This window comes from Acipenser ruthenus, chromosome 1, assembly GCF_902713425.1.
Source record: "Acipenser ruthenus chromosome 1, fAciRut3.2 maternal haplotype, whole genome shotgun sequence".
In the NCBI taxonomy this organism is placed as follows: domain Eukaryota; kingdom Metazoa; phylum Chordata; class Actinopteri; order Acipenseriformes; family Acipenseridae; genus Acipenser; species Acipenser ruthenus.
Genome location: NC_081189.1, coordinates 10,409,194 through 10,551,737, shown reverse-complemented (window position 1 = coordinate 10,551,737; position 142,544 = coordinate 10,409,194). Strand labels below are relative to the sequence as shown.

At 42.6% G+C, this 142,544-nt stretch overlaps 7 protein-coding genes across 22 annotated transcripts; 3 read left to right on the top strand and 4 right to left on the bottom strand.

Moving 5' to 3' along the window:
• The first annotated feature begins 29,518 nt into the window (after nt 1-29,518).
• On the top strand, nt 29,519-44,416 carry LOC117403556 (E3 SUMO-protein ligase PIAS2-like). 14 transcript variants are annotated; one of them, XM_058998362.1, is made up of 16 exons: nt 29,519-29,674; nt 30,451-30,541; nt 32,293-32,761; nt 32,891-32,975; nt 33,088-33,138; nt 33,713-33,803; nt 34,247-34,381; nt 35,427-35,532; nt 36,639-36,712; nt 38,301-38,461; nt 38,751-38,884; nt 39,295-39,508; nt 41,136-41,275; nt 41,476-41,532; nt 41,686-41,723; nt 42,855-44,416. In XM_058998362.1, the coding sequence occupies exons 3-16, from the start codon at nt 32,296-32,298 to the stop codon at nt 43,062-43,064; spliced, it is 1,962 nt and encodes a 653-aa protein (XP_058854345.1). In that variant the 5' UTR covers nt 29,519-29,674; nt 30,451-30,541; nt 32,293-32,295; the 3' UTR covers nt 43,065-44,416. The 14 variants fall into 14 exon arrangements, with proteins under 14 accessions (XP_058854345.1, XP_033861636.3, XP_033861635.3 ...); XM_058998250.1 differs by having other exon boundaries at nt 29,628-29,884; XM_058998414.1 differs by having other exon boundaries at nt 29,640-29,745.
• An 18-nt stretch (nt 44,417-44,434) lies between these two features.
• LOC117403555 (elongation factor 2) lies at nt 44,435-54,912 on the bottom strand. The gene is made up of 15 exons (XM_034901724.2): nt 54,763-54,912; nt 53,500-53,714; nt 52,755-52,936; nt 51,798-52,009; nt 51,139-51,323; nt 50,641-50,746; nt 50,032-50,145; nt 49,462-49,600; nt 48,631-48,826; nt 47,641-47,899; nt 47,082-47,189; nt 46,404-46,757; nt 45,942-46,124; nt 45,359-45,491; nt 44,435-44,708 (listed from the first exon to the last, which is right to left on the bottom strand). Exons 1-15 carry the CDS (start codon nt 54,763-54,765, stop codon nt 44,515-44,517), a joined length of 2,583 nt encoding a protein of 860 aa, XP_034757615.1. The 5' UTR covers nt 54,766-54,912; the 3' UTR covers nt 44,435-44,514.
• A 4,932-nt stretch (nt 54,913-59,844) lies between these two features.
• Nucleotides 59,845-78,253, top strand: LOC117973269 (Fanconi anemia group G protein-like). The gene is made up of 16 exons (XM_058997789.1): nt 59,845-59,851; nt 59,967-60,037; nt 60,256-60,357; nt 62,385-62,475; nt 64,178-64,309; nt 64,961-65,163; nt 66,794-66,950; nt 68,081-68,211; nt 68,734-68,880; nt 69,118-69,278; nt 69,422-69,488; nt 70,491-70,810; nt 71,330-71,370; nt 71,807-71,959; nt 76,164-76,308; nt 76,624-78,253. Exons 3-16 carry the CDS (start codon nt 60,280-60,282, stop codon nt 76,721-76,723), a joined length of 1,926 nt encoding a protein of 641 aa, XP_058853772.1. The 5' UTR covers nt 59,845-59,851; nt 59,967-60,037; nt 60,256-60,279; the 3' UTR covers nt 76,724-78,253.
• A 1,313-nt stretch (nt 78,254-79,566) lies between these two features.
• Nucleotides 79,567-97,759, top strand: LOC117403761 (transitional endoplasmic reticulum ATPase). Of its 2 annotated transcripts, none has more exons than XM_058997781.1 (17): nt 79,567-79,740; nt 82,899-83,010; nt 83,516-83,688; nt 84,032-84,174; nt 85,661-85,791; nt 86,066-86,197; nt 86,718-86,820; nt 87,105-87,238; nt 87,694-87,829; nt 87,992-88,104; nt 88,493-88,657; nt 92,717-92,839; nt 92,988-93,200; nt 93,624-93,932; nt 94,268-94,423; nt 94,871-95,022; nt 97,118-97,759. In XM_058997781.1, exons 1-17 carry the CDS (start codon nt 79,724-79,726, stop codon nt 97,221-97,223), a joined length of 2,418 nt encoding a protein of 805 aa, XP_058853764.1. In that variant the 5' UTR covers nt 79,567-79,723; the 3' UTR covers nt 97,224-97,759. The 2 variants fall into 2 exon arrangements, with proteins under 2 accessions (XP_058853764.1, XP_058853761.1); XM_058997778.1 differs by having other exon boundaries at nt 79,569-79,740; nt 94,868-95,022.
• A 2,838-nt stretch (nt 97,760-100,597) lies between these two features.
• Nucleotides 100,598-104,443, bottom strand: hwa (huluwa). Its single transcript, XM_058997769.1, has 3 exons — nt 102,967-104,443; nt 102,205-102,409; nt 100,598-101,756 (listed from the first exon to the last, which is right to left on the bottom strand). Exons 1-3 carry the CDS (start codon nt 103,606-103,608, stop codon nt 101,590-101,592), a joined length of 1,014 nt encoding a protein of 337 aa, XP_058853752.1. The 5' UTR covers nt 103,609-104,443; the 3' UTR covers nt 100,598-101,589.
• Nucleotides 104,444-104,524: 81 nt separating this feature from the next.
• On the bottom strand, nt 104,525-112,262 carry LOC117403919 (aldo-keto reductase family 1 member A1-A-like). Its single transcript, XM_034006413.3, has 9 exons — nt 112,135-112,262; nt 110,878-110,996; nt 110,356-110,475; nt 109,522-109,673; nt 108,851-109,046; nt 108,472-108,671; nt 106,743-106,815; nt 106,181-106,267; nt 104,525-104,856 (listed from the first exon to the last, which is right to left on the bottom strand). The coding sequence occupies exons 2-9, from the start codon at nt 110,959-110,961 to the stop codon at nt 104,791-104,793; spliced, it is 978 nt and encodes a 325-aa protein (XP_033862304.3). The 5' UTR covers nt 110,962-110,996; nt 112,135-112,262; the 3' UTR covers nt 104,525-104,790.
• An 8,774-nt stretch (nt 112,263-121,036) lies between these two features.
• On the bottom strand, nt 121,037-134,557 carry LOC117403599 (dnaJ homolog subfamily B member 5-like). 2 transcript variants are annotated; one of them, XM_034005812.3, is made up of 4 exons: nt 134,215-134,557; nt 132,116-132,375; nt 129,185-129,822; nt 121,037-123,462 (listed from the first exon to the last, which is right to left on the bottom strand). In XM_034005812.3, the coding sequence occupies exons 1-4, from the start codon at nt 134,313-134,315 to the stop codon at nt 123,229-123,231; spliced, it is 1,233 nt and encodes a 410-aa protein (XP_033861703.3). In that variant the 5' UTR covers nt 134,316-134,557; the 3' UTR covers nt 121,037-123,228. The 2 variants fall into 2 exon arrangements, with proteins under 2 accessions (XP_033861703.3, XP_033861704.3); XM_034005813.3 differs by having other exon boundaries at nt 134,386-134,557.
• Nucleotides 134,558-142,544: the final 7,987 nt, after the last annotated feature.

The following is a 142,544-nucleotide window of genomic DNA, read 5'->3' as shown; positions in this document are numbered from 1 at the left end:
GTCCAAGACAGTCCAGGAGTGTGACAAAGTCAGTCACTTGAGGGGAAGAAGGCAAATTGACATGGATGTTGAAATCACCTAGGAGTAGAATTTTGTCAGTTGAAGTGCAGATTAGGGAGAGGAAATGCGAGAACTCAACAATAAAAGCAGAGTTATTCTTTGGTGGACGATGGTTAACAGCAAGGGTGAGGGGCATGGGAGAGGGGATCTTGATAGCGAGATGCTTCAAAACTCAGAGCACTCCAGACAATTCAAAACCTTTTTTTTTTTTTAGCAGTGGAGATACAGCAATCAGATTCCTAATTGAGCTTGAAATTGCCAGGACCCCCTTGAAAACTGCCAGGACATTCTTTTAAATGAGATGTATATTTCAAAGGTTCTTTCCTGGTTAAATAAATACACTTAAATACATTTGGTATTACTTTTTATGAAGTCACAATTTGTTTTGTCTATAAAGCTTATTTTTGTAATACCGTGAGTCTATGTATCAGATGTCAACTTTTTGAGAAGTAATTGACAAATTGTGACAAAAGGTATGTGTTATTAGCTACATTAAATGGTTATGTAGCAAAATAAAAATAAAAATATGCACAAATGAAAAATACAAATGCAGAAATCAAAAATCAGAGAATGGGTGTGTGACTCGTGCTCATAAAGAGCTGAAATGCAAAAAGTACAGGCTCCATCACTGGCTGAAAACCTATTGCATGTAGTTCAAGTACCCTTCATCTGTCTTTGCTAATGACATTAACAGATCTCTGTCCTCTTCATAACGCATTAGCAAACACAACAGTATACTAGGGAGAGTCACAATGCTGTCCTTCCTCAATGAAGCCGGAACTACCTTTACTTTAATGTTCTGCTCTGCTTGTTATTCTTGTAATAGGCTACAAAACAACAGCTATTATACAGGCTAGGTCAGATGAATTAATCGTTGTGCTTATTCATAGACCACTCTACTTGGTTATCTAGTGCTAAGTAGTTCCACCTGGTCAAGTTGTTTAAGATAATCCAAAGGGCATATACTGGTTCCTCTCCTCCAGCCAGGAATACCACTTGCATCTCAGTAATCTGAACAGCTATTGTGCATTGCCCACTTAAGAATGAAGCATTGACACCATGAACCTAATGGAGGCTAATGACCGTCCTTCAAGAACATTAGGCCTTTTCCTATTTCAGAGATATCAGAGCCCTTCACTGTCTAAATGGTTACTTCATGACCTCCTTGTGGGAAACACGTTGAACAGGAGAGCTGGGGCTTGGGGGAGCAGCAGTTAACAAGCCACAGGCTCTTTCATTCCTTTCACTTCTGGAGACCTGGGTTCCAATCCGGTTAGTCTGGTGAGTTTGCTTGTCTCTGTCAAGCTGCTCGTGGACATTTGTGTAACCTGCAGAACAAAACTTCCACACAACGTTACAGAATTGGGCACAATGGCCGGCCTCTGCTTGAGAGAGTCCCAGGACAGCAAGCTATACTCCATCTGCTTAGCGTTCTGCTGAGTGATGTTGACAGAGGTGAGAAGTCTGGCGGGGGGAGAGAGGCTGCATTCCTGCTGTGAACAAGGGATTAGTGGAGAGAGGCTGCATTCCTGCTATTAACAAGGGATTAGACAGCAGTAATGCACTCTGATGAGATTGTTTACCCTCGCCAGTTATTAAAACTGCATTCCTCCTATTAACAGGGGATTAGATAAAACTGTGTTACCGCAATTAACAGAGATTAGAAAAGACTGCATTCCTGCTATTAACAAGGGATTAGAAAAGACTGCATTCCTGCTATTAACAAGGGATTAGAAAAGACTGCATTCCTGCTATTAACAAGGGATTAGAAAAGACTGCATTCCTGCTATTAACAAGGGATTAGAAAAGACTGCATTCCTGCTATTAACAGGGGATTAGAAAAGATTGCATCACTGCTATTAACAGAGATTAGGAAAGACTGCATTCCTGCTATTAACAAGGGATTAGGCAGCAGTAATGCACTCTGATGAGATTATTTACCCTCATCAGTTATTAAGGTCAAACAATATAACCTCCATCTGATTTAGAATACGTGTGGATTCCTGCTTCTCGTTTTGAAAAGCTCCTCTAAAGACATGGAATCTTTATTAGATGCACAGTCCAAGGATCGGCCGAGTGCCTCTCTGTGATGGTGTGTCGCTCACTCTCTTTTTTTGTGTTTATTCATATCATTTTGCTTTAGGAAATAGACATATAGAACAACAGGCATTTTACTGTATACAGCAGTAATTATACAATGAAACAGTCTGTCAGTGCTTTGCATCCTTTATAAAAGTTACTTCTGGTTTCTTATGGTACAATCATAGACAAGGTTGCTTGTAGGCTCAATTTGCCAGGACAAAATACTTTTTAAAATGTTATTTTATTACAAATAAACACTAAACAAAGTATTTGTCAATAGTATTTAATTAGTTTAATTGTGCATAAAATGAATGAGGGGGGGTCCTTTGGAGAGCTTGGATTAGGGTTCGGGTTCTGGTTAGGGGGCGCATTGGAGAGCTTGGGATAGGGTTAGGGTTAGGGCGGGTGTTTTCGAGTGTTTGGGCGCTTATTAACTTTTGGCCAGTATGAATAAGGGCGGAGAGTTGAGACTGGACGCTATATAGAGCATATACAGTATTTACATTTTACTCGATGAATCCTAGAACAACAAAGTAAATCCAACTTTTAAATGTTTTTATTTAATTTGATACAATGTGTTCTCTGATCCCTCACACCTCTGCACAGCGTGTTAAACAAACACTGATATCTACACCAGTTCAAGGGAGTGCAGGTCTTCTCTGGAAAAATATAGTTTTGCATCAGTCATTATCCTTTACCAGATCACATCAATCTCATGTATATATGTGCTTTGCATATGTTCCAGCCCGATTCCATTTCATTGCTAGTATTTACATAAGCACTACCTTTCCTTGGCAGTCCATCCTCATGTTGTTAGTTGCATTATCTGCGGTCAGGAGTCCATTGTTTCAAACGCTTGCATGCCATGTGTTTGAAGAGGACAGAGCCTGGAGAATACATATCTGAAGGCTCTGGTGAAGGGCTGGCCCAGGCTGCCAGTCGCTGGTGTCCCTCTAATGTAATAAAGACCGATTATAAATCGGTCTTTATAAACATGTTCTAATTTCAAAAGCGTTGTCCTGCTCTGTTTGAATGCCCATTATAAGCTCTTATAAAAATGACTATTTTTACTATATACTGTAATACACGTTGCTGACCAAATACAGGTAGAAAAAAATGCCAAGGCCAAACAGAGACTGAGTAATGAAATACAAGGACATCCCAGCTACTACTAACAATAACAATAACAATACTAACAGCAATAACAAACCAGAAACACTAGAAGTGATTTTTTTTAACCTATTAATCAAGCCCTGTGTCTCATTTCCTAAACATGCACACAGATTTTATATTATGATTAGTATGAATATAATTGACAATAATAATAATAATAATAATAATAATAATAATAATAATAATAATAATAATAATAATAATAATAATAATAATAATAATAGTGCATTACATTGTTCCTTATATTGTTAACTCAGGAATGCATCACTGTTTAGTCCAGAGTTCTAAAGATGTTTGCTTTGTTAATGGATGTAAAATTTCAATGCAAACATCAGCCAAGGAAATTGAAGAAGGAGGAAAAATTAAACAACATGTATTCAGTAAGCAAAGGTGTATCCTTCTGGACCAACAAATCAATATTTAGAAAATACATGCAAAAGAAAAACAGACCCACACACTCAAAAAAAACATCCCCCTTTTAAGATGTTTTAATTGGAATTCATGATTCCTTTCATGTCTGATACAACAAAGGACTGACAGTCAGTGCTAATGCATCATTCTGCTATATTCACTACAGTTCTTGAAACAGCGCTTAGCTCAGTGGTGACCAATAGTAGCCATCGGTTTGAGATGCTCTTATAGATCATTTCATTGCCTAATGGACCCTCGTAACCTGTTATCTTTACATTATGTATCTGCAGGGTACTAAGTAGCAGCAGTCTGTTTACGATTTTTCTACAGCTCTAGTTATACTGTTGCCGGGCAGACTGATTAGCAAGTGATAAAGACTTTTAAGATTAGAATCTAAAGGTTTGGGGTAAAATTGTGTATATTGAAAAATTGAGAATGGATGAGATTATGAAATCAGTGTATTTTAATATGAATTGGAACAGCTACTACAAACTTCTCTTTGTGAACCCCCTTCTATTACTCTTCCTACAGTCTGTTTTCTGCTGTTGTTTCTGCTAAAATCATTTGCCATGTTTACTTTTCCAGCAAATATTTCACCTGAGGCCAGGGCCAGATTTAGGGGGGGGGGGGGGGGGACATGTTTAAATAAATAAATAAATGAATAAATAAATAAATAAATAAATAAATAAATAAATAAAAATCCCTATTTTACAGTTTGAAATCCAATTCACTTGCCCCGTTATCGTGCTAGCTGAACACTGGCGTCTCTTACTGGCTAGAGAGAGAGTGTGCACGCGAGTGAGAGACGAACAGAAAACAAATGGAGAAACTTAGCATTTTCTTGTCCTGGGGCCCATGATACCTAAATCCGGCCTTGCCTGAGGCCTTCAGTACACAGTGCAATGCCAATATACTTCCTCACCTCACTATAGAAAATCAGTGTCGAGGAGCATTTCTGCTGGAACTGTTACAAAGCACTGCAAATTATGATGTAAGCAGAAACAACAACAGATAATTATACAGGACACGTTTAAACAGGTATGAAGTGTAATATTAGACCAATGCAGATAATAGAAATTATCCCTTTTAGTAAACCATTATCAACAAAGCAAGTGCATAGCAACCATGCACCATGCATTCTGATTGCTAAACAGGCAGCCTTTCTTTCTTTGTTAAATTGCCTTTGGTAGATGTATTGTTATTCCCATAACTGTTATAAAAAGTGTATTGTACAGTACAAACATAAAGCAGTAAGCATTACCAAGCCATTATTGTCATCTTCCATTATAACTTGACGACATGACAATCTCACTATAGTAAAGAAAGAGGGTGGTATTTAAATTGTCTATGATAATGTGGTAAGGCTTTTCTTGTGGGTGATTTTCATTTCTTACATTCCACCTGCAGCTGTGTCTATGTATTTCTTTCTCACATTTGTAATGGCTTTTCTTGGAACTAGATACCTTGCCACAGTACCTTGTTTGCATATGTAAAATATCATATTCTTCAAAAAGTAGCAATGGATTTTATCACCCTTTTTTGCTCTACACGGGTCGGAACCTACCTGGGTCAGGACCTGGTGTGCTGCAGGTCGGCTACGCAATTTCACACTAATTTTGATAAAGCAGGGTTGACCTGTGTGACAGACGCAATGTCACAATATGCATATCAATACTCTAGAAGCAGCTTGTTACGGACGCTTCCATCCAAGCTTCTCTGGATTGAACCGTTGACCCAAATGTTGATTAGAGCAAATGTTTCTTCATCCCTGCTGCAATCTGGCTGGTGGTGTGTCTCAAGCAATATGGCTAAACATTTTGTCTCGCTCAACCCGGGTTGAAGAGTGTCGACCCACATCCTGAGGTGTGTCGCTGGGACCCGGGTCAACCCGGGTATGACCCAGGTACGTGTTTCACACTGTGCGGGATTGTGACCCAGGTAGCCAGAACCCAGGTCTGGACCCGGGTAGGAGTGCCATTGTGAAAGGGGCTTTATATACCATTTTAGGGAACTTTGTGCAAACTACAGTATACAGGTTTTAATATTCTATATACATTATCAAATGGGTTATTCTAGCTAAAGTGGTCAATGGTGTACCTAAATGGTGTAAAATCCATTGAAACAAGCTTTAAAATGATAGCAACATTATTTGTCTATGTCATTCAGAAGCAGGATGAAGAGAGGTGAGGAGAGGGAAGAGAGCTACATCTGATTGAGTGACATCAGGATTTAAGGGCAGCCCTCAGAGTTGTGGATAATTGTTCAGAGTTTCTGTTATTTCCTCTAAGCACAAGCCTAGAAGAGAGGTATGAGTGTTAAACTAAATCTGTTGAAATTTACAAAAAGATGCATGTTTTTAAGTGGATTTCAGTTTTGACATGAGTGGGGTTTTCTTGACATTTGTATTTTCTTTGGAGACTGTTGTACTGAAGCTCAATTATTTCCAGAAGACCACACCTCTAATAATGAAGTGCAATGCACAGCAGGTATTTGCTTGTGTCTGTTTACACTGTCGGAGAGCTCAGCCTGTACAGGGAGGTGTGTGCTTATAGTATCTGTCTCTTATATTCTCCTATATGTATTTCCAAGAGATCTATGCGTGGCTCTAGAAATACCTCATTAACAAACATGATGAAAAGAGGCAGTTGTAAGTAGTAAAGAAATATCTTACTAAGCTTTCCTGTGGTCGGTAGCACTTAAACAAACGCAGATATTTTCGGTGGAGCAGCAGGTTAATCCTCCAAGTCAATCAGACCAACTTCCCTGCAGTATAGTACTGAAACTACGCGCTCTTGACTTCCCTCAAACTTCCCAGTACTAACTTCCCCAAAGTCGATCAAAGTTAAGAATAGCAAGAAGTTCAGGGAAATTCAGCGAAGTACAAAACATGCAGATTGGGTGTGATTTGGGAGTGGATAAGAACAGCCAATAGCTGTACACGTTTTTTTTCTCCAAACCACTAACCACATTTTTTTACCAAATGTATTTATTTAACCGGCATATAACCCTAGATATATACATCTCATTTCAAGGGGGTCCTGGAGATTGACCGACTACAAGGGAGTCGGTTCCATTGCTAATTTAAATATGACAAACCCCTTCTCAGTACATTTTGCAAAGTTACCACAAAGTTACTCAAAGTCCAGATGATCTACTTGGAATGAAGTTCACTTTGGGGGAAGTTTTCACCCTAAAAGCATACTTCCCTGTGGGGAAGGTTTTGATCGACTTGCCTCCCTAACCTGCCTGCCCAAGTCCCAATTGAAATGCGTTTGGTGAATTCAGCCTGCGTGGACATTACTCTGCATCACAAAGCTAGCGTCAATGCTGTCACAATCCACTGCTTTAGAGAGGCCCAGTACAGAAAGGCAGGCAGAATGTGTTCAGGTCAGAACTGAGGCACATTCAAAGCTGTGAGAGGACACTGGGTGTGTCTGGGGACACACAAGGAGCGCTGAAGTGCTCTTCCTCAGGGTTAGGAGAGATTTCACAGGCTGGGTCCTTCCTCACCTCCAGGGCTCAGTAGCTTTGTAACATCCGTTCAGCAGGTGAATACTAAATTCCCATGGAGAGTTTCAAAATCTCTCTTTAGTGTCGATGATTCGTGCCGCTGTCGTGACCCCTAGTGTGTGGAGATCGTCATTAGCATGGTCACACAGAATATTTCTTATGCAAATGCCAGAGGGTGAACTGAAGGTGCGTTTGAAATAATGGGTTAATATCTAAACAAATGCAGCTGAGAAGCACTGGCTTATACATTCTGCACATGGAGTGAACCTCCTATTTGCCTAACAAATAAGCTGTTTGGATCAGATCATTTAAATGTGAACAAAGGAATGATATGCTGGGATTCAAATAAGTGGTCCACAGGTCAGCTTAGGAAAAACTATTAAAAATGAAGATATTTGATTTTAAATGATACCTGGATGGTAATTGCTCTATGAAAGGTGCCCACAGTGCCCCCAAAGCATGATTGCCATCCAATAACCACACAATCTCCTAGCAACCCCAGTCAGGGCCAATGCCTTTAGCAAAATGATAAGCCCAATCTGCCCCCTCCCAAGAGTCTCTGTGGTCGCTTCTTTTCAGATTTTGTAAAATACAGATTGAGAAATTAAAAGACGCCACAGTAGATAATGATGTAAACCACTAAGATGCAGTTACAGTCACATGGAATAATTCAATGTTTTTTTTTATATAGGACAAGCCTGAAGGGAGCTAAAATGAGCTCTGTGTCTGCAGTTAAGAAAAGGCTGAATCCTTTTTTTTTCATCTCGCAACACAATTGCTTATGGGTTATGTACTTTTTTCTGTATTGTTTTACAGTACTAAATACTGTAGTGTTGTAGTGTTTGCAGTCTTATCTTATCTTGCAGAATAACACGTTTCCCAGAAATACTTCATAAATCCAGACTGGGAAGGACAGGCTGTTAACATCACATTTCATTTACAGCCCAGTTTAATTCTAAATTGCTTTATTCCCACCAATATAAACTGCCAATAGCTTTGCTTCCTCTTTTATTATATAACGAAAGATCACAGATCATGCCTTCAGTGAAATCAATACCTGAGGCCGTTCTCAAACCACAGCACTGTGGCTAATGTCTAATGTCTAATAAAAAAAATCACATATAGGATCCCTTTCCCCTTTATTGACAGCAGATGTCTAATCTTGCCAGGGACATTAAAGCAAAAGCAATGTGGATCATGTGGGTCACTAGCGGAGTACTCAATCAAAACAGAGAGGAGCACAAACCAGAACTACTTCGTCTGTCCCTTTGTAACTGACCGCACAATTTACTGAACATAATGGCATTTGCTGAACAAAACAAACATCAATTCCAATATTCCATTTGGTGATTTTAGAAAACAGAAATGATTTTAGAACTTAAGAGAAAAGTTTGTTCGAGAGTGAGACTGCTGTCTCCAGCTACAGATTTTCATTCTGTGATGATTTTACCTCCCCAAAACCCCCTTTCCATACCCACCCAGGATCGACAACTTGGCACAACCTGGTTGCAAACCTGTGCTCCCTTGACTGCATGACCCTGCACACTGTGTGGTCGTGCCTTTACTAGGTAAGCCTATCAGGGACCTATGTTGCTTTTACACTAAACACTACAGGGTGATTTGGCACACTTTAAAGTTTACCACAGTAAATTTGCATGGTAATATTGCATGGTAATGTTGCTCAGAAATGCAGAACATCATATATTTATATAAGCACACATTGAAATGTAAAATATATAGTTTTCTACGTGGTCTATATTTTCAAGAAGCTTGGAAGGATGTAATGCCATCAGCTTTTTACCTCCCAATCTTCCTTCAATGAGGTTGATTTTTTGTGTGCCATGTCCTCCCATTGTCATTCCATTCCTGCTCTCTGGAAACCCTTTGACATGTCTGAGAGCCTGCAGTACTCATCAGGTCCACCAGGAATATGAATCGCTCGTCCAATTGTTTTCAGATGGGTGCTTTCACCTAGGAGGAAGCAGTTAATTTTGCCATAACATGTGTTCCCTTCAAAAATGCACATTTGTTTAGTCAGTCGGGAAGGACACTGGATTTGTTTCACTCTCTCTTCATTATGACTTTGTGCTGATGCAATATAAGACAAAGTAATTATTACATTATAATATTCTTTACAATACAGTAGTCAAAAGGTCAAAGTAAATTCAATTATAATAAGCAGTTTGCTTGCCAGTAACTTCAGTGTTTTGAATGTTGAACTTTAAGCGTGAAATCCTTTTTCAATCACTTTTTCACAGCGAATCCTTTTTGAAGTGTGTGTTTTTTTACAGGGTGCTTTTCATGAATGAAGCTGCCTCCTCTTACCTCAATGAGGCTACAGGCCTCAGGTAAGCATTAGGGAATTGCTTTGTTAATGTAGCTGCAACCACTTTATATAAAATCACTGTGCCTCTCCCTGTTGGAACAAGCTTGGGGACAGTCATGCACTGATCATTTCAAACAGACCTTTAGCAGAATATTGCGACTGCCTATGATAATAGCCCTCAAATTACTAAGCATCTGTTTACAATTTCATGTCAGTACAGGCCCATTATCACTAAGTAACTATAAACCTGAAGTCTGCTTATTGCAGTATGGAAGTTCTCCTGTATAAGTGTTACCGAGCAGGCTATATAGGGTTTTCAACCAAGCACATCAATCGCTGTTGCTGCTGTCTGCTGTGCTGGACGCACTCCTGCAATATGTTTTCACCAGATTCATGATTGTTTTGATATTTTCATTCACGTACTTTGCAATATGCTATTAACAAGATTGGTCTTGACTATATGTCAGCATTTCTCATAAGCAGACCCTGTATTTTAAAAAAGAACGTTACAGTCGTTAGTAAACCTGGTGAATAACAACTTAAGAAGAAACAGTAATACAGAACCATACAAAGTACACATACTGGGATATTAAACAGGCCAGAAAGTGTTGTGATCATGGAGGTGCTATAAAGTTTAAGCCTTGTCATTTTGAAGAGGAGTCAATTACAGCTCCAGTCAATAGAAATGTAATAAATTGAATTATCACTTGGCTCCTTACATCACGCTCACACACACACCGAGAGCACAGCTTTCTCTTCCAGGAACAAGAGATTAATGGTGACGCATATATGAAAAAAGAATGAAAAAACCCAGTCCCAGGAGTAATTGAGGTAAGCTGTCTAACAAGCTGGCCTGTGCGCTGTACTGATCGCGCAAGCCGCTTATGAGAACAGGAGCAGGAGATTGATTTCAGCTGTAATTGGGGCCTCACCTCTGCGCAACACTGCCAATAAGATCTTGGAAAGGTTAATAAAGCCGACGGCCCTGGGCGTGTGAGAGTGCAGGGAGGGCCTGGCAGAGCACGCACAGAGATGGCTGGCTCCTGGCTGGCTCCTGCCTGCTTCATTAATCTCAGCAAGCTCTGGGTGCACAGCCCGGGGGCTGCACCTCCACCCCATGAGTGAAACAGCGACCCAGCCTGCCTGCATCAATCACAGCCTCGGAACCCAGCAGGCAGGCTAATTAAAACAGTGCAAGAACTTCCATCCGCTCACTTACTGACTGAGGCCTGATCAACGACCCAGTTCCAAGAAAACAAACTGCAATACAGTCACATGTACTTAAACCTCCCATTTCCAAATTCCGGCATGAGCTTATCCAGTAACAGCACGACCGTGTCAGTGCGCAGGCTGGGTTGTACGATCTGGAGCTCGAATCCAGAATGGCCATTCTTGTCTGGGGGCTCTCAGAGTGAATGGGCCTTCGTGCTCCCATGAGAGAGGGAGAGAAGTTGGCCAGGGAGAGATCATCTTATTGCATGGCAGCGACCCCTGCTAGTAGATGCCACAGGACAGGCTCTTCCTTGCCTCCTAAGCCCTTTTCACACTGGCATGCTCTATCCAGGCCGGAACCTACCTGAGTCAGGACACAGTGTCATGCGGGTCGGCTATGCGATTTCACACTGCTTTCGATAAAGCAGGGTTGACCTAGATGACAGATGCAAGTACACAATGCGCGTATCAATGCCCCGGAAGCAGCTTGTTACGGATGCTTCCATCCAAGCTTCTCTGGATTGAACTGTCGGCCCAAATGTTGATTAGAGCAAATGTTTCTTCATCCCTGCTGCAACCTGGCTCATGCTGTGTCTCAATCAAGAAAAATATGGCTAAACAGAATAGTGTTCCTTGCAGAAGTGAAACCTCCTTCACAGGCGTGGCTGTTTGTTACTTCATCTGCTTACGAACACCCATCATGCATTTTGTCTCGCCCCACCCGGGCCAAAGCGTGTCGACCCACATCCTGAGTTGGGTCGCTGCGACCCGGTACGACCCAGGTCCGTGGTTTCACACTACGCGGGATTGTGAGCGGGTAGGAGTGCTAGTGTGAAAGGGGCTTTGTGTTTCAATCACAACGTGGTATACCATGTCAGAGGGTTTGAAATCGGGTCTAGATTCAGCAGCTGCTCAGGTTTGGCAGCTGAAAAGAGGGGATCTGCTTAACAGCACGTAGGAGGATGGACTCCCTGATGAATACATTTCTTTTAATTAAATATGTATTTTTGCTTCATAGATACCTTTATTACAGTATAGGGGTTACAAAAGCACCATGAAAAGATTAAAAAAGAGGTACCCACCATCACATTAGCAAAATCTGTCAGACATTTCAACTAAGAAATGTATTTTTTATTTAGAAGCTCAGGATTCAGGAGGGACTTCCTATTTAAATAGCAGGTCAGCTCAAATAATAATCAGCTTGCAATAAACCAGCTACTCCAGGGACCCAATATTTGCCTTAATGAGCTTCATAAGCAAAATAGCATCTCTTCAGGGGCTGCAAGACACTATGTGTTTGTGTTCTTACTCCGTCCACAGTTTCCCAAGCTGCGCACAACTGTACTGTCTTCAAGGAAGTGTATGGAAGAAAAATTATTTGAACAAAGAAAGTACAGTGAATATATACAGCGAAATCATTGAGCACTATTAAGACCAATCAGGGACCAACAAAGTGTTACTATTGAAGGTTCAAAACATAATGAATTGCCATCTCAGCCCATTGAACTGAATAGAGAGGCAAGGACAAGAACCACAAACCATACAGTTCAAAGACGAACGCCTTACCATTCAACTAAATAGCAAGCTCTGAATTGGACAGGTCAGCACGTGTCTCAGCTCTGTATTGGACAGGTCTGCACGTGTCTCAGCTCTGTATTGGACAGGTCAGCACGTGTCTCAGCTCTGTATTGGACAGGTCTGCACATGTCTCAGCTCTGCATTGGACAGGTCAGCATGTGTCTCATGCTGATGTCACTGTGATTAACTGCTAAGCCGCTAGGAGGAGATGCATTACAATAGTCGAAGCATTTGTCACAGACTTTTTACTAAGATGTTCTTTTTTTTAGTTTTCCTCTTTGTAAATTGTTCTAATGTATTGTTTAAGTTTCTAAGCGTTTGTTTTCAGGGCTGGTCTTATTGGAGACGTACAGTAATGTATGACTGCCCTGATATATTTATGTTGCTGGCAGTATGAGTGAATCAGTACAATAAACAGGTGGCCTGGTTGGTCAGGTAGCCTTTTGACAGCTTCTAAACACAGTTGAATGCACCTTAAACACAGACTTAGAAAAGCAGCATGAGCCAGAAGAAGCACTCAGGATGATTGCAAACATCAGAATAATAATAATAATAATAATAATAATAATAATAATAATAATAATAATAATCAGAAAAGGGTAACGGGACGGTGAAAATGAACTGAGGAAATCCATTTAAAGCTACAGTGCTTTAAGAACAAGCAGGATACGCCCTTGACAAAAATCAACCTTGTTCATAAAATGCAAAATAACCAGACATATTAATTACAGCAAACAAAGCCGCATGCAAAGTTTAGAAGCCTTTCATGAGCTTCAGTTTCCAACCGAACACGCTGGCATTGATACGACTTTGTATTGAATTAATCCCCAGGTTTGCATGCCTCAATCCCCTTCTTTGAAATGAGCTGCTACACGTATCACAAAGTCCCGCTGCACATCCAGTGACAGCAAATGGGATAGAGACGAGCCTATCCCTGCTAGGAAAGCAGCCACTGGAATACTAAACTGGCTAATAAATGGACTGCAGCAGACTCACTCTGTAATTCAAAGGAAAGATTATTGTTTTGCTTGACTGCGAAAAGCGGAAAAGATTCAGACCCTTAGAAAGTGCCACAGAGATCGAAGAGCTGTATGAGGTTTAGTCTTGTCAAAGGAGCGAGCAGCTGTGCATCTTCTCATACCTCCAGATGTCCCAACAGCTTCCACTCTTCAGTCTTTCATATGTTGATCAGTGGTTACCTCTTATTGGGCTCTACTCACAAAGCTGTTATAAGGGGTGTTTAGTTAAGGACTGGTTTATTTAAATCAAGCTTGCAGTTCATGAAACCCTTTTTCAGTTGTTTTTTTGTTTTCAAAATTGATTTAAAAGAATGTTAATTAAAAATATTCCTCAGAGAGGCACTTAAATGTGCTTGCATAGGCCTGCTGCACTCAGGAACTCCTATTACATGTGTGTCTATAGGGCTGCTGCACTCAGGAACTCCTATTACATGTAAGTTGTTTTGTTCTTTTGTGTCTCTTGATCTCTGCATGGGGTGTTGTTTGTTTTGTAAGCTGGTACATGTTTAATAACTCTAATAACGTTACTGACGCCACAATCCCAGGTAATCCTAGGTTGAGCTGTTCCTTGCTAGTTTTATAGAGTTGTAAATATATTTTACAATTTCAGAGAAGTTATCTTTGCCTTCACACATTCTTGCCTTCACCCTATTTCCAGGGAAACTGCTGCAGTTAGACTGGTTGTAATTGTTCTATTTTTACAAACTAGCTTTTTATATTAGTTTTTTTTTTTTTTATTTCTGTATAAATACATTTTGTATTAGACTTTTTAATGTAATGGTTTATTGTTGTATTTATTCCACTCTGTCCTTTCAGCTTGGCTTCAATGCACTTAATGTATTTTTTCAGAGGTGGTGAGCACATTCAAACTGCTGATGAGAAATGTCCGCTGGTAATGTGTGAAACTCAATCCAGCTTTGAGAGCCCGCTCAGGAGTGACCAGCTCTCTGTGTTCTTGAACCCGAGTGTCTAGGAGGTTCTTATTGTCTGTGAAGTTGTCGCCTGCCCTGACAAGTTCAGTGTGCAGTGATGGATGGAGCCTTTTGCCCCTTGACCACCGCCTGACATTAAAAGCACAGCCTGCCGGTCCCCTGGCTGTTAATAAAAGAGAAAGCCTGCGAGGGAATGAGCCATTGCTTTTTATAGGTGAAAAACGTGCCCGTGCTTGATAAAGTTACTTTCATCCCACCCCTCCTCCCAAAAAAAGGTCTGAAAAGGTCATTTTTAACGGCAAAAAAAATAAATCCATTAATGGTAGTGCCTCACCCTGCTTAATTGTCAGGAGCAGGACTGTACAACTGTATTGAATGTTGTCCTGTCATAGCAGCCATACCAACAAAATCATACTACGATCAAGAGAGATATGCAAGGCCTTTAAATGCGAGTTTAAAGCAAGACCTGTGCAAGGGTGATACATGGGTAAGGAAGGGCTGTATGCACACCTTGTACACAATTTGCATACTGCATGCAGTCATTTTATTTTTAAATTCAAATGATCCAACATCCAAGCAAGCATTTTCTTTTTATGCAAGGCATGAATGGCATATTTCCTTATCCATGTATCATCCTTGCACAGGTTTTTTTTTTTACTTGCCTGATCCTAGTATGATTGTATTTTTTTTTTTGTGCCTAAAATTGATAAGCATTAACTTTTTCATTTCCTTTGACAAGAGGTCTTCTCATTATACTGTCTCTCCTAATGTATCAATGGCAACCGGTCTGGACAATAAAATATTGATAACTATAAAGGCTGTAAGTGTATGCAACCTCAAAAAAAATAAATGCACTCTCTGCCAGTGTTCTTTAGGCAAACCAGAGAGTACACCAAGAAACATGTTCTGTTTAGCCCACCTGCCATGTTCAGTCCTGGATCAGCAATGGAGTTTGTTGTATTCCCTATGTACTTGTGCAGTGTTCAGTGCTGTAGGTGAAGTAATGCCAAGGTTCAATACGTTTTCATTGTACAGAGGTGAGCATTATTATTTAGCACAGGATCCACCTTTGTGAAAGGATCCCTTAATGAGAACGTCATTCAATTAGGCTGTTTTAGTATGACTGTCAGGAAGAGTGTGTTCATTTTTTACTTCACTTATGAGAATACTGTAAGTCATGCCTTGAACAGTACCTCACCACGGGTTTTCTTGCTATTTAGAAATGTATTCACCAAACTCCCAGTAATTTCCTGACTGTATAACAAGTTCATTTAAAATCTGCCTCTGGAAATCCTTCGGGTTGGACGCTCATTAGATAACTTCCACCATCAGTGAGCGCTCTGCCAGTCTCCAATCCTAATTGGAGTCAATTCACTCTGGATCTGCTGCTAATGGAACTGAACGAGTCTCCAATCCTAATTGGAATCAATTCACTCTGGATCTGCTGCTAATGAAAATGAACGAGAAGGATTTGGATTCCTCAGTCCCAGTGCAGATGGGAACATGGTAGGAGCTGGTAAGCAGGGTGTGGATCTTGTGTAACGTCTTGTCAGGCTTACACGATTTAGAAAGACATAAAGCAAGTTCCCTAGGTCTTTGCTGGAAAATTGCGCTGTATTTGTGTGGCAAAGTGACTTGCCGTGCGCAGGTGTAGTTGGTGCAGTGCTCATGAATAACACAAAAACAGTGGAAGTTCAATAAAACAGCTCCTTTATTAGGCTGGGTTGCGTGTCAACAACATTTAAATAATAAGCATGGGTGCTACACAGCAATGTGTATCGCTCCGTGCAAAACAAGGGTTTCAGTCCCAAAACAATAAGACACTAATAATTAACACACAACACAGATACGGTCGCTTCTCCTGATAGTGTGCTCTTGTGCAGGTGTGGTGAAAGACAAACAGTTCGTGAAACAGTGGTGTAGTGTAGTCCAGGTTTAGTGCTGGCTTGTAGTGTAGTCCAGGTTTAGTGCTGGCTAGTGCTTAGCCGTCTAACAATGACAAATGACAAACAGTTAGCAGATCAAACAAACAAAACATGAAACACTCATGATAATTAATTTCCTAAACGGGTCCTTTCAGTAACCACATCAAAGGAACAGATTACGGCATCACGTCCCCTAAAATACCCTTAGTCACACCCCCTCCGATAGCTAGTTCAATAACGTCTCCTCCAATCCATGACTGACACATCGCTTACCGTACTAGGGCAATGACTTCTGGTACCGTGACTCTGCCCCCTTCCTGGATTGCCGGCCACCGACTGACCCTGGAATGAACTGCCCAACCATCCAGTCCGAGGCACACTGTTCTTGTTACACAGCGCCCTCACAAGTCGGGAGGGAGATTGTTGACTTGGATTTATTCGCTGTCTGTCACAATTTGTCATACTGAAGAAACTATTTTTCAGATTCTACATGAAAGATACATGTTTGATTGAATAATTACATAAAAAGAATACTGGTTAAATTTGAATATATTCCATACAACTCATTGACTTTCCTGTTTTTTACCTGGATACACCTACCCACTATCCCAATAAGTGGCGAAACATCATGTTTAACAGGTTTCATGATGTTGCAATGAAGAGCCCAATCAGCTCAATGCTAATACTGTATGAATATCCACCGGAACAGGAACTCCAGCTAGATCATTGAGCTTCCACACAAGACACTCAGCTGTACACAGCAATGCCAGATACACAGGTAACGAATGCTAAGGTAACCACCAGATGAATGTTTCAATGACATTGTCCACACCTGCACAGTAACAGCAGTAGTGTGAATGCCCTTCATTGTAAGCACCAGCCTGGCGAGCTGACATCCTTAACAAAGCCAGGACAAACCCCTTTGCGCCCTGAGGGATTAGCAGGTTATGAACCAGCCCTTAACAGTTCAATGAACAGCTATCATAAGCAATACTTAGGGCAGGTTTTTATTTGACTGCTTCTATGCAGTGTGTAGGGGAGCAGGTGTTATGACTTATTGGCCACGGTCTCACATGCATTACACCACCGTCAACAAGAGGTCAGCTGTGGACTCTAATAGCTGTGTTCACTGTTTTCTTATTTAACTTTGAACCTGCAGACCTGTATAGAGGTCAGAACTCCCGTCAGAACATTGCTTCTGTAGTTCAGCAGTGTGCACATGTATTAGAACACCCCATCGCTTCTGTAGTTCAGCAGTGTGCACATGTATTAGAACACCCCATTGCTTCTGTAGTTCAGCAGTGTGCACATGTATTAGAACTCCCCATTGCTTCTGTAGTTCAGCAGTGTGCACATGTATTAGAACACCCCATTGCTTCTGTAGTTCAGCAGTGTGCACATGTATTCTGTTGCGTTGATTTGTTGTGCATATCTGAAATCAAATCACTGTCACTGAAAATCTTAGAAGATTGTCAAAATAGGCAAATTAGTGATAATTGATGACTTTAATAGGCCACACATGCAATTAATGTAAAATAGTCAGAGAAAAGGAACACATAGTCACAAATTGTCAAATGCATTTAGAAGTTGTTGAGATGCCTAATTAAAGCACAAAGTGGTCAATATTTTCATATGAGTGCCTATTGTTTCTATATCACTATTACTGACCGAAAATTGAAATTCTCACACCCAGAGGTTTTCATGCAGGTAGGTATATTAAGGATATAAATGACAAATCATGAGGTGCTCTCATAAATGTGCACACTGCTGTAATTTCTTGATGGATTTAAAAAGATTGCACATAATGTATTTCTCTCCCTGAATCTGGCTTTGCACTTGGTTCAAACAGAGGCTTATTGACCACCCACTCTCTACACACACACACACACACACACACACACGCACACACGCACACACACACATGCACACACACACACACATGCACACACACACGCACACGCACACACACATGCACACGCACACACACATGCACACACATACACACACACACCCCCCTTAAGGATTGTATTGCTTCTACCACGACCCTCCAATTGTCTGTTAGTCTGAAGCCTTCAAGGAGTTAGTTTCTCATTCTTGGGTCACCAGCCAGGGCTGGGCTTGCCAGCGCAGAGTGAATTCAGGAGACAGATGTTGATTCACTTTAGTACAGCAAGTCAGTGCTGTGTGTGTGTGTTTGTGATTGCGAAGAGTTACGGAGAATGATGCCAGCAGTTACTAGCAGAGAGACCACCTAGCTTTCAAACCCAGTTCTCTGGACACTCCAGGGCTGGGCTAACGTCCCTGCCTGATAAACACACCTGGAATGTGTTCAGAGCGCACAGGGGGCTCCTTCATTCATGGAAAAGCAGATGGAGGAAGGATTAGGATAATAGTATGTTCTCTGTTAATGTTGTCATATATTATATGCATTAAAAAACTTTATACACACAAATTCCCTTTTAATTGCCTTTCCTTTGTGTATTGATTGTATATTTTGATAGTGTGCAATAATTCCCTGTGCATTTCTTTATGGTAAGTGTGGTGAACCCCCAACTAAAGCCTACATCCACGCAGTCACCCTTGCGTATTCAATCACTTGTGCCGTATGTACTGAAGTTCATAGTTCATACCTTATAGTTTACCACAAAGGAAAACTAAGGGAACAAAAGCAAAGCATGCAGAACCCAATCATGCAAAACGATGAAATGTGAGTAGAGATGTCCTGGCCTGTTTATGATACGCAAACTAACTACAACGGACCTTGTTTTCACACCCAAGCAGCTCGGCCCTGCATCAGAGACAAACAATAGGGCGCTGCACACACACACAGACACACAGTGCATCAGGGCAGTGCGGCCCTGTGTCAGAGACGAGCGATAGGGCGCTGCACACACACACAGGCACACAGGCACAGACACACAGTGCATCAGGGCAGTGCGGCCCTGCATCAGAGACGAGCGATAGGGCGCTGCACACACACACAGGCACAGACACACAGACACACAGTGCATCAGGGCAGTGCGGCCCTGTGTCAGAGACGAGCGATAGGGCGCTGCACACACACAGGACAGGCACACAGTGCATCAGGGCAGTGCGGCCCTGCATCAGAGATGAGCGATAGGGCGCTGCACACACACACAGGCACACAGGCACACAGACACACAGTGCATCAGGGAAGTGCGGCCCTGCATCAGAGACGAGCGATAGGGCGCTGCACACACACACACAGGCACAGACACACAGTGCACTGGGGCAGTGGAGGCAAACTTGTGGAAATATGGCTTAAGCCAAGACATACATCTACCCTGCAACATGCAAAGCATGGAGTATGAGGGGTATGACAGCAATGACAGACAGAATTAGATACATATTGTTATTAATTGCCTGAAATCGGCTATTCTATTCATAACAAAGGTGTTTCATCCCTGTAATGCCCAAGCATTTTTCAAATGAGAAAAGCTGCTTTATTTTTGTAACTACTGTAGATTCCATCTCTTTTTTTCTGTCCTGCATCACATAAGGTACTGTGTTGAAAAAATGCTGTCTCATGAGGCTGGATTGAAAACATAATAACATTGAGGAGTGACCAAGCAGTGGATCAGATGTGATACAGAAATGGACATTCCAGGGTTATATATGTAGATTAAATGAATTTGGTTTATTTTGTAGAAAGCTGTTAACTCTAACAAAAGGAAAGATGAAGTGCTAAGTGTCCCCAGCTTGTGCTCTTCTTCTAAACGTGTCCACAATGGGCTCGAATCATACTGCGTCATACAGTAATTCTCTGCATTACAGCTCCCCCTGGCGGCACAGCGGCAATCCAACAACAAAATGCTGAACCCAGGAATGCTGCACACATGGAATTGAGTGCTTGTTCAAACAGTTTCTTCTTAAGCCATTCCGAGCCATTTTACATGCATCCACTTGGTCAAATAATCAGACGCCACGGCATTCATTATCAGTGCTATGCTGATGACACACAAAATTATCTAGACTAAACCGGATGTTTCTTTGGTTGGTTCTGTACTCAATAACTGTTTAGCTGATATAAAATCTTGGATGCAGCAACATTTTTTGCAATTAAATTTTTATAAAACAGAGGTCATGTTATCAAGGTTCTCCCCATCAGGTTAGCACAGCTGGTAGTCTTAAATTGGTTATTGATGGGGGTGAGATTAGTCCAACCTCTGAAGTTACTAACCTAGGCATGAGGCTTGATTCCACACTTTCTTATGAGGCTCACAATAAGAACATCTGCAAAGTGTCCTTCTTTCATTTATGAAACATTGCCTTAGATCATCTTCATCTGTGCCTGATGTCGAGAAACTAATACATGCCTTTATTTCATCAAGGTTGCACTATTGTAATGCTCTGCTTTTTGGACAGGCAGTGTAACTATCACTGACACTGTTATCTGCTCCGTTATTGAATCGTATTTTGTCATACCTGTACTTGCCAGAACCCAAGCCATTGTATTTATCTTGCTCTTAATTGTATTATTACTCGTACTGTGATTCTTGAAATGTATTTTTGTTTACGACTGTAATATTGGTTTTACAAAGTGAGCTCATTCATGATGCATTAATGCCTGCCTGATCTGCAGTATGTCTCAAGTTAACCTTTGTCTGTATTGTCAAAGACAAGGCTGTGGAGCTGCCCTACAAGAAGTATGGAGAGGCAGGCAGCTGCTTGTACAGGACTTGCTAGCAGTGAACAGCATGTTTTACGAGAGGGATGACAAACATTACAAAGCTCTTTCAGGCTGATAACTACAAGACAAACACACAGGTATGATAACTCCACTATAGAAATACCAGATTTTGGTCATTTTGGTAATGCATTGTTTTGTGTGGTAATAATTAAGGACAATCAAACCCGCTTAATATCAGCCAGGTAATACCACATCCCGTTTATTATCATCACATTGAACTCTCCTGACCACAATACAATGGGAGTCAATGGAAACAAGTTCCTGATTATATCACACTCTGCTTAATATCACGGAAATGTAAAGAATGTTTTTCACCTGCCGTTCTGCACCCACTATCAAATTAGCACTTTGCCATCATCAATTCATTTAAATGATATTGAAATGTATTCAAATGAAGAAAAGAGCATGGAATTGGGCGGGGATCTGGAATACTAAGCGGGCGCAAACATTCTAATGTGATGTAAGGATTTTGCCTTGCACTTGAACAATTGCTGACCCTCCAAAAACTTTGCACCTGCTCTTACAAGGTGCAAACCATTGTAGAAGCGAGTAATTAAGAGCTGTATAAAAGCACACACCTGCAGAGACCTATCATTGGCCTCAGGATGACTGCTGTGTTACACTTCCTGATGCGGAAACACTTAGCTCTTGTTATTACTTGTTTATTTAACAGATTTGCACACACATACAGGCACACAGTGACTAGAATGTGTGAACTGTGCATCAGCTGCAGAGTCACTTACAACAATGTCTCACCCGAAAGACGGAGCACAAGGAGGTTAAGCGACATGCTCAGGGTCACACAATGAGTCAGTCAGTGAGCCATGATTTGAACTGGGGACCTCCTGGTTACAAGCCCTTTTCTTTAACCACTGGGCCACACAGCCTCGAGGACAGGCAGGGCAATATTCAAACCCAGGGTCACTTTGTTTGGGATGTCGGAGGATGTGGTGGTAAGACGTTACCATCTCACTCCTCAGGTCATCCTAGACCTAATAGCTGAATTTCACCATTTCATCACCTGGTTGACTGTCCTCCTGGTAACACCGACAGCATTGACTCTCACTATAGAGGACCACATGACCTCTTTGGTAGCATAACTGATGTTGGCTGAGACTTTTCCAAATAACTCACTTTCATGCTGAGTGATCCTCAGCCGTAAGGACTCTCAGCTCCTCCTCAGAAAACTTGTATTTTCTTTTGCTGCCCTTAGTCTGACATATGTTTTGTTTGGTTTGATTTCCGTGCTCCACAAATCTCACACAGCACTTACTGCTCTCTGTACTAACTCACCTCACCTCTGGGCTGTAAGTGCGACCGCTAAATAGCCTGATGCACAGTCGGCGCTCATTGCGACCCTCATTATCATGATTGCAGCTCATTACTTGTGCGTGTTGAGTAATTTGCATTGCTCTTAAGCTTACAGAGGCAGCAGTGCAAAATAATTGCCTGGCCGCTAGGCAATTTGGATTTTGCAGCCGCAATTGTTTGCACTATACTTATCCTTACATCAGCCCCTTAATATCACTTCAAAATGCCTGCATTAGCTGTCCTATATTTTCACACATTTTCTGTACATTGTACTAGACAGCCTTGTGGTCACATGATCACCCAGCTTGACTGGGACCCAGATTGGCTGGATTCACCCTGAGTGTGTCTGCAATGGAGGAATAGTGTGCAGCAATAGTGTTGTCAGTCAGTCAGTCAGACGCTGACACAAGAGACAAAAGTGCTTCTGAAATAGTTTGTGGATTGTTTGAAAAACTACCACTTTTTGGTGGTAAAATCAACAACAAATGCCCTGCCCAGTGGTCCTGCATTGGCAGTAAACAGATAAGGTGTTTGGGTGGGGTTAAACAGATAACATGCAGTAATACCCTAGTGCCAGTTATTGTACATGCCTAGAACAGAAAGAACATGGAGATGAGGAGGGAGTAAACTAAATGATACTGGCTTCAATCTCTCTAATAGCAAATGAAAGTCAGCTGCAATAAAGATTTTTGTAACTCAATGCTACGATTGAGACACCTGCTCTAATTTGATTCAGCAGTGATATATCCCTATTAGCTGAAATCAATGAAGAGGCATACTAGAACAATCTGCCCCATGATTTTCTAATACCTCCTTAGTTTAGCAAGTGTGTTTTATTTGATTCTCATTACGCTGTGCTCTGTGGTTGATTGAGAGCCTGGCAGGGTTGCTGCTGACTTCAGCACATGTGCAGGCAGGAGCACTGGCTAAATCATTCTAGGACTGCTGGACAAGCTGAGGAGATCATGCGAACGGATAAGATTAGAGTAGATTGACTCCCCAGGCCCTACGTCGCAATGCATTTCAGAAAGTACATGTTCTCATTGTATTTTAACTAAGCCTGGGTCTGCTCCCTGACATCACCCAGTCAAACAGCATCCCCCTTCGTTCTGTATGTATCCCAGTGTCTTAAAGGAGTGCAATAGTGGAATTAGCGAGGTCTGGAAAAGACACCGCTGAAGAGCGAGTGCAAAGAGGACACAATCAACAAGATGCCGTTTACTGCAGTGCTGCAAAGCTGGAGCTCCTAGCGTGTGTTATTTGGAAACCAAATAAAAGAGAAAAGTTGGTAAGTTATTAAGACAGTTTAGCTTAAAGCAGTCAATCTTTCTGTGACCACTGAGAGGAAGTTATTGGACTGCACTTCCAAGAGACTCACTGTGCTGTGAGAGGTTACCCCAAGGCACAAGAGACTCACTGTGCTGTGAGAGGTTGCCCCACTGCACAAGAGACTCAGCATGCTGTGAGAGGTTACCCCACTGCACAAGAGACTCAGCGTGCTGTGAGAGGTTACCCCACTGCACAAGAGACTCACTGTGCTGTGAGAGGTTACCCTACTGCACAAGAGACTCACTGTGCTGTGAGAGGTTACCCCACTGCACAAGAGACTCACTGTGCTGTGAGAGGTTACCCCACTACACAAGAGACTCACTGTGCTGCGAGAGGTTACCCCGCTGCACAAGAGACTCACTGTGCTGTGAAAGGTTACCTCACTGCACAAGAGACTCGGCGTGCTGTGAGAGGTTACCCCACTGCACAAGAGACTCACTGTGCTGTGAGAGGTTACCCCACTGCACAAGAGACTCAGCGTGCTGTGAGAGGTTACCCCACTGCACAAGAGACTCACTGTGCTGTGAGAGGTTACCCCACTGCACAAGAGACTCACTGTGCTGTGAGAGGTTACCCCACTGCACAAGAGACTCAGCGTGCTGTGAGAGGTTACCCCACTGCACAAGAGACTCACTGTGCTGTGAGAGGTTACCCCACTGCACAAGAGACTCAGCGTGCTGTGAGAGGTTACCCCACTGCACAAGAGACTCAGCGTGCTGTGAGAGGTTACCCCACTGCACAAGAGACTCACTGTGCTGTGAGAGGTTACCCCACTGCACAAGACTCACTGTGCTGTGAGAGGTTACCCCACTGCACAAGAGTCTCACTGTGCTGTGAGAGGTTACCCCACTGCACAAGAGACTCAGCGTGCTGTGAGAGGTTACCCCACTGCACAAGACTCACTGTGCTGTGAGAGGTTACCCCACTGCACAAGAGACTCACTGTGCTGTGAGAGGTTACCCCACTGCACAAGAGACTCACTGTGCTGTGAGAGGTTACCCCCTGCACAAGAGACTCACTGTGCTGTGAGAGGTTACCCCGCTGCACAAGAGACCCACTGTGCTGTGAGAGGTTACCGCGCTGCACAAGAGACTCACTGTGCTGTGAGAGGTTACCCCACTGCATAAGAGACTCAGCGTGCTGTAAGAGGTTACCCTACTGCACAAGAGACTCACTGTGCTGTGAGAGGTTACCCCACTGCACAAGACTCACTGTGCTGTGAGCGGTTACCCCGCTGCACAAGAGACTCACTGTGCTGTGAGAGGTTACCCCACTGCACAAGAGACTCAGCGTGCTGTGAGAGGTTACCCCACTGCACAAGAGACTCACTGTGCTGTGAGAGGTTACCCCACTGCACAAGAGACTCGACGTGCTGTGAGAGGTTACCCCACTGCACAGCCCTTTCCAGTGTCACAAGGACAAACAGGTCTGCAGTGTGAATAGGTATTATTAGCCAATACAGCAACATTGACAAGCACTGTGCTCTTTATGAAACAAAAGTAGTGCATATTTCAATGCAACACGGATACACACTTGTTTTATTTACCGCACTGAAGGAAATGATTTGGAAACGAATTGTAATACAACCATCACGTGCATGCAGTGAAACTCCGAGGGCCACACTAAGCTGAGAAAGTGTTTCATTAGCTTCTCGTCCTCTACTATTTGCTGGGCTTTGGTTCCCAGCACTGCCCCAGCACACTTCTCAGCTTCTAAATGCTTCAGAGTTTTCTATTTCTTTATCAATGTGTGTCTGCTGCAGTAAGTATGTCCAATCTCCATTACAGTTCTACAACACTGCAATGGAGTCTACATAGTCCAGAACTATACAAAGCAGTCATTACACCGTGGTACTTACCTGCTGCCCACAAGTAAAATGGGGGTTTTGGCATGAAAGCCATAATTGTTCAGCCCTACACAAAGACTTCCGTCTCCCTTATTTACCAGCACTGTAGTTGATCAGGAAACTGTGATGTTACTGTGCCTGCGCAGCAGGGGGCGCTAGATCACAAGCACTTTCCACTGATGGTTTCCAGAGTTTACTGTTGTGCGGGCAGTAGGTGTGCGTGTGTGTGTGCATGTGTGTTACATGAAGCCCAGCGCAGGACCAGTGTCCATTCTTGAGTCATTGGTGGTTCCTTTTGATCGAATTCTGTGCAAATATAACATTCACTAAATGGGTCCTTGGCCTCACTGCTTATGTTTGGCAAATACAGTTCACCTTGTGCTCTGTGTGGCCATCCCTCATGATAAAATGTGTGCGGGCTAATATCACTGGGGTAACATCTGTACCACTGTTCATATTTTATTTGTATATGTCATTTTGTATGGATATTTGTTTTTACTTAAAACTGTTTTGTATTTTAACAATTAAAGGTACCCAACTGTGATGAGTGAAAAAATAAAGAAATACTTCTAATATAAAAATAGTGTACAAACACTTTCCGACCGGGATAACAATAAGTCAGTTATCCTGGGACGTCTGGTAACCCTAACATTCTGTCTCTTCTCTGGACCTCTCTGGATTTGCCTGTTCCTCGCCAAATAACAACATTTTGTTTTATGTCAACATGTGAAGTATTGGTAACCAACCCTCTAGAGAAAACTGTCCCCGGCTCTCTATCTGCCACTATGCTTAGGGTTACCAGACGTCCCGGGAAAACTGGGATTATCCCAGAATCCAGGCTTCAATTCTTGTCGCAGTCAGAAACAGTACAATTGTTAAATAGTTTTGCACTGCAAGTGGACAGCACAGTAATTTATTATACAAAAATAAAGATATGTATGGATTACTTGTTCAATAATTCCGATTATGTGTTTAATAATTAATATTCTGTTTAACTTGATGGACCATGGCTAGTTTTTTTTATTTATTTTTTATTTTTATCTTGGAAGTGCCACCAGCCAAGTTAGCTTTTTAAGTTAGCCCCTAAACATGTTTTTATTAACACAGTGATTTTTATAACTGATTTAATATATTGTAACAAAGGGCTGGCACTGGGACTTTGTTTGAGTGTATGTCTGTGCTTGCACTGAACTAGAGCTATGTTGCACAGTCTGCAATCGTGCTTCCCGCGCGCAGGACCGCTTCCACTACTGCAGACACTGTTCCCTTATACTGGACTATTGGTGCAACCTTGCACCAGTGCTGACCGCTACCAAGCCCGGGAGAAGGCTCCCAGGGATCATTCTGTGTACCTGGCAGGAGCCAGGGGGAGTGGGGCTGATAGCGGCCACTGACTGGTCAGGGTTAACCTACAATGTTGTGGGTAGAAAAGAGGTAGCCTGCATGCTAGAGGGGATGGAGATCACCTTAAGTATTGCTGGCCAGTGTATCCTGTGCTTTTATGCAAAATAAGTGTGATTGTTGCTTTTGAAAAACTCCTGTTTCACACTTCTGTACTTACCAAATAATATCTATATTTACCAATGTTTAATATTTACATTATGATCGTGTTATTAATACTTATTTTAACTGCTTCAAAGTTGCTGCAGCTTCAATGAATTGAAGAAAAAACAATGTGCTGTTTTATGACGCCACAGACGCACTCTCCCGAAATCTCCATACGAAGAAAATGAAAGCATGAATACGACATAAAAAAGCCAAGCAAGAGAAAACAAATAAAGGAGGATAATCCCTGAGAAAGCAGGGTCATTCCATCCTATGACCTGAGAGCAGCAATAGCTTCTGCCTACAACCATACCACCCTGAGTATGCCTGATCCAGGATGTTAAGCAGTCAGGTCTGGTTACTACTTGGATGGGAGACCGCCCGGGACTACCAGGTGCTGTGGTGGCTTCATTTATTTCTACTTGTCGGATAGTAGGGGGAGAGCTTTCTGTAATTCTGATATGTATTTTTTATATAGAACTGTGAAGTCGCCCTGGGTAAGGGCGTCTGCCAATAAATAAATAAATAAATAAATAAATAAATAAATAAAAATAATAATAATAATAATAATACACAGCATCGTAACAAGAGCTGCCATTCTACCGAGGTCAAACTTAAGTTTCAAGCTATAACTGGCAGTATTTATATGACTGCTTGGTATTTACTATTCAATCTCCAAATCAATGTTACGTGGCAAACCAACAGAGAAAATTAAGGAGTCTTTTGTACTTTACCAGAATTTTTACACGAGCATCAGCATTGACGATGCAAAAAAACAACTGAGGACATGACCTCTGTGTCCTCATAGCTAGTTACGGCCATGTATGTATGTATGTGTATGTATATATATATATATATATATATATATATATATATATATATATATATATATATATATATATATATATATATGTTTTGCTTCACACTTTTGGTTTAAGTTGATACAGTATCCAAAACCATAAATCTGGCTGGAAAACCACCAATCTGGGCACACTGCCACAGGCTCCCCTAAATAGCCCTTAGCCCGCCAACAACATTTGGCCAACGTAATAACCTAGACCAACCACAGCCCTCCGTCCCTTGTTCCTGTCCAGGTGCACCTCTCCGCCCCCTGAATCCCTTGGATCCCTTGCATCTCCTGGCCGCACTGGCGAGGGGTCACCGACGGTGCAAGGTTGCACCAATGTCCGTCTATTAAGGCTGTCTCTTGCAGGCTCCAGCTCCCGCTAGCACCGCTTCTCTGCTCTTCTTCTTTAATGAAAGGGTGGCTGCTCGAATCACTGATGTGACTCACTGCTACCAACAAGTACTGGTCATAAAACACATCATTTATATTAATTCTAAACTGAGTTGTATCTACTTAATTATTGTGTTTTGTGAAATATGCTCTGTGGTAATATGTTTTAAAAAGTCTAAATATACAGGACTTGTCTCAATTTCCTCATTATCTTGCTTCTCTGTGGAAAATATTTTGTACAATTACAACAATAACGCTTCATGGATGCTGTTGTCTTGCACTGGTCACAATCTCCACCGTCATGCTCGCCTGTGATATTAAGTAATTTATTAACGGCGCAATGTCCTATTCTAATTCTACTCCAGATTATTTCCTCTCTTCTATTTTTACACCTACTGTGTGCCTTCTTATCAACCACTGGACAAATGTTAAAACAATGCCTCCCTTTTTCATCACTATTCCACTGCTCTTGCCATGTCATCAAAACCTTCCTCTTGACAATACTGTGTACCTCTGTCCTACCCAATGAAATGTTCATGTCTATTGTATCCTGTGTTGCATTTTTTTGCCATTAAATCCACTCTTTCATTTGCCCTTATTTCGACATGTGCAGGAATCCAAATAAAACTCTTATTCCTTTATAAAACAACTCGTTATACACATGTCTGATTTTTCATACTATATCCTGTCTAGCTTTAGATACCCCTGATTCAATTGCCATAACAGAAGAGAATATTATTACTCTGTCAGGTCTGACATAATGTATCCATTCCATAACTAACTGATCAGACAACCTTACTGATTTTCCCAAATCAAATATTGTCACATAGATAGCTGATGACACTATCAATACTCTTTGATCCATCCGTATACGCGTGCGTGCGTGCGTGCGTGCGTGTGTGTTTCTCTGCTCGGTGCCCTACACAGCTGGTGTTGCTGCTAACGAGCCCCGTCCATAACAACGGCGCGGTCACAGTGTTCCATCTGCACACACCGTTGCAATACCGTTTTGATTTACTGAGGTTTATTAAAATACAATACGTATTATAAAGGGCAGCACTGATAATCATCTTTATAAGTAGGAGAGAACATAGATGAAATACGGAATAATGAACTCTGCCCTCCTCCCTCACTCACTGACACTTTCACAAACAGCAAGCGAGTAATGAGTTTCAGACCGAGGGCTTTAGGTCGGGATTAGCTGATCCTGAAGTAGAACTGTGCGTTTTGACATTGCAATTGGTATTACAATAGTACAGAATATGTGAATAACTGGAGATGATCCTCGAATACTGTCGTCCTAGCTAGAACGCTGTTTAGTCCCTCCAGCTCCGTACTAAATTCAGAAGTAATTTACAGTACATTGATTGAACCTATGTTGCGGGACACCCTGGTCACGTGGCCGAAGACCTCTGCGCGGTGCAGGATGGTCGCGGCAAGAAAATGGCTGATTTTGAGGAGCTGAGGGTAGGAGAAAGTGTTTTATTAATACTGCTACGCTAAGAAAGTGCAGCAGCGCATCCCTGTTAAACAGAGAGGTGCGTTAGGATATAAGATATCATAAAAATCGAACACAATCATTTTAAAACATCAGCGTTGGAAGCCTATAAATATAACTTAAACATTTATTTTTAAAAGTGTGACCGTGTGATTGTTGATCATGTTCAGTGGTTTGAGGTTAGTCTGTCTTCTTTCTCAACAATATATAATATATATATCTTTAGGCCCGTGCTCCAGATTTTAGTTGTTTCATTGAGATGTTCTGGTGTAGCACTTTTCCCAAATGAATTCTGACACTGTTTAATGTATGTGTTTTTGAAACATTTCGTGTTCATTATTATTTCTAACTAACTGGTTAAAACGGCCAATTCACGGGCACGTCAAACCAACTATAGGCTAGCATTCTACGTATATGTATATTATCTGACACGGTTAATAAGTATTTTTTACTGGCACTATACGACGTGCATATACTATTACAGTCTGCTGAAAAAAAATGTTTTTGTCTACGTATTTATTTTATTATGAATTCAAATATACTAATTTAGTAGTAGTCTATTTAAATGTATTTATATATATTTTTATATATACAGTGTGTATGTTTATATATATATATATATATATATATATATATATATATATATATACACACTGTATGTGTATATATACTGTGTGTTTATTGGTTTACCTTTTGTGTTTTTCCCCTTATTAATGGGTTTTTGGAAATATGCTTAACATTTTAGATGCACTTTACGATCCCATTTGTTAAGGAAATGTAAAGAAAAAAAGGATTAACAAGTAAGAACAAGCAAGCATGGACCGTATAAATGAAGGGTCAGTTGGGCTTTTATTGTTTTTTGTGGGTTTTTTTTTTATTCAAACCGGATTCGTTTGGGACAGCTGTGGTTGAACCCACATTTTGGAGGGAACAATGCATTATTATTTCTGTGTTTACTGCATGTTGATCCATTGTGAAATCAAAGGTGGATAGCTGCTAATATACACTATTGGTGGTTAATGTGATATTAAAAGTCTAGTGATACTGTACAGCTGAAGTTTGTTTTCCCACTGGGGATAAATGTGGCACATATTATATAGTACACTTCTGTTGTTTTTTTTTTTATTCTCGGTGTGAATTTTACATACTGGCCTGTATTCATAAAATATCTGTTTTAGCTATACTTGTTTCCCAACCAACATTCAGTGTTGCTGGATGAGATATTGCGTTTATGTTTTTGGTTGACTTAAAGCTGATGTAGCAAATTGAACGCCTACAAAATGTTTTTAAATAAATAATTGAATAGTTAAAATATATTTTTCTTGGGGTGGGGGTCAAATTCTGAAACACAACCTTTCATGAATACAGCAAGTTGTCTGTATATTGAGGTGTTTACTGTTCTGTTTTTTATTCCTCTTAATCGCCAGTGTCACACTGTCATGTAGAATTTTATATGTGAAAAACAAACATAATGTTAAAACATATTAGACTTTTCAGGGGGGGGGGGGGGGGGATTTTTTTCCATAATTAATACAAATTTAAAAAGCCAAGTAGTAATGGAAACTCTAACTTCTGTGTACACATATGTTTAATTTATTAATCATCCAATGTGTGGTTGATGCCCACCACACAAATCAAATTATAAATCTGAATGTTTTATCTTTTTTATTATGTATTATTTTAAAAAAAATATCTTTTTATTATAGTAATTTAGATGGGGTGAATGGCTGGCTGAGCAGAGACTTGCACAATAAAGCTTCAGATGAGTACAGAACTACTGTCTGTCTTCAATGCTAATAACTGATGAAGTTCAGCCTTAGAGGAATGATCGCTCTTATAAAATAATGTTCCCTGGGGGTGGATATTTCACTTAAGTTCACTGCTATTTTGTAATTTCTAAAATGAGAATTTGAAGTTAGTTTTGGAGAATGGAAAATATATCTACAGTAATCTGTCACGTATCCACCCTAAACATTTATCTGCCATGATCAAGCTCTTCAGCAACATTAGTTTATTATTGAACAGAGAAGGTTAGTTCAGATATTGTAGATCCCACCAAAGTTTTCATACGCTGTGTTGTATGTGCGCTGCCATTGCTGGTAGCGTCACGTGAGCTGTTCATTGTGTTGATATGTAAAAAAATCCTGTTCATCTGCGGGATGTATCAACTTCAGCCTCCGTCTCGATCTCCTGCCTGTCACTCAGCAGCAAATGCACGCACACATACGGCAGACGGCTACTCTATTCCAAGCAAAAATACCCTGTAACTTTCTAAACAAGGGATTTATGGGAGCTCCCTAACTCTGGTCCCATCGCAGTAGGATACGCGACGGATTACTCTCTGTGTGTGTGTGTGTATATAATTTGTGCAATGGGAAAGTGAAAAATGATTTGTCTCCCTGCAAACTGCAATAAACAGTTGTCTTTATTAAGTATCATTTTATAAAGTTTGTTTTAATTTTGAATGCTACAAGAGATTAACGCTTGCCATGTTTCCTGTGTTTATTGTATTTAGTACTATAGAGGAGAGTACAATTTTAAATAGCTTGCTGTGCACAAACTATCCAAATGTTCTTGTATTTTGCAGAATATGATATCAAGTTTCCGTGTGTCAGAACTACAGGTATTATTGGGCTTTGCTGGACGGAACAAAAGCGGTCGCAAGCATGAACTCCTGTTGAGGGTCTTGCATTTGCTAAAAAGTGGCTGCAGCCCCGCTGTCCAAATCAAAATAAAGGAACTGTACAGACGCCGCTACCCCAGGACCATTGAAAGTCTCCCAGACCTGTCGGCTCTCAGGTCCTACTCCCTGGACAGTAACTTCTCCTCCCTGCTGGAGTCTGACCTGGCAGTGGCCATCGTTAACTCTCACCCCACTGGCTCGGTTACCTCCCATTCAGCCGGTGTCAGTGCTGTGCTATTGCATGAGACCAAGCCCAGGCTGGACATGCAGCAGCCAGGCTCCACGGCCATGCCCCCGGTCCACCCCGACGTCCAGATGAAAAGCTTGCCCTTCTACGACGTGCTGGATGTTCTCATCAAACCTTCAAGCCTGGGTAAGGGCTTGTAACGCAGGCAGCGCTCTGAAATACCTTTATATTGGAAATTTTGTATTGGATGGAAATGACGTTGCATTAACATTAGCTGTGCTGTTGAATTAGACTTTAACATGTTGTCATTTGTAGGTGCAAGCAGTATTCAACGGTTTCAAGAGAAGTTTTTCATCTTTGCATTAACTCCACATCAAGTCAGAGAAGTCTGCATCTCCAGGTAATTATATGTCAATGTATGCAAATCTCTTGAACTTGAGTGTATCTTTAAACCCTATTGATAAGAGAATCAACTGAGGCAGCCTTTTCTTTTTCCCTTTGTTTCCCCTAAGGGATTTTCTGCCAGGGGGTAGGAGAGATTATATGGTCCAGATTCAGATGAGGTAAGTTTTCTGGTCAGTCTGGACTCTGACACTGTTATTTTTTAAACAGGGCGGGTATAGAATCGATTGGGGATTAAAACTGCAGCTGTGTTTTATTGGTTGATAGTTTGAGGTGCTTAGCATCATCACGTTTTGTATAAAAAGTGTACAATAATTACATTATAATTAACTGTATAATTAACTGTAGACATTTTAAAATCAAAGAAAGTCAATTCAGGGAAATTACTTTCCTCATACTGTATAAGCTCAACAACTGTTTAGCAAGCCAGTGTAATTTGAAAGTTATTCAATTATAAATAATGAATACAGTATTTTAGGTTTAAACATACTTTCTTTTCCATACAGCTTCCTTGTCATGTAAACAAAATATTTCATTACCGTTCTGAAGTGCTGTGTATTTAATGAGAACAGCCATAAGCAACCAACATGCTCCTTATACAGCCACCCTCATTCATGGGCTGAGCTGTCCTCTGTTTAGTCCCCCTGTATTGACTGGTGTAGCAAGAGAACCGTATTCCTCTGCAGGTGCAGTGTGAGGGTTGAAATACATTTTCAGTTGTGATTTTGCTATTAGGTTTTGCCTAGCAGAGACGAGCTGCCCTCAAGAAGACAATTACCCAAACAGTTTGTGTATCAAAGTCAATGGAAAGATTTTTCCCTTACCTGTAAGTGTTTGTTTAATTTTTTTATATACTGTATATATATCTTTTTTTATATTTGTTTGTTTTCCAGTCGTGTGCATTTCTGTTTGATTTTTAAATTAACAAATAAGTCAGTACTACCTGTTTTAACAACCATCTGTATGCGTTTCAGTTTTGTGTTTTTATACATTTTATTGTATTGTCATTGTTGCACAATCAATGTTTCATGCTAACAATGCAAGTGGTGAATGTTAAATACATAATCTCTCAAAATACAAGTTAACAACTTGCATTTTTTACAGCGAACACAAGCTGGATGAAACTAAAATCGTTTGCTATCCACCTTCCTGGATCATTATTTTCAAAACAAATTAAATATATAGTGCACAGTGGTGAATCCAGTTGAGCTGCGCAGCTGAAAATGTCAGTTGTGTTAAATATAAAGTCTGCATTTCCTTTTTGTACAGGGGTATGCCCCTCCTCCCAAAAACGGAGTGGAGCAGAAAAGGCCAGGCCGGCCATTAAATATCACCTCGCTGGTTAGACTAACGTCGGCTGTGCCCAATCAGATTTCTGTTACATGGGCACCAGAGATTGGCAAGGTAAGGCATCTATCATTGTTTACAGCTCTCTGGTAGACATGGCACCAGCAGCTAGTTCAACCGATGAAAACTGTAAACTAGAGAGACGAAAGCAATGACTGAACAGGAATTCTCTTTTTTACAAACTAAACTATTCAGGCTGTGTTCATCGAAGGGGGTACCTATAGCAGTTGCAGTGCTTTGGGAAAATATGTACTGAATACCTAGTGTCAAGACAGTGTGAGAGAAGTGCAATGGTAGAATATGTTTGAAACATACAAAATATATGCTAACACTAATCATTTTTATTTTTGGGGGATATTTTTGTTAAATACCCACATGACCAAAAAAAAAGACTGTTGATGTATCATGGAGGAACAACCAATCTCCGGGGTCATTTGACAAGTGTAGTTTATATTACAGTAATCTGTCGCATGTCTAACCGTTTATCCACCATGGTCAATCTCTTCAGCAAGGTTAGTTTATTATTGAACAGAGAAGATTAGTTGTAGATCCTACCAAAGTTTTCATACACTGTGTTGTATGTGTTCCGTGCACTGCCATTGCTGGTAGTGTCACGTGAGCTGTTCAGTGTGTTGATATGTAAATAAATCCTGTTGGCATGCGGGGGGCATTCAACTTCAACCTCCGTCTCGATCTCCTGCCTGTCACTCAGCAGCGAATGCACGCACATGGCAGACGGCTACTCTGTCACAAACATTAATACCATGTATCTTTCTTAACCAGGGATTTAAGGGAACTCCCAAATAAAAGCTGAATCTCAAAACAATAATCATGTGAATATAGTAATTGTTACAGCTGTGTATAATGGTATTTAAAACAGGATTCATTTATCCGCATTTGTCATTATTTCACATCTTAATCACTTAGCTTTGAAGAACACTATTTACATTAAACTTACATGCACCCACCCAAGCATGTTATTGTGAAGATACTTCTGCATGCATGTGTGCATGTACATGCTTATGTAAATGTCGTTATAATATAGGGAATATGTGTTTGAAATCCATTTTCAACATAAACATTCTTTTTCCCTTCTCTACAGAATTATTCCTTGTCTGTGTATCTCGTGAGGCAGCTCACGTCATCACTGCTGTTGCAGAGGTTAAAAATGAAAGGCATCCGAAACTCTGACCATTCTCGAGCTTTGAGTAAGTAGAAGGGTTATGAAATGGATTACCAAGCCACATTCTTTGGGATCCTTTAGGATCCAACTTAGACAAAGATCTGGGATCAGTCGGTTTTGTGTCTCAATACAAAGTGATCAGAACCTGGTCGGAGACAGGCAAGATTGCTTTATTGCAGTAACTTTAAGTGCTCTCTGTATGCTTGCATCTATACCCCTGATTTAAAACATTAACAACTGTAAGTGATTATGCTCTTCAATGAAGGTAGTCGACCAAAATGGTAGATAAGGAGGCTGTGTGGTCCAGTGGTTAAAGAAAAGGGCTTGTAACCAGAAGGTCCCCGGTTCAAATCCCGGCTCAGCCACTGACTCATTGTGTGACCCTGAGCAAGTTACTTAACCTCCTTGTGCTCCGTCTTTCGGGTGAGACGTAATTGTAAGTGACTCTGCAGCTGATGCATAGTTCACACACCCGAGCCTCTGTAAGTCGCCTTGGATAAAGGCGTCTGCTAAATAAACTAATAATAATAATAAGCGTCAAGAGATGAGTCACCTAACAGACTGTAGAGCCTTTGTTGAGGCACTGTCGCTGTTGGAAGAATGGTTTTCTTGTTTGTTTTTATATATGTATATAAATAACTTACTTTTTTATGTACTTGTTGCTTTTTATCTGGCCATTCAGTGAGTTGAATAAGTCAAGCACTAGTAGCTGTTGAAGAGCAAACAGCCCTTGAAGTGTTGTTGAAACAGACAGGAGAGATAGGATGCATGACAGAGCCTGTTCTCAGGCTACTGGCACAGCTTATAGACCAGCCACAGCAAGTCAGGTGCTAGCCTGTGCTGATCTGCACCTCAACAAAGAGTCGAGCTGACACTAACAGGCTCATGAAGCTTCAACATGAAAATGGGAGAAAAAAAGCTTCCCCAGATTGATTTTAATCCCAGCCTTGCGCTGACATCACAACATTCTCCTACAGCCTGATACAAGCCTGCTACCGTTTGACTCTGGCTGACTCCAGCAGCTGAATCATGTTCTTATATAGTTTAGATACTTTTTTTTTTTTTTTTTTTTAATTAGAGCATATTAAAATTAATTGATATCTTTTTTATTGTCCCTGTTTCCTCCTCCAGTAAAAGAGAAGCTAACTGCAGATCCTGACAGTGAGATCGCCACCACAAGCTTAAGAGTGTCACTGTTGTGCCCAGTAAGTGTTCTCCGTCATGCTTTGTCTTTCTGCTCCTGCTCCACCTTACATCCGACTTCTCAATTGCCATTAACTTTAAGATCAGAGCCACTGTATTGCACCAGCTTTTAAAAATGACCAAATAACAATTATTGAATGCTAGTACTGCAGTAAATTACCAAAAAAAGCTGCTGTGTGTTGCTTTTCAAACAGTAGGATAAAAGGAATAGATTTAATCTTATCATGTTTTTATTTTTATTTTTTAGTACTGTTTTTCTGTTTATTTGTTACTATTTTAAGGATACATACATTTTTTATCTGGCTTTATTTCACCATGTATATTAATGAAAATATTTTTAGCTTAATTTTATTTTACACCAGGTTTAGCCTTACAATTTAAGAATGTCTCAAACCCTCTGCTGTGGACATTTATTTTGTTAAGTTTGTGTGTGTGTATATATATATATATATATATATATATATATATATATATATATATATATATATATATATATATATATATATATATATATATATATATAATTTTTCGAAGGCAAAATTTAGTACACTAAAATAAATGGCTTTACATAATGAAAACATAACAAAATAATAGCACTATAGCATTAAAATGTACCTGTTAGAAGCTCTTGAAGTGTCTAAAAAATAAATAAATAAAAATACGGACTGTAGTGTAACAGGAAAGCGTAATCAGTCAGACTGTGGAGTTTATGTCCTCGATCCAAAACCGCCGAACTCCATGTCTTTGTCATCTGAACCTTCATCATTGATGATGCAGTAATTGTCTGAATCATTCCTGCACAGAGCAACTACTACAGTTTTTCTTCTATTCACGTGAGCTGCGATATTTCCCCTCAGGCATTATTTGTACATGGTTGTTAACAACCGGAAATTAATGGTGAAAATTGGACTTTCAGCTCAAAGTTGGGGGGTGGCGATCGTTCAAATTGTAGCGTTGTTTTTATTAATTCCATTTTGCTGTGCTTATTTTTAGCTTTTTGAGTTTTCTGGGGGTTTTTTTCTGTGCTTTTTTCTGTACTGTATGGAATTATTGTTTTCAGTTACTTTCCAAAATGCTTGGGGATTTTTTTCTGTCAATATGTATAGTAACTTGACAGTACTTGACCAATTCAAATGTACCTTCTTTCCTTTGCTGTCTTCCACAACCGAATCCTTATGGTCATATTCCTCTGTTTTTTGTGTGTCACTTAGTTGTTGGGGTGGGTTTGAAGTATTCAGAACGAATCAATGATAGATACAAGATGGGAAGGAGGGACATTGCCCAGCTGCACTGGGAAAGGTGTTTTTTTTTTTTTTTTTTTTAAATAAGAAAGGGGTGGTCAACATGAATTGAGTAACCATTTCCACTGTTTTTCCGGTGTTTATTGGCTATACACTGATTCCATTTTTTTTGCATCAGGGGGGTGTTTTATGTTAAAACCGAAAATCAGGAGTCCTAATTATAATCCAGCAGTGATTTCCCCTGAACACCCTTATTTATTTTCAGATGTTGCCAGTATGTGATCTGCTCTTTTTGTAGTGTGAATAGTGTTTGCCTGACTGAAACGATTGCTTCCCACCCCCCCCCCAGCTGGGTAAGATGCGCTTGGCGGTCCCCTGCCGCGCGGTGACATGCTCTCATCTCCAGTGCTTCGACGCAGCACTCTACCTGCAGATGAATGAGAAGAAGTCCACCTGGATTTGTCCGGTCTGTGATAAGAAAGCTGCTTACGAAAGTCTTAGAATAGATGGGTGAGTTATGTCATTCCTGGGGACAGCGTTGCCCCTATATATTTGCTGTATAAATGTATGTAACTTTCTTTTTTGAGTAAAAATTTTAGCTTTTCATAGTTGCATGCCCTTGGCTGTGACCAGGATTTTGCCTTGTAGCTAAGACTGTGGGGATGTAGGTCTGACTGCTGGGTCAATAGCATTGTCAGATTTCTGATGCCTTCTCCCGGGGGCATGCTTTGGATTGGGTTTAGCCTCAGCTAATCGGGTTTGTGTTGGATTTCCTCATTTTTATTTACTTTTTTTTCAGGCTTTTCATGGAAATCTTAAATGAATGCTTGGATGTCGATGAAATAAAATTCCAGGAAGATGGAACCTGGTGCCCAATGAGACCAAAGAAAGAGGCTCTGAAAGTGTCAAGCCCGTGTTCTACTAAAATTGAAAGTGAGCACCCAAGTGCCAAGATCTCTGTGGGTCATTTCAACTCAAGTGAAGCAAATTCTGAGAAGTGGAAATAAATAAATAAATAAAGAAATAAATAAAGAAAGAAAGCTTCAAGGGCTTTCCAAACCCATTTTAATTCAAGTCATTGCGGTTGAGTAACCACTGTTGCAGTTGAGCTGGAATGACCATGTAGCATTATTCTTTGTGTGTTAGCTTGTGCACTCTACACCAACTCTACATGCGTGTGAGAACTTGCAGACTCCAGATTAACTGTGTGTGTGTGCTAGAACCTGCAAACACTGTATGTGTGTGTTTGCAGGCTTCAGTGTGGGGAGCCCCTCGTGCTCTGTGATGTCTGTCTGCACCTGTATCTGTGTGTGCGTGACTCTATATTGGGTCTCTGTTTGCAGGCTCCAGTGTGGTGACCCGCTCGTGCTCTGTGCTGACTGCCGGCAGTGAGCCCAGCGGGGTGAAGAAAGCAGACGTGATCGACCTGACGATAGAGAGCTCCTCTGAAGAGGAGGAGGAGGAAGAGGAGGAGGAGGAGCCACCCCTCAAGAAGCGTTGCCTCTACATGAACATGAAGACAGAGGAGGGCCACGGCAAGGGGTCAGTAAACACCAGGTGGGGCTTCACTTCAGCATCTGTTTTTGATTCTACAGACCTGACATAAAGGTGTTACAAGCAGTATAACCTAATGTAGGGTTAGAATCTCACTAGTCCTTCACCAAGACCTGGCACACTGAATAAAATGGCTTAAGTATTCAGTTTAAGTGTAACACCTTTATATAGAGTTGATTTAAATGTGTTGCGCCGCTCTCTGCAACACTCTTAAACTCGAGAAACCTTTTAAGGGGAAAATTTAAAGGAGAAATTTAATTGAATGTGTTTTTTGCAACTTGCCACTGACATTCACAATTCCTGTTCATATTATTGTAATGATTTCTCAGGCTTCAGCTATCAGGCCCCAGCTAACTGATCTTGTTTCTCATCACAGCATGAATAAGTCACCGAGTAAGTTTACTACTAGGAGTTGTTCCTGCAGCTGTGTTTAACTGGAGTCTGATTGCTTTTGATTATTTCAATAATAAGGTAGTTGTAAAATCTAGGACTAGATGCAGGGCTAGTCTCAGATTCTAACCCTACCTAATAGCAGCATACATGCTGCTGCATTGATCCCCTCCCACCAAGCTGGTGAACACTGCTTTTGTCAGGGGACAGGGTAATCTGGGAGCAATTTTGTATATAGAAGCATATACATTTCCTTCACAGTAGAACATGCTTTTCGCTACATTTTGAATGACAAAAGGTCTTGTCATGAATATTAAGAAACTAAATCAAGTAACCCTGTGTCTTAGCTTGTCAGTGTAGTGATAAAGAACTGTATGTAGTTGTATTTGTATGTCTTAGGAAGCCCCTCCCTGTGAGTTTTGTGTAAGATGCACCAGTTTGACAGTATCAAAAGAATCCCATAAGTAGTCCCTGTACCTCACTTCCACTAGCTACACAGGCCTCATATATGAAACTTGAAAAGCACCTATTCTACCTATGGTGTGCTTTTAAAAAAAAAATAAATAAATAAATAAAAAAATACATATATCTATATATATATATATATATATATATATATATATATATATATATATATATATATATATATATATATATATATATATATAATAAACATGGTATCCAGTACTGCACGGGGATGGAAATAAGACTCCTGTTGACAAGCAGTTTCACCCATTTCACGTTTTAATAAGAGCTTAACCAATATATAGGTAACAAGCTCATTTGTGTCTTACTAAACAAGGTATGGATCACACTGCTATCCAATGGGAATATTTCCATCTGTTAAACTTGCTTGGCTCTTTGCGGTCAAAGCATGATACTGACTGAAAGCAGTTCAGTCAATAGTGGAAGCGGCTGGCTGGATAATGACAGGAAAGGTGGCATTAAGGGATGGGGGGCAATTTCACCCTCCAGGAGATCTGATCAAGGAAGTACAAAACTATCTGGAAGTATTACTTGCAAACATAGATATATTTAACTTAGCATAGTACCAGATAATATTTTTTTAATTTATAAATACTTGTTAGTCAACTGCATAGAAAACTGCATATTTGAGACATAATACTGCATAGCAATGTGTGTGCACAACAGGTAATATGTTTTGTATCTACAACCACTTAACTAGTAGGGTTGTGCTGCCAGGCCAGTCTCTCACTGATTTCTGCCTGTGTGTCTCAAGGGTGGTATCGTACCAGCCCCCTGCAGGGCGCGGGCCCAGCATGCAGACTGTGGACACGTCCTTCCTGCCCTCTGCACTCGCTGACTATGCAGTTCCATTCCATCATTCAACACTCTCCACCATCCCCACGGACATGCAAGGTACAGGATTCAAACTGCCACCCTCCATACAGTAACTCCAGGCTGAAGCTTGCACTGTTTATCTGTCATCCAGAGCTATAAAAAAGGCTCAGTAGTGGTGGAATTGAAATTCAAGTTTTGTTTTTATTTCACTTCTAGCAGATTATTGTGGTGGAACTGAAATTCAAGTTTGTTTTGTTGTTTTTTTATTTCACTTCTAGCAGTTTATTGTGGTGGAAACAATGCTGTAGACAACCGTCCAATGATTTTCTACAAAGGTGATATTATCAACTATCAATTGACATTAAAATTTAGTTTTCCAGAAATGTCATTTTTCAGACACCCACGGTCTTAAATGCCTTACTGACACCCGCCATTCGTTTGTCTTCAGTTTTTCCTATAAATAATAGATTTCTGAATTCTGTTTCTAGGTCTGGATTTCCTTTCACTGATTCAAGGAGACCCGCAGGTATGCTCTTTTGGGGCGTGATTTTATTTATATGGCTGGGAGCAAGAATATCAGAACTAACACAAAAATGTAGTTTTGAGAAACTAGCCCTGTGCATGCTATCGTTTGTTTTGTTTGCACAGTTTCAGTGTTTATCTTCAGTTTCACGAACAGGTGTATAGCCGCCTGGGTTACATATTTCAATGGCAGGCAACAAAAATCAGAGCAGCTTAAAAAGTAAGTAGCTTCCAGTGTCAATGGATTTATTAATTTATATCACCATTGCCATTCTGAATATGGTTCTGTTCCTATATTGAGTTTCGATATTTATCTGCATCAAAATCCATCTCGCATTGTCTGAGCCTGTAGAATCCTAGTTGCCGACTTGCAATGATGCAGGCAACTTCCTGCAACCTTTTCTATGAATTGCTTGTTGATCTAGATTTAAGCTACTAGATGATTTGTTTGAAAATGTCCCCTACATTAAGTTGCCTGGTGTTCCATGGACCTTGGAGTAAGAAAGTGGATAGAGTTAACCATAGCCACGTAGACTCAGGTGATTACAGTAGGGTTACCACATCAATGGTATGTTACGTTGATGTGGTAAACTTACTGTCTAATCACCCTGTACTTGGTGTTGCACAGATACCAGGACCAGGCTACACATTTGGAAAAGTAGAGCTAGCCTTAGGACTGAGGGTAGGAGACATTTCTTTACACAGTGTGGTCAGGGTATAGACGAGGCCAGGGTTTCCCTGGTCCCGGGGGACCCCTGTGTCTGCTGGTTTTCATTAGCTTGATTAGACCTTTTTAATTGTTTTCAGCTTTTAAACATTTAGAGATTTTAAGTTAACTATACAATTTTATAAGTAACTTGAAATCGGCAACTTTTTAGGAGCTGAGAACAATTAAAAAGGTCTAATTAAGCATATTATTAGTTCAATTAAGGGTTTGATTTAGTAATTGAGAACTCAGTTGGCGTGAAAACCAGCAGACACAGAGGTCCCCCAGGATTAGGAAACCCTGGAATAGGCTACCTAGCCGTGTTGTTGATGCTGAATCATTGGGATCCTTTAAGAGCTGACTTGAGAGTGCTGTTAGGTTAAGTACTGTTTGCAATGTGAGTCTTTAAACCCTTATTGCACTCCCCAGCAGTACTGTGCTCCAATGTTCCTGGACACCCTGGGCAGCACGTTGCAGGCAGCAGCCCCCTCAAGTGGAGGAATCATCTCCTCTTCGTCCTCCTCCTCCACAGCCAGCCACCATCACCAAGAGAGCAGCAGCCACCACAGCAGCAGCAGCTCCAGCAGGAACGAGGCTGGGGGAGGAACCAGCATCACTGACATAATTTCTTTGGATTAGTGACTTTTTACATGACACTTGAGAAGTGTGACAGACCACCCACCCCACCTCACCCTCTCCTCTGCAGGGCAGTACGAAACACTGCCACCAAACAAACAAACTTGCCCATTGTTTTTGGAAAATTCTTTTCAGTTTTTAATTGCTTTTTTTTTATTTTATATATTTAATATATATATATAAATCCGTGTATTCATGCCTTTTGAATAAAAACAAAATGGACATTGAAAGTACATACCAGACCCTAAAATGGCAATGTTAGTCATGTGTAAGTTAATGATTTGTTTTCTGTACAAACGCCGAAACTCAAATGAGTGCATTTCAGAAACACACCTGAGGTGGTGTTCACCTGCAGCACAACAACTTTCTAAAATCAAACAAAAACAAATGTTCTACTTTTTCAATATCTTGATTGACTCAGTTACACACAGCAATAATAATAATAAATAAATAAAATAAAACTTTTCAATAAAATCTTATGTACTGTGCTGTGTGTAGACCATGTGGGTGGGTCCACAGTGGACTGTAGGGTGAGTGTGGTTCAAAGCCTGTTTGCAGTAGTACTGAACCTGGCTGGGGACAGGCAGCATTGCATTGGCCCTTGTGCTGATAATGGTCTTGGGATGGTTCACCTCATAGTGATTCAGTGACCCCTGCGAGGGGGGGTGGGGAGCTTGTTTATTTACATACTGCAAATCCATATTAAGCTGCACAGGCACTCCCCTGATTGAATCATTGGAAATCCTTCACTGAACCAGATAGGCAATCTCCTTTTACCACTTACTTCAGACGTAGGTTGATGGTAATTAATATTGCTCTGAAAGCATTTCACATGTACAAAAAAAGCCAAGTTAGCATATTATATTATTCTTATCTCCATATTATTATTAGTCCATAGTCCGTTGGTGGGCTGGAGTCAATTGTATGAAACCGAAATATTAACTTTGGCAGTGTCTACAGTGATCAGCAGTCCATCTGGTGCCCAGGTCAAGCATGTCAGTGACACCCATACGTGAACCACAGGCATGTGCTTAATACTGTTTGCAGGATATAATCTTTTTATCAGTATTACTGTAACCGTTTATACAGCTGCGTTGTATGCAGCCACATCTTTTGCACCTCTATCCTGTTAGCTTGATGCGCTTGTTCTAGTTAAACACAGAATCAGAAGGTGTGACTGCATGGTCACAAAAGACTGTCAGTGTAAGCCCATTCACCTGTTTGTGGTGTGATATACATAGTAAACAGGAGGGATCCCCACCACCACCACCTTTATTTTTCACATTCAAACTAAATCTTCAGTAACTTGTTTTGGAGATTCTTGCACAGAATTAAAAATACAACAGTAAAAACCAGCAGTTACGTTTTGTCTTTTTTATTATACTTTTTTTTTTTTTTTTTAAAGTGATTTTACAATACTGAAGTGCATGACAAGTGACAGATGCAGGTGTGTTCAGAGTTTGTCGAGGAAGTTGTCCAGGGCAGGGATGCCCTCCTTCAGCCCCTTGCGCTTGCGGGTCTCTGCTACCACCTGGTAGGGCCGGCTTTTGGGATCGAAGGGGTCTCCAGGGAGGATCTGCCAGTGGTTGAAGATGCACTGTGGGAAGGCCTGGCCTCCAGTGTTGGACCTCAAGTCCGCTGTGAAACCTGAGTGGAGACGAAATAAAAGGGAATTCCACAAGCTACGAGTCGACTGCAGTGTACCAAGTCCACTTGATGCACCCAACAGGGGGATGAAGTGTGTCTGAGCCCCTTGCTTGGACTAACGTTAGTACCGTTGCTATTCCCAATTGGTACCATGAATTGATTAGATCAATGGGATCCTCACACTAGATCAAGTTCAGTGTGCTAAACCAGACCTTTGTGGTCGCAACAGAAATCCACAATAAGTGGATTAGGTTAGTCCTGTGAAGTTCGAGACTGCGCTAGTCTGCTTGCTCTGATTTGTCCCCTTTTTCTCAATATTTGCTTGCAAACCTGTTTAATATTAGGTTAAAACAGTGCTGCAGTTTGTATGTTATACCCATGAAAACTCTGTATTACACCACCCTGGAATAATGCATACTGTTAATAAACATAAGCTTTTAAACTTATAATACAACCTTACAGCCATTAGAAAATAAAAAAAAATTGGGGGAGGGGTTAGGTCTACTGCCTTGTTTCATGCCCTTTATTCTGGCTTAATCATTAAACAAAACACCATTCTGTCTCAAATATGTGTGGTTTTGGTCCTGAAGTACAGAAACGCGAAAAAAAAAAGGTCAGGTATCCAAGCATGTGGAAAATGCTAAGCTTACCGAAAGACTCGTTCACAGGCAGGTACGCTTTGACGATGAACATGGGTGTCCCTGTAACCTGACACTCCTCAAACACGTGACCACGCTTCCTGTTCAGCACGCCGTAGATCCCTCCCACCACCTGCTCCGGACACTGCAGAGAGAACCCACACACCTTTCTGACTAGTATTATAGGGTATAGTATTATAGGGTATTACTGGGAGTGAGCAAGGTCTTTGTACAGTAACTTAAAATAAGCAGCAAATCCTCTGCCTCCAGTACTTCTGCATTTTTGGAGTGTGTGTGTGTGCCCATCTCTCTGTGTGTCTGTTCCTGTATCTCCACCAGGTCCATGGGACCTAAGTCATGGATGCGGTTTGTGTGTGTCTCTTTGCCTGTCTCTCTCTCTGTACCTGTATCTCCACTGGTAGATGGGCTCCATGAGTCGTGGCTTCAGTGTGTGTGTCTATGTATGTATGTATGTATGTATGTATGTATGTATGTATGTACGTATCTCTCTCTCTCCATTAGGTAGATGGGCTCCCTGAGTCGTGGCTGCAGTGTGTGTGTCTATGTATGTGTCTCTTTGCCTCTCTCTCTGTACCTGTATCTCCACTAGGTAAATGGGCTCCATGAGTCGTGGCTGCGCGGTGATCGCCGATGCATACAACACTCTACGGGCTGTAGGGATGATCTGGCCGCCCCCACGGTGGATTGCATCGGCATGCAGAGTCACATCTTGGATATCAAAGCGCACGGCACGCATGTTCTCTTCACAGAGCACGCCCTGAGGAGAGCACAGACTGCACATCACATCACAGCACAGCAAAGATCACCAAGATCAACAACCACAGCATGCATACTATGTAATAATGTTTGAGTTACAAGGCACATGGAACAGGAAGCCCTTGCACACCCCCAGATTATGATACACTCAATAACTTGTGCTAAAGCACACCTATATAGAGCAAATTTAATTATTTACAGTATATACAGCTATCTGAGTAACTGCTCTATACCAGCACTGCAGCCTTGTACTGTATTTCTCGGGGTTGCCCCTGCTCACCTCCTTGGTTGCCCACTGGAAGCCGGCCACCACGCTGTCCTTGATCTCGTTGAGGTACTGCACCCCCTTGGTCACGTCCAGCAGGATGTTGGGTCCGTTCCCGTCAGGCCCCATGCACCAGATCTTGCGTGCCTCGGATACGTCCCACTCGTACTTCTCTGCCAGGTATCTGCCGCGGGTTTTCAGCTCCTGCCGCGCGCTCACATCTCCCTTGTCAATGTCCTCGGCCAGCCCGTCTGGGAAGGGGCGAGCCTTCATGTACAGGCGGTTGTGCTTGTTGGGGGACTTGGACAGGCACACCTGGTCCGACTCCTCGCTCACCGTCTCGCGGTACGACACCACCGGGTCTGATTTCTGTGGGTTCAGGCACAGTTAAAGGGAGGGAGAGTGCCGACCGTGGTTTAGAGCAGGGCTCCCCTATATAAACAATTGTAACTTTTCTTTTGAAACTGTTTATGTGAACTCTATTGGGGTAAAACTATATTCAAGCAGGCAAGTGTTTTGGCGGAAACTTGACTTTTCTTATTGTTTCTGATTGAGTGTTTAAGGGTACGACACCAACAAGCATTATACAAGTACTGCACAGACAAAAAACTTAACATGGTGCAATTATAAATGCAGTGAATGAAGGGGGTATAAATAAATTACTGTAGCACCGTCTGCAGCAACTCCTCTCACCTTCAGCGGGATGCAGGCGTGGTCTTCCTCCAGATCCTTCAGGCAGATTTCCAGATGCAGTTCCCCAGCCCCGGCCACAATGTGTTCCCCAGACTCCTCAATGATGCACTGCAACACAGAGACAGGAGGCAGAGGTCAGACCCCTCAATGATGCAACAGAGACAGATCAGACCCCTCAATGATGCAACAGAGACAGAGATCAGACCCCTCAATGATGCAACAGAGACAGATCAGACCCCTCAATGATGCAACAGAGACAGATCAGACCCCTCAATGATGCAACAGAGACAGAGATCAGACCCCTCAATGATGCAACAGAGACAGATCAGACCCCTCAATGATGCAACAGAGACAGATCAGACCCCTCAATGATGCAACAGAGACAGATCAGACCCCTCAATGATGCAACAGAGACAGATCAGACCCCTCAATGATGCAACAGAACAAGAGACCAAACCCTTCAATGACGTACTGCAACACTGACAGGAGATCAGATTCTCAATGATGCACTGCAATGGGGGTGTTTTTTCCCCTCTCCTTTCCTTTCCTCTCCCCTTACCTGGACCATGGGGTCTGACTTGGCGAGTCTCTTCAGCCCCTCCACTAATTTGGGCAGGTCAGCCGGGTTCTTCGCCTCCACAGCCACACGCACCACAGGGCTCACACTGAACTTCATCACCCTCATGTTGTGGGCGTGCTCGAAGGTGGAGATGGTGCCGGTCTTCACCAGGTACTGATCCACGCCCACCAGACCCACGATGTTACCACACGGCACGTCCTCGATGGGCTCCACATATCGCCCCATCATTAGAATAGTCCTGGAGATTCGAGGAGAGGAGAGGAGAGGAGAGGGAAACTTTTATATACACACCAACAAAGTTCCAATCGAGTTCTAAGTAGAAGAGGACCAAAGGATTTGGAAACTTGCTTTAAACCACATATTTTTAAATATCTTTGTACACACAAAACACATATTACATTAAAGATAGACAATTGACCTTTTCTTTTGTTAAGTGACTTTGGCCCGGGATACTTAACTGTTGTCAATGATCTAGCAGGTAAAGACTGCATCTCACTCTCTCATCCCTCTCCACTATCTCACTCTCTCCCCTCTCTCCACTCTCTCACCCCTCTCTCTCACCCCTCTCCCCTCTTACCCCTCTCCACTATCTCACTCTCTCACTCCTCTCCATTATCTCACTTTCTTACCCCTCTCCACTGTCTCACTCTCACCCCTCTCCATTCTCTCACTCTTACCCCTCTACACTATCTCACCCCTCTCCACTCTCGCACCCCTCTCCACTCTCGCACCCCTCTCCACTATCTCACTCTCACCCCTCTCCACTATCTCACTCACCCCTATCCACTCTCACCCCTCTCCACTTTCTCACTCACCCCCTCTAACCATTTCCCACTATCTCACCCCTATCCACTCACTCTTCTCCACTCTCACTCATCTCCACTATCTCACCCCTCTCTACTATCTCACTCTCTTACCCCTCTCCACTGTCTTACTCTCTCACCCCCTCCACTGTCTCACTCCTCTCACCTCTGGATAGGTTTCAGGTACAGGTCTTCCTTTTTGCCGGGGGTGTAGTTTGGGCCCATGATGCGCACCTTCTGTCCTGTGGCGACGATCCCCGAGAAGACGCGCCCAAAGGCGTAGAAGCGGCCCTTATCGGTCGTGGGGACCATCTTTGAGATGTACATCATGAGAGGGGCCTTGGGGTCACAGTTCTTCACACCTACGCACATTTCATTAGGCTTTGTCCAAGACGAGGCCCAATAACATTAATGTTTAACAAGCATCGTACTCACTGCCAGGCACAGCCACATCACTGGCACCTCCCTCTGTCTACCTGCTACTCCCGTACCTGTACTTAATGCATCTTACCATCTGACAGGATGCCTGTGAGACTGGGCGTGATCATCTGTACTGTAATTATCTCTAGCCAGGATATTGAAAGCACATTCACTTGCTGAAAACCCATGCAGCCCAATCAAATCAATACTTCTGCGTTTTCTCACTCTACTGTTGTCTTCACCCGCTGCCCCTTTCTTGTTTTAAATAATGTTTTTTTTGGTTTTGTTTTTGCTTGCTTTTTTTAGATATTTTAATTTGCTACATGAAGATATTTCAAAGAGACTTGTCTAAATGCATTTCTCTTTTTCAGTATGGTACTACTGTACTCTACATTCCAAATTAAAGTAAAACAATAGTTTTAACTTTAACGAAAGAGGGACCACGAGGGTGGGGTTATGGGAGGCTGTTCTTCACCATGCCAGCCTCGTCGTCCCCAGGTCCCTCATACAGCAGCTCACGTTGGGGGATGGGAGGGTGTAGTGTTGGGGTAGGGGGTATAGGGGAGGCTGTTCTTACCCATGGCAGCCTCATCATCCCCGGGTCCCTCATACAGCAGCTCACAGCGGTACCTCTGAGCTGTGACCGGGGAGGGCAGGTGGATGGTGATCATCTGGAGCAGAGCCTCTCCAGCAGGAAGCCAGCGACGCATCACAGCCTGCAGAGCACAGAGCAGCACAGACACTGGTGTCAATAACACAGAGACACGAGCAGAGCACAGAGCAGCACAGACACTGGTGTCAATAACACAGAGACACGAGCAGAGCACAGAGCAGCACAGACACTGGTGTCAATAACACGGAGACACGAGCAGAGCACAGAGCAGCACAGACACTGGTGTCAGTCACACAGAGACACGAGCCTCTGTGTTACAATGTTGTTCCAGACACAGAACATACACAAGGTCAAATGTACCCCACTTTATTAATTCCTTGTTCCTGTGTCCTGGGTCGATTGAGTTGGAAAACATACTCCCACAACTGCTTACTTTATAGCTGTGCTGAGCTCCAGTGCTGTTTGTTTAGCCTTCGTTGACCCTACAGTGCCCTATAGTAGCTGCCATGGGACAGGGGCCTGCAGGTACGTTACCTTGAGCAGCGGCTTGCCCTCTTTCTCCCTGTCCTCAGCATCCAGCTTGATGTCCAGTTTCTCGATGAGCTTGGCAGTCTCCTCCTTCTTGAAGTTCATGATTGCATCGAAGACCTAAGGGTGGGGAGGAAGATGGTGTAGAAAGAATATTATAACCTTTCATTTCATTTACAGTACACTCTGTGTCACACATGAAAGAGAACTTTGGTATTTTGGTAAAGCAAATGTAGGTTTTGTTCTGTTAAAATTATTGTTTAAAGTAAGGGCTACCACAATTCGAAGCTGGTGCTTTGAGACTGTAGATTATTGTAAATAAGCCTGGTTTCTCTCTGGTTGACACCTACTATACGCACTGTATAAGAATCAATGCAATACCAGGACCAATTCACAAAACTTTAAGTGTTGTTTTAAGGAATTTTGCTGAGGACTGTTTTAACATTAAATTTTGCAGTCCTTGAACCATTTTTCAGCAGTTCATTCTCATTTTGCACAGACCTGCTGAACCTATAAGAACACTTTTGACAGTGCTCTTGGTGAAATGCATCTCTTAAAGCAGCCCTCGCAGTTTTCTGAATTGGGCTCCCCCTGTGGGTGACTGGAGGAATGCACCTTGAAGATGGGATCCAGGATTAGCTGGCAGAAGGTGCGGGGCAGCTTCTTGCCTTCTGCATTGGTGGAGGTCTTGCTGAATTTCCCAGCAGCTGGGTCAAAGTACCTGAAGAAATGAAAAGTGTTGTGAATACCATGTGTACAGAATGCTCACATACGTACAGTAGTGTTCAGCGTGTGTAGCGGTACTCAGTGTGGTATAGGGATACTCACTTGTGTATAGTGTTGTGTGTGTGTGTGCAGTGATACTCACGTCTGTACAGTTGTCCATGTGTACAGTGGCACTCACTTGTGTAGTGTTCAGTGTGTAGTGTTCAGTGTGTGTTCAGTGTGTAGTGTTCAGTGTAGTGTTCAGTGTGTTTTCAGTGTAGTGTTCAGTGTGTAGTGTTCAGTGTGTGTTCAGTGTGTTTTCAGTGTAGTGTTCAGTGTGTAGTGTTCAGTGTGTGTTCAGTGTGTAGTGTTCAGTGTGTATTGTTCAGTGTGTGTTCTGATACTCACTTGTCTCCCCACAGTTTCTTCATCATGTCCTCTACTTTCTTGGCTCTGTCTGTGGGGGGGAGCTGGGACCCCTTGTCTCCCTTGGCAGTGAACTTGGCCACGTACATCTCAGCAAACTGCTTCAGAGTGAAGGCCCAGCCGTGCAGCCCCGACCCAAACCCCACGGTACCAACGACCGGATCCACCTGGGTTCAAACAGCACCAACACCCACATCTCACTATTGTATATATATTTACATACAGCAGACCCTGACATTGATGTGATACAGCCGTAGGAAAAATGTCTTTGTAACGGACAGTTCTTTTTATGTGATGGCTTTTATCAGACAGATTATAGCAGGATGAAAATTGATTACAATTAAGATTAGGTTTACTGTTTAGCTATTCCTATTTAACTATATATTATAAAATGAAATCCAGCAGGTTTCAAAGCATCACTGTTGGAAAGTTCTAAGTAAGAACAGTACCTAAGTATCTAAGTAATCTTGGAATCGGTAATCCCACCCAGATAAGTACTAATGGCTAATTGGATCTATGAAACCAGACAGTAAGCACTATTTTAAATTACTGACATATAACCAAAGTGATAAAGTGAGGGGTGCTCTGGCAGAACAGTATGAGATTGAGGTGATGTGTGAGGTGCTGTGTGTCTCTCTCACCATGATGTTGCCCATGGGCCCGGCCTCGCCCTCCCCGTAGGTGGAGATGACGACGTTCACATTCTCCACGATGCGCTGGAACGTCTGGAAGAGCGCGTCCGGCTCCAGCTGCAGCTCCAGCAGGGCCCGGTCCATCTTATTCATCATCAGAACCGGCTTGATCCGCTCAGCGATTGCCTGCCGCAGCACTGTCTCTGTCTGCACACACACCCCTGCACAGGAGCACACACACACATGGAGCCTTAGCGGGGTAATAATGTAGAGTCTCTTCAGATTCGGGAGCTCCAGCATAGAACCCTGTCCCCAGATCTGATGAAACTTCAATCTGTGTGCCTCCTGTTTCTCTTTCCCAATTCAGACTGTATTATCCACCAAGCCAATTGCCCCAAAAGCATGACAGCAGACGTTGGTGAGCTACCAGCTCTCTGGAGGACACAGACCAATCCCGAAGGTGTCCACTTTGAGCTCACAGTGTGCCTGACCAGTAGGGGCCACTGTAGCTCTGTGAGGAGGAGCAGCCCCTGTTGATTTTGCACCCCAAACTTTTGGAAGGCCAGATACAAAGCAACGCTCCCTATGGAATCACCAGCCAAGATGCTCCCAGTTTCCTGCATGATTTATAATACTCAATTCAGAAATCGCCTCACCATTACAACTGACATGAGATAAATTACCACAGTCGTTTTTTTTCCCCGGACAGCGCCCCCTGTGGGTCCTCCCCAGCCAACCTTTACCAGGCGAGCCACCCCAGTCATGGTGAAGCGGGGTCGATTGCTCCTACCTGACACTCCCCAGTCATGGTGAAGCGGGGTCGATTGCTCCTACCTGACACTCCCCAGTCATGGTGAAGCGGGGTCGATTGCTCCTACCTGACACTCCCCAGTCATGGTGAAGCGGGGTCGATTGCTCCTACCTGACACTCCCCAGTCATGGTGAAGCGGGGTCGATTGCTCCTACCTGACACACAGTCCACCACCACCAGGGCTCCGTCGGTGACTCTCAGAGCAGCCGTCACCTCGGAGGAGAAGTCCACGTGCCCGGGGGAGTCGATGAGGTTGATGAGGAAGCCGCAGCCGTCCTTGCTCTGCTTGATGAAGGCCATGTCGTTTTCCGATAGCTCGTAATACAGGGAGATTGCTCTGAGAGGCAGGAGAGAGAGGAGGTAGAGGAGGTAGAGGAGGGAGAGGAGGGTTAACTGTTCTGTCTCACTTCTTATATCTTACTTCTAATATCTCACATCCAATTGTATAAGTTAATATGTCGCATGCAGGATGTCTCTTATTGTGTAGTTTGGATTGCTCAAACTGTGCTAAATGATTTCTTTTTGAATGAGAGAGCCCCAGGAAGCACAAGGCTTACAAACTAAATATTTCTGTTTTACAATGAAAATGCATGTGTCCTATAACAGTTTCTTTCAAAACTGCACATCTAAAACCTATATAATGGTGGATAAAAGGTATGGAAAAATGTTATTACAATATTTTTGCTACAGTTACTTTAAAAGATTGATTTCTCGTCCATGATTTATGATATCTTAAAATATGTTTTTTAGAAAGAGAAACTGGAGCTGACAGACTCCCGACTGAAAGTGACTGGCTCTCGAGCTGTGCTGATGGTAACAGTGATTTCAAATCCCTTTCAAGTGAAACCCCTGGCAGACGGGAGCGAGGCTTTGGTTACCCGTCCGTCCTGGAGTACCTACGTGGATTTAATGGTGATGCAGCGCTCCTGCTCGTCTTTGCGTGTGTCTGTGAACCTCGTCTCCCCAGCCCGTGCTGAGGCGATGATGCCTGCTTTACACACCAGGGAGTCTGTCAGTGTGGACTTGCCGTGATCCACGTGAGCGATCACAGACATGTTCCTGATGTTGGACTTCTTGTCCATGATCGCCCTGATCTGCTCGACCGTGAAGTTCACCTGGGAGGAACAGAGCAAGCAGGGTGGGAGAGTTGGGAAGTAACCTGGGAACTTTTCAAGCAATTTTCAATATGGCTCATGAACTTGAACAAGGTGAACCCCTATCAAATGTCACCTCCAGAAAGGTGCTTCATTCATAAGTTGCCAGAAAAAGTTATATGGGCTTCACTATTGACATTATAACGAATACTTACAGTTACACAAAACAAAACAAACAAACAAAAAAGAAAATACAGGCACCCCCTGGGTGAATGTTTTTGATACCTTCCATAGTTTTGCCTTCTGCATGTGTATTTTGATTCATCGGAAAGCGCACTTTGTTGGGTTACCAGTTTGTTTGCATGACTCACAGTGACACACAAGCTTCCTCAGTTTGTGTTTTTAAGCTTTCCGTGCTCCTTTCACTATGAACTAAAAATCCATCATTTTGTAAAAACATATGTGGTGCACATACGGTACCTTTAAAACCCCAAAACGTAAACATCTTTTTCACTTTTGTCGCACAGGCTGCAAAACTACACATCCGAGCAGCCACTGCTTGTCACCAAATCCAAAGCCCAATAAGCGCACAGCGGGCGGGGACTCACTATTTATAAATAGGGGGTGAAGCAATTCCAATTTCTTCCACCCTCCCTAAGGAACATGACAGTGGATTTTTTAAAAAGTAAACGCAGGAGAAGATTTACAGCTAAACAAATAAAAAACAAACCGTCAAAACACCTAAGAAGCCACACGAGTTCAAACACTGCTACGTACACGTCAATATGTATATATATACTGAGTACACGTTTGGATTTTTGATCTCATTTTAAAACGTTATGTTAAAATGTTACATCAGTACCTACATTCTGAACGAGCACCAGCCTATATAATTCCAGCGGTTGTCGTAATTATATATATATATTTTTCTTCTGTAAAATGACAGGTACATTTTGATGCACTGCGTCACCAAATATAGAAACTCTCAAAGAACTAACTCCCAACAAATACGAGACGCATCTGATTTTCCCCTACCAGATAAAACAAAACGGGTTGTGAAAATGCTTACCATTTTGAACGATCGCTGCCGAATTCGCACCTCGGCCGCCGCAGTTAAGTAGAGATAATTGCACCTCTATGGTACTAGAGGAGTGGAGGTGCGACTGAGAGTGAGAGAATGACGGGAGAATGTTTATGCTGCAGCACCCAGTACGCTGTGGTCATGTGTGAACTACAGTCGTCATATGAACCGGCTTGACCCACTTAACTGAAGCAAGCGGCTCTATGGACACACTCCGTAAAAACAGTGCTAGCACGAATCTGAAAATACGACCCTTCTGAAAATCCTAGCAGCTTCTGCTAAAGCTACATAGTGAGCAGAAAGCATTGGGTATTGGCCTGGAGCACACGATTTGCTGTACTGGTCTCCTAGTGCTGCTGGATACCCTGGTATTGGTTTGCAGCAGTTTCCTTTAACAGTGCAGACAACTTGACACTAAAGTAAAGGGACTTTAAACTGAAGCAGCATGACCAGGTGAAAAGCAGCAAGCTCAGTATAATGAACCAGAGCTGACTGCAGAGTAGAAGAACGTATGTCCAGTAGAGGCGTTTGTGCTTCAATTCCCCACAGGGAATGGTAGCATGCTCTTTGGGCTTCATTTGTTTTATTCAGAGGAATCTGTTTTCTATATCAATTGGTTGCAGAGAAGCGTACATCCCCCAGTGTGTTGTATCTACGGACACATATTCTAATGTGCTTTCTGCATGATTCTCTATTGTAGTGTCAGCTTAGATCATTATGTGCCTGGCTTACTAATTATTCCAGCAAAAAAAAATGCTTCTGGAAAGACTCCTCAAGGCTGATTGTGGGGAAGAACTGTAGTGTTGTGCTGTGCAGTGAACTAAATAGAGGTGAAGCATTGTGCACTGAATGAACGAAGCTTGATCAGCACTAATAGTGGTGAAGCATTGTGCACCGAATGAACGAAGCTTGATCAGCACTAATAGTGGTGAAGCATTGTGCACCGAATGAACGAAGCTTGATCAGCACTAATAGAGGTGATGAAGCACTGTGCACTGAATGAACGAAGCCTGATCAGCACTAATAGAGGTGAAGCATTGTGCACTGAATGAACGAAGCTTGATCAGCACTAATAGAGGTGAAGCATTGTGCACCGAATGAACGAAGCTTGATCAGCACTAATAGAGGTGATGAAGCACTGTGCACTGAATGAACGAAGCCTGATCAGCACTAATAGAGGTGAAGCATTGTGCACTGAATGAACGAAGCTTGATCAGCACTAATAGTGGTGAAGCATTGTGCACCGAATGAACGAAGCTTGATCAGCACTAATAGTGGTGAAGCATTGTGCACCGAATGAACGAAGCTTGATCAGCACTAATAGAGGTGATGAAGCACTGTGCACTGAATGAACGAAGCCTGATCAGCACTAATAGAGGTGAAGCATTGTGCACTGAATGAACGAAGCTTGATCAGCACTAATAGAGGTGAAGCACTGTGCACTGAATGAACGAAGCCTGATCAGCACTAATAGAGGTGATGAAGCATTGTGCACTGAATGAACGAAGCCTGATCAGCACTAATAGAGGTGATGAAGCATTGTGCACTGAATGAACGAAGCCTGATCAGCACTAATAGAGGTGATGAAGCATTGTGCACTGAATGAACGAAGCTTGATCAGCACTAACAGAGGTGAAGCATTGTGCACTGAATGAACGAAGCTTGATCAGCACTAATAGAGGTGAAGCACTGTGCACTGAATAAATGAAGCCTGATCAGCACTAATAGAGGTGAAGCATTGTGCACTGAATAAATGAAGCCTGATCAGCACTAATAGAGGTGAAGCATTGTGCACTGAATGAACAAAGCTTGATCAGCACTAATAGAGGTGAAGCATTGTGCACTGAATGAACGAAGCTTGATCAGCACTAATAGAGGTGAAGCACTGTGCACTGAATGAACGAAGCCTGATCAGCACTAATAGAGGTGAAGCATTGTGCACTGAATGAACGAAGCTTGATCAGCACTAATAGAGGTGAAGCACTGTGCACTGAATGAACGAAGCTTGATCAGCACTAATAGAGGTGAAGCATTGTGCACCGAATGAACGAAGCTTGATCAGCACTAATAGAGGTGAAGCACTGTGTACTGAATAAATGAAGCCTGATCAGCACTAATAGAGGTGAAGCATTGTGCACTGAATAAACGAAGCCTGATCAGCACTAATAGAGGTGATGAAGCATTGTGCACTGAATGAATGAAGCTTGATCAGCACTAATAGAGGTGATGAAGCATTGTGCACTGAATGAACGAAGCTTGATCAGTACTAATAGAGGTGAAGCATTGTGCACTGAATGAATGAAGCTTGATCAGCACTAATAGAGGTGAAGCACTGTGCACTGAATAAATGAAGCCTGATCAGCACTAATAGAGGTGAAGCATTGTGCACCGAATGAACGAAGCTTGATCAGCACTAATAGAGGTAAAGCACTGTGCACTGAATGAACGAAGCCTGATCAGCACTAATAGAGGTGAAGCATTGTGCACTGAATAAATGAAGCCTGATCAGCACTAATAGAGGTGAAGCATTGTGCACCGAATGAACAAAGCTTGATCAGCACTAAGAGAGGTGAAGCATTGTGCACTGAATGAACGAAGCCTGATCAGCACTAATAGAGGTGAAGCACTGTGCACTGAATGAACAAAGCTTGATCAGCACTAAGAGAGGTGAAGCATTGTGCACTGAATGAACGAAGCTTGATCAGCACTAAGAGAGGTGAAGCACTGTGCACTGAATAAATGAAGCCTGATCAGCACTAATAGAGGTGAAGCATTGTGCACTGAATGAACGAAGCCTGATCAGCACTAAGAGAGGTGAAGCACTGTGCACTGAATGAACGAAGCCTGATCAGCACTAATAGAGGTGAAGCATTGTGCACTGAATGAACAAAGCTTGATCAGCACTAAGAGAGGTGAAGCATTGTGCACTGAATGAACGAAGCCTGATCAGCACTAATAGAGGTGAAGCATTGTGCACTGAATGAACGAAGCCTGATCAGCACTAATAGAGGTGAAGCATTGTGCACTGAATGAACGAAGCCTGATCAGCACTAATAGAGGTGAAGCATTGTGCACCGAATGAACGAAGCCTGATCAGCACTAATAGAGGTGATGAAGCATTGTGCACTGAATGAACGAAGCTTGATCAGCACTAATAGAGGTGATGAAGCATTGTGCACTGAATGAACGAAGCTTGATCAGCACTAATAGAGGTGAAGCACTGTGCACTGAATGAATGAAGCCTGATCAGCACTAATAGAGGTGAAGCACTGTGCACTGAATGAACGAAGCCTGATCAGCACTAATAGAGGTGATGAAGCATTGTGCACTGAATGAACGAAGCCTGATCAGCACTAATAGAGGTGAAGCATTGTGCACCGAATGAATGAAGCTTGATCAGCACTAATAGAGGTGAAGCACTGTGCACCGAATGAACGAAGCCTGATCAGCACTAATACTCTTCACCACAATCAGTCTTGTTTTGTATTTAGAGAGGGAAGCCCAGACTGCTGCTGTGAATTAAACCACATAGGATCTCTACATTGATACATCAGTCCCAAAGCTTGCTGGAGGGTAGTAGTTAATGCACTAGTAAAGAAAGGTATGCCAGATGTATTCCTACCGTAGTACAATAATCTTAATATTATTGTTTTACCAGGTAAAGAAAATAAAGACGTGTTGAAGTAGCTATCTCTTTAACAAGAGTGATGTGGTGGCTATGTTGGATACAACAAGTTAAATTATTCATTGAAATGCATTGACACATACATTTTACAGAGTAATAGCATTGGTTCACATTGGGTAGTGCTGGGGGTTCTCGCTAGGGAGGGAATGCTGAGCTCCAGCTGCTGCTTTCAACAGGGCCTGCAGTCAACCCAATCAGGACATACAGTAGTGTATCTAAAGTCATGCCTTGTTTAGGACTGTTGTAAAATACAATGCAGCCACATTAAACAAACCTTTGAAGCAAATTAAAGACTGCCAATATCCACCAGGGTAGAACGTTTGTGCGTAAATAACTTTACATGTTGCTATTACTTCAGTAACATGAAGATACTGGACAGTGCAGCCTTTTTAAATGCAGTGGGGGTTTTTTGCCATTAGATGGCAGTATAGGCTCAGTAAAGTAATGAGAAGGGATCTGTACAGCTGCCGTATGTGACACAACTGAGAGCGTCAGTGGGACAGAAGATACATTAGATAGACGACTACAGGGCTATAACACGTTATTGTTACCTGGTAGTATAATTACTGGTATTCAAATCACACCCGGGGGTTGGAGACACTTCGTTCTTTACACGGTGAGGATGAGGAGGCGTCGGTTACCTAGCTATGCTGTGTTGATGCTGAATCAGTGGGTATTGAAATAAAAAACATTGAGCATTAACATGGCGAATGGCCTCCTGTCTTTCGTTATGTTCTTAGTTGTATATGCAGGGTGTCCCATAATAACCACGTCGGGCGAGTCATAGGCAATATCACTATTTACAAAGTATTCTGTTCAACATTATGATGCTGGCCCTCGTTTTGCATCAGACGTTCATTCGTCTTTGCTTCAACACTGGAAAGAAATCAACACATCCAGTATTAACAATAATGCTGTTAATATTATGCCTGGCTCATGGGGCAACTATTACTAGTTCATTTCAGGGTCCTGTTCAGCGTTTCATTAATGGGGTAAAGCCGCTGAATGAAGGTCTGCTAGTTGTGTTTGTGTGCTAAACAAAACTGAAACTAATATCCTACGAGCGCGTATTTGCAGTGACTTTAGCGCGATATATTTTTCTCACGATGAAAAGGACATGATTGTAACTGCAACTGAATATTCTTATTTACACGTTCTTTTCAAGATCTCGCTTATTTATCTCATTGATCTGTGCATGAAATACTGCTTCTGCTTGTCCAAGTCAGCCATCCGCGCATTGAAACTCCCGCTCTCCCAGCAAGGCTGGCGCATTCCGCTGCTTCTGTGTTTGACGTGCAGCTCAACCAATCACGTTGAACAAATTAGCCAACCATAGCACGCTGTAGGCGTGTTTTTATTTAGGGACAAGCCTGACGAGTGGAAACTTTTACAGTAAGTCAAGATAAATGAGCGTGTCATTTATTACTGTATTTAATCAATACTTTAGTAAATGCAGACATTATAAAGTGATAGTAAATATTTTATTACAGGCACTTACCTTGAACAGGTTACACGTCGAAGTGTTGGTTTAAAAGTTTGGGGTTTTCACGTGGTGCACGCAGAGCTGCAGCAGGTACGGTAGGCATGTTTTGAATGTCTTTTGAAATAGTTTTGTATTCTTGTGTCTGTGACAGTTGTCTGAACTGTAGGGGTATTTTATAGCATGCATGCACATTATAATGTGCAAGGATTGAGCTGCATATTAATTATTAACCCAGTGAGCGACACATAAATAAATAGTAAAGCTATACACGCCTGGTCTCAGCTGTCTTGCGTTACTTTTGTTTTCATTGAAGACGGCGGAGAGCTCATTGAAGAGAATGGACCGGGATACCGGCAGCCAGGGCTGCTTGGAGATCTGGACAGCAGAGCATTACAGCATTGTCCGCAAGTGCAAGGTAGGATAGAAATCCTATAGTCATCCAATAGGAAGCACTGATACTATTACTGCTATTGACAACCAATTCATAGTGTGCGTCCATTGCAGTAATATTGTATCGTGGTTAACTTGTGCCGATGAACTGCCATTGAGGTGCTGCTGTAGTAATGTGCACGGGGGGTGTGGAAGCATGAGGTTAAAAACCCGGATATGGGTTAAAGAAAAACGCGACCTTTTGGTGTCCTGGGAAAGCATATTGAATTTATATTGAAGCATACTGACTGTCCCGGGAAAACAGGGACAGATGGCAAGCCTCGTGCAAGCTATTTATTAATTGCCTTTTATTCATTTGAATTCATTTTAGCGCACTGCTGGTTGATACTGTGCTTGTTTCAGTTGATAATATTACCAGAGCCAGTTCCTCCTACCTGTCCTTAGCAGGGCTAAGAATTGTATTGATTTGAATGCACTGCAGAGTTGAAAGTACCACACTGAAGGCCAGGGAGCTGTTTTTAAAGAGCCATGTGGTATGTATGGGTGTGGAATATCACACCATCATCACATCCTGATTCATGTGGTATGTATGGGTGTTGAATATCACACCGTTTCAGTTATCGCATCCTGATTCATGTGGTATGTATGGGTGTGGAATATCACACCATCATCACATCCTGATTCATGTGGTATGTATGGGTGTTGAATATCACACCGTTTCAGTTATCGCATCCTGATTCATGTGGTATGTATGGGTGTGGAATATCACACCACCATCACATCCTGATTCATGTGGTATGTATGGGTGTTGAATATCACACTGTTTCAGTTATCACATCCTGATTCATGTGGTATGTATGGGTGTGGAATATCACACCATCATCACATCCTGATTCATGTGGTATGTATGGGTGTGGAATATCACACTATTTCAGTTATCACATCCTGATTCATGTGGTATGTATGGGTGTTGAATATCACACCATCATCACATCCTGATTCATGTGGTATGTATGGGTGTTGAATATCACACCGTTTCAGCCATCGCATCCTGATTCATGTGGTATGTATGGGTGTTGAATATCACACCATCATCACATATTGATTCATGTGGTATGTATGGGTGTTGAATATCACACCATCATCACATCCTGATTCATGTGGTATGTATGGGTGTTGAATATCACACCATCATCACATCCTGATTCATGTGGTATGTATGGGTGTGGAATATCACACCATCATCACATCCTGTTTCATGTGGTATGTATGGGTGTGGAATATCACATCGTTTCAGTCATCACATCCTGATTCATTTAAAGAAGTTTCAAGCATGTCCTGTCTCTAAATTCACCTGGTACACCAGAGTGTAACCATTAACCTGCCTATTGCATGGCAAGGACACCAGTAAGAAATACCACGTGGAGCAAATGGGGTTTTTCATACATCCACTAGGGGGCAGTGCTGCAGGGGCGGCGGCTGAACAGTTACAAAAAAAAAGGTCTGTTAAGATTTAACAAGAACACTGCTTCCAATTCATGAAAACAGGATGCATGTTTAAACACAACATCCATTTTTGTTGCATTTTGATTGCACATGTTTTTTATTTAACCCCATTACAAACCTTCATTGGGATACTTTGTCTAAAACAAAAGAGCTGTATTCTGGAGCTCAAGGGGTGATTTGATGAACCTGTTTTCCTCTGAGATAACCCACAGAGATTTTCTTTAAAGCATTTTACAGCACTGGGTAATCGTGGGTATCCTGAGTTAACTCTAAAAAGATGTGGGTGATGCAATCTGGGTGGATTCTCTAGTGCTGTAAAATGCTCTAAAAACCCAGGTTCTGACAGTCTTGTCATACCCATGTGCCTCAGCTGCTTTTACAACAGGAGGACACAACAGATTTGGCTGGTTTTGAAACAAGCTTAAAAAGCAATCCGGTGAGCACCGGTATCCGAGCGGAGCAAGAGGTTCAGAGATGTGTGTGTGTGTGTTCATTAGAGTGTGGTTTGCTGTGCTTTGTAAAGCCTGGCATTGACTCTCTGTGCAGGCTGCTTGCAGAACTCAGAAAGGAACCCAACAGAAGGAGGCTCTAAAGCAGTGTCACTCTGAACTGAGGAAGCTCCTTCAGAAGATACAAGGTATACATTGCTATTATGTTACAGTGTACTTCGAATTGCGTCTTACTGGTGTTTCCAATGTTTAATATTTGCGTCTCAGTGAGGGGGTCTCGGGAGTTCTGGAAACACACCTTGGATTTTATTAACATAATTAGTTCTTATTCTCTGTAATAATGATTCCGTTTCTAGGTGTAGGTTTTATTTTCAAATTGATATGTAACACCTCTACAGCTAAGAACATTATTCTGAGATTATTAAGTTTGGACCATAACAGAGCAAGGAAATGGACGTTACTCTGTGTTCAAGGTTCATGCTACTTTATTTCAACAATTAATATTAATCATGTTATATTGTAGACCCATATATACAATTGCGACAACTTCTAAACATATTCATTTACAGTTGATAGCCTAATACAGAACAAAGGTAATATTTACCACGTCTGTGGATGCTGTGGTGCTGCTGGGTGTGGATGCTGTGTGGATGCTGTGAGGGTGCTGTGTGGATGCTGTGATGCTGCTGGGTGTGGATGCTGTGATGCTGCTGGGTGTGGATGCTGTGTGGATGCTGTGAGGGTGCTGTGTGGATGCTGTGAGGGTGCTGTGTGGATGCTGTGATGCTGCTGGGTGTGGATGCTGTGATGCTGCTGGGTGTGGATGCTGTGTGGATGCTGTGAGGGTGCTGTGTGGATGCTGTGAGGGTGCTGTGTGGATGCTGTGTGCATGTTGTGGTGCTGTTGGGTGTGGATGCTGTGATGCTGCTGGGTGTGGATGCTGTGAGGATGCTGTGATGCTGCTGGGTGTGGATGCTGTGAGGGTGCTGTGTGGATGCTGTGTGCATGTTGTGGTGCTGTTGGGTGTGGATGCTGTGAGGATGCTGTGATGCTGCTGGGTGTGGATGCTGTGAGGATGCTGTTTGGGTGTGGTTACCTTCAGGGACTCGCATTCCTTTTCTTTTGCCACAGTCTTTGCCCATATGTGGTCCTGCACTCCACAGAGCCAAAGTCCTGCTAGTTTACACCGACTCGACTCCCTCCCCTCAGAGAAACACATTCTCAGCACACAGGACCCCACCAAATGAGTTTACAAATGAAATGTGTTTTCAAACACATATACACACGTTATACAAAGCAAATGTTAATATTAAAATATAGAAAATGAGGCTTATTCCACCAAAGCAGGTGTTCCTGACTCAAGATTCGAAATAATGTAAAGCTCACAAGCACTCCTGTTAACTGGTGTGTGATTAGCCAGCAGTCATGAGATGGTGCTTGGACAAACATGGCTTTTTCATGAGGGAGTATTTCAAATATTCTTTAATTTTGAATTAGCTGGGCAACAAAAGTATAATTCATACCATATTGCAATTAAAAAAAAAAAAAAAAAAAAAAGAAAATCTGTCTCACTCTTCTGTGCAGCATATTTTTTAATAATGTCTTTTAAAATGTTCTGTTATAGAAACGAATGTGAACATGGACATTTTTACCACCAAACGCATTTCAAGCTGTGTTAGTTCCATTATAATGTGTGTCCCAACAGCCTGAGAACTGTAAGCCACATGCCACATTCGGGTCTGAACACCTGCGTTGAGATCATTGAACATGAAACAGACAGTCTTGTTATCAAGCTGTGTCGCAAGGGGGTAGCGCGGCCCTCAAGGGTCTCAGGGCCCCCTCTCACACATGTGTTGGGTTAGTGCTGGTTACTCACCCCTGTTTCTGCAGGCCTGCCCCCGGCTGTGTCCAGTGTGCCTCTGGAGCTGAGCGTACTCTATAACGCCTCTGTGCTGAATCTTCGCCTGTCTGCTAACACCAGGGAGGAAGACCAGGCTGGGATCACGCAGGCGCTGCTCAGAGGTATGGCAGACTCACACCCGTCCCTCACTGGAAGAGTCCTTATTGATTGATAACGCACCTTGGGCCAGATTCTCCACTGTGTGGCCAAACTGCCCACGTCATGCATTTACTGTGAGTGTGCATTTTGCATGCTGTGCCTTGGCTACTATATTTGAAGTACCAGACCCTTCATAAGAAGTGCATTATAGCGTAAGACGCCCTCCCACAGAGAGAGTCCCTCCCCACAGAGAGAGCCCTTCCCACAGAGAGTCCCTCCCACAGAGTGATGCCCTCCCACAGAGAGAGTCCCTCCCACAGTGTCCCCCTCCCATAGAGAGTCCCCTTACATTTTCTTTTTCTTTTTTTCTTTGTTTTAATAAATTACTGCAATATGAATGTGTACAATATTTATGTTTACCGGTATATGAAAATGCATATTGAATGGATTAGGTTACGTAGCCATCTTGTTGATACAGAATCATTTGGATCCTTTAAGACCCCCAGTTGACAAAGTTTTGAGATCAATCAGCTACTAGGAACCAGACGAGCATTGGTGGGCTGAATGGCCTTCCCTCGTTGGTGAAGTTTTTATGATCCTAAGTTAACCAACCCAAGTGCGCCCTGCCTGCCCTGTACTGACCCCTCCATGTCTCTTTGTCCTGTCCTGTCCAGCTCTGGAAGCCGCTGGCCGCCCCGGTACCGGCTCTGACCCCCTGCAGTTGTGGCGCTTGGTCCTGCAGTTGCTTAACTGGGAACACTGGGAGCAGTGGGAGCCCTCGCTGACCCAACTAGCCTGTGTGCAGTGGGCACACTGGCTCTGCACCTGCCAGCTTCACTGTGTCAGGGAGCTGCTCCTGTGGCTGGCTGAGGCTCGGGTAGGGGAGACAGGGGTTTTGGTTACTTCAATTTCATTGGCAAACATTTTGACCTAGAAGTTTTTCTCAATGTCTTCATTTGAAGACATGTAAGACTTGTAGCCAAAACGTTGGACAAACAAATGTTACTATTTTTGTAATAATTTCTTTTTTCCAGTATGAATTCTTATTGTACTGCTGAGTGATTTGCAGTTATGGTTGTCCATGTGGTGGATGTAGGTCAAAGGCCAAGGGGCTCCTCAATTGGGAAGCTGTCGCTACACAGGACTAGTCAGACTCAATATACACTTCCACTTCATCAGTGTACTGATTAAAACTGACTGTGACTTAAACTACGTCTGTGAATGTTAATGAGTGTTGTGAATTTTAAAAGCGTATTTGAAGATCCCAGACCTGATATGTACTGTATATACCCCATGACTACACCAGCACCCTTCCCTTCCCCCCCCGACCTCCTTAGATTGTGTTTATAAAAATCAATACAGCCTGGAAGCTGGCAGAGACCCAGTCTCAGTGCTGGTGAGTCTCTGAGCTGCTGAGACTCTGTGCTGAGTCTCTGTGCTGCCTGAGTCTCTGTGCTGCCTGAGTCTCTGTGCTGCCTGAGTCTCTGTGCTGCCTGAGTCTCTGTGCTGCTGAGTCTCTGTGCTGTCTGAGTCTCTGTGCTGAGTCTCTGTGCTGTCTGAGTCTCTGTGCTGTCTGAGTCTCTGTGCTGCGAGTCTCTGTGCTGTCTGAGTCTCTGTGCTGAGTCTCTGTGCTGCCTGAGTCTCTGTGCTGTCTGAGTCTCTGTCCCTGTAGAGATTCCGGAGCCTCTGGGTCAGGCCTTTGTTGTGTGGAGTGCTGATGGTGCAGGTTAGCTGTGTGTGTCTGTCTGTCTCTCTCTCGCTCTCTCTCACACACAAAGCAGGGAATCAGCTCCCTGAGAACAATGGGTAGCCACTAATTTTAGATACTGTGTGTATTAAAATGAGTTTGGTTTTTTTTAACCAAAGAAAGCAAAACTTTTTTTTACATTATTTTTTAATATGGTTTGTATTTCAAAAAACAAATAACAGTAAAATAAAAAAGTTGTTTAAAGGTCGCTCAAAGAGCAAAAATAACCCTCAAAGCCGTGAAAGTTTACAGCTTATTTTATCATAACATTTAAATACAGGGCTTTCAATTTGTCCGTTTTTTGTTGCGTATATGGAAAACTACAAAGCGGTGTGTAATTCAGTATGTTAAGGTCACATTATCCAGCAGGTTTCATTCCACTTATTCTATAGCTGCACACTGTCCTGCACGCTGCTGACCTGCATTCTGTAGAGTGATGCATAGCTGCAGATCATGGTGAGCCACACTGTCCAGCACGCTGCTGACCTGCATTCTGTAGAGTGATGCATAGCTGTAGGTCATGGTGAGCCACACTGTCCTGCAAGCTGCTGACCTGCATTCTGTAGAGTGATGCATAGCTGCAGGTCATGGTGAGCCACACTGTCCAGCACGCTGCTGACCTGCATTCTGTAGAGTGATGCATAGCTGCAGGTCATGGTGAGCCACACTGTCCTGCATGCTGCTGACCTGCATTCTGTAGAGTGATGCATAGCTGCAATATGCTGTATATAACCCTTGTTTGTGTCTTGTTGTTTTTAAGGGCTGGTCTCTTCCAGCTTGCCCTGGGTCCCCTCTGGATGTGCAGAGTGTCCTGGTGGAGGAGAGCCAGTCCTGGGAGAGCAGAGCTGCCCCCGGGGAGGTGCTGAGTGCAGCCCAGTTCAGGGAGCTGCTCCACACCTGCACTGCCATCACTCGGGGTAAGAATAGTTTACACTTCAAGCTTTTGAAAGTCAGCCATACGTTAAAGAATGTTGTGTAGATGTTTGAGTGTTCTCAGAAGTATGCATGTGTAGTATAGACGTTGGCTTGAGTGTGTATACAGTGATAACAGTGTGTTCGTAGGTTTTTATTTTATATTCAGTGTTCACTCAGTTGTTGTACATGTATAGCCTTTACACGTTCATATTGTAGTCACTTTATTTAACACTTTGTTGGTTGTTTCTTCTGGGTTATCTGATTGGTTACTATAATTCCAACACTGTTAAAGATTAAATGTTTAAGAAACTAAGAGCCAGAATTGGGAAGTACTGATGTGTATCAATTATGTATATGCTGTGAAATCTGAATGAACCGGTCATCGTTATTTGGCAAACTTTCAGCAGCATTTACCGTCTTTTCTTTGTTTTGTTTACCCCTCCTGTACTGTTTTTAGGAAGCTCTCAATCATTCTCAATCAGTCAGCTTTCTGTAGACAGCAATAGAAGAAAATGCAAATAACTTCAAACTAACTTCGAAATTTGAGAGTGTAAACAAAAAACAGATAAAGTGGCATTAGTAGGTACATGCCCTTTAAAAACCCACTTACCGAAGATCAATCGTCCAAATCAATTTCCGCTGTCAAGCCAGTCTCCTGTTGTTAACCTCTGATGCTGAGCAGCGGATTGTTACCAAGACACTGAGCCAGGGAGGGAAGGAAAGATCCAGCCTGGGAACTCTCCACCTGGGCTGGGCGGGCTCTTGACCAGTAGGGGTCGTTGAAGTGCAGTAAGGTGAATTAAACCCAGCCAGTTTTCCTTCCCCACTCTGCGATAAACCACTGCAGTGCTCCCTGTCGGAACCAGCCAATATCGACAAGATTGTCATGAGCAAGATTTGAACCGCACTGGCATGGGACTGTCCCTGCAATCCAAGCAGCAGTGCTTTTACCAGCTCAGCCCCTGAGGACCTGCAGTGCACACGTTTGTGTGTGGTTCTGCCCCTCCCTGCAGTGCACGTGTGTGTGTGTGTGTGTGTGTGTGGTTCTGCCCCTCCCTGCAGTGCACATGTGTGTGTGGTGCGGCCCCCCAGTCTGCAGGCGGTGACTGCTGGAGTGTTTCCTGTGTTGCAGGTGTGGAGTGGATGGAAGCTGGGCAGTACCAGGAGGCGCTGGGGGGGTTCCAGCAGGCTGCAGTCCTGCCTTCTCCCAGGCCCCTCCATGCTCAGCTTCTCACCCTGACCGGACTCTGCTTCCTCAAGCTGGTAAGGACTACCGTCCTGCCGTTATATATATATATATATATATATATATATATATACACACAGTATAAATATGCTGTATATAACCCTAAACCTAACCCTCAAGCTGGTGAGAGGAGTCTGCATTCACCTTGAGAGCAACCACGGCTTTAACAACAAAAAGAAAAGATAATTTTTCTAACTATTTTATGTACAATCTCTGCCATATATCTATGTCATAGTCGTTGCTGATCATGATCCTGAGAGCTCTAATTGTGAGGTTGCAGCAGTGGCAGGGGATGCACTGTACTGTGCATCCCCTAAATTATTGTATTTCTTGTTCTTATTGTATGACTTGTATTGTAACACTTGAATGTATTTGCTTGCGATTGTAAGTCGCCCTGGATAAGGGCGTCTGCTAAGAAATAAATAATAATAATAAATAATAATAATACTGTGTGTTGCACACTTGCTTGTTTTAGAAGGGAAGTGCTCCGGCAGTGTGTGGTGGTTCTCTTGACACTTGTTTTTCTGGCTGGTTCCCAGGGGAAGCCTCAGAGTGGGCTGCAGTGCTATAGACAGGCCCTGGAGATGGATTTTGGGTGTCTGTGTGCCCTCTATCAGAGCTGTGTGGTGTACAGACAGCTGGGAGAGGCAGATGCTGAGATTGAGGCTCTCGGGCTGCTCTACACTGTGAGTACCTCTAGCTAGCATGAGTATATAGAAAGTGCCAGTAAGCCTATCGACTGCTCTAAATTTTTTGCTATACACATTTGTATTTTGGTTGTTGTTTTTATTTGTAAACGCTTTGTTTCTTTTTTATATCACTGACTTGGCTGGTTGAGGTGGAGGTTGGGTTGGGGGTGGAACTAATCATATTTCAATCAAGATTTTTACAAGTTTACTGTTCCTTTGCTGCCCCACCCCCAGGCAGTGATGTCGCCCGCACACCGTGACCCGGCCTGTGACTCGGCCGCCCTGATTGGCCCAGAATCACTGCTCCAAAGCCCCACCCTGATCTGTCTGCTCAGGAAGCCACATCCTTCCTGCGTGAAGCATTGTCTGGCACAGAGGAGCCTGCAGAGCGGCAGGTCCAGAGTTATTATAGTGTATACAGAACCCTTAGATTAACACTTGCAACCCTATTGGCTAACAGTGTCCACACACCTCCCAGTAGTCATTATAGCGGTCAGTAATAAAAGTATGCCGTGACGTGCAGTGTGCTGTATTACAGGACAGCAGAGGCAGTGGAGCACTACCTGGACTTGCTGGCCTTGTTCCAGGAGGGGGCGTCTCAGCGGGTGAGTTTGAATGGCACTCTGTAAAGCAAGGCTGTCCGACAGAAGGCTCTTGAGCCACACAGTGTAAGGCTCATTGAGCTGCACAATGTAGTTCTCTTGATTCAGAGGTGATGGCTGGACATTCAGGAGTTTTAGATAAAAGTAACTCAAAGTGCAAAAACAAATGCTGTGTAAACGTTTGAACATGGAACCTGTTTAATTAGAGCACAAATACTGCAACAGTGTGTAGCACACTTCAACTCTGTATTTTTAGTTTTATTTCTCATGGCTCTTTAAGAACTCTCTGGTCAGGGGTATGGCTCTTTCAGACAGAAAGGTTTGACACCTCTACTCTGCAGGAGTGCCACTAGATCTCTGTGACACTGCACACAGACAGCAGATACACACATCTCTATAGAGACACTGCACACACAGGCAGCAAATACACACATCTCTATAGAGACACTGCACACAGACAGCAGATACACACCTCTCTATAGAGACACTACACTGCACACAGACAGCAGATACACACATCTCTATAGAGACCCTGCACACAGACAGCAGATACACACATCTCTATAGAGACACTGCACACACAGGCAGCAAATACACACATCTCTATAGAGACCCTGCACACAGACAGCAGATACGCACATCTCTATAGAGCCCTTCATGTCAATGCTAAACTGGATTTCATTTTGGAATCTATCTCTCTATTCATTTGCTCAAATCCAGCAACAGAATGACTAGGGGTGAATCACCCCGTTCCAAATTACATCGCAGTGTTGCTTAAACCAGATGCAGATCTTGAGCTAAGGAAAGTGATTCCCTGAATGTAGCTGTTTGTTTAGCTCTAAACGTACTTTCTTTTCATTACATTGTTCTTGTTTTTTACACTGAAGAGTCTGTGAACGTTCATGGAGTGCTGTGTTTACTTCACTCATGATGGGGGCGAGGCCGGGGGCGTGCTCTCCTGGGTCTGTTCTATGACCTGGCTTTGCATGATGTATTCCAACGCAGGTGATCGTAGACAACAGCCTGGCCTTCCCCAGAATCCCAGAGCTGTACCTGGAAGCAGCAGTGTCCCTACTGAAGGCCAGGAGGTATCAGGATGCAATCACAGTGTGTGAAGAGGTTGTCAGCAAGACAGGAGCCTTGGTCCCCGAGAGACTGACCATTGAGTGCCCTCCCAACACGGAGCGCGACGGCCTCTGGGCCGGAGAATCAGAGAAGAGAGAGAGTCTGAACTGTGTGCTGTGGACTGCGGCGGCCTGCTTCCTTCAAGGACAGGCCTTCACCCAGCTGAAGGAGGGCAAGGAATCACTGTCTCATTACAGCAGGTGTGCACGTTCGTTACGTCTGCTGACCTTGTGTCCAGTTACACTTTTCTGTAGTTTTGGTTTTCAAGGGTTTAATTTTAACATTGCAGTTTACTCCCCGTGCAACTGGTATTAGGACCCCATCTGAAACTTAAAACACTATTTAAATTCTAGTTGCCTGCCATTGAAGTTTGTAACACAAGCAAGATCAGCTAGTGTCTTTTGTAGAAGTAAGAGCCAGCCCTATCTAGTGAGCAGCTAAGTTCCTTAGAAACTGGCAATACACTGCTGTTCACTAAGATGGTACTGGCACTTACTAATTTAAAAACATACGCTGATCTAGCCTGTGTTACATATGAGTATTATGTGGCAAAGAGCAGCTCCTGAACCTCGTATTAGAACATTTTAAAAACACTTTATTTGAGAAAACACAATAAACAGTCCTGAGTTTGCAAACATCTTAGAAAGGTAAGGGGGCAGTAAATAATAATAAGACTGCAGGTCTGATCGGTGCTTCATTCTGCATTCTTTTTATTTCAGGTGTATAAATCTGTTGGTTAAGGTCCACGTTACTTATTCAGGTGAGTGACAGTACAGGAGGCAGTACAATGTGGGTGGAAATGGCATTGCTCGATCGCTGTCCTGGAGAACAGGAGAGTGACAAGTTTCAACACAATGGGATGAGCAGTTCTTTGGATATATACTGGGTGATTAGTAAGAAAGAAAAAACATTATCATCCAATGGCAAGGATCCGTCCTCGTATTCATTTCAATCCCCTGACTGCATTACTGCACACCCCCTGTACCAGGCGTAGGCATGGATCACACACCTCGTATTCCTTTCAGTCCCCTGACTGCATTACTGCACACCCCCTCTACCAGGTGTGCATGGGTCACACACTTTCAGAGAGGAGTAGAAGCATGTTGACAGTATATAAACTAAAGAGAGGAGTGGAGGCTCACTCATTGTTGCAGATGGGGGCAGGTGACAGTAGCCCTATTGTGCCTGTGTTTCAGAGCGGAGGGGAGGGGACTCTGAGAAGAGTGGAGTGCGGTCCCTGCAGAGGCTGAAGAGCCTGGCGTTCACTGGGAGAGGACTGTGCTTCCTGGAGCGGGCTCAGGACAGAGAGGCGCTGCACAGCTTCCAGCTCAGTGTGCAGACTGACCCAGGTACCCTACTGGCTCTCCTGTCCTCACTGTCACACTGCACAGCAACTTCAGCACGCGCAATCATAATACCACAGCTATGGCCAAAAGTTTTGCATCACCTAGAATTTTAGGAAAGAGACGTAATTAAAAAATCATAATATCTCAAAAGTTTACCGGAAGCCATAATAGTAGACTTCTTTAGCAAGGCATGCAACAACTTTTTACATGACATAAAAACATTTTCTAACGTGCACTGGGAATATAAAAGACACGTGCTTACCTTCATTTTCTACTGAAATCGAACTTCCATTCGTCTGTCTTTTTTCAGAAGCTCCTCAGTGACTGAATGTAGAAATCCGGTAGGCAGCGCAGATTCCTAAGCAGCGCCTTTTCAAGTCAGTGAGGCTAAGTTTTTTATTTATTTATTTATTGCATTTATATAGCACTTTTTATACAAAGTATTGCAAAGCACTGTGCAGTACATAGCAGAAAAAAGAACAAACCACAATACATTTGTATAGCATGTCACACATACAGCTGCCACAATCAGACCATTTAAATAACAGTATACACATAATAATACAAAAGTAGCAATTTTAAGGTTACATTAAAACCCACTAAGATAAGAAAAACATTTTATAAAAGTGCGTTTTTAGTCTTGACTTGAAAACTGTAACAGTCCCAGTTTCCTTGACAAACGAAGGCAGAGCATTCCATAATTTCAGAGCTCTACAAGAAAAAGCCATACCTCCCATGTTGCTTTTGTTGACCCTAGGAATAACCAGCAGCCCCGCATCCTATGATCTCAGAGTGCGGTTTGAAAGATACGGGGTCAGTAACTCCTGCAAATAACTAGGTGCTAATCCATTCAGGGCCTTGTAAGTTAACAGCAAAATCTTAAAATCAATTCTATACTACACAGTGAGCCATTCACAAGACATTCACACAGAACACCCAGGCCAGCAACGCCTGTTGTTAATACCCACATTTTTGCAGCTGACCTGAGTTATACACAGCACACAGTTCAGCACGAAACCGACTACTGTCAAAAACATTCGGATAGGATGCTTCCAGAGATTTCATAGCATGAACCAGAAAATGTGTCTATAACTCCATGAATCTTTTTGGATTCAGCAGCTTTCTTGTCTCGCTCTTTTTTGCTTTGGTTCATGTACACTCAGCTCCGACACCTCTTTCCAAAACACAAATGTTTGTTGCTTTTGGTGAATTCGGTCAGATGTCTCGCGACTCTGCTGAATACAAAACCCGATATCGTGCATCTTGGTTTGAAGCACGTCGAACAACACTTCTGTAATTTCGAATATGTCACTGTAGAGGCAGAGGAGAAACACAAACTCAACATCGTCAAGCATGGTCAGAAAGCCCTTGGCTGAGGAATAGGATGGAGCGTCCCAGGCTGCTGGATTTTGCACCACACTTTCAAAGAGTTCAATCAGAGCTTCTTTGCTCTGCTTAACAGTTTGTACAAGCCTCGAGTGAAAATTCCACCCAGTGGTACAAACAGAAGACAGTCTTCGTTTAACTACGTTGCGAAGAAGCTCAGACCACTTTGTAGGTCGAGAGAAAAACGCAGCTATTCCTTCTAAATTTTTGAAAGAAATCCTGCATTCCCTAATATTCTTTGCTGCATAACTGAGGACTAGATTTAAGATGTGCATAGCAGTGAACATAAAGTGTACAAGGGAACTTTTCACGCACACGTTTCTGAAGTCTACTTACTTCGCCTGCCATCACTGCTGCACCGTCTGAACAACCAACTTGTCGCCACATTGAAACTTCTGGCACATCGCATCAACACGCTGGAAAAGTGCAGCAGCAGACCGACCGCCACTAACATCAGTAAAACCAACAACATCACTGTCCTTGGACACATAACGCAGTACAGTCGAAAGCTGGGACTTATTGGCTATATCTGAGGTTTTATCGTAGAATAGCAACAAATGGTGCCTCCTCAATTTCTTTGGCAATGGCATTAAGTTGGACATTACTCACTGCTTCGATTAGGTCATTCTGAATCTTGCTCGATGTCCAAGAAAAAAAGTCGAGGTTTCCAAATGCTGCTTCAATAAAGGATCGAACTCACTGTTTCGACATAATTTCCACGATTCAGGGAGTCATCCGATTCGTCGTGCCCACGAAATGCCAGCTCTTGTTCTCCAAGATGACTTACAACATGAATTAGTCTTGGCAAAATCTCACGATTCTGATGGACTTTTTCATTGTGCTGTCTGACAGCAAGTCTCCATTGTTTGTTTAACTGCAGATCAATGCGCTCTTGTCCAAATGTTCGTAACTGTATACATGCTGTTAGGTCTGGCTGGCTAGTTTCATTACGTTTGCAGGTATTGTGTAAAGTGTTTAAATCGTGGTATCCAGCCTTATTCCACACACTCTTCTCGTTAATGAAAAGTAGACACAGCCAGCAGAATAGTTTTGTCTCCCCACGTGCACTTGTACACGCTTCACTGAAACGCCGTTTCAACTCTTTCCCTGCTTGTTTGTACATGCTCTCTAACTACAGTTTCGGTTTCGGTGGTCCGTTTTTTATGATTTCTTCTGTAGTCACATAATCTCCTGCACTAAATGGATTTTACAGCAATTTTTATACTACATTATCCATTTCTCTCTCTGCTTCAATCAAATCGTATTCTCTAGTTTCACAAAATAACTGTTTTTTTCTGCCTTCTGTTTTTGCTCCTGACCTTTGTTGGCCTGCTCGCTCTGTTCCATCAGGACGATTCATTTCTTCGATTGCATGCCTTCGTTTCATTATTCAAGAGTGGAGATCTGCCGCACAGCGTTGCGTTGCCTGGGCAACGAGATGCAATTCGGGGCATTGCGTGAGTTGGCACGCCAGGCACAACCGATATGATTATTTTTATATGCAAAACTATACGTATGTATTATATATGTTACATAGAATAATAATAATAGTATACCAATTTTAATATTATTGTTTTAGATATTTTTTTTGTGTGTGAGCTATAGGGCATGTGTTACATACATAGACACCACGCCACTGATAATAGTACAGCATTTCAAGATGTCACACTTTTAAATTTGTCAGTTTTTCGTTAAATATATGGAAAACTACAAAGCGATAGGTAATTCTATATGTTAATGTAACATTATTACATAGGCGACAGTGTGGTCCAGTGGTTAAAGTCCAGGGCTTGTAACCAGAAGGTCACCGGTTCAAATCCCACCTCTGCCACTGACTGACTCACTGTGACCCTGAGCAAGTCACTTAACCTCCTTGTGGTCCATCCTACAGATGAGATGTTAAATCAATGTCCTATTGTAAGTGACTCTGCATATAATACACAGTTCACAGCCTACCTCTGTAAAGCGCTTTGTATAAATAAATATAATAATAATAATTATTCAGCAGGTTTCATTCAACAATATGATGCAAAATGTTTGGCCATAGCTGTAGGTTATCAGTTAACATGCACAGTTGACCCTGTCTCGTATCCTGCAAGAGTGTCTTTATTGGGTGGTTCTGTCACCCAAAGTGTGAAACTATACGCTCGTAAGAGACGGGATCAGCAGTACATCGTAACGTGCTATAAATCACATTTAAATTGAAAGAAAAGAATGCAGTACATAGATAAGGCAGTTATCCACATTTCTTTAGAGTTTTGTCAGCTGGTAGTCTACCCTGCAGGAGACGACACAAATAAGATGTGCTGCACTGTTTTGATTAGCTGAGATTGACGTCATGATTTATAATAAAACTGTAAGAAGCTATGTTTCAGCTAGTGCTTTCTGCAGTGTACTGCTTTATCACTTTTATGAGGGTGAGATTATAATTCTTGGCTCCATGACCATACAATATTAACTCATACATTCACTTGTCCTAATCAAAATGAAGGAGTGGAAAGGCTGTGAGGGGCCTGTACTGGGGGTATGGGAGTGGACTGATCCTGCAGGGGGAGTGGAGGGCTGTACTGGGAGTGGACTGACCCTGCTCGTCTCTGCAGGGGGAGTGGGGGGCTGTACTGGGAATAGACTCTGACCCTGCAGGGGGAGTGGAGGGCTGTACTGGGAGTGGACTGACCCTGCAGGGGGAGTGGAGGGCTGTACTGGGAGTGGACTGACCCTGCAGGGGGAGTGGAGGGCTGTACTGGGTGTGGACTGACCCTGCAGGGGGAGTGGAAGGCTGTACTGGGAGTGGACTCTGACTCTGCCTATGTCTATGCAGGGGTAGTGGAGGGGCTGTACTGGCTGCTGGAGCTGCTCTGGAGGCTGGGGAGGAGGGAGGAAGCCCTGTCTTGCTGGAGGAGGTTTCAGAGCTGCACGGGGAGGTCGGCAGAGGAAGCAGCAGCAGCAGGACAGGATCTCCAGGGGTGAGCAGGACAATCCAGATTCCATGTTGTCTGTTTTCTACCTTTGTCTGGATGTCTGCCTCTTAAGCACGCTGTCTAGTGCATGTATTGTATGCTAGATCAGCAACTCCGAAGGTATATATGTCATGTTGTAAAAAAAAAAAAAATGTTAAAAGTCCATTAAATCTTTAGAAATCTGATTAAAAACGTAACACGTAACAGATTTCTTAGCATAGTTTTTACTGATCAATTCTAAAGGGAACATAATGGAAACCATAAATAACAAGTTAATAACCATTTACTAGAGCAAAACCTGATTGCTTTACTTCATTCCAGAGACTACCCCCTGTACCTGCTGTCCCCCCTGCAGGGGGATGCTCCTCGGGACTGGGAGGGTCTAAGCAGGAGGATGCTGGAGGAATGCTGCCCGCTGTAGAGCTACTGCACCAGAGTGCTACAATATTAACATTAGCCATTTCCAATTGTAATATTACAAGCTCCTGGAGCGCTGCAGAAAAGGGTAGTTAACAGCATGGGTAACACGTTGGTTTAGGGGTCCGTCAGTTATATATGATCTAGAAAAAAAAAAAATTATTGTAATATGTATTTTTTCAAGATGTATGTAACCACTTACAAACTGAAGCCCGTAAACTAAAGTGTTACCAAATAACATGCATGGATGTGCTCTATGTGTTGTTGCAATACTAATAGTCCAGTGACTTGCAATAAGCTGTAATAGGCACTTACTAGGTTCCTGTATACAGCACAGGACCCAGACAGAAAATGTGTTTGCCAGTCACTTGAAACAACCACTGTGGGGTTCCAGTGCTACAGGAGCCCAGATTAACTGTACTCAAGGCATGCAAGTTCAGGAGCCCATGGTAACTACTCTGCACACTGGCTTCCTGATTGCTCCAGCAGCATCACCAAGTTCATCCAAATACTGCATAAGAATGTTGTCTGCAATTTTAAAAGAAATCTGTGTAATCCGTGAAGGTCATGTTTAGTATTTTCAGATCTGTCTCGGATATTGATTAGAGGATCATGATTGCTTCTCAGATTACTGTTTCAGGAACCTGTTTGAGTTGTCTCTGTCTCTCTGTCTCTGTCTCTCTCTCTCTCTCTCTCTCTCCTAATGCCCATGAAATATTTAATATGCTTAAGACGCCTTAGGTGGATGACTTGCTGTAATGTCTGCTGTCATTTTCTGCAGTAGCAGTGGTTTATGAACAACACATAAATGAAATGTATGTGCAGTAGCACATGTCAAAAACAGGTTTAAAGCAAAAAGAAACTTGAACACTAATGGGCTGTGCAAAGGCCAGCATTTTCTATTTATTTCTATTTAGGAACGAACACATCTACCCCAAATATGCTGGTGGCTCACCTCAACATGCTGGAGCCCCACACTGCTGGTCAGGGACGTAGTGAGCTCAAGTGCACATCTGCCAGGCTGCTCTTTGTCCTCCAGGGGCCAGACGTTCCTTTATCAAGCTCCTGGGTGGGAAGAGACAGTTGGCTTGGTGGTGGCATCTAAGATGACCATTGACCATCAGTTCTCTTGAGCCGCTGTGATGAGGGAACCGAATTAGACATTTGCTGCCTGTGGTTCGAGGAATTTGAACCAGAGCTTGCATACCTGCTACAGCCCACGCAGTCCCTAAAGCTCCATCTAGTTCTAGATCTAAGCATCTGTGGGATGAGCTGGAGTGTTGAATGCAGGAGTGCTTGGAGGCAGCAGCATCCCTGGCATAACTGCGCAGTGCACTGTACAGGCTGGCTTTTCAGAGGAACCGCGTGGAATCTACAGCCTATGTTGCAGCTGTTAATCCTTCAAAAGGAGGGACAAGCGAATACGAGAGTGGGTTCTGAATAAAATGTAACCGGTTGAAGGACATTATCTGTTTGTTAGGCTGTATCTTGATTTGTACAAATGTTGGAGAATCAATAAATCAAACAAGCCTTTACTGTATCTGGTTCTCGTTTAATGGTCCTGTTTATGCGTATGACATGAAGTGTTCCACCTTTACACAAACACAGCATTGTATTGTGTGTCTAAACACCTGTGTGACAAGATGACGCCAGGTCTAAACCCTGTCTGAAAGGAACTGTCACCTGAACTTTCGTGAAACTATTGCAAACTTCACCTGAAATATCAAATCTGAAAGGTATCATTAAAATATCATGTGTAAAGAAAACATACTTGTAGACTTCAAATAAAATCCTTATTCAAGTACTTTGATAAATATACATTACTCTGCAAAAAGCTTGAATACATTACTTAGCAGTAATGTGTGGTCTAAACTACTCCATTACTGTAAAGCAACGAGCAGAATTACACCATGGATGTAGAGAGACACAAATAATCGTTAGCATTCATCAAATAAACCATGGGGAGGGGGGGGGTATCCTGGCCTGTCTTAACAGGGTTGTAAATATAGAAATTCACTGTCTTCAAAGCTGAGGAACACAAAGCCACTTTGTGGCTTGGAATTTGGTTTCAGGAGATTAGGTCTTGAGCCACTGCATGGCACACCAGGTGAGACGTGGGGTTTGACACAGCAAGGTTGCTAGAACTTATGCCTCCTGGTCTCTGAAACCAGATTTCAAGCCCCTTCCTGAGAAATTTAAATCCCTCAGAAGTAAAGAGACAGGTGAAAATGTACCTGAATGCATTCAGTTAAACCACAAAACAAATGGCTCAGGGAATCTGGAGCCATACTGTCACCTCATCTAACCACATGTGGAATCCCTATGTACTGACCACAACTGATTGGATGAGAGTGGATTTGTTATGGTGGGCTGGCATTTAGGAGCTGCTAAAAACCACCAATTTATTCCAGGAATTTGACTGGGATATCGTGTGCACAATACTGTAGAAAGATCAAGGTAGAGGTAATATTGCTCAATCCCCACAGAAAAAAATACATAGCATGTATAAAGTGACAGCTTGTGCAACCAATCAAAAAAAGACATGTCGCTTTGGGGGCGTCCTCTGCAACACTTTCTGACAGAAACTGATAGGTCGGTCTGGAAATAATCTAACCAATACTGTTACTGTTACTTGGTAGAAAAATAATCTGCAATCTTGGTTTTGTTCAGGATTGGCTGCTTTTGTTAAATTTCCAACGAGAGCCTGGTTACTATGTAGAAATAAGTGACAGTGTATTTTTTCTGATTGGCAGATACTTTTTTTTTCTTTTGGTTATTTAACCAGCGAGCCAATCGTTTGTCGGTTGCTAGGCAGAAAAAAAAAACATTTTTTTTCTGATTGCTCGGTGTAGTTTCTTCGCATCTTTGATATGTGAGCGAGCAGAACGGCTGTGGATTCAGTTTGAGAGGAAGAGAGGACAGTAACAGGAGGAGGCAGAGTAACAATTTATAAAGAAATATCAAGATATACGTCGTATTTGTATAATTATTCAGAGGAGCAACAATGGCGTCAGGGGGAGAGTAAGTACAAATAAACGACACAGAGTCGTGTGTATTTAAGGGCAGGTTATTCTTAGTTTCTTAAAATGAATTTTAAGGAATCATCGTCGATGAGGAGATTTTACCTCGGTGTACGGGAGGAGGAGTAGAGAAAAAAAAAAAACGTTTTTAACGTCATTATTGTTTAAAGTCCAACATATTATTTAAAAGTTGTTTTTTTTGTAATAGACCTGTATCATTTTACACAGCGTGTGTTTACTTTTTATTTATGGATTCCTGAGTTAGTAACACTGTGACAACGGTATTGAATATAATCCCCATTGATTTTGAATGCAATGCGGATTGTGTGTGTGTGTGACTGTCATTAAAGCCGTGCTAACGGCATGACGAGGCTTGGGCCTACCGGCACCATGAACTGGCAAAACATGACTGGAGAGTAATGTTAACCGACAGACATTAGCAATAATCCCTTTGTATGTGAAAGACCCGATAATAGTAGTTGTAGTGGTAGTCAAAACTTTTGTGCATACATTTCCTGCCTTGATCGTAAAGGAACATACCCATGTCTTGGCAATAAAGCATTGTTACAGTTCAGAGCAGAGAATGACGGCTTTTATTATCCGGTTATTTTTTTTTAATTTTCATTTGTTTTGGCTGGCTTTAATGGGTTATTATTTAGAGCATATTCTTTGTCATCGATGGTTGTTTTTATTAATCTGCAGTGGATTTTTGATAAACGACGTATTAGTGATTGTTATGTATACGTGTTTTTCCTGTGCTGGAAATGTGTTTTTTCGTGCACTGTGTTGCGCTTTCGGTTTCTGGTATTTTTTGCTCTGCATTGTCATCAGGCCTGGTTCCTCAGTCCAGGCGTCCTCTTTTAAATTTAAACACTTAACACTTCGTAACAATTGTAATTATTCTCCCGGATATTCCTTATTCTGTAGATTTCCAAAGTAGGCCTATGATGTAGACGAGAATTAATATTTTAATTCAACCAGTAGGCAAGTTATTTTTTCTGGAAGACACTAACATAAATTGCATACATGTTTATTTGACATATGAAGTTTCAATCAACATATTACAGATAGAGAGAAGGGTCGAGGTGTGTGTTTTGATGTGGTAAAGCTGACATTTACTAGCGCTGTTATAAAAGAACAAAAGATGGCCGTGGACCATAATATTCACACATCTGAATGCCACGGTTTCAGATGTAGCTTTATTTCTGTTTTGTTTACGTGCATATATATGCAGATAAGAAGTGAGTGTTTATTTTAAAACGGGAATGGTGATGAAAAGGGATAGGAGGTAAACTTCGCATTCATCATAGGCCTTGCGCCATGACTTTGCAAACACACAACAGTCTCGAACTCCACCTCCTTTAACCATAACGAGGTTGGGTGATTCCAGAGAACACAATTATAAACTAAAACGATTCTTTCTCTGGCTCAGTGGCGATTCAGTTATTTGTATTTTATTCTGTGCCATGTGTGTTGCAGGATGCTTGATGTAGGTTATTTTGTTTAATAGGTACTTCATTTCCTGCTTGTGGACGGCGCAGGTGACACACAAGCTGCCTCAGTCATCTGCAGTAGACTAGTATGTGATGGTTGCAACACTCGAGCATCTGTCGAGCAGTTCAGATGCTGCATCCCATGAAGATTCATTATTTAAATAGGATCACAAACTGCCCCACAATTTGATATAAACCCCTGCGCACATATGTATTAAATTCAGTTCTAACAAGTGTTTAATTCTAAATACAGATGGACTGGGAGGTAGAGTGTGTGAATATAAAAATGTTCTAATAAAATAAAAATAATTAACATTATACATTTTAGTAAAATAACTGTGGCGTTAAAAACAAACCCTAACGAAATAGTTGTATTATGCTTGCTGACAGTACACCCCTTGCATTGAGCTGACCTTTACACTAGGTTTGTTTTCTACTGTAACAGTATTCACTGGGAAGGGATTTTCCATAGTCTTTGTTTTGGGTTGGGCTAAACACCTTCCTGCTGAGGTTGTAAATTGCATTGCTTCTGATCAGTGACTTGTTGAGCCAGTGACAGAATGACCTAATCCCTTTAACCTTGGGGTGTTTCATATTTTAAAGTTACTGACGTAATTGGATTTATTTTTATAGACCTCTCATAAAAGCTTCCCAATATTGAATATGTTTCTGCATCTTGGAAAAACAGCCGTATTGGCTCAACCTTTGCCGTTTGAATAGAGTAATGTGCTGCTGAGTGTTTAGTTAATAATCAAGAGAACAGCTGTTCAATAGGTGTGAATAGGCAGCTCTGGATTTGTTCAGTATGCGTGATAGGCAGCTCTGATTCAAGCATTCAAAATTCTAAAAGGTATTGACAATGTACCCAGGGGAATTTTTCGACCTGAAAAAAGAAACAAGGACCAGGTGTCACAAATGGAAATTAGATAAAGGGGCATTCAGAACACTTATAGGAGACACTTGTTTACACAGAGAATTGTGGGAGTCTGGAACCAACTTCCCAGTAATGTTGTTGAAGCCAACACCCTGGGATCCTTCAAGAAGCTGCTTGATGAGATTCTGGGATCAATAATCTACCAACAACCAAACGAGCAAGATGGGCCAAATGGCCTCTCGTTTGTAACCTTTCTTATGTTATGTTCAATGTGTGTGAAGGCAGCTCTGATTTTGACAAGAAGATGCAATGTATTTGAACCCTGTTGTACTTCCACAATATTGAAAAGGGGATCCTCAGTATTCAGAAAGAATGTGTGTTTGAAAAGGCAACATACTGTCATGCTGGGACCTGGGTCCATCAGCCTGATGTCCAGCAAGTCACAGTTGGCTTCAGCAGCTTTTGACTATCAAAACAAGCAGTTTATATTTGTAGGAAAACCCTAATGTCCGACATGATTATTTGAATTGCAGTAGATCATTTGAATTTTGCCCAGACTTGGAGGCAGGTCACTTGATCTTGTGACCTGACTTGCTCTATTTCAACTTTGATGCAGTTAAATTAGTATTTCTTTTTTTTTTTCTTCTAAATTCTACTTAGTATTTTAATAAGATCTTATATACTTGGAACCTAAGAACAGTCAAACAATTGACATTCTGTCACCTGTATGTTACAAGTGGTTTGTGCTTTTAATATTGTGAAATAAACATGCATTTTGTCTTTTCTTCCCAGTTCCAAAAGTGACGATCTTTCCACTGCGATTTTAAAACAGAAGAGCAGGCCTAACAGGCTGATTGTGGATGAGTCTATCAATGAGGATAACAGCGTGGTTTCGCTTTCTCAGGTATTCGGATATTAGTATTGCTTTGTTTTGATAAAATAGTGATAAACATGAACCGATGGATACAGGGTATTTGTAAAAGCTTCCCATGAAAAAAACCTGAACTCTGTGGGTGTTGACTCTAAAATGTGATCTTCATTACTTCATGATTTAGGGATGAGGTGATGTACTATTTTATTTAACTTCCTAGGATATAATATAGTAGGAATGTGTTATTTCTAGCAAATTTGCTGCATGCTTATTTGGGACACATTTACCATACCTAGAGGTTAAACTATTAAAAGGAAGTTGTTAAACACCATATTTTATCAGATGTTGGTGTGTACACATTTAGCCCGCCTGTAACTGAAATCTAGGCTACAACAGGCTGAGTGATGTGCATTTTAGTATAATTTAGTGAGGCGAAGGTTTCTTCCTATCCAGCTTGAGTAAGACAAAGAGGCAAATCAAAGTTATTTTGCCGAAGGTATAGTTCATATAGATGTAAAACGTTTATTTCATGTTTTAGGCAAAAATGGATGAGCTGCAGCTGTTCAGGGGAGACACGGTGCTGCTGAAGGGGAAGAAGAGGCGTGAGAGTGTGTGCATCGTCCTCTCCGATGATACCTGCTCCGATGAGAAAGTGCGCATGAACAGGGTCGTCCGCAATAACCTGAGGGTGCGGCTGGGGGATGTCATCAGGTAGGACAGGTCCAGCACTGCAGGTGTCGGATACACACCTGGAATCAGTCCATGCAGGCGCAGTTATCCTGTAGATATTTTGTATTCAGTTGTGGCTGTAGATATATTCACAGTGGCTACAAATCGTGCTTGTGCCACAGAAAAGGCAGTGGTCCCTCAAATTTAATTACAGCGATATGAATTCCACATGAATTCATGTTTTTGCTGAAAAACAAATACTCAGTTTTCTGACTATTACTTAAGATAATGAGCTGAATTTTTTTTGTATGAGTTTGTGTTAGTTTAGTCAGATTGTGTTTGTTTTTTTCTTCTGATGTATAAGCCTTTTCTTCCTCGTTTCCAGCATCCAGCCATGCCCCGATGTGAAGTATGGTAAACGTATCCATGTCCTCCCCATTGACGACACTGTGGAGGGGATCACTGGTAACATCTTCGAGGTTTATCTCAAGCCATACTTCCTGGAAGCATACAGGCCCATCAGGAAAGGTAAATACTTGCCTGTTGGAACCAGAGTGGCTGCTCTTAGTGCAGAAAGAGCGCCTTTAGATCACAATGCTCCCTTTGCTTTAATCTTAGATTTGCTGATGGACTGCTTTATGAATAATACTAATATTTATAATAACATGCAAAAATAATCTTCACAAACATACTGTGCTGCAAATTGAACAATGTACATTTCATTGAGTTGCTTTATTGTCGTATTTGGATCTGGGTGTGGCAAAGTGGTAATTAATAGCAGGTGTATAGCAGGTGTGGTGCGGATGCAGTAATCCCAAGAACAAACAGACAACAAAGTACGGGTGAAATAGTTGTTTTAATGATTGTAAATTCAATGGTCTGATGACCAGCCAGCAAATAATAATGAGCTGGTAAAACAATGTGTATTGCACAGAAATGAAAAGGGTTGCAGTCCCGTAAACAATAAGCACAGTACTAAACACACACAATTAGACACAAACATGATCACAGGTCCAAAGTGAGTGCTCACAGTGCTTGTGGTGAAGTACAATATAATACGTGCTATAGTGGTGAAACAAGTGCTGATAACAATGTTAATCGTGACTGTAGTGCAGTGTTGATCCGGTTTTGTGCAGCCCTTGGCGACAGCTCCAGTTTCGTGTTTAGCCGTCTAGTGCTATATAACAAAACACACAGTTACTAAACAGACAAACAAACAAAACACTCATAAACTCTTTCTTTTTACTGTGGGAAATCTCCTGGTCCTTTCGGTTGCTCGTATCTCTCAAACCCAAGCGAAGGAAAAGATTTACAATTCTCCGGCCCCTGTATGCGATCATGCATGACCCCTTGGTAAACGATTACAGCTGACTATTGCCTGCAGCTGCTACCTCGTTTACCTTCCGGGTCAATACGTTCCTGCAACAGAGTCTTGCCTACTTCCAGGCTGACTGACTTTCTGACCCAGGAAATGAACTGTCAGGCCAACCCGTCCAAAGCCTTTCCCTTTCCCTTTCCTTTACTTAGTGCCCTCACAGGTCGGGAGGGAGATTTACAACCAGAACTCAGTATATTTCCGTCACACTGGGGTACAAATGTAATCTCCAATGGACAGCTCAAAGAAGGAATTCTAGTTTACTGGGATGGTGGTGTAAAAGTTCTAACCTGAAATCCAAATGAAACAAATCTGGAGTGCAGTTTAAACCATACATATTTACATTGCAGAAACTCAAATGTTAAACTGCATGATGATCAACAGTGTGAAGCCACTGTCCTTATGATTACTGCAAGGCACAGAGCTGCCTGTGGTGTTTTTGTCTGTTTGTTTTTTTAAGATGTAATCCAAGTTATAGAGGGTGGATCCTGCAGTTTAATTGAGAAATGACTTTGGAAATGTATGTTGCTATGCGAGAGAAGCTTGGTGTAAATGGTATTATTCCAGTACTATTATGGTAGGCACAGGATATGTATTGTGCTGGTTGATCAGCTGAATTGCTTGCTTTTGTCTTTGTAGGAGATATTTTCCTGGTACGAGGAGGAATGCGAGCTGTGGAATTCAAGGTGGTGGAGACAGACCCCAGCCCATACTGTATAGTGGCTCCTGACACAGTGATTCACTGTGAGGGAGAGCCCATTAAGAGAGAGGTAAGGAACAGACGCTGGTATGAAATACATTCATATTATAAAGAATATTTATTGGGGAATCTTGTCATTGAGTGTATTTTTTGGATCAGATGGATAATCTAAAATGCTGCAGATCCCATAGCACTCTCCAGACAGCAGTTGTATTAACCCCAATGCCTTGGCCCCACACTGCCCAGTTTATTAGTGCATGGCTGCTTTGGCAGGAGTCGCAGCTCACCGGCGCACTCTGTCTTTAATGTAGCACAGCGCTCACTGGTGTGCTTTCTCTCCGCAGGATGAGGAGGAGTCTCTCAATGAAGTTGGGTACGATGACATTGGAGGAGTGAGGAAACAGCTGGCCCAGATTAAGGAAATGGTGGAGCTCCCTCTCAGACATCCTGCACTTTTCAAGGCTATTGGAGTCAAGGTAGGTCCTCCCCAGGAGGAGGTTAGGAGATCTCTCAAATTATTTGTCAGTCTGCCATTTTAGATGAAACTGATCTGTGTGTATTCTGATTAAACCCTTAGATTTGAAACGCACAACCCAGTTGGCTAATGCAATGTCACATGTCGCCAAAAGTAAAATTGTGCTATTGCCCATAAACCCACCGGTCAGAAATCAATGATGTCACTCGGGAGTAAATTGTCAAAACACTAATACCCAGTGACCTCATAAGATTCATAAAAAATATATAAAATCTAAAATGCATACTGCAGTTTTCACCTTGTAGTGGAAAACTATTGCCCACTGCGTTAAAAAGGCAACCTTGAGAGCAATATAATTTTTTTAATTTTTTTGTCTCATCAATATTTGTTTAATGTGGCTGAAATTTGAGCCTGTGAGTAAGTGGTCTACATGTCCCATTGACCCAATTGCAGTGTTTCTTTGCTATGCCCCTGAGGTTTCAGGCCATTTATTAAAGGTCTGTCTTCTCCTTTGTGCGCAGCCTCCTCGTGGTATTCTGTTGTATGGACCCCCTGGTACTGGCAAGACCCTGATTGCTCGAGCTGTGGCTAATGAGACTGGAGCTTTCTTCTTCCTCATTAATGGTAGGGTTCTGATCATGGCAATGCAATGGTAACATTATATAATGCTATGATTGATTATATGAATACAGTAGCACTGCACAGCAATTTGTGAATGTGTTTTTTAAAAGGTGTAATCTGCAGGCTTTACAATGTAGTATGCAAGATTTGGGGCAGGGAAGTTTTTCTGTGGTCTTTGGATTTGGGAAGGGGTTCAGAGATTGGAGTTGCTGGCCCTGATTAGCTTGCTGTATGAGGGCCTGATGGGTGTACATAAAGATCTTCCCCTAATGCTTGTGTTTCTGCAGGTCCTGAAATTATGAGCAAACTAGCTGGAGAGTCCGAGAGCAACCTGAGAAAAGCATTTGAAGAAGCAGAGAAGAACGCCCCAGCCATCATCTTCATTGATGAGCTGGATGCCATTGCACCAAAGAGAGAGAAGGTGGGTGCTTTGCAGTATCTAGTTGTGCTTTGCTGGTTAGAGCTTAAATGCAAGAGGCCACACACTTGGAGATGGTGCCTTCCTTTTGTATACAGCTGTATTCTACGATTCTCTTGATAGTCTTATAGCAGTCAAATAAAAATGTTTTTGTTTTTTTTGCCATGTTGTAACCTCCAGCCATATCTCCTTCCATATATCTTGGACAAATATGGGGTTCTTGACCCTCTGACGTGTATTACAGCTGCCATATTTTCACTTGGTTGTCTTTTCCCCCCATATAAACAGTATTCTACAGTTATATTTTCATGTTTGAGTAAGGGAGTCGTCCAGTAAAAATGCATTTGGTGGTGTATATTGGGATCGGAGCAGTGGTTCTTGCATGCTGTGGTAGATGAGTAATTCAGGGGCTGGTTTTCGGTGTTTTGCTGACTGCTTCCTGTTGCTCTGTCCTGTAGACTCATGGAGAGGTGGAGAGGCGCATTGTGTCTCAGCTGTTGACTCTGATGGACGGTCTGAAGCAGAGGGCACACGTCATTGTCATGGCAGCTACCAACAGGCCAAACAGCATTGACCCAGCCCTCAGGCGATTTGGTAAGACTTTCCCTTTCGATCATTAACTGCCCCAACATTTCCGTACTGAACTAATAGAAAAGGGACTTCTGTGTCAGTCCAGGCTCAATGTCCTAATACAGGGTGTAAAGATACTCTATCCAGATTGATCAAACCATTTTCCACCCTCCCCTCCCCCTAAAGGTCGCTTTGACAGAGAGGTGGATATCGGTATTCCTGATGCCACAGGACGACTGGAAATCCTGCAGATTCACACAAAGAACATGAAACTGGCTGACGATGTTGACCTTGAACAGGTAGGAGAGATGTTTTATATTTAAGTTGATGTGGCATTATAGTTTGTTTACTTGTCTGGTAAGGTTAAGTTCAAATGGCACTAGAAATATGTTACGTCTCCTATTGTGATTGAGTATGTTTACACAACTTTACAGTCGCTTGCATCCAACGAAAAGGTAACTAAACTTAAATGTGGTTGATCATTTCTTGAGTTGAGCTGAGTGGCTGTGCTAGGAACCCAGTGTTTTGGGTTTTTTTTGCATTTAAAACTACAATATCATAAATTTCAGATGTAGTAATTACAGAACTAATGCCAAAATGGAACTTTGCCTCACTGAAAGTTGTTTTCCTTGCACTTACGGTGGAAGTGGTTGGCCTGTATTAATGTTCCTTGGTGTGTGTCTGCAGGTTGCTAATGAGACCCATGGTCATGTGGGTGCCGATCTGGCTGCTCTCTGCTCAGAGGCTGCTCTGCAGGCCATCAGGAAGAAGATGGACCTCATCGACCTGGAAGATGAGACCATTGATGCCGAGGTCATGAACTCGCTGGCAGTCACCATGGATGACTTCAGGGTAAGGGTGCAAGGGGTTTCAGTCTGTCTCCTGTATAAAAAAGCCACTCTGACCTTTTATAATATATAAATAAGAATAATGAAATGCAGTGTAACAAATTGGTGGATATATATATATATATATATATATATATATATATATATATATATATATATATATATATATATATAATTAAACACCTTTCCCCATTTGAATCCCTGAATCTGGTCTGAAATTGGTTCCTGCTGGGGTCTGCTAGGGTGTAGTACTGATGATAGAGAGATGGTAGCTTATGGATGGAGTTGGGAGCCTAAACAGATTGGATCTGGAATAGTGGTTAAGAATTTGTGTGTTGTGTGGTGTTTTATTTTCACACGCGCTGTTTATTTTACACACGCTGTTTAAAAGTAATTATTCAAAGTAAAACAGGTTTAAAAGGCACTGCATATCAACAGGACACTCGGTACTGCATCTCCAACCCTGCCCCACCCCTTGTTTGCTGTATTTATCACACCTCTTCATAGTCATGCATACTGATACATCATCTCCTGATCACTCGTTTTATCACCAAACTCCTCAATAATACGATTATTATTTTATTACTATAACATCTCAAAAAGCTTGGCAGATGTCTGATATTCTTTGAGCGCTGGGTACGGAAGCAGCAACAGTGGTTTGCAGAAGTATTCTCCCCCCTGCAAAGTTCTCACATTTTGTTGGCACCTGAGCGTACTCCACGACGCTTTCAAATTAGAGTATAAGCATAAGTATTCAACTCCTTTGCTACTGCAGCCCTAAATCAGCTCGGGTGCAAATGATTTGTTTGAAAGGTCACAAAATTAGTGAAATGGCTTCAGCCTGTGTGTTCTCAAAGTGGTTTAACTTGTAGATAATTTCCCTCAGGTATATAAAGACTGTCAAGCTGCAACCCACATAGTGATCCAACAAAGCAACCATGAACACCAAGGAGCTTTCGAAACAAGTCAGGGATAAAGTGGTAGAGAGGCACAGAGCAGGAGAAGGGTACAAGAAAATTTCAAAGGCACTGATTATTCCTCTCAGCACAGTGAAGTCCATCATTAAAAAGTGGAAGATGCATCATACCTCCCAGACACTACTCAGATCAGGTCACCCTCCCAAACTGAGCAGCCAAGCATGCAGGAAACTGGTTCGGGATGTCATTCTGAAGCCAACAATGACCTTGAGAGAACTGCAAAGTTCTGTGTCTGAGATGGGAGACAGTGTTCACTCATCATCAATAAGCCGGTCCCTACACAAAGCTGGCCTGTATGGACGGGTAGCAAGAAAGAAGCCATTACTCAAAAAGCCTCATCTTAAAGTATGTATAGAGTTTGCGAAAAGCATGTAGATGATACTGCAGATGTGGAAAAAGGTTTTGTGGTCAAACCTTTCAATCTAAATTCCAAGCTTTACATCTGGCGCAAGCCCAACACTGAACATCACCCAGTCAACACCATCCCAACTGTCAAGCATGGTGGTGGCAGCATCATGTTATGGGGATGCTTCTCTTCAGCAGGGACTGGGAAGCTTGTCAGGATAGAGGGGAGAATGGATGGTGCAAAGTACAGGCAAAATCCTTGAGGAAAACCAGTTTGAGTCAGCCAAGACTCTGAAACTGGGGAGGAAATTCACATTTCAGCAGGACAATGACCCGAAGCACAAAGCCAAAGCCACACTGGAGTGGTTGAACAAGAAGAGAATTAATGTTCTTGAGTGGCCCAGTCAAAGTCCTGACTTGAATCCAATCGAAAATTTATGGTGAGACTTTAAGATTGCAGTTCATTGACCATCCCCAACAAACTTATCAGAACTGGAGCAATTTTCCCATGAAGAATGGGCAAAAATCTCACCATCCTACTGTGCAAAGCTAGTAAAAACCTATCCAAAAAGACATAGCAGTAATTGCTGCAAAAGGTGCTTCTACCAAGACTTAAGGGGCTGAATACTTATGCAACCAGTAAATTTCATTTTGTACATTTTCTTTGCAAGTTTTGCTGACATTTAACCTCCTCATAGAACTGTTCAGTTTAACCACTACAGCTCAAGTTTGTTTGAAAAACTGTGCACACATTATTTGTAATTCAACAAAATGTGACATTATTGGTCGGGGGTGAATACTTCTGCAAACCACTGTGTGTTGTTTTTTTTGTCTTATCTCCAATGCAGGGACTATGTACAGTGCCTTGCGAAAGTATTCGGCCCCCTTGAACTTTGCGACCTTTTGCCACATTTCAGGCTTCAAACATAAAGATATAAAACTGTAATTTTTTGTGAAGAATCAACAACAAGTGGGACACAATCATGAAGTGGAACAAAATTTATTGGATATTTCAAACTTTTTTAACAAATAAAAAACTGAAAAATTGGGCGTGCAAAATTATTCAGCCCCCTTAAGTTAATACTTTGTAGCGCCACCTTTTGCTGCGATTACAGCTGTAAGTCGCTTGGGGTATGTCTCTATCAGTTTTGCACATCGAGAGACTGAAATTTTTGCCCATTCCTCCTTGCAAAACAGCTCGAGCTCAGTGAGGTTGGATGGAGAGCATTTGTGAACAGCAGTTTTCAGTTCTTTCCACAGATTCTCGATTGGATTCAGGTCTGGACTTTGACTTGGCCATTCTAACACCTGGATATGTTTATTTGTGAACCATTCCATTGTAGATTTTGCTTTATGTTTTGGATCATTGTCTTGTTGGAAGACAAATCTCCGTCCCAGTCTCAGGTCTTTTGCAGACTCCATCAGGTTTTCTTCCAGAATGGTCCTGTATTTGGCTCCATCCATCTTTCCATCAATTTTAACCATCTTCCCTGTCCCTGCTGAAGAAAAGCAGGCCCAAACCATGATGCTGCCACCACCATGTTTGACAGTGGGGATGGTGTGTTCAGGGTGATGAGCTGTGTTGCTTTTACGCCAAACATAACGTTTTGCATTGTTGCCAAAAAGTTCGATTTTGGTTTCATCTGACCAGAGCACCTTCTTCCACATGTTTGGTGTGTCTCCCAGGTGGCTTGTGGCAAACTGTAAACGACACTTTTTATGGATATCTTTAAGAAATGGCTTTCTTCTTGCCACTCTTCCATAAAGGCCAGATTTGTGCAGTATACGACTGATTGTTGTCCTATGGACAGAGTCTCCCACCTCAGCTGTAGATCTCTGCAGTTCATCCAGAGTGATCATGGGCCTCTTGGCTGCATCTCTGATCAGTCTTCTCCTTGTATGAGCTGAAAGTTTAGAGGGACGGCCAGGTCTTGGTAGATTTGCAGTGGTCTGATACTCCTTCCATTTCAATATTATCGCTTGCACAGTGCTCCTTGGGATGTTTAAAGCTTGGGAAATCTTTTTGTATCCAAATCCGGCTTTAAACTTCTCCACAACAGTATCTCGGACCTGCCTGGTGTGTTCCTTGTTCTTCATGATGCTCTCTGCGCTTTAAACGGACCTCTGAGACTATCACAGTGCAGGTGCATTTATACGGAGACTTGATTACACACAGGTGGATTCTATTTATCATCATTAGTCATTTAGGTCAACATTGGATCATTCAGAGATCCTCACTGAACTTCTGGAGAGAGTTTGCTGCACTGAAAGTAAAGGGGCTGAATAATTTTGCACGCCCAATTTTTCAGTTTTTTATTTGTTAAAGTTTGAAATATCCAATAAATTTCATTCCACTTCATGATTGTGTCCCACTTGTTGTTGATTCTTCACAAAAAATTAGTTTCATATCTTTATGTTTGAAGCCTGAAATGTGGCAAAAGGTCGCAAAGTTCAAGGGGGCCGAATACTTTCGCAAGGCACTGTATATTGCTCAGATCCGCCCCTTTTCTTTTTTCGGCTCCTATCGGTCTCATTCGGCCATTGAAAGGTTTTTCTCGGCTTTTTCCGGAGAAAAAATGACTAGAGACCTGTACTTGACGTCTTTTTGATGTCAAATCAGACCAGAAAGGGAAAATTGTAATGTCGGACCTGGTCCGAAATAGGACTGCAAAGGGTTAAAGTATAATGGCCTAGCTGGTTGGTTTAAACCCTTCTTGATATCTCTATCTTTCTATTTTCAGTGGGCTCTGAGCCAGAGCAACCCATCAGCCCTGCGTGAGACTGTGGTGGAGGTGCCAAATATCTCATGGGAAGATATTGGTGGTCTGGAGGATGTCAAGAGAGAGCTGCAGGAGCTTGTACAGGTAAGAGACATCCATTAACATTAATGGATGCTGATGAATAGCAAAGAGAGCCAATGGGAAATGGATAGTAGTAATAAAAACATTTATTAAGTGTTGGTTCTGTGTATACTAAAGATGAACTGAAAGGAATGTAATTCGTTTTCTCTAGTACCCAGTGGAGCATCCAGAGAAGTTCCTGAAGTTTGGTATGACCCCCTCCAAAGGCGTGCTGTTCTACGGGCCTCCTGGTTGTGGTAAGACTCTACTGGCCAAAGCCATTGCCAACGAGTGCCAGGCCAACTTCATCTCCATCAAGGGGCCTGAGCTGCTTACCATGTGGTTCGGAGAGTCTGAGGCCAACGTGCGTGAGATCTTCGACAAGGTAAAGAACCTGGGAGGAGGGCCTGTGGGTCTCCCAAAGGAAAAGTATAAGGGATGGAGGGAGGGGTATTGGTGAAATCACTGCACCCCTTAATCTTTGAAGACCACAATATCACTTTATTTGTGTATACTGTGCTGTTCAGAAGGTGGTCCATGTTAAGTAGTTAATATAAAAGCAGATCCAGAATGGTAGTCCTATTATGTGGCCCATTGTTTGGTGTCCCCCACACCCAAATTATGGTGCAGATTTTTATTCGGATGCATGTATCAAAAAGTTTACTTAAAATAATTACATTTTATGTAGCTTGGGCATTTACATAGGTATTTAAAAATAAATACCCCTCCAGCTAAAAGGTGCTGGCTTTTATAATTGTTTTAAATGAATTAATTTTGCTCTTGTTAAAACAATCCCTCTCCTCTGCAGGCCCGTCAAGCTGCCCCCTGTGTCTTGTTCTTCGACGAGCTGGATTCCATTGCTAAGGCTCGCGGTGGGAATGTTGGGGATGGTGGTGGAGCGGCAGACAGAGTCATCAACCAGATCCTGACGGAGATGGACGGCATGTCCAGCAAGAAGAACGTCTTCATCATTGGGGCCACCAACAGACCTGACATCATCGACCCGGCCATCCTGCGACCCGGCCGACTGGACCAGCTCATCTACATCCCCCTGCCTGACGAGAAGTCCCGTATTTCCATCCTCAAGGCCAACCTCAGGAAGTCTCCTATTTCCAAGGCAAGGCACGCTCTTGTTTTTCCACACACAGCATCAACTGTTACCTGCTAGGTAATAGATTTTGCAAAGTTGCCTTGTTTAATGACCACGTCAAACTTCATCTGCTGAAGGGACCTGAATTTGTCAATGTTTGAATTGCTGTATGGCCTCCGTTGTACATTTGATCCAAAAAGTAAACCTTTTCTACTTTGTTTCCTCACATTTCTACAGTTAAACATGTTCTGATCTGAAAATGTATACCTTTTGAGGTATATTTAGGTTGTGTCGCCCCCCCCCACCCACCCACCCACCCAATAAATATCTGATATGGTGCTTTTATCTTGCACTCTCTTTAGGATGTAGATGTCGATTTCCTGGCCAAGATGACCAATGGCTTCTCTGGAGCTGACTTGACAGAGATCTGCCAGCGCGCCTGCAAGCTAGCCATCCGAGAGTCTATTGAGAATGAGATCCGGCGGGAACGCGAGAGGCAGACCAACCCTTCTGCCATGGTGAGCGTTCAGCAGGTTTCACAGACTGGAATAGCATTACCTGTGGCGTAAAGGAGCGCCACAAGCCTACAAACTGGCAAGCCCTTTTGGTTTGCTTTGTAATTTTGACTATTTACAGTGTACCAGGGTTATTTCCCCTGACTATTCATTGACTAGCAATAACTATTTCACATAATTATTTCACATTGTATTTCTCTGGAAGATTTATTTTGCGATACTTTAGACTTCTGAATACCTAAGATAATTGTAATAAAAATATACGGTTGTTATTACTGAAACTTTTTTAATTTGAGTTAAAATATTGGCTGTACTAGTCCAGAGACGACTAAGTATTTCGTTTTCTCTCTGAAATGTTGCTCCTCTTCACAGATTTGAGGAAGCCATTGTCTCTTGTTTTTGCCATGCCTTGCTGTGTTATACAGTGTTGTCTCTGCTTGCTTACAGGAGGTAGAGGAGGATGACCCCGTTCCTGAGATTCGCAAGGATCATTTCGAGGAGGCCATGCGTTTCGCTCGCCGCTCTGTCAGTGACAATGACATCCGCAAGTATGAGATGTTCGCACAGACCTTGCAGCAGAGCCGCGGATTCGGCAGCTTCAGGTGAGTAAGGACTGGACTAAAACAAACATCCCCTCCAGTTGCTGTGTGCACGATTTGTACCACTTTTAACTTTCCAGTCTGTATTTTATAATGCCTTGTTTTTTTAAATGAAGTTTTGATAGGGCAACTTGAACTCGCACTAAAAATGAAAATAAAAAATTGTGATCGAAGGGGATTTGAATGACTGACTAGCCACAACTTTTAGTTAAGGATCAGTAACGGGTGTTACAGTAATCCTCATGAAATCTTCCTACATCCTGTAAACCTTTAGGCAATATCCATTTATATTGTATTAAATGTCCCTGGATATTTGTAATTTGGTAGTTTATTTATTCCAATCACATACAGTGGCTCTCAAAAGTATTCACCCCCCTTGGACTTTTCCACATTTTATTGTGTTACAACATGGAATCAAAATGGACTGAATTTGGAGTTTTTGCCACTTATCAACACAAAGTCCATAATGTCAAAGTGAAAAATAAAATCTACACATTGTTCTAAATTAATTACAAATATAAAACAGAAAATAATTGATTGCATAAGTATTCACCCCCTTTGCTATGACACACCTAAATAAGCTCTGGTGCAACCAATTGTCTTTAGAAGTCACATAATTAGTTGAATGGAGTCCACCTGTGTGCAATTAAGTTGTTTCACATGATTTCAGGTTAAATACACCTGTCTCTGGGAGGTCCCACAGTTGGTTAGTACATTTAAGGTTAAGGTTAACCTTAACCATAAATAAGGTTCTTCAAAAGCATCAATCGGGTAGGATATAAAAACATTTCCAAGGCATTGAATATCCCCCAGAGCACCGTAAAGTCCATTATTAAGAAATGGAGAGATTATGGCACAACTGTCAATCTGTCTAGAACAAGCCGTCCTCAAAAACTGAGTATCCGGGCGAGAAGGGCACTAGTCAGGGAGGCCACCAAGAGGCCTATGGCAACTCTAAAATAGTTAGTCTTCCATGTCTGCTGGGAGACACTGTGCATACGGCAACAATAGCCCGGGTGCTTCACAAAACTGGCCTTTATGGGAGAGTGGCAAAAAGAAAGCCATTTGAAAAAAACTCACATCAAATCTCAGCTAGAGTTTGCCAGAAGGCATGTGGGAGACTCTGAGACCAAGTGGAAGAAGATTCTATGGTCTGATGAGACCAAAATAGAGCTTTTTGGCCTCAGCGCTAAGCGCTATGTTTGGCGCAAGCCTAACACCGCACATCATCCTGAGAACACCATCCCTACCGTGAAGCACGGTGGTGGCAGCATCATGCTGTGGGGATGCTTCTCTGCATCAGGGCCTGGAAAGCTCATGAAGATAGAGGGCAAAATGGATGCAGCAAAGTACAGTGAAATCCTGGAGGAAAACCTGCTGAAGTCTGCAAGAGACCTGGGACTTGGGAGAAGATTCATCTTCCAGCAGGACAATGACCCCAAACATACAGCCAAAGCCACACTGGAGTGGCTTAAAAACATAAAGGTCAATGTCCTGGAGTGGCCCAGTCAAAGCCTGGACCTCAATCCAATTGAGAATATGTGGAAAGAGTTGAAAATTGCTGTTCACCAAAGGTCCCCATCCAACTTGACGGAGCTTGAGCAATTTTGCAAAGAAGAATGGGCAAAAATTGTGTCCAGATGTGCAAAGCTGGTAGAGACTTATCCAAATAGACTCATGGCTGTAATTGCTGCCAAAGGTGCCTCTACCAAATATCGACTCAAGGGGGTGAATAATTATGCAATCAATTATTTTCTGTTTTGTATTTGTAATTAATTTAGAACAATTTGTAGATTTTATTTTTCACTTTGACATTATGGACTTTTTTGTGTTGATCAGTGGCAAAAACTCCTAATTAAATCCATTTTGATTCCATGTTGTAACACAATAAAATGTGGAAAAGTCCAAGGGGGGGTGAATAATTTTGAGAGCCACTGTACACAACTATGGACTTTTTTTTAAATATATCCATGTTTTTCAATAAACTTTCCAGTCCAATAATTTCCTACTGGTTGGGTGTGATCAAATGCAGTTATTAAATGTTTGGTCTAGGCCAGTGATCACAGATTCTACAGTTGGCTGTGTTTCTCCTCCCCAGATTCCCCACCAGTAACCAGGGAGGTGCTGGACCAAGCCAGGGCTCTGCTGGCGGCACCGGCGGCACAGTCTTCAACGAGGACAACGACGATGACCTGTACGGTTAACCTCGACCCCACGGTGGACCAGAACAATCCATACAAACCAGGCCACGCTGTACAAAACTACAAGCAGAAAACAAATCCACATTTCTATGACCCTATGCTTACTGTGTTTATATATATTTTTTTTCTTAAATACCCCCTATTTTTTCTCTCCTCCTTCTCTATCTCCCCGCCCCTGTCAGAGGAAGCATGTTGCTGCTTGTATCTACACTCTGGTTTTTTCAAAAGGGTAATAATTCCAGAGCCAAAGGATCTTTAAGTATGGGGGAGTATTTAAGTAGATAAATACACAGTAGAGGCTTCATTCTCAGAACTGTCTTTTAAATTCACAACGTTACATTGTGAGCCGCTTTAGTGGGGTACAACGCTAGCCTGTAAGGAGGGAAAAATAAAATTGCTAATATGACTTTCATTTTTTATGGCGGTAGCATATAATGTATTCCAAGTTTGAAAAAAAAAAAAAAAATTAAAATGGTTTAAAAATAAAAAATAAGAATCTTAAGAACTGAAAATAAATTAACTACAGTGTCTAAGAAGAATGTGTGTTTCTGTGGGATTTAAGTAGCAGATTTATGTGCTCCTTTTTTAGATGGAGTTTTCTGTGGTATGTTTTTTTATTTTCTGCTTTTTTGAGATTTCCACAACCTAGGTAGAGATTTAACAAACACATTTTCACGTTTTTTTTATTCCTTCTCTTCCCCCCCCCCCCCAGCAGTTGTGAAAAAAGATATACAATTAAAGACATTTTAAAATCCAATCAAGTTCATGTTGTGGGAATGTGCAGTGTGCATCGCAATACCTCGGACACAATCCAGACCTTATTGCCATTTATCCATATTACTAGGGCTTTTTCACGGTAAAATTGCCTATTTCATGGTCTAAAACCTAGTATCTCAAGATTTCACGATTTTAATAAGTATTTAATAAAGCAGAAGAAAATCGTTACCGCATTCAACATTTATAAGTTTCTCAAGTTCTACAACAAATGTTCTTTAAATATTTAAACGCTTTCCTTAAAAACAGTAAATGTTAAATTGTATTTTATTTATTTATTTATGCTCACCTTTTCTAAACATTCTGTTTTCACCATCAGTGAATTCATACACAAAATAAAAATATAAATGTAAGAACAGACATGTGCAGTTTGCCCTTGTACTGGACAGGGTGCTCTTTAGCAGAAATATTTCTGATCTTTGATGCCGCTGATTTACCGCAAGCAAACTGAACTGGCTGCTAGGTTCCTCAGTGCAGTGTGACGGGTAAGGTTTCAAGAAGGCAAACATTTGTTGTATTTATTTTTAAGTGCTAAATATGTATATTTACATTACTTTCAAAAGTGGGAATCTGCATGGGGAACTACGTATTACATGGCAAGGGGGAAGTTTATATGGAAATTGTGAAGTCCGTGTTAACCATGGGGGAAAAAATGCAGCCTTATTTCTTACCATTGCTATTACAAAATACATCTTAAGTGTGCCAGTTACATACCCCGTATATTTAAAACTAGAGCTATTTGGTACATTGAAAAGTAAATCGCAGTGAAGTGGAAACACCCTCCCGCTACACCTCACCCAGGCCATCCAGTTCAGCTATACCTGGGGGATAGGTAGTGGAAACACCCTCCAGCTCAGCTATACCTGGGGACAGGCAGTGGAAACACCCTCCAGCTACACCTCACCCAGGCCATCCAGTTCAGCTATACCTGGGACAGGCAGTGGAAACAAGGCATTAAGTTAAAAAGTGCATTTAACAAAGGACAAGACAGAAGTAAACTCCCAAGGAGAACAAAAGGAGGGGAAGGGGACTTTATACACTACAGAAGAACCTCAAAGTTATAACTCCCTCATAAGTTAGGAATTGACCAATCACACCACCTGACGCCAGGAGCAGGGCCCTATGTACTGTAATATGAGTCAGAATCAAAGATATTTCACTCTTTGGATAATCCTGCTCTATGTGTTTTTGTTATTTGGGGTTCAACTATACCTACTTATCCCCCAGTAAAAAAAAAAATATACATATATATATATATACAGTATATTAACCACCAGTCCATCTATTAATCAGTCTGGACTGCATTTGAACTAGAATTGGGTCATAAATTATTATTAATTTCTTAGCCGACACCCTTATCCAGGGTGACTTACAATTGTTACAAGATATCACATTATTTTTACATACAATTACATTATTTTTAGGCATTACTTTTTTACATACATTTACCCATTTGTACAGTTGGGTTTTTACTGGAGCAATCTAGGTAAAGTACCTTGCACAAGGATACAGCAGCAGTGTTCCTCACCTGGGACTGAACCCACGACTCTCCGGTCAAAAGTCCAGAGCCCTAACCACTACTCCACACTGCTGAACATAAATGCAGAACAATGATTATGTGCAGTCTGTTTAATCCCACTCAGACCTCTGCTTTCTAAAAATCAATAGATAGTTAAACTTATGGACTTATATAACAATGTGGGGATATTAATTGGGGTCAGACACAAAATGATGAGCAGCCTCCTTGATCAGTAGAATAGTTAGAAATTACATTTAGAAATCTACAGAATGTTTGGGGCAATGAAGGTCAATCTAGACTTGGAGGTGTTGGGATTTTGATTGGATGTAGTTTAAGAGTTATAACAAAAGAATGTTCAAGGTTGCGTTTTTGAAAAAAAAAAAAAAAAAAAAAAAAAATCTTCCAGGACCTAAAATCCATCAACATGCACACAAGCCTTTGGGAATTTATGGAGAGATCACGTTTAACCCTTTGTGGGCAACACATGGAAACTGGAAGACATTCAGTATGTTAATAGAGACCCTTCAATGATGAAATGTTCTGAGTAAATTGTGAGAACAGGCAATGGAAGAGTCTGTGGTTCTGTGAGACACTGGGGTCTATTTCAATGGCCTCAATAGGATATAAATACTCTCACTGTTTAACATCACAAAAAAACAATTACAACACAGTGGAACAAGGGACGCAAAACAGCAGGTTGATGCATTTTAAGGTGGCTGTATTAAAATGAGCTGCTATTAAAATCAATAATCCTTTCCAAACTGTAGACCTATAAAACAGGTCTAACAAAAAACGAGCTCCACTCAAAACAGCAGACCAGCAAGTCAGCCCCTAGTCATGGGCACACACTTTCTGTAAATAAGCCAAAGATGTTTTTTTGAGTATTTTACAATACAGTACCAGAAAACCTTTTTTCCAGGATAACCATGGGATTGGTGGTTGTTGGAAACTAGAGGGATGTAAAATGCTCTTTAAAAAAATATCAAGCTCTGGCCAATACCAGTAGGGTACAGGCTGATCAGATCAACCACTACATGCTGAAAAAGTGTGGGCAGATCCATACAAAACAAGACACATTGCAGCATTTATTTATATGATAAAACAAATCTTTTTTATTCTGATTATACATTATTACATATACCGGTAATTAAAATATACTCTTTAAAATACATATTTACAAATAACTGGATTACATGCTGCGCTGGTTTTTTTTGTACTTTTTTTTTTTTCGTATTATGAGTGCCAAAACAACACCAGTAGTGCAAAAAGTGCATTTATTAATAAGAAAACACCTCAGACCAAAGAATTTTCTTAATCAGAATGGGGGGGAGGGGGTGGGAAGACAAACAAAAAAATTACCTGAGTGAGGGAGCACCAAATTAAACCCCTCTGAAGCGAAGCGTTCACTACAAAATACATCCATTAAAAAAAAAACAGTGAATTTAATCTGTCCTTTTCCAGAGGTGAAATAATTTAAAATTATAAACTACAAACACATTTTGTATGGATCATTCGTGTGCATTACAAATATATTTTCTTTAGACATTTTAAGTGAACTATTATTTTTTTTTATGTATTTTCTGTGTGTGTGTATATCTTAAAAAAACAAAAAACAAAAAAAAACATAATTTGAGAACTGAACAATGAAAAAAAGTGAATGAACCACAAATAGATTGTGTGTGGCCAATTAGTGTACATTACAATTTTTTTGCCATTAATTTTCGTGATATTTTATCTTTTTTTTCTGGGGTGTACTCCTGTAAAAAAAAAAAAAAAAAAATCTAAAATTCAAAAAACAAACCAAAAAAAGTAACTGTGATTTTTATTTTTTGTATTTAGCTTCTGAATAAGTGATTAAGATATCGACAGAAAGATGATGCAGGTGACACTTTGATCAATAGGACAATCCGACTGTGTGTCGAGTCTCCATCCCAGCTGTAGGGAACCCTAGAGGTCCAGCGTGTGTGTGTGTGTGTGGGTGCGCGTGTGTGCGAGATGCAGGATCGCTGCTCTCCACTGTGCATTCACCCAGTGTTCAGTGCAGTGCAGGATGAGAGTGTTCTATTAACACAGCGGTTAAACCCAGTACTGTCTGGAGCAGAGCACCGGCAGTTGTTCCATGTGTTTGCGCATCTGCTTCCGTCTATTGTATCCGGGGTCATAGTAATCCCATTCCAGCCCGGAGGCCCAGAGAACACTGGAGCAGCTCTCACTGTCTGAGGACAGGATGCGCAGGGAGATGCCTGGAGGACAGAGAGACAGGAGATATGATCAGTGCCCAGTCAGTTACTTTACCCTTCACCACAGCTCAAGAGCACTGAAGATCAGTGGACATCCTCCGATGCCACGTGCAGGTGTGCTACAGAGGATGCCGATGAGCTATTGGCCCCTGGAGGAGAGAGGCCAGCCCTGCAGGTCTGCTTGAGCTCACCAGCCACCTGGCCAGTATGGTCTGCTTTAGCGTGATGAGGTGACAGTCTCTGCTGATTTTGCCCAGCAAAGATTGTCAGCCTTGCACAGCCAGGACCTGCGTTCCCCTGGCTCCTCAGTGCCTTTATGAAAATGTATTTTGCAGTTATTAAGATTGGTCACTTTAGATCATTAAAATCCTGCTGTCCTCAAGGGCTAGTCATTCCCCGTGTGGATGGTGGATAAAAACACAAAGCCAGTCTTGGCAAGCGCGAGTCTGACCTGCACTGGCCCCGAAGTCACTGTCCAGCCCTGGCCCCAGGGTGGAGGAGTTGCCCGAGTGGACGAAGCCATTCTCCTCGCGAGGGATGCTGCTGGCACACTCGAACCGGACCGAGTCCACCGGGGGGCTCATGATGCGGATGTGCCGTTCATTGTGCAGCCGCATGGTGCTGCTGCGGTGCATCTGCCTGGTACCTGGCAAACCCTGCGTACATACAATCGGAAACTGCAAGGTAACTGAACTTACATTGTCTATCTGTAATGAATGTCAGAGCTGCACCTGAAACTGAACACCTGTATATTTATTTAAACAGCCAGTACATGTGAGGGATGACAGCCAGTATTAGACATCATGCCATAACCTTAATGGCCTTTATTTCCCATGAAGTTTGAGCCTGAGACTGAAATATCCTCCCTTCCCCATTGCAGTAAAACTGGTCTTTTTTATGTCTGACTTTCTTTGGAGGTTCCCTTGGTGGAAGTTTAAACCTGGAGAGGAGCTATCCCTATCAACATTAGTTTGACCTATTGATTGCCTACCCACTATTAAATCTGTTGTGTGTTCTGTCCCGTCATGTAGATGCTGCTGTGTTTATAAATACAAGCGTCCCTTGAAAGGTTACACTCCCACCATAAGAAAACAACTAATCAAAACATAACTACCACTGACAGGTAGCTCCTACTGTGGTACTTTAGTTTGCTGGTTTTCTGTGTGGAAATATGAACTGGAGGCAACGGTAGGACTTCCGTAACCACACTTACCCGTTGCACAGTGATCTCCGGCGAGTTTGGAGGGACGGGGTGAGGTCGTTCTGTTTCTGAATCGCTCGAGAAAGGTACTATCTGATGAACACCCGCTCGCCAGTCCGATGAGCTGTTGGTATGAACCTGAGTCCTGCGAGGCAACTCGGCTCTTGTTGTAGACGCTGTAGTTGACAGGACGGCTAGTATGGTGCTGGGTGGCCTCAATGAGCCAGACCCTTCTCCTGCGGTCCCGTCTGGTTTGTAAGCTCTACCCCTCGGTCCAGGTTCGCCCCGATTCTCTCCCGAGCTGTGAGCGGAAGAAGCCGGGCGTATGCGACCCGGCCTCGGACCCGGGCCCGCATTGTTAGCAAACGATGGTTCCTCCGAAAGTTTGGGGGTTCTGCTCAGTGTACTGAATTCGGTTGAAGGCGAGAAAAAACTCGGTTGTTCCCTCAGCCGCCGCCTTCTCCTCCGTTTCTTCTTCCAAGAGAGAAGTTTGTATCCCAGTATCACGCAGTTGAAAAGTAGCAGCAGAACAACACAAGGTATCAGTAAAAGTATAAGCAGAGATAAGCTAGAGACGGGCAGTCTCTCGTCCAAAATTGGGGGATTAGACGGTCCTAACCCTCCAGATAGTAAGGCGGGATCCAACTGCGACATGGCATTACAAACAATTTTTTGTTATGAATTTTTTTATTTATTTTTTTATTTTTATTTTACAACGTTAAGGATTCAGTAACCAGGTTTAATCAAAACAATTTAAAATAAAAAACAGAATACGGTTGTCACAGGTGAACTGTGTTTTTCCTAACCGGCTCTCTCTGCTCTCGAGTACTCTTTTTTTTCAGCTGATTTCTTCAGAAAGAATGTTCGGTCAAATGCGGCCTGTGTTGTCTTTCTGCTTTGGTGTTGTGTCCAAAAAGAAGGCACTTTTTTTTCTGTTAAATTGTCTTTTTTGTGTCTTTGGGTGTTTATTAAGGTAAGATATGTACCGGTAATTCATTCGGATAATCTTTCAAAGAGATATACTCTTCGGAGTGATACACGTTTGTAATTGTGTTTGTGTCAGGGCAGGTATTTATTTCGTTTTATTTCATGTGTCTAATATTAAACTACCCGAGAACACTTAAAAGTAAGGTCAATGCGGAGAGGATGAAAGTAAAGTGATTGTCTGGTTTTGCTTGGACTTTGTGTGAAACCAGTTTCGTGCACCTCATTGCAAAATAATAATGTTGGCATCATTTTATTTGTGGGACACACATGTCCCTTGTACCTTGGAACTGGACTAACACTATGAAACAAATAACAACCAGGCATATACGTTTTAATAGCTATACATTACAATGTATGACATTATGAAACTTCACTGTACGGTACAACAATATGTTAAATACCATATTTTTAAATTGGAAGTATTTGAATTTTGACTGTGCCTTGTAGGCAGCTCATCTAATGATCCCTAGCCCATTCTTACCTATGCATTTATGTTAATGCTTCTAGTGATACACACACACACACATATATATATATATATATACACCGAGTCAAAACCTCTGGAATAAATAAACAACATAGCGACACTGACCTGTCATTTTATTTGAATAATGCAACCTGGCAGTGCAATTCCAGAATTTGAAGTAAGGGATTGCTCTATACAATACAATAATACTACTACCTGCTGTGCAAGGCCATATATAAGTAAGGTAGTTAACAATTAAAATGACATGCTCATATTCTATATTAATTAGTACATTAACAAAAATGCTTGGCAAGACATCCTGTTGTAGGAAGGGACCACACGCTCTTGAGCTATTGGAGGCTGGGCTGGCATTACAGCCTCGGTTAGTAGAGGTCATGGAAAGGGAAGTGTGGGTGCCCTCCATCTCTCCAGATTGTCTGGCCATCCTTCTGCAAGGAACATGAAAGCAAAGGTCAGTCTTTGGTGAGTGAGGTAAAAAAAAGTTCCTTAATCTGCTGTATTCAACAGCCCGTGGTGCTTTGTGTGTGGGACATTAAAGGTTATGATTCCTTCTATCTGTGTGGTTTTAGAAAGGACAGATGTTGGTCTGTGCTGTGATCAATCAGATGTGGGTAAAATGGAAAACAGTTGTTTTGCATTGGTAGTTCATAATATTATGCTCTACTCACTGCTTCACAAGGTCAGCGCCATACAGCTGTTTCTATATGACTTCCTTGTTTCTGAAGTATCTTGTGTTAAGGGAATTTAATCTCATGTTGTGGTGTTTGGAGAGAGCCCAGGGGTGATAACTGATAAGCACTGTAGCCTAGTCAGATTGATTGAGCAGCAGAGTAACCTTGTGAACTTCACATTGCTGCTGGGTCAAGGCCCATGCTGCACAGTTCTGGGGTACACCTTTCAGGTGGGGTTACAGGTTTTCCTGCATTTTTGCAAATATTTGCATCAAGTTCAAAATAATTCCACTAAATCGTACCTAGTATGGATTACTATGATCATGTACAGGTAGTGGACAAAAAAATAGAAACACCAATGTAAAGTCACTTAATAGGGCGTTGGGCCACTATGGTATCCCGCTCTGTGGAGTTCTCAGCGGACCGTTTTTGATGAAACTGGCTGCTCGCACCCCAGGTTGAAATTTGCAGTCAATTGATATGCAGTTGCTTGCCTGTTTTGCCTTGTACTTCAAATTAATGCACGGATATCACGATCCTGGAGTATGTGCTTCCGCCCACTGTTGCACTTTGCTGATGATGTCTTTCCCTCGGAGTTCCGTGCCAACATCACATTAGACAGCGTTGCTCGTGAAACATTAGCAAGTTGAGCTGTCTTGATCACTGAAGCTCCTGCCAAACGCGCCCCAACAATCACACCTCTTTCAAGGTCACTGAGGTCTCCTCTTGCAGCCATGCTAGCCATAATTATAGACAACCAGGCCTGTCCAGCATTTTTATACATGACCCTAAGCATGCTGGGATGTTATTTGCTTAATTAACGCATGAGCCACACCTGTGTGGAAGCCCTTGCTTTCAATATACTTGGTGTCCCTCATTTACCCAGGTGTTTCCATTTTTTTTGTCCACTACCTGTATGTTGCACATTTCCCTGCAGATGCACACATCATGATAAGGTGTATTTGATTGTTGTAATGGTATTGATTTTTTAAAGCTCCTGTTTATGAACTACATTTACAATTCACTCCCCAGTTATTTCAATGCTGCAGTTTCACTCTGTCTACTTATAATTTAGTCTTACTTCTATAGTTGGGACAATAAGCCTCTCGTTGCGGTTAAAGGATTCTATCAGCTTCACGTCCTCTTCAGACAAAGTAAAATCAAATACCTGTGTGCAGACAGAATGAGAGAAAAAGTTTTAAAATTTCTTGGGAGAGAAAAAATGTGCCCCCTTCCTTAGCATTCAGACATTTGTTATGGAATTGACGTTTTATCCAAAATACCTGCAAATAACTACTGTACTTAAATAACCACATATTCTAACTGCATTAAACTACAAATAACGACTCAAACCATGCTATCGAATACGAAAAAAATATAATAATTTAATATAAAAAACACATGAGAACACTCGAGACAATAATAATAAAACAATTTGAAAAGTGAAAGTGCTGTACTCTTGTTTTGGTTTTGCCGTCGTGCCATGCACAGTGGGTCCTAACCCTACTCTAGGTGAATCATAACCTTCATTAGACTAGGTACAGTACATGACTTGTTGTTCAGCAGGATTGCCCTTGGAATGACTTGCTAAATTGAAGGCGGCAGCCTGTGAGCCCCAAGAGTTCCAGAACTGTAAAGCTCACCTGGATGTTTTCCTTGATTCTGGAGGGGGTCGTACTCTTGGGGATACACACCACCCCTCTCTGCACCTGCCACCTGCAAACAGACAGACATACATGCCTGATTCACTGAGACACACCCAGCAGCACAATCACTAAGACATCATGACTGCCACCTGCTGTTGATTCACAGGTAAAACTGCAGTATGAGAAACTGTTTAGGTAGTACTTGGGAAGGCATTGATTAACCAAAGATGTTTGCCGCCGCCTTCTTGACTTAGGGTTTGACTAGCCACAAGCCACAAGCTGGATTTTACTGCTTTCATTGGTCCGCTGTCACAGACTCAGTAGCATGCGGTATATGACAACCGAGCAGGCAGCATGGAAATTACTTTTGACTAATGACTAGCATGCTGTATTTTAGAAGGCGTTTTTAATTTTTTTTTTTTTTTGTGTGTTGTGTCCAGGACACTGAAAGGGTTGCATGAGGATATCAACCCTGCTTTTGAGATTGTACTGTGCTGAGGACCATGGAATTTTGATTTGTATGATTAGGACTGGACATGAAAAGCCTTAAAGTGGTTGTAGCTAACAAGATAATCCCATGCATTTCACGTGTTGTGTGCTTCTGTTTGTTACAAAGGTCTTGTATATGCTGCTAACAAACACATATTATAGTAAACATGTATTGTTATTTTAAAACATGATACTGGTACTAAATTGGCTTGAAAACCTCTGTTTGCAAGCCATGCTTTCAGATAATGTTGCACTTTCTTGGTCATTTCCACTGGCATTACCAACCAGCTGTTGCTTCCCCTATTGACTAACATGCTTTCAACCAGTTACAGGCTTTGAGCCAGAAGATACTGCGGTGAAATTGTCTTGGAAGTGCAAGTGTAAGGCATGGAAACTGAGAATTGTCTTTAACCGAATGTAGTTGCAGATAGTATTTTAATATCATTGTCTTTAACCTAATGTAGTAGCAGATAGTATTTTTACATTGTTTTCTATGACATGTGTTTCTTTTAAAACTGCACATTTGATACCAATGACTTTAACTGATGAAATCCCAAGCCATGCAGAGGGATTTAGTGCAGGCAGTGGTACGTACTTAAAGAGTAAGTAGCAGGGTTCAGAAAAGTATAGCGTTATACGTCCCCAACGTGTTGCTGTAACTGTTTAAACAATGTACCTGTAAGTTACCTTTTCATTGTTAACATCTTTTTACACTTATAACCTTAAAGTCTGTTTCAAAGCTCTTTTCAAAATGACTGTCTAGTGTACTGAAAAGGATTATTGCCCACATTGTCAAACAGGTAACACAGCAATAACGATCCACAACAGAAAAGCCAGAGCACTTGTTATGGGTTTTTTTTTTACTTACTCTTTAAGCATGCATGTCACATTTCACACACTTCTCCATATATCTGGAGAGGCGCTTATCCAGCTGTCAGGAAGCGTGGTATCAACATTATTCAACATAACTTATTGAAAGTATCAGATTCTGGGGATATATCTGTTTGTACGCCACATTTACATTTTTGCTTCTATCTGGAGAATTGCATATAAAAGTGTGATGAAATATTTCATTACTCAGTCTTATTCTTTACAGTACTGCACCTACTGTTCATAAATGTCACAGTCATCAAGTGTTTCATCATGCTGACAGCTCGATCTTGAATTTACAGCCGTGGTGGGTGATGCATGATACTGACATGCATGTTTTGTTAAACATGAGATTTTGTCACTTTACCTTATGATGACCTGTGCAGGGGTCTTCCCGTATCGGCGAGCAAGAGCCACTATCTGGGGGTCATCCAGGAGACGGGGCTCTTCAGGGGATGCCCACGGCCGGTCGGGAGACCCCAGGGGGCTGTAGGCTGTCAGCATGATGCCCCGAGCTCTGCAGTGAGTGAGGAGCTCCTTCTGGGTCAGGTGGGGGTGGCACTCAACCTGCAGGGAAATGAAAGGGGCAGCTGGCATTATGACACTGGAAGGAAAAATTGAGGATTTACTTGGGAGCAGATCTTTGGAAGGAAGAGTAAGGTGGACAGCCTATGAAATTATCCAGTTAGTTTTAATTGCCTTTGTGTGAGTAAGCATATGGAGATCTATGTATACAAACATGGTACCTGGTTCACTACAGGCTTGTGTTTGGAGATGCCCAGGATATCGTTGGTTTGCCTGGCATTGAAGTTGGACAGGCCAATGGCCCTGACTAGACCCTGGTCCATCAGCTTCTCCATGGCCCTCCAAGTGTCCCTGTAGTCGGTGTCAGCATAGCGGAGCGTTCCGTCTGCATTCCTGGGCATTGTCACCTCTCCCTGTCTAGGAGGACAAAAATGATACAAGCACTTCAGCAGCTATGCTGCAACAAGCAGTACAGAGCATGGAGTATGGAGCTTACACATCCTGGTGAGCGATGTATATACAGTGACTCCAGCACTGTGATAGGTGTGCTGTAAGTGCTGATACACCAATTCATCTATGTGGAGAAATAAACTTGTCTATTGCCACATTCTTATTTTTCAAATATTCAAATATTGCAATTTGCAATCAGGAAGCAGGAAAAAATACGTAAATCAGCTACATTGCAAAAAGCCACTTCATATATGCAGCCCCCTTCTAGATCAAGCCAATTGCCTCTTTTCACCGAAGCCTAGCAAGAGCTGTTACCCCACTAGCTGCAGGGGTCGCTGAACACTGAAGTATGGTTTGTGCCGCTGGCTCGGATTATAGGTTGGTTTGGTTGAGCAGTGTTTGGATTGGCTGAAGAACAATGCTTTCTCTGTTGAACCCTTACTCGAAGGCCATGGGCCAGTGCATGAGGTACAGGTCCAGGAATGGGAGGCCGAGGTCAGCCAGGGACTTCCTGCAGGCTGGCTCCACATCGTCCGGGTGGTGCTTGGTGTTCCACAGCTTCGATGTAACAAACACATGCTCACGTTTGATAGGCTGGAGAGAGATCACAGTCCAGAGAGGTAACCAATTAAGCAGTAGAACCCTGTTTAGAAGCATTACTGTCTGGTAGTTGACCGCGTCAGGAAGGTAATCATGCAGAAGCTATTCCCAGATTAATCAGGACTTTTTGCATTTAGAAAAGGGGAAAAAGAGCCTTTATCGTCCTGTTATTATTTAAAGGTTTATTTCCCTTTCTAATGTTTTGCTTTATACTTTATTAAATCTTCAGTCTGAAGTTTGTCTGGGCCACCTCCCCACATCGAGAAAAAAAGCAGTCAAAGGGCACCTTGTTTTATAGAACGGAGGAGCTTATACTGTGCAAGGACAAGTCAGTGTTATATCAAATGCCAGCCTGCAAAACAAACTCCCTCACACATTTCATATTTCACTGCACACCACTGTACAGTTTCGTCCAAAATGCTGCTCATTGAAAACATTTAAAACACCCAGGGTTACATTTCCAAGCCTCTCCTATTTATTACCTTGGTCAAGACTGCATTCTGTTCCTGAGCTCTAACCACTAGACATCTGTGTCTTTGCAGTTCTGTGCTCCGTACACAAAGCCAAACAGTTTTTCATGTGTTGAGCTCGTCTGTCCAGTCCACAAGGTGATTACCCGTCTATCTTTCTCTAGGCCCCCACCATGCCAGTTAGTTTGAAGGACACAGTGACCTACCTTGCCAGGCCCCACTCTCTCCCTCAAGGCTTCCCCTACTTCCTGTTCGTTGCCATAGGCAGCAGCACAGTCAATGTGTCTGTATCCAGAGTCCAGGGCGCTCAGCACAGCCTGTTTGACCTGGGTAAGGAGCGAGAATATTATACAAGTCAAGTGGTGGTCAGGAATGCCCTGAGAAGAAAAAAAGCTGACAATTTAAATACTGCACCACCAAACATGTTTACAAAGTTCCCTGTGCTGGCTGAATGTGCTGCTGAACTTTGAGGGCTTGTTGCATTCTTATTGGGTTGATCAGTTACCAGAGTCTGAGCCGTTGAGTCATTTCACCTTTAATACAGTATGTGCTCTTTCACTGATTTACGAGAAGGAATGATAAGGGTACAGCAGCCTAACTTTCAACGAGCCTTCTGTAAAATAAATAATTAGTGATGGAACCGGATTCATTAAAGAAAATAATTGTTGCTTTATAATGGTAATAATAAGACCATCTTGTGATCTAGCACTGATTCTTGATTCTCTCACCTCCCCAGGTGTACTTTTCCAGGTGCCCAGGCCCACCAGTGGCATCTTCTGCCCTGTGGAGAGAGTCCCGTAGGTACAGCTCATGGTGTGTCCTGGGATTGGGTTTTGGAGCTGGGTACCTGCAGAACGAACGCAAGGACATTGAATAAAAGCTTTGCAAGCATTCCCTAAATGTAAGCTACAGGTACAAGCTACGTGTTGGTATGCATCCTGATACATGAACAACAGCATGACTTACCTGCCATCAAATTAGTCTTTTATGTTTTGGAAACATTCCATTTCAACAAAAAATCAGTATTAACCATTTGAATCATGTAGTTCTTATTCTAGGTTAGTTTGGACAAAGGTGTTTTTAATCCTCTGTATGTTGCTAACTGAAGAACAGTACGTTCACTGGGAAGTGATATGCTATTGACCCCATGCTGATGACCAAAGCACAGGCATAAAAACATTTGCAGATCCCAGCTAGGCATCTCCCATATGCTTTCATCTTAATGATAGAAAAATATACCTGCACTAACATACACACATTTGCAGAGTAGCACTCAGTCATGAATTGCTAAATCATGGGCCAGATTCTCAAAACGTGCATTGTTTATTTCTGATTTTCCAATGCAATGTTGCTTTCTTAAAATAAATAAATAAATAAATAAATAAATAAATAAATAAATAAATAGCAATTTTAAAGGTCCATGTCTTAAAGGGTACATAAGGACATTTTTTATTTTATTATGTTACATGTTCCCATGTGTTGCTACAACTGTTTACGTAAGGTGTGTGTTGTTTTAATTTTTTTAATTTTATTTTTTTTTACATTTTGACTACTTTTTAAAACTTAAATTGCATTCCCTGCCTCAAGATGGCTTAACAGGGACCTGTGTGGACCGCTCAGAACTACATTTCCCATCATCCTCCTACTCACGGGTAAGTCCATCTCAGTTACATATATGAGGAGGAGAATGAGGGGAAATGTAGTTCTGAAAGGTCCATGTGAAGCCATCTTGAAGTAGGGAATGCAATTTAAAAGTTTAAAAAAGTCAAAATTAAAAAAAAAAAAAAAAAAAGATTAAAACAATACACACTCCTTACGTAAACAGTTGTAGCAACACATGGGAACATGTAACACAATAAAATAAAAAGGTCCTTATGTACCTTTTAAGTCTTTAATTCCAGTAGTGCCTACTTCTCTTTAAATCCTGGCTCGGTAAAGTAGAGCTTGATGGAGCAATGGCACACGGTAAATCTTGCTGTTCTTACCTCTGTGTGATTCTGCAGCCAGTGCTGGTCTTCTTTCTCCATTTCTTTCCTTCCTTCTGCTGGAATACTTTCTCTGTCAGAGCTCAGCTAACTCCTGACTGCAGGTCAAAGTCTCAGGTTATCTACTGTCAGTAAAAAAAAAGAGAAAAAGTCAAAATTTAACAACTACAGACTGGTTAACCAGTAGCTCAGGGCAAGCAAGTGTCGTCTCCACCTACTTGTGTTGGGCACCTTGCCAGCAGGGGTCACTGAAGCATGAAGAGGTGTACAGTGACTAGCTGGCTTTCCTCCCCAACCCACACGAGCGCAAAGGTCAATTTGGGACCCCCAGCCAAGTTTGGCAACTCGCCATGGCCAGATTTGAACCAACAATCCCCTCTCATCAGGGTTTGAACCAGCAATCCCCTGTCATCAGGGTTTGAACCGGCAATCCCCGCTCATCACCACCAGGGTTTGAACCAGCAATCCCCACCTCATCACCCCTGACCACGTGTCTCGCTCTGCACACCATCGCCAGCGTGCGAATGCTGGATGAACCATGGGGACCCCCTTTTTATTCTAGCCTGCTAAGAAATAAATAATAATAATAATAATAATAATAATAATAATAATAATAATAATATTTAAACAGTACAAAACACAGTATTTAAAACAGAACAGTGGAGTTGTATCTGTTGTGGGCTCTGTAAGGCTGTTCCAGTCCTCTCCAGCAGAGGGCTCTCTACTCTTTTGGAATAGACCTTCAGTAGTATTTCGGTAGTTTTTTTTTTTTTTTTTTTTTTAATTTAGAGTGACCAAATATTATTTTTATTTATTTTTCCCCCAATTATGTTTTTTTTCTCCTCACCGCAGCGAGTCACCACACAGCACAGACGTTCTGAGGGTGTGTGCGCGTCCACCGATATCACAAGCCTAAAGCCAGAATCGCTTTTACGCTGAGCAATCCATAGCTACCGATCCCGGAAAACAGAGATCAGCTCAGTTTTTTATAGGTGTCTGGTTTCCTGTCCCCCACCCCTGGAGCCAATGTGATACCCCCTTCGGAGTCCCCTGCAAAGTTCGGCCTCTTGCACAGGCCGGACGCGAACCGGCGCCGTCCAAGCTGTGTGACTCATCCTACGCTTCCAGCGGCAGCACTTGTTTATTATTATTATTATTATTATTATTATTATTATTATTATTATTATTAATTGGTCATTTAGCAGACTTACAGAGACTAGGGGGTGAACTATGCATTAACAACAAATGCTGCAGAGTCACTTATAATAGGACCTCATTTGTTTTACGTCTCATCCGAAGGACGGAGCACAAGGAGGTTAAGTGACTTGCTCAGGGTCCTGGAACCTGGAACCTTTTAGTAACAAACCCCTTTCTTTAACCACTGGACCACCAAGCCTTTTAGCAAGAGTTCTGTTCCTTACAATGATCAGGATTCTTTTCAGTAAAAAAAAAAAAAAAAAGTTTAAGGTAAGCATATTAAAGTGATTTATAATTACTAACTGAATTGATTTTAAACTTAATACTTTATATTTTCTTTAAGTCTGATAATATGCTAATATACATGTAGATTTCCTCCACAGTTATTATAAATCACTTTTTTAAGGGTGACAGGAGTCGACACTTAACTACTGAAGCATTGGCATGAGTTTACTTTACAGCAGTTTGTACTGTACTGGCACACACACACAAAGTTTCCATTTGCCTCATCATCTTGTACAAATACTTCAGGATTATACAGGGACATTTTGTTTTTCCACTGTATGATTGATATTGTAATATTTTAACTGTTTGCAGCCAAGCACGCCTGATTTTTTTTTATTCTTGACTTTGGTAAAATACAGCTTGTATGATAGACCTGCTTTAACTTCAGATCAGTAGACTTCACCATGGAGTGCAATTACAATACATCCACTTTTGTCATAACAAACGTATGTGTTTAAGAAAGATACTTGGGCAATTACTGGTATTTTTTACCTGCAACCTAACGACACCTAAAAGAAATCCCCACGTATACTGTGTGCACAACCCGAAGGAAATGAATTGATGGCAAGAAATGTGCGCAGCTTCCTGTAAGGCTGTGTCATGACTGTGTGCTGATTTTGAAACGTGGTGTCAGAAACATGGTCTTCAATCCTCCAGCACAGCACCTGACATCAGCGACAGAGACACACCCTGAAGCCTGGCCAGATCAGCGGTGTAGTCCGGAGCAGGGACACTTGATCAGACTTTTCAGGACTGACTACAATATATTCCGAGTGTGTATACTGCTTGCATGAATGTATGCCACAGGACAGGGTACCAGCCCCACCCCCTGTAGTGTAAGTATTGTAAAGGAGATGTATAGAATGTAGCCTGGTCTATCAGCCCCACCCCCTGCAGTGTAAGTATTGTAAAGGAGATGTATAGAATGGAGCCTGGTCTATCAGCCCCACCCCCTGCAGTGTAAGTATTGTAAAGGTGATGTATAGAATGGAGCCTGGTCCAGTGCGCAGTGTTTAAGATCAGGTGGTGAAGAGTGCAAGGTACCAGTTTCGTGTCCAGCCTCCACCTGTCCATATCGGTCCCTGCTGCTACAGTAACTCCGGGGATGGGCCAGTAACGGGAGGAATGGGTGGAGTGTGTCTCATTTAGGACAGGAAGACCTGAATGTTTGTCAGCATTAAGTTTCTTTTAGTTTTATTACAGGTTCTGCTGTTGGGTGCTTTATAGTTATCTATATAATATACAGGTAGAATGTGTGGCAGAATGTCACGCATTTGGAGCTCATCTTCATCATAGTCCAATAATTCCTGTTCAGATATACACATGTGGTGGAAGTGTTTTCAGTTTGTGATCAATGCCGCCAGGTGTGACTTGGGTTTGTATTTATTACCATTAGTTGTGTGCATGTTTTTATTTACATTACAATTAGTGTTTCCTCAGCAGCAGAGCAAAGATACCAAGTGACTTCATAACCATTATATATGCACGTTTATAAAACAACAGCAACATTAAACTTCAACAAGTACTGTGCAGATACAAATATTGTTTAAGTAGCTTGAGAAACGATGAAAGAAGTTACAACGGGGGAGTGTTGAAGTAGTAGCAAAATGAAACAATGAGGGAGAAGCGAAAGAAAAAGCATTAACACCCACTAGTGCCCCCTGTTGACCAGTAACAAGAAAAGCCTATAGCACCTGGTATTCCCCAGCGGACGTCCATCGAAAGATTGAGCAGTCCCGATCTTGTTTAGCTCCCGAGATCGGGACTGCAGGATAGTGTGGGAGGATGTTCATGCAGTGCATGCAGTCAGGGTGATCAAGTTCTTCATGTTACTAAAGCAGAGGGAACACAAAGCCACTTTGTGGCTTGGAACTTGGTTTCAGGAGACTAGGTTTCAGGCCACTGCATGGCACACCAGGGGAGACTTGGGGTTTGATACAGCAAAATTGCCTCACTAGGTCTAGTGGTTTCAAGCCGCTGTTCCTTTGTGTTCCCTCAGATTAATAGCTGTATTTAATTTACACCTATGGTGGGGGATGAATGTCACACTGACACGCTTGTTGATTTATTTATATGTACTTCCTTCTGTATTTTTTCGGTTGTTGAGATTGCATGTGGCTGCAGCTCCAGGCCCATAAATAGCCACATTTCTGATATTTTGGATACTTGTATCAGCTGAATGACAGTGATTGGTGAACACGAACCAGGAATGCACTCCAGCGGTTTAGGACTCTCAAAGGTAATTAACATGCACTCCACTGTTTTTCTAAATTTAGGTTATAGCAAAATAGCTTGCATTCCTTGTAAGAGTGTATATGAGGTAGAGGCAACTGGGTGCTTTACAGTTCATATGTATTTATTTATAGAGATAATTGAACTAGTTTGCAGTACTGTACGGTATGTACTGTTTCCCTTTAGCACTTCTCCTGCTTAACTGTTTAACACAAGATTCATTTGCATGTTATTGTGCAGTATATAATTTAATGTGTGTTGCCTTCAGATGCATTCCAATATATCACAGCTCTAATATAAAAAAGTGCAAAAGTGTTTGAATAAGTACTAGGCTTTGTGTCTGTAAAAACTAGATTTGTATTGTCAGATTGCATTCATTTACTGTCTGCGTGTGTGTGTGTGTGCGTGCGTGCGCGCGTGCGTGCGTGCGTGTCTGGCTCTGGAGGATGTGCTGAATGAGGAAGACTGTATTTGGGAATTGGGGCTGGTTACCTATTGTCCAGGACAGGAATAGTGTTTAATTCTGATCTCCATGTTACTAAAAACAGTGTGGCCTTGGAGAGTCCAACAAAGAGCAACCAGCCTGATCCCAGGAGAACTAAAAGGAAGGAGCTATTGAAGGAACTCTGTTTATTTAGCCTAGAACACAGAAGAATTAGGGTAGACATGATTTATTTATTAATTTAAAATCTTAATCCTAACCAATATTTTAAGCTCAGCAGATAGTAGAACCAGAGGACACAGCTGGAAGTAGAGGACGACTTAGGACAAAGTGTAGGCTACGCTTCTTTTCAGAGAGTGGTGAGGATATTGAACAGGTTACCAAGCCACATTGTTGTATGGAATGCATCTCTTTGGTTTCTGGTCTGAAACTCACTTCACGAAGCTGCGCAGACCCCCTGCAATACAAGCATGTTCTACCCATCCCCCCCACCAGACAAACAAGCAGACTGACCTGTCCTGTCAGCTGAACAATCAGACTTTTATATCAGTCGATATTTTCGTGCCTGCTGATCTTGCATCTCAAGAGAGAAGTTCGTCGTCACCTTCTGAGAAGAGGAGCTGAAATGGTGGGGCTCGGGGACAATGTGACCCACCTATACCCAGTTAGGTTGAGTCACAGCTGAATCGAGAGATTACAACACCGGGGGCCTGGGTTGATTAAACCACTTTTATTTAGGTGGATGATGCAATTGAGGATGATTCCTCAGAGCTGAAAAACGCTCTAATGAAATCCAGCTGTGACTGACCCCAGTGTGGGATGAGTTGAGTAAATCTATCCACAAGTCAAGAGGAAGGCCCATGGCAGGGCTGTGCACCCAGCACCATGCAGCACTTTGGGGAGGCAGTCAGCAGAGATGGTGGATGAGGTAGAAAAATAAGAGATATTGTTCATGTGATCGTGTGGCAAGAAACTGGGGGGTTATGTATAGAGAGCTTTGTCACTTGTGCAATATTTAGCATTTTCACATGTTTTCAGAGTATTGAAACTACTGGGTTAAAATTTTAAAAAGGTAATTGAGGAGAATATTATTTGTGTGTTGCTTCATTGCCCACAGTGAGTATTGTTACGATCATTTTAAAATGTTGCGCAAGTCCTGCTTCCCTATCGCTTTTACATTTCTACACTAACTCTTCCTTGCTTATAATTTGCTACAAAAGCTTTTCGTGTTGGTCCATCTTTCTAACTTCCCGGCAGACAGACTTGTTGTCCAAGTTTAGGTACAAATGGAACTGCAAGTTACACTATGTGAAGAGTATATGTACTGTGGTGAGACTGTTCCCAAGCAGGTACTGCATATTCTCTAGAATGACAAACCTTTTTTTATTTCAACAGTTTATGTGCGAAAAAAAATAGTTTTGTGCACCAGACTGTGAAGTTAAGAATGATTATTATTTTTCGTACATACAGTGGATACACTGTAGTTCAGGGGTGGTCAACCCTGGTCCTGGAGAGCCGCAGGGTCTTCTAGTTTCCGTTCCACCTGAGTTCTCAATTACTTCATTAAACCAATTATTTTCTTAACTGCTCTTTAGCCATTGATGATTTAAATATACACAGAAAACCTGCAGGATTGTGGCTCTCCAGGACCAGGGTTGGCCACCCCAACTGTAGGTCATGGTGATTTTTCTTCTGCGTGCTTTACTTTATAATGCGTACATGTTTTTTTCAAAATCTTGTCAAGACAACTTCTCATACCTCACAGACTAAAAGTCCGTACAAAAAAAAAAAAAAAAAGTAGTTTTAGTGGATCAAAGCTCACGATTTCCCACGTGGGGGTGGCGGGCTGCAGTCTGGCTGGCATTTCAGAAAGGAGCGATGAGAGGATTGAGGTGTGGGGGTGTGAAGGTGTTTTCTCCTACCCTTAATTATCTTCACTGCCATTTCCACTGCTCTACTTACTGTGCTCGTTGTTCATGTTCCACCTATTTTAAAAGCTCTAGAGCAGCTACTCCCCCACTGCAATATGCTTTCTCTGCAGTTCCCATTTCACTCTATCTAAAACATGATGTGCTGTGGGGCAGACTGTGACACAGTATATGTTTGTAGTAATACTGTAGACCAGTTCTGTGGTGCTGTACCTTCAGAGATGTTGTAAAGAAAGTAAAAAGGAGTAGGGTTGGGTTGTATGTATACCGAGCATCAAAAGAAACGTATCACTATTATAACACATTTTTTTAGGAAAAAAAATAAGGTACAGTACTGTGCAAAAGTTTTAGGCAGGTGTGAAAAAATGCTGTAAAGAATGCTTTCAAAAATAGACATGTTAATAGATTATATTTATCAATTAACTAAATGCGAAGTGAGTGAACAGAAGAAAAATCTAAATCCAATCCATATTTGGTGTGACCACCCTTTGCCTTCAAAACAGCATCAATTCTTCTAGGTACACTTGCACAAAGTCAGGGATTTTGTAGGCATATAGTCAGGTGTATGGTTAAACAATTATACCAAACAGGTGCTAATGATCATCAATTCAATATGTAGGTTGAAACACAATCATTAACTAAAACAGAAACAGCTGTGTAGGAGGAATAAAACTGGGTGAGGAACAGCCAAACTCAGCTAACAAGGTGAGGCTGCTGAAGACAGTTTACTGTCAAAAGTCATACACCATGGCAAGACTGAGCACAGCAACAAGACACAAGGTAGTTATACTGCATCAGCAAGGTCTCTCCCAGGCAGAAATTTCAAGGCAGACAGGGGTTTCCAGATGTGCTGTCCAAGCTCTTTTGAAGAAGCACAAAGAAACGGGCAACGTTGAGGACCGTAAATGCAGTGGTCGGCCAAGGAAACTTACTGCAGCAGATGAAAGACACATCATGCTTAGTTCCCTTCGCAATCGGAAGATGTCCAGCAGTGCCATTAGCTCAGAATTGGCAGAAACAGTGGGACCCTGGTACACCCATCTACTGTCCGGAGAAGTCTGGTCAGAAGTGGCCTTCATGGAAGACTTGTGGCCAAAAAGCCATACCTCCAACGTGGAAACAAGGCCAAGCGACTCAACTATGCATGAAAACACAGGAACTGGGGTGTAGAAAAATGGCAGCAGGTGCTCTGGACTGATGAGTCAAAATTTGAAATATTTGGCTGTAGCAGAAGGGCTGGAGAGCGGTACACAAATGAGTGTCTGCAGGTGGAGGTTCCTTGCAAGTTTGGGGCTGCATTTCTGCAAATGGAGTTGGGGATTTGGTCAGAATTAATGGTCTCTTCAATGCTGAGAAGTACAGGCAGATACTTATCCATCATGCAATACCATCAGGGAGGCATCTGATTGGCCCCAAATTTATTCTGCAGCATGACAACGACCCCAAACATACAGCGAAAGTCATTAAGAACTATCTTCAGCGTAAAGAAGAACAAGGAGTCCTGGAAGTGATGGTATGGCCCCCACAGAGCCCTGATCTCAACATCATTGAGTCTGTCTGGGATTACATGAAGAGAGAGAAGCAACTGAGGCTGCCTAAATCCACAGAAGAACTGTGGTTAGTTCTCCAAGATGTTTGGGCCAACCTACCTGCCGAGTTCCTTCAAAAACTGTGTGCAAGTGTACCTAGAAGAATTGATGCTGTTTTGAAGGCAAAGGGTGGTCACACCAACTATTGATTTGATGTAGATTTTTCTTCCGTTCACTCACTTTGCATTTTGTTAATTGATAAATATAAACTATTAACAACTATTAACATCTATTTTTGAAAGCATTCTTACTTTACAGCATTTTTTCACACCTGCCTAAAACTTTTGCACAGTACTGTATATAAATGCTGGAAATTAACAAAATGTTTTTGGTTTCTTTTTAATCACTCGATCATTTATCCTTGACCATGACACGCTTGAATGACTATGACTGAAGTATATGCACTTAATCACCTAATTAGTGAGACAGTTGTTTGGACACTGGATATGGAGTGATTTCAGCTCTTGAATTGTAAGTGTGAATAAAAGCAAAGAAAATCACAGAAAAATAACAATTATGTCATGTCTGTCAAGAGAGCAGCACCTTCGTACAATCGGCATGTTGGAGGCTGGATTAGGGCAGAGTACTGTGGCTCGCCGTCTTGGGTGATCAGCGCCAGCAATTTCAAACCTGGCGAGACGGTATAACCAGACACACACTGTCAATGACAGGCCACGAACTGGGAGACATTTTTCGATCACATCTAGTGAATGTTATCCAAATATAAGTGATAACTTTCTTTTGATGCTCAGATATAAGTGATAAGTTTCTTTTGATGCTCACTATATTTTATTTTATTTGTATTTATGTGCACCCCCCGTACAAATAACCCTTTTTTGTCATTGTAAAGTTTTTTCTTCTGGTAACTGTTGATTTATATATTTATGTATGCTGTAGGAAAATCATTGTTACCCCCTGGCAACATTATAAATAAACCAGATTAAAATTGTGCAAATGTTCTTCCAGTCTGAAGCAGCATGGTGACCTAATATGCAGCCTTTTTTATACTGAGTAAGCAGAGTGCTGTAGTGTGCAAGCACATCACATCCATACGTATCAAGGTAGAATACATATCTTAAATGCATTTTCTTAAAAGTGATTTTCGTTTTGGATGTTTTAAGTACTGACAGATTACTGGATAAGAAACCCTATTAAAATTTTAACAGCACAGCTAAAACCTTGAATGATTCATTCAGACTTGAACAATGACGACAACAACAAAATAAAGCTACAGAAATGTCACAATCATTTTAATGTTGCTAGTTATGATTTGGTTCTAAATTGGTTTACAAAAAAAGTTGAAATGTGTCTCTGACAAAAGCTACTGCACAGTTTGGCATCAAACATCCTTCAGAAAACAGATCGTAATGACATTCTTATCAAGGCATCTCTGTCCCTGCCGTTAACAGGACTGAGGGCATTAAAGCCATGAGGCTTACACACCCACACTTATGCAGTACAAGTTAGTACACTTTCACAATGCATTGTCAACTTGGTGTAATGTGAATTATCGAGGGAGTACTGTAAATTAAAAAAATAAAATAAAAACATACCTTCGCCTAAAGCCTATGAAACAAGTAAACTTAGCCAGAAAACGTTTCCATCTAGATGCTGACGATGACTTTTTCAAACTAATTCCCCTGTCAAAAGTAAATGCAGCAGCATCAAAACAGCCTTAATTTGAGCAACTTGGTAAAATACTTTAAAATGTCACAATCAATAAGCTGCTTTAGCAGTTGACTGAAAATGTTGCCTTGTGTTTCGTGAACTTGTCAATGTAATTTGATACAACAGGCTTAGGTGTACTCACATCTTCTGATGGGAGCAGACACTGCCAACAATGTGACATTCTGTGTGATCAAGAGCAGGGGACAACCCTTTCTCTACATAAATCAATCAGAAGACACACTTTCTGACACAAAGTCAGAAGGCAAGGCATTGCATGATCTGTGAAAGCACCTGTGAGTTTCTTTTAGTACCGCTGCATAACCCTTCTTATGAAACCCTTTTAATATAGATATTTTTTGTTGCAATTTTTATACAAACTCCATTTGATAGAAAATGAAAATCGGTTTTGTCATTAGATACCATTTTCAACAAAGCTTCTTTACATATTTTACAGTCAGTAAAAACACTCCATTTCAGGATAGCTTATATTATAAATTAAGTTTTTTTTTTTTTTTTTTTTCTATAACACAGTAGAATAAATAAGTTAGTTTTGGTTTTAGTCCCTTGGATTATATATTTTGAGTTCAAGGATTCCTCCATATTCACTGAGGTACTGTTTCTTCTAGACGTCTCTAAACCCTCCTTCCCAAAAGAAAAAAGAAACAGAACACCCCACATTTCATAGACGTCAGGGCCACGAAATAATAACATGGTTTTCCTAACACCCATGCTCCCCCAGCATCCATTCATTTGGAAAGCCAGTCGAAATGCCCTCCGTCTCTATTATAAAGGGGACTGAGCAGAGCAGCTCAGCTCTAGGAGCAAAGGCCCTCGAAACTGCTCTGTGAATGGAGTAGAGCAGGACCCTGCTCTGTAAATGGAGTAGAGCAGGACCCTGCTCTGTGAATGGAGTAGAGCAGGACCCTGCTCTGTGAATGGAGTAGAGCAGGACCCTGCTCTGTAAATGGAGTAGAGCAGGACCCTGCTCTGTAAATGGAGTAGAGCAGGACCCTGCTCTGTAAATGGAGTAGAGCAGGACCCTGCTCTGTGAATGGAGTAGAGCAGGACCCTGCTCTGTGAATGGAGTAGAGAAGGACCCTGGCCGAGTCATTCCCTCAGCACCATGTTCACACTGGAAAAGGACACAAGACTCCACTTTATGTAGAAACCCTTTCCTGTAAAGTGACCCAACTCCCATAAGTTTTTACCAACCATACAGCTTCACATTCTGTGCTTTCTATCTCTGGCCCGGCCCCAGGTGAAACAACCCAATTTTTTTTTTTTTCTTCCCCAAAACAGAAAAAGGCCACTAAGGAAGCTTAAGAACAGTCCCACAGTTTCCAATCCGGTGCAGAATTCCTTCAGGAGCATTCAGGGAAACAGGTGTTCAGTTGTTACTAAATTAAGATCCCACCATCCTCAGCCGTCTGCAAATCCCTTAAAAAAATAATCTAGAAAAAGTTCCACAAGTACAAATGTGTGGGTTAGAAAATCCACATCTCCCGCGCTGTGACTGGAGATTAATCCCAGAAGCGATCATTTTCAAACACAAAAAAACCCACAAAATTAAAAGAAAAAATAAATAAAACTAAAAACATTTACAAAAAGAATACAATTTACATAAGATAATAATAATAAGATGAATACTCTGGTTTCAGTTGTTGTCCTTCTTCCTTTGAATATTAGCGTCTGTGGAAAAGAAATCCAATTCAAATAAAGCCCCTGCCCTACCCAGATCCCCCCCTCAGTTGTTCTAGGACAGGGGGAGGTGCTGTTTCAGGATTTCTCTGCTTTGCGGAGGTATTCTGTCAGGGAAGCGCACTTTGAACTCCACTATCAAGTCCCCGCGCTGCGTGGGGCTCTTTGGGAAGGGCAGCCCCTCCCCTCGCAGTCTCTTCACTGTCCCTGGTTTGATGATGTCAGTACAAGGCAGAGGAATTACTCGGTTGTCGATGGTGGGAATGTTGACCGTGCAACCACACAGAGCCTGGGAAAGAAAGCAAAGGAACGACTTAATAAGATCCGGGCACAGCATTATACACATAGGTGCTGTGCAACTAAATCAGCATTTGAAACATTATGGCTAGTGCTGCATTAGTATTTCTAGCACAGATTAATCTCAAAACCTGTTCATGTTCATTATGGGATCTGTGTGTATGACACATTCATCCCACCAGTAACAGAGCTGTGAGTGATCTGTATCCTACACACCCTTATATGTGCAGTTTGAATTCTACCTGCAAGTAAGACCAATTCAAAATGTACTGTGACCTTTACTAAGCCTATAAAGAAGTTATGCAGCATTAGAAACCTGCTTTTTTAAGGGGATGACTTTAGCGGTTGCTTTTACAGGTCTGTCTTAGGGGGAGGGGAGGGGAGGGGAATGAGTGAAAATAGCAAAAATGATAAAAAATAAAAATAAATTTTACTAGCAAAGGGTAACAATTCTGCCAGCTTGCTGTGTGTGTGTGCTTGCGTGGGAGTGCAGGAGTGCACAGGGGCCCTAAATTTAGCAGAGCTCTCATCTTCCAGAGCTGATGAGGTAACTGAGGAATCAGCTGAGCTAATAAAATGGTTTCTGGAGTTGGTATGTGCAGGGAGCAGGGAGGAGAAAACGTGGGCTGGAAACTGAGCAGGAGAGAGAGAACAGAGGGAATATGCCATTGTTTTATATGAATTCAATGCAATGAGTATGAATCAACTGGTATCTTAAGTTACTAAAGGTTGGTAAGCAATGGACTTGCTGTGTGGGTAAGGGTATGAAACAGTCATCTTTCTGTATTCTTGTGATTCAGATTCGTTTTGTAATATTCAGAATTCTATTCCTCACACCCTGAAGTCTAAGAGGAATACTGTACATTGGTTAAGATGAGGCTGATATTTAAAATCCATACCAAGATGCCCTTTAAACTGAGGTTTAGTGTGTCAAAGGTAATCAGCCCCCCCAAGCAGTGTATGCTACAGTAGCTATTCAAAGCCAGCCGACCTCAAGAGCCCATGAGCAGCATACTGAAAGCCTGCCAGTAGAAATACCCTTCGGATACAGATAGGCCAATATTCTAATAAATATGTTCACTGCAATTTACAACCTAACCACCAGGCTGCTTCATCTGAACACACTTCTAGGTAGGTTTTCCACCCATGTGGCAGAGCAATTTGTTGTGTCAATGGCAACCCCGGCATATTCTCCAGTAAGGTTTAAACGTGTTTGATTTGATTTCCTCTAACCCGTGACCCTATTGAGATATGTAACTTTTGCAGGTAAGGTGCCTGGCGACTAAATGTGTGCTGTACTCCTCTGCAGTGTTCTTGCACCTCTGTACATTGAAATACTGTCTGTAAATCATCAAGATGCCCTTTCGCTGCTGAAGTCTGTTTTGTAGTGTATTCTTGCTTGGGAAGGCAAGCTTTCAAACCATGGCATGTCAACTGCGGGCCAAATAGGAAATTGCTGAATACACAGTCTGGTAGCCAAGCAGGGTTAAATATATACCTCCATAACCTACAGCCAAGCAGTGCATAGACAGAAAGCAGTCAGAGCCTTTGGCAGAGCTTATTTTAATCACAGAAAAACAAACCACTGCAGGTTCATTCCAGGTCAACTCAACCAATTTAGATTTAGTAGATCAGGACAAATCCCTACAACACAAAACTCTGAATAATTAGTTTTATTTTATTATTGATGAGGATTATGCGACATACAGGAACGACGCTTGGTTTTAGTGTCTGTTATGGAGGGTCTGCTGCCTCATCCAGACAAGTACCAATGAGGAGGCTGCAAGAGTGGAGCTGGGGGAGGTGGAGGGATGTGAATGACTCAAATACAATAGAAGGGTAAGCTACCAATCTAGTTCTCTGATAGGACAAAGTTGGATGATGTAATGTGTGCAGGGGGCAGTCCTTCCCAAGTTTTAAACTTAATTTATTATAAACAATTTAAGACAATATTATTTTAACTCAAATTCTGGAAGCATTTCGGAATCTTGATGATAAATCATGTGCTCTGAATTTTACGGGCATTCTGATACTTATACTTAGTCTAGGACTGCATAGTGTAACTCAGTGATCTCGGGATGTTTCATTCCACTTGATTTCCAAACCAAAGAAAACAAAGCCAGCATGAAAAGCCCATCTGGTAAGGACTGCAATTCATGTTTATTTGTATAAACTACTTAGCTGGACTTGAAATACATCATTAACCACTCTGCACATGCTTCATGATATCAGTGTTTGTTTTTAGATTTCAGATAGCTTTTAACATCTGCCTAAAAAACATTTGCACTTTGTGTCATTGTACCCTATTTTAATAAAAGGGAGATGAGCAGTTTTGGCTTCAGGTAATGAGAATTCAAGCGTCATAACTTTAGAGATACAGATCTACGCTCACCCTTGAGAGCAAAACAGAATTGGAAAAACAATGCAGTAAAATGATTATGTAACTCTCTCATTTAGCAAATAGGCAGATTGCTCACTGGTGCTTCCCAATTACACCCGGAATCACAGGCAATATACATGCAATGTGAGCAGCTCCTATTGAAAACACAAAAACATTATCGCCCTTTTCATCAGTTATGTTACTGTACTGCAGCTGTGGATTACAGTCCCTCCCTGGTCATCAAAGAAGCTCTACCCACTGAAACCCCTCTGAACATACATGCACGCTACCGAGGTGCTGGATCTCTCGCAATGCGTCTCTACCACAATAAATACATCACCCAGGTAAAGACAGTTACAAGCAGAGACACGTATGGAAACAAACAGCCTTGCACTCAAGCTTGGCACTGCAGGGATGGATTGCATGTTGGTACACTTGGATCTGCAAAGCTGGAACTGGCCTTGGCAATTCCTGCCAGAGGTTCCCAGAAACTTATCCCAGCTTCACTGAAGGAAATCCTAAACCCTGACATTTGCTTACGGGAGCATTTTATTTCTGGATATGCTTTCTAATCTAATCTAATCTAATCAAGTCAAGCCCATACCTTGAAATTCTACTTCCTCTGCTGTTCTCACCCCAGTACAATAATTCTCTTCTAGTGCTGGCAAAGCCTTTTGCACAGAGACCTCTGCCGGACTAACACATCGCAGAGGGGCACCACATTCCTGGAAGCTCCACACCCAGGGTGGGTTTAAAATCACTCAACGCACTGCAAAGTCCTCATCAACCTGCCTGCAGCGTCACTGCGTGGACTCAAGTGGACCGAGCTACAGAAACGATGGCCCAGTACTGTAACAAAGAAGCTCGGAAAAATATATATAAATAAAATGTGTGCATAGAAAAAGAGCCCAACACCTTTATGTTTTTACAGGACACTATGGAGAGTTTCTGCTGTTGGTGAATTACCCACGTCGGTTACCCATAAATAGGCTACATGATAACAAATTTATCATGCAAATGAACTGCTATAAAACTAGTGTATGTGTATATATGCCACAAATACAGCTATTTTATTATGAAGTATGTATTAGAAGAACAGTTGTAAATAACAACACAGAAGCCATTCACCCATCCCTTCCTACCACACCAGGTGGTAAGTTAGTTAATGCACTCAGAACCCACTAAGCATGTTTTCACTAGAACAACCATACTGTGAGAGGCACAAGTACTCCTCCACAGCGCTTCATGTGCAGTTTCAATGGGTCTGTATTGCTTGCTAACACCAGTGTGCTCTGCAGTGCCACAGCTCTGGGATCGAGAGGCTAACCCAGGATTCAGCCAGCTGCCTCACTGCTTTAGAATCAAGCCGAGGCCAAGGACAGAAACTGCAATCTCTCTACCCATCTGCAGGTGCTTGTGAAGGCTGAGGTTTAAAGTGCAAAGGGCATGCAGCTGTTAATACTATCAATTAGTGTCGTACCTCATAGTACAGTACAAGTGATTCACACGTGTTATTCTTCCTAAATCTGAATCTAATAAAGAGGCCTGTGCAGGAGTGCCTATAAGCTGCATCTCTGTCTAGTACGACTATGAGCCATTCTTTCAAAACGGATTCTGCGCATACTTCTACTCCTAAATGCCTTGAAGGAGCTACTTATCATTGAAGAGTGATCATGTGGTCTCTCCAGAACAATTCAAATCTCTTGCAGACTCTTCACCTCAAATCAGTGTAGCACTGACTGCACCCAGTGACAGTGCTATGGCAGGTGTTTCTAACATTCTGTCCAGCTCCTGTATACTCAAGAGGGCTGCCGCCTTCTGCCTCACCTGAGCCAAGGGGGGGGAATGTAACAGCCTTATGCCTGCTGCCCCACACTTAATGTGAGCTGGGCATCAACTGCCATGTGAATCCAATCGTCACATACTGACAGACTCTACAACTCCCCTGCAAACAGGTTCCTCCCACAGACTGCTGGGATTCTGCTGCTGATGAGTTGCTGCAGGCGTGATGCATCTCGTAGGCTCCACAAGTACTTTTAAAGCAGAACGCTTTCTGTGTAGAGAGAGGTGGTGGTGGTGGAGGTGGCATGTTCCAACACTAAATCAGTCATTTATCATTTAACAGAGTCAACACTGCATCATGCAGCCTCACATCTCTCAGCAGCAGGGAGGAGGTGGAGCTCGTCACAGATCTCCTGATTGTTACTGATGGGGGGTGAAGATGACACTCATTTTGAGGGATCTCCCATTTCATCTGTATTTGTGTTGTGTTCAAAGGCTCATAGACTTAATCTGGCATGCAGAAGCAGCTGTGGATGGAAGACAACTTAGTACATGCAGCACAGATGCTGAATTCTTTGTACAACTGATACATTCCTGTGCTGGGGGTGGGGTGGGGAGTGGGCACAGTTCATGTAACTCATGTACAGTACCAGGTGCTGCATTGGGAGCTGCAGCCATGCTGAACTTAGTGGAAAGTACAGTCCTGCTCTCCATACACCTTGCCAACTAATGCTGGTCTCACTATGCACAACAACACATCACATTACACATGACACAGTCCCTTTTCAGAGCAAAAGAAAACAAGCTATTCCAAGATAAATGTCTTAATAAGTCGTCCTTATAACTAAGAAACCTCATTGAAACATTTGGCAATAACACATCCTTTCCTCCCATTAACATAACAATGTCACAAGTCCTGTGCTGTCTTGCCTTTTTGAATTTCTTGTTTTCCATTGCACTTGTATTCAAGTGAAGACAGTTCCCCCCAACAACAATACTATAAGTTTAACTTCCTGTGTTACAGTTACTAGGATCCTCCACCTGCCTGCTTGGAACATGAGGGTCAGGTAGGGTCCCATTTCCTGTAACACAGGAAAGAAGTGAACTTATACAGTAGTGTTGTGGCAAAAATGGCTTCACCTGAAAAAAACAGAGATCAGCAAAACAATACAAGATTTTCTAGTTATCCTAAAGAGCGGCAAGAAATGTTACTTATTCTGCGTTTCAAGGGATAGTATAATCGACATGTTCCTAAGTGTGTTGTCTATCATTCTCAATTTAGATCACACACACACACACACACACACGCACACACAACAGGATATTATAAAACAGGTAAGGAATTAAATACAGAGCTACTGCAAATATTTTACTGTCCGTAATACACATGAACAAATAGTGGTCCCTTAAACAGTGTAGTACAATTTATTGCCAACATGATCTGTGCATTTGCTGAATCAGGGAATTGTTCAATCATGAAACAACAAGGGATCACTGTGCCAGGGAAATACTGCTGACACAAAGCATCCCTTTGAACACTCGCATTGCATACCTCTTTCAGACAGATTGTGGCGCTGTAGATGATGTTGGAGCCGTCCCTCTTAAAGTGCGGGTGAGGCTTGTCCTTGAGCACGAAGGCGATGTCTGCGGGGATGTTCTCGGGGGTCTCGTCCCCCTCCTTGGGGAAGGTGATCTTGGTGCCCTCCTTCCAGCCCCTTTTGATGACAATGTGAAGGATCTTGTCCTCGGAGCGTGCGGTCCTGCCGTCGGGGTTAAGCCTGCGCCGCGTGATCTTCATGCGCTTGGTGCAGCCGTGGAAGATCTCCTCCAGGGACACGCGCAGCTCGTGCACCACAGGGGCGTCCTGCAGCTTACCCCGCCTGTGCAGGGGCTCCGCGGGGTGCCTGCGCCCACCGCCGCCGTGGTGGAACCCGTTCACACCGTTGCCGAAGCGTCCAAAGGCACTGAAGGGGTCCTCGTCCCCGTCCATGTCCAGGTCCATGTCCTGCTCCCCCCCCACGTGGTCGAAGCCGTTGGTGGTGCCCCGCGAGCGGCCAGGCCCGAAGAACATGTCGAAGGGGTTGGAGCCCCCGAAGAAGGAGGCGAAGGTGGCGTGGGGGTCCCCGTGGAAGGTGTAGTGGTAGGTGCTCCCAGGACCCCCTGATGAACCCACCCCCCCAGCCTTCAGACCTGCGGAAACAAGGAGGAGCAGCGTGAGAGGGATGAGATCTACAAGCAAGGTAAGAGTATATATTTTTTGATATTTGTCAAGGAATGATAACTCCACTCAGTTACTGACTACTAGTATGCTCTCAGAAAGATCATTCCAGTCAACAGATCAGTTTACTGCTCCCAGTCTTGCATATACCCCTATGTTATTACTTTCAAAGCGTATCTCTGCGTAAAATCTTTACGTCTGCATAAAGAGTAAAACAAATGAATCAGCGCTAACGTTTCTAAAGCCCTGGGTATCAATCCGCTTATCCACACTGACAAGCGTAGGATATGCATGGAACAGTAGTGTCTCTCTGCTAAACGTACAGCCTGTGGAAACAAGGACTGAGTGAAAAGCACAGAAATGTCTTTAATTCGGTAGCGTTAACTCAGAGAGCTGATCTGCTCATCTCCGAGTTGCTCACAGTGTCTGCCAGCTCTAATTTTAGACATGGTATCTGCGGACTGGCCCTGTAATTTAATAAGTTCAGAACAGCAGCTAGGCTACACCACACAGCGTTTCACAGCACATCCGACTTAAGAACAGGCAATCTCTGCTTAGAGAAGAATCCATTTCAAGGGGGAGGAGGGAGGAATAGTGCCATAAAACTAAAAAGAAAACACTGTGCTGTACAGGGCAGCTGAGGTCAGGATTCAAGCTAGAGACAAACATCTCAGGATAACTGAAACCAACATGAAACAAACTGACACTGCATAGCCGTTGCTATGAGATGTATCTCAACAGCAGCCACCATTAACTGTTGCTGCCCTCAAACCCTGCTCTATGGGAGACCACTCTCTACTGTATTTCTGCTGTATGTACTGATATTCCTACATTAATAATCATCTTTTGTTTTATAGCACCCTGTATATATTTGTGTCCTAGCAGGGCTGAATGCAGTGTTGTCAGGGAGTTGAGGACAGCAGCATGTGTCTCTATACCAGACAGAGCCTAGAATGCAGGGGTCACTTCTGGAATCCTAGGTCTCCCGTTTCCTTCACATCCAGATATTTTCAGCGGAATTCACTCTTTGGATTTGTCTGTTTCCATACAGCTGTTAATCGAACAAGAGTGGCTACGAAAATTATTCATACCCATTGGTTTGTATATTATAGTTTCATTTCCATTTCCGGAAAAGACTAAACTAAAAACGAGTCTAAAAAGTCCATACAGGACCTAAACTGGGGTTAGGTTTTCCCATTGCACTATATTCAAATATTAAAAGGGTCAGATTAATAATCTGTGTATTTATTTCTGAGGTGTCAGTGCTGTCTTTGGTTAAGAAAAGGAGTACAGTACTTCTATACTGCAGCAAGAGGAAAAGCCCCTCATTGCAGACCCAAGACAAGAAACTTCCTCATCAGCACCACACAGAAGAAACATGTATCTGGTCCTGCTTTGCTTGTGAGAGTGTGTACAGTAGTGAACAATGCGTATCCCACAGGTAGTTAAATCTGATGTTTCAGGCTGACCTACAGTAAGGCTGTCTTGGTATTTGAGACCAGCTTGAAGAAGGGGGATGAAAAGGTCTAGTGTGTGTGTGTGTGTGTCTGTGTCTGTAAAGAGGTTACCAGTCTAGCACTATTAAAGGACACATCTCCAAGAAATAACTCACTGTCTAGCACCTCATTTGAAAGAAACGATTTCCCATCTGAACTCTGTAAAAACACCCTGAAGAATCAACCAATAATGATACAAACCATTCGGGCAGCTGGAGCTCAACCACTCATTATTATACAGTAACACGGTTGTCAGTTTACATTTTAACTGCTAGAAAATGTACTGAAACAGCAAAGGATAAATTACATAATAGAGCTTTTATAAGCCCTATAACACACATTAACAAATCACATTGCATTCTCAATCTTCATAACCTCTCCAGGACCCATTCCTAGACAAATGCCTAAATTAGCCTGGGGTCTCAGAAGGGACAAAGGACATTTTAAATTGTGGTGGAAACTACTGTAGGGGTGTCAAGTAAGTTTAAAAGTTTACACTCTTCAGGTTTGGTAAAGTATCACTATCAGTGCCACTAAAATCCAATTACAAGGTCAGTACCTTGTTAACCCCTCCACTATAGCCAGTAGCTTTTAACTGGCATCTACCTGTTACTTTAATTCTAAATGTAATGTATCACATTACATGAATACAGCTTGTGTTCTTATTTGGCACTTAATGGGTTAATATGTATTACCAGGGGCTAGCTCACCCCTTCTGTATTGCCCATGGCTAGCTCACCCCCCCTTCCTCTATAAGGCTCTCACTCACCCTCCTCTCCATACTGATCGTAGATGCTCCTCTTCTTGGGGTCGCTCAGCACCTCGTAGGCCTCTGCGATCTCCTTGAACTTGTCCTCTGCGTTGGGGTCCTTGTTTTTGTCCGGGTGGAATTTCAGGGCCATTTTTCTGTAGGCCTTCTTGATCTCGTCCTCGTTGGAGCCAGATGGGACCCCCAGCATCCTGTAGTAATCTTTCCCCATGGCGATGAGCTCACGGTCAGTGCTCTTCTGGGACAAACAACCTCGTTTGCTGCCGAAACCAGTGGGAGAAAAAGCACGGGGTTAGCAAGACGCGGCCAGTGGACAACAGTGTGACACACATCCAGAACTACAAAAGACATGGAAAACAAGTGAAGCAGACAAACGTTTCATCCAGTGCCACCTTCGTGTGCTGGTGAAGAACTGTGTGTGGTGGTGTGGATGGGGTCACTCTGCACTACATGGGCAGTGTGTGCTGTACGGTGTGTGAACAGCACCCTTCACTGTGACTAGACTGTGAATGAGAGCTGTGTGTGTGTGTGTGCGCGTGTGTGTGTGTGTGAGAACAGCACCCATCACTGTGACTAGACTGAATGAGAGCTATGTGTGTGTGTGTGAACAGCACCCATCACTGTGATTAGAGGACATATCTAATTGATGAAATCCTTTGCCACTCTCTTATTTCTGCCCATGTAAGTTAAAACAATATGCCTCTACCCCTAGGAGTTTAAATCTATGGATTTTGTTATACTAAGTCAACTTGCAATGGACTCGAACAGAAGTTTCAGTCCAGATCCAGATCCACTATCAGGTCGAATGGTTTTATTACCCAGAAAGGAGTCCTAGATTTGAGGATGTTACATTGGAGAAAAAATACACAGCATGAAGTTTTATGAATTCCACTTATGGAAGCGTGGGAGGAGGATAATTACAGCTGTACTTTGGAAAAGGAATAGCCCGTGACACACACGGGGACACGCTGAGATCCCCAATCAGGTAGCTTTACATGCTGTACAGCATTAGAGCAAAAAGAACAGCCTCTCTCAACAGCCAACAGCTTCAAACTAGAACAAATCAAGATGCATGGTGGGAATACTTGAGGACTGACGTCAGTGTGTGTCCCAGTGGGGTTTCAAATTTGAAGAACCAGGATTACAATGAAATAACATAAATGAACACATCCCTGAACGAAAGACGAATCCGCACAGTCTAACACAAGAGAATGTGATATATTCCCAATTAACACAACATAACCTTATAAGGTCTTACATTTACTGCAATACAAATGTACAGCTTTATACTTAATTGATTTTTTAATTGATTGTTTTGGTTTCTATGACGCGTATTTTCTGATTGGATATTTCCTTTTAGTTTTGAGTTTTAAAAAGACATCAAGCCATCACAGCAACGCAAGACAGCGCGCCGAGGTACACATACACGTTTATTTTTCAGCAGGTCTGTTATAATTGTGTAATTGTAGGCGACCTATGGCTGAACACGTAGCACTACCTAATGAACATACAATAAGTACTATACCGCGTACAGCTGCCAGGTGTTGGTTAAAATCACAAATAAGCAAGTTGTATTTAGCTGTAATGCGTTTACACAAAGGAGTACACTGCTGCTAGATTTTAATGTAGCTTTCTTCCAACTTAGCTCATTATATTACAATGGTATCTCTCTAATGCAGTTCCAGGTAATCAAAACATAAGTTAACATTTGAAGCAAATCATTAAATAACAAACAATTATTTCCACAAACCAATCCCCATATTTGCCTAGCTCATTGCTGTCGTTAATTTCGCTAATGAAAAATAAAAGCTGCATCATGCATATACCGGTGTGTAAAATATTACTAACTAAATAAACTATAACATTCTTTCCATAGCTAAAAATAAAAAGCCACCGCCACTGTGAGGCTAAAGCAATGTAAGTGTTGACTGTAAACACATGGTGGAATGATTTACACACACAGCCGACAATGACATCTACGGATCAGTTTCCACATTCTCAAACTCCATAAACTACATTACATGCGAATCGATTCCATGATGATACACATCCACAATGAATTAACACCACATTCATATCATATTAAGTTTGTTTCTCACCGCGGTTTTACCCAGCACTTGTTTTGCGTGTTTAACAAGCACGTAATGGAAGGCTTTACTCCTTTTTCAACCACGTTGATGTATAGTCCAAGTAAAACCATGCTGCCGTTTATACAGAAACAGTATTTTATAAAGCAAGGCTCATTTTATATAAAAATCCTAGTACCTTACCGTGTCCGAGTATCGGCTTTGCTGTCTGACACTCCGCTTCGCTTGTCAACCTATTCCACAAACTCCGCCTACACGGAGCAACGCAGCTCCTTCGGCACCGCCCACTTGCTGGAATACCCTGTCAATCAATACTATGAGAAGACTCATTGGTCTTCCAGCTCCTCACGCATCAACGAGCTCCTCCTGCTTCGTGCCACGCTGTTTTCTATGGCACATTGCTCGTTCAGATAAGCGCATTCAATTTATTCCTAAATTCTATTGGTTCACATCTCTGCCACTCATTCTATAAGCCTTACCCTTTCTAGACCTGGCAGCTAGTTAATTGGAGGGATTCACAACCTTTGACTCCGCCCACCCCGCCCCCTACAATGTCGCTGTTTGGTGATTGGCTGACGCTTTGCCGGCTTGCGTTCTCCCCTCTCATGTTTGGTTCGGCTGAAGTTGCCGGCATTCCTTTAGTGGTGAGTCAGAGGTTGGAGTCACAGGGAAGCTTCCAGAAGCTATAGTGACGATCTCAGCAACTCCAACTCATTCACAGCTGCCTACACCAGGGCTGTCACGAGCAGTTACGTGAACACGGAGCTACCAGGATGCTGAAGATTCATTCACAGTGGCCAAAAGAGCAATTCATCCTGAGCCATGCAATATCGATCTCCATCGATAGCTCTTAGAAAAAAAAATCATATGCAGTGCATTTCAGTTAATAATATATTATTATTGCTGGCAAAAAAAAAAAAAAAAAAAAAATCCATTCTTTGCTACACAGTATGTGTTTTAAAATAAACAGTGAACTTTGTAGTAGTGTTTGTGTGCAATATGTAGCAAAGGCATAAATGCATAATCTCATCGGTTTATAATATATTGTAGGGTTGCAGTGTTACCCTAAATCCAGTATTTGTGTCATATTAACCCGTTATAAAACGTTCCTACAATATTATTGTAGCCTGGTTAAACCTTATCCTTTCTACTATTTGGTCAGCTTTTCAGTTTTAGTGAACTAGCCTTCTTTTAGGTTACAGTCTTCTGTACTTGTTTAATTTGTATGCTGCCTGTTTCTCTCTGGTCATGGCCATGACTCTTCTACTGTACCCAAGAGCTCTGCAGTGCGGGTCGGTCTGGGTGATGGGAGAACATTCATTGAATTAAAACCCATTATTAACTTAACTGAATATAATGCAGTAGGGCAGGTTTACGTGGTTTAGGGTGGCGTTATTAAGATCTGCCACTGTTAAGATCATTAAAATACTGCCCTAACCTGCTAGCCCCTGTGTGTATGTCTCTCACTGGACCGATTTATTCGTTGTACAAATGCCACACCTGACACATATATTGTAAATATATCAAACGTGCATCTCGCTCCCTGCTGCAGGCCAGGTTCATCACAATGATAGCTGATAGCAGAGGGCTGATATCAGGCACTCTCTTGGCAGGTGCTTCCATGCTGTCCACAGCTGTGCATGTTAGGGATGTGATGTTTCGAGAGGAGCTGTACTGTCTCGTGATGAGCCATTCTGTTACACAGACTTCACCGAGGGATGCTCTCCTGTCCCTCCAGAGCACTGAATACAGCCTGCAGACTGGTCAGCAAGTGCAGGCTTGGTTAACTAGGGGAGCAATACTAAAAGAAAGAAGGTACAATTGTTTGCCAGCATGTTCAACGTCTCGGTTGACCTACACCCTATTAACATGATTCATTATTAGTTACCCAAATCCTAACCAAGCCACCCACCTTCTATCTGTGGGTTATTTCAGCTTCTCATGATTGTTAATGAGGTTAGTCTTACTATGTCTACAGAAGGCAGCAGACTTCAGGACTTACACGGTCAGGGCTTCCTGTTGTAAGCCGGGGCCAATGAAAAGCTAGCTGGAATCGAGGATCCTCCTGACAGACAGGAAGCATGGACAAATTTGGCATGGCTGGAAAGCAAGGCCGTCATAGAAACTGATGCAGAGCTACAACTGCGTGAAGTACAAACCAAAGAACAAAGATGAAATGAGTCACTGCACACTGAATGAACAAGTACAAATGTTCCCTGCTGCTGTGTCAGTCCCTCCTCCGTGCGCACTCCAGTGCCATAATTAAAGCAGAAGATCTGATTGTATAGTATGGTGTAATTAAAGGTTGACACATTGATGACAATGACCTTTTGTCTATCACGAGGGACCATTTTAATAACAAGTGAGGGAATGTAACGCACAAGGGCTACTGTCCTCTTCTGACCCTAATTGAGCTCTTACAAAGATAAATCCACATGCTTCACCATGTTTTAAACACGCATCCAACGCACTCACAATGCTTAAGATTGACTTCATGACATAGTTCAATATGGGGAGGGGGTAAACATGGAGCAGATTGCCATCCAGGTGATGGGGCGGCTACCACAGGAGATGATGTCATCACAACCGTGTGAATAGTCGAATTGGATTTTTAGTCATCATCATCAAGGTGGAGACAGCCAGTATGGGTTTTTATTGAGGAGCAGTAGATTCGAAAGCAGAAGGATCTCAGTGATGTCACAAGGGGCGTGGTCAGGGCTGCCCTCCAGACATTGGCTTATTTTCCATTGCTCTTACTGTTGATGCAGTTTTTCTTTCTAACCCATGAATACCACGGTTCCCACATTTACTGTACTTTCCTTTTATAAGAGATAATAAGTCACATACAAGACAGGGAACGAGGAGCCATGCCTGTCCCAGGAGGGGTTTAACTGCCCCCAGGCCACAGACAGCAGTCAGGGGTAGCTCAGATTGTTTGTGACGCCAAGAGGCCCCAGGAGTGGAACCCTGCTGCACTGTCATCTGCTGGTAAACAGGAGGTACTGCATGAGGGTTCTGCAGTGTAAGCATTCTGTTTACCTCCATTCATACATGTGACCCAGACGCAAAAATAAATAGAAACACCTGCCATAACATTGTCAGTAGGGAGCCGAAGGTAACCATTTGCAGCCAGGAAGCACAGATTGAACGTGTGCAAGGTGTTTAATTACTGTAGTTCGGGACGGATGACTCAGCATCAACAACATGTTGAAGTAACTCATTTGGGGTCAGTGCTATGCTTAAAATATTGGTTTTAGCCTTTCACAAGAAATATACAAAATACCAACAATTGTATATTAAAGAGGTAAGAAACAGGTGCAAATTGCATGGTGTTCTAAAGGATCCTGAAGGTGCTGTTACACTTTCAGTTTGGTTGAGATTGTAGTGCTGTCGTTGTCTGGAAGGTATTCCCTGTGGCACTGCTGTTTAGTCACTAGTTTTTTGTACAGTACGTAACTGTTTCTTAAGTTATATGAGCAATTACCCGAGGGCCCGCAGCACCAGCTGACACCCAGCTCTGCACAACATATATAGAAGAAGCGCTCTGAACACCATGTCACTCCAGAGAGGGGCAGTGGGCAGCCTGCATTGTCATGACAGCACCAGGAAAACAAGGACAAGGTCAGAAATGTGGGGAGCAAAAGAGCTGGCTTGTAGATAGTGCACCATTTCCCTTAGCTTAGCATGTCATTACTCCTTGAGTAACCGCTGTGTTTAGACCTCCTCCCAGGCACTTCCAAACCTCGGTTCTGACATCTGAATCTGGTGATTATGGTATGTGGCACACCATTTGGGATGAAAGTACTAAAATCATCCTTTCTTATAACTGTAGTGTCCCACAATCCTTTTCAAATGTGTGCTACAATATTGAACGCTGCATTCTTCCTCAGTTGACCCCTCTGTGCACTCAGCTCTGTGCACTATAATATTGAACGCTGCATTCTTCCTCAATTTACCCCTCTGTGCACTCAACTCTTTGCACCCTTCCACTCCAGGCACACGGGTCTTCAGTGAGGGCAGGGCCGGATTAAAGGACGTGGGGGCCCTATGCTAACCCATATTTTGGGGGCCCTATCTATATTATGGCGAATGGTGTTATTGGCATATTGGTTAATCCAGCCCTGCGTTGGGGACAGAGAGTGTGAGCGGAGCAGAGCGCGTCAGTTGTATGTGTAGCGGGACATTGCCCAGCTGTGCTGGGAAATATATATATTTTTTATTTGTAGTGGGTTTTATTTTTTAATGGGAAAGGGGTGAAGTCAACGTGGATTTATTAACCATTTCCAGTGTTTTTCCGGTGGTTTCCGGTGTTTATTAGCTATCCACCGATTTCATTTTTTTTGCTTGGGGGGTTGTGGCAGAGCAGGGCTCTGCCCTTAGAAATACTGGCCAGATTGATTGCTTCAGGTGGGAGCAATCAGTCAATTAATGATTCAATTATCATCCAGCCACCTGGCATAAAAGGAGGCCTCAGCCTCCCATTTGAGAGGAGAGAGTTCTAGAAGAGGAGAAGTGTTTTTGTGTGTGCTGTGTTTTTTGACCAGTGAAGGCAACGCCCAGCCTGGAAACTTTATTTGTAAGTTTTGTTTTGTGTTTATTTTATGTTGGAAACCTTTTTGTTTGGCCCTTGTGCCTATTTATTTGATTATTTTTGTTTATTAAAAAGCTTTATTTTGAACTTCAAACTGTCTCTGAGTCTCAACCTCTGCCAATCCTGTCACAGTTGGTGTCAGAAACGGGATAGTGCCACCTGGAGGCTCAGAGCAGTAATTTTTTTTTTTTCTCTTGAATTTTGGGAGTTTTTTTGGGAAAAAATGGGGAAGAAGAGCAGACAGTGGCAAAGGCAGGAGATGCAGCAGGTGAAGAAATGTAAGCTGCTGCAACAACAGCCACCCCAGCTGGAGGACCCAGCCAGCCTTTTTCCCTGGTGCTCTTGGTGCGGGAAGGTGGATCATCGGTGGAGGTCCTGTCCAGATGGGCCACCAGCTGACTGGTGTGGGCGCTGTGAGGCGGATGGCCACAGCTGGGCAGGATGCCCCCACAATCTGGACCAGGAGCAGCTGCAAACCCCGTCCTCGGCAGCCACCCCACCACTTCCAACATCACCGCCTTCACCACCATCCCAGGAAATATGGGACTGGTTGATGCACCCTGAGGCGGACCTCTTCCACGACCTCCCCATAGTTATCAACGCGCTGTGGCGTCGAGATGGGGGGAGGTGGGAAAAGTGGGAGGAACAGCATCACCCGGCGTCCTTCGCAGAGCTGGCCCTGATGGTCGTTAACTACCTGGCGGTAGATATGGGAGAGCCCCCAGTCATTCCAATAAAGAAGGTGGAGCTGTCGTCCCAAGAGCCAGAGAGGGGTGAGCTGTCGTCCCGAGAGCCAGAGAGGGGTGAGCTGTTGTCCCGAGAGCCAGAGAGGGGTGAGCTGTCGTCCCGAGAGCCAGAGAGGGGTGAGCTGTCGTCCCGAGAGCCAGAGAGGGGTGAGCTGTCGTCCCGAGAGCCAGAGAGGGGTGAGCTGTCGTCCCGAGAGCCAGAGAGGGGTGAGCTGTCGTCCAGAGAGCCAGAGAGGGGTGGAGCCGCCGTCCCGAGAGCCAGAAGGGGAGGAGCCGCCGTCCCGAGAGCCAGAAGGGGAGGAGCCGCCGTCCCGAGAGCCAGAATGGGGGCCGCTGCCGTCGCCCCGAGAGGGAGGAGCCGCTGCCGTCCACAGCCCGAGAGGGAGGAGCCGCTGCCGTCCACAGCCCGAGAGGGAGGAGCCGCTGCCGTCCACAGCCCGAGAGGGAGGAGCCGCTGCCGTCCACAGCCCGAGAGGGAGGAGCCCGAACGTCCACAGCCCGAGGGGGAGGAGCCCGAGCGGGAGGAGTCGGTGCGTCCACGGCCCGAGAGGGAGGAGTCGGTGCGTCCACGGCCCGAGCGGGAGGAGTCGGTGCGTCCACGGCCCGAGAAGGGGAAGCCCACAGGCCCAGGGCTGAAGGGACCCGCAGGGGAAGAATACAGGCTGTTCCCACCTCCACCGCCAGCAGAGGGGGAACAGCCGGAGCTGTCTCTCCCTCCACCGCCAGCAGAGGGGGAACAGCCGGAGCTGTCTCTCCCTCCATCGCCTGGGGTTGCCTGCCTGTCCGCATCGCCTGGGGTTGCCTGCCTGTCCGCATCGCCTGGGGTTGCCTGCCTGTCCGCATCGCCTGGGGTTGCCTGCCTGTCCGCATCGCCTGGGGTGGCCTGCCTGTCCGCGCCGCTAGGGGGTCCAGAGGGTCCAGCGTCGCCAGAGGGGCCAGGGGGTCCCGCATCGCCAGGGGGTCCAGAGGGTCCAGCGCCACCGGAAGGACCAGAGTTGCTGTTCCCGCCTCTGCCACCAGAGGGAGTCGGGCCGCCGTTCCCGCCTCTGCCACCAGAGGGAGTCGGGCCGCCGTTCCCGCCTCTGCCACCAGAGGGAGTCGGGCCGCCGTTCCCGCCTCTGCCACCAGAGGGAGACGTTCCAGCTTCCCTACCAGCGTTCATGGGCTTTGAAGGTCCGGGGCCCCCGCTATTGAAGGAAGCTTGGGGGATCCGGCATCAACCCCGCCCACCACCGCCCGTTGAAATAGCCCACCCAAGGGACATAAAGGGACTCTTGGGGGGAGGGCTTGGGTTCAAAGGGGGGGGGGGGGGAGTTTGGCCGATTGCGGCCTCCGTACTTTGTACGTGGAGGGAGGGAAGGAGTTAAATTCTCCTCCCTGCCCAGATTGATTGCTTCAGGTGGGAGCAATCAGTCAATTAATGATTCAATTATCATCCAGCCACCTGGCATAAAAGGAGGCCTCAGCCTCCCATTTGAGAGGAGAGAGTTCTAGAAGAGGAGAAGTGTTTTTTGACCAGTGAAGGCAACGCCCAGCCTGGAAACTTTATTTGTAAGTTTTGTTTTGTGTTTATTTTGTGTTTGGAAACCTTTTTGTTTGGCCCTTGTGCCTATTTATTTGATTTATTTTTGTTTATTAAAAAGCTTTATTTTGAACTTCAAACTGTCTCTGAGTCTCAACCTCTGCCAATCCTGTCACAGGGGTGTTTTATCGGTTTTTATCAGTTAAAACAGAAAATCAGAAGCCTCACGTATAGGTTAATCCAGCCTCACGTATAGGTTAATCCAGTGAGGGGCATGCATGCAGCAGCAGCACGTTCTGAATATTGCTTGCTCTGGTCTAACATTTTGATTTGAATCCTTCTGACACGTGTCGGAAAGTTTGTCAGTGTGACATTCAGTATCTCCCCCATCACTAAATAATAACTGGAGTCATCAGACACACATCCACTACACACACATGGAAACATGCAAGCTGCTCAGACTGGCAGCCTCAATGCACCCACACATTCTGATCAACCAATCACTTGTGCTGATGTACTGCATGTCCTTAGCTATCCTCACCCCAGTTTGGAGAAGCTGTTCTCTAGACTCACTGTATGTTAAACTCTCAAGCGTGCCGCCTCCACTGTTGCCAAGGATACGCATCTCCAGCGTGGGATAACAGGGGACACAGTTAAATACCTCCTTTGAAAAAAGTACATTCTGTTCTTAGAACATAAACTGAGCTTAAAACAGGGAGCCGGTGAAAAGGGTTGCTATGGGTCGGGGACTGGATTTTATACTATAGCTTTGAGTGGATATAACTGGATTTGAATAGAACCCTTACATAACCCTCGCTGCTGCTGCATGATGTAGTGCACAGCTACAGCATATCAGTGTTTGCTTTTTACAAGTTAATGCATTTCAATCCAGCACACAGCTCCCATGGATACAGCCACCCCCTTCCTTCCTCCCCCAGCTTCCTCTCATCTCCTGGTAGAAGAGCCCTTGCTTCCACACACTCTCTCCTGCACTCCTCTCATCTCTTCCTTCTCAGGTCCGTGTGGGTTCAGTACTCACCTCACGATGAAGGCGCATCTTAATAACCAGAGCATTTGTTAAATGGGAATGGCTTTTTTAAGGCATGCATGAATAGAGTGGGTCTTATTTTTGAAGTAAGTGAAAAGACAGAGGCATATTTCAAACAGTAATAAAAACATTTGAATTGTATAAAACTGGCAAGAAAATAAACCTACTACTCCTGCCTGCAACTGCAATATTGCATTGCGCCATTACAGTGCTGAAATATTCCTGGCACTATTACTGTATGTATACAGTATACCAGTATAGACCCTGTCTAGTCAGTTGATCAATACTGTGGCATATCTAAATACTGCCGCTGTTTTAAATAATTAGAAAAGGGCTCAAGGTTATGAAAATCAGACATCAACACAGTGCATGGTAATCATTTTATGTTATTTCCCACAGTTATAAAATGAAAACATATTTAAAATATCAAAAATA

What these genes read in the sequence shown, in the direction of transcription:
- hwa (XM_058997769.1), bottom strand. Translation starts at nt 103,608, where the DNA reads ATGTCGCAGTTGGATCCCGCCTTACTATCTGGAGGGTTAGGACCGTCT. An exon ending in CGGAGATCACTGTGCAACGG is followed by an intron (nt 102,410 to 102,966) that starts GTAAGTGTGGTT and finishes GTATGTACGCAG; the next exon opens with GGTTTGCCAGGTACCAGGCA. An exon ending in TGACTTCGGGGCCAGTGCAG is followed by an intron (nt 101,757 to 102,204) that starts GTCAGACTCGCG and finishes TCTGTCCTCCAG; the next exon opens with GCATCTCCCTGCGCATCCTG.
- LOC117403761 (XM_058997778.1), top strand. An exon ending in TGCGTGAGATCTTCGACAAG is followed by an intron (nt 93,201 to 93,623) that starts GTAAAGAACCTG and finishes TCTCCTCTGCAG; the next exon opens with GCCCGTCAAGCTGCCCCCTG. An exon ending in CGCGGATTCGGCAGCTTCAG is followed by an intron (nt 95,023 to 97,117) that starts GTGAGTAAGGAC and finishes TCTCCTCCCCAG; the next exon opens with ATTCCCCACCAGTAACCAGG.
- LOC117403919 (XM_034006413.3), bottom strand. Translation starts at nt 110,961, where the DNA reads ATGAGCTGTACCTACGGGACTCTCTCCACAGGGCAGAAGATGCCACTG. An exon ending in ACAAGCCTGTAGTGAACCAG is followed by an intron (nt 108,672 to 108,850) that starts GTACCATGTTTG and finishes ATTTCCCTGCAG; the next exon opens with GTTGAGTGCCACCCCCACCT. An exon ending in GAATCAAGGAAAACATCCAG is followed by an intron (nt 106,268 to 106,742) that starts GTGAGCTTTACA and finishes GTCTGCACACAG; the next exon opens with GTATTTGATTTTACTTTGTC.
- LOC117403555 (XM_034901724.2), bottom strand. An exon ending in AAGAAACTGTGGGGAGACAA is followed by an intron (nt 50,747 to 51,138) that starts GTGAGTATCAGA and finishes TCATTTCTTCAG; the next exon opens with GTACTTTGACCCAGCTGCTG. An exon ending in AGGGCAAGCCGCTGCTCAAG is followed by an intron (nt 49,601 to 50,031) that starts GTAACGTACCTG and finishes TGTGCTCTGCAG; the next exon opens with GCTGTGATGCGTCGCTGGCT.
- LOC117403599 (XM_034005812.3), bottom strand. Translation starts at nt 134,315, where the DNA reads ATGGTTTTACTTGGACTATACATCAACGTGGTTGAAAAAGGAGTAAAG. An exon ending in AAGTGCTGGGTAAAACCGCG is followed by an intron (nt 132,376 to 134,214) that starts GTGAGAAACAAA and finishes TGGTTTCGGCAG; the next exon opens with CAAACGAGGTTGTTTGTCCC. An exon ending in CGATCAGTATGGAGAGGAGG is followed by an intron (nt 129,823 to 132,115) that starts GTGAGTGAGAGC and finishes TTGTTTCCGCAG; the next exon opens with GTCTGAAGGCTGGGGGGGTG.
- LOC117403556 (XM_034005741.3), top strand. Translation starts at nt 29,651, where the DNA reads ATGGCTGATTTTGAGGAGCTGAGG. An exon ending in ATGGTCCAGATTCAGATGAG is followed by an intron (nt 33,139 to 33,712) that starts GTAAGTTTTCTG and finishes TTTTGCTATTAG; the next exon opens with GTTTTGCCTAGCAGAGACGA. An exon ending in CATCCCCACGGACATGCAAG is followed by an intron (nt 41,276 to 41,475) that starts GTACAGGATTCA and finishes TTTCACTTCTAG; the next exon opens with CAGTTTATTGTGGTGGAAAC.
- LOC117973269 (XM_058997789.1), top strand. Translation starts at nt 60,280, where the DNA reads ATGGACCGGGATACCGGCAGCCAGGGCTGCTTGGAGATCTGGACAGCA. An exon ending in GCTCCTTCAGAAGATACAAG is followed by an intron (nt 62,476 to 64,177) that starts GTATACATTGCT and finishes CTGTTTCTGCAG; the next exon opens with GCCTGCCCCCGGCTGTGTCC. An exon ending in TGTGGCTGGCTGAGGCTCGG is followed by an intron (nt 65,164 to 66,793) that starts GTAGGGGAGACA and finishes GTTGTTTTTAAG; the next exon opens with GGCTGGTCTCTTCCAGCTTG.